Source organism: Barbus barbus (genome assembly GCF_936440315.1).
Source record: "Barbus barbus genome assembly, chromosome: 19".
Classification (NCBI taxonomy): domain Eukaryota; kingdom Metazoa; phylum Chordata; class Actinopteri; order Cypriniformes; family Cyprinidae; genus Barbus; species Barbus barbus.
Genome location: NC_136747.1, coordinates 28,671,469 through 28,815,647, shown reverse-complemented (window position 1 = coordinate 28,815,647; position 144,179 = coordinate 28,671,469). Strand labels below are relative to the sequence as shown.

Here is a 144,179-nt window from a genome sequence, read left to right as displayed (position 1 = left end):
ACTCTATAGCGCCACCTTTTGTCAAAAATGGGGGGGTTAGTTTTAGCTACAGACACCAAACTCGGTACATAAATTGTTCTTATTAATCCGGACAACTTTCTAATTTACAGTCATTAGCTACGACCAACAGGAAGTCGGCTATATTTATTTTAATGTGGGTTTTTTTTAAAAACAGGCTGTAAACAAATTCATACTCCTCCAAACAGAAACACGGAAATCACACCAAACATTTTTTCTCATGATGCCAAAATACTGAAGATGCTAAATTGCGGACGGATTTAGGATATCTTGAACGATGATTTAATGGCAATTTATTAAAGTTACAGTAAAAAAGATAATTTTTATTTTTTTTTATCTTTTAAGAGCAGCTTCCAAACACTTCATAAAAAATTACATACACAGAACAATACAGTCTGAGGATATGTGATTAATTTCATGAATTTACAATACACTATGCAGAGGAGAAAATTAAAAAACTATCAGAGCTGCTTTTGAGTTAGAGCTCCCTGCCAGCCTGCCTCTGAGTGAGAGGTCCTGTCAGCCTGCAGCTGAGTGAGGGGTGGGGTGGGGTGGGCTGTGAGTGACTGTGTGAGTGACTGTGTGGATTGAGGCAGTGGGTGAGAGAGAGAAAGAGAGAGAGAGGGTCTGTTTTTTAAAATCTTAAAAAAATGCTTATAAATCATTAAAGATTTTGATAACACTTTATAATAAGGTCTCATTTCTTAACATTAGGAAATGCATTATTTAACATGAACTAACAATGAAAAATATATTTTTACAGCATGTTAATTCTTCCATGATAGTATGAACTAACAAAGAACATTTTTTTTAAAAGCATTTATTAATCTTTTTAATGTTAGAAAAATAGTCATGTTCAAAAGATAAACTTTAAAATTTAATAATATATTAACACATTTTGGAATTAATATTGATCAACATTAAATGGTATATAATTATTAATGATTATATATATATATATATATATATATATATATATATAATGATAGCTACAGACACCAAACTCGGTACATAAATTGTTCTTATTAATCCGGACAACTTTCTAATTTACAGTCATTAGCTACGACCAACAGGAAGTCTGCTATATTTATTTTAATGTGGGTTTTTTTTAAAAACGAGCTGTAAACAAATTCATACTCCTCCAAACAGAAACACGGAAATCACACCAAACATTTTTTCTCATGATGCCAAAATACTGAAGATGCTAAATTGTGGACGGATTTAGGATATCTTTAACGGTGTTTTAATGGCAATTTATTAAAGTTACAGAAAAAAAGAGAAAACTTTTTTTTTTTATCTTTTAAGAGCAGCTTCCAAACACTTCATAAAAAATTACATACACAGAACAATACAGTCTGAGGATATGTGATTAATTTCATGAATTTACAATACACTATGCAGAGGAGAAAATTTAAAAACTATCAGACAGTTGTTACAATGCTTCTATGAGTGAGAGTTCCCTGTCAGCCTGCAGCTGAGTGAGGGGGTGGGGTGGGGTGTGAGTGACTGTGTGGATTGAGGAGCTGGGTGAGAGAGAGAAAGAGAGAGAGGGTCTGTTTTTTTAAATCTTTAAAAAATGCTTATAAAGCATTAAAGGTTTTCATAACACTTTATAATTAAGTCTCATTTGTTAACAGTAGGGAATGCATTAATTAACATGAACTAACAATGAAAAATATAATTTTTTACAGCATGTTAATTCTTCATTGATAGTATGAACTTACAATGAACTAACAATGAACAAAATATTTTTAATGTTAGAAAAATAGTCATGTTCAAAAGAGAAACTTTAAAATTTAATAATATATTAACACATTTTGGAATTAATATTGATCAACATTAAATGGAATATAATTATTAATGATTATATATATATAATGATAGCTACAGACACCAAACTTGGTACATAAATTGTTCACATTAAGCCGGACAACTTTCTAATTTACAGACATTAGCTACGACCAACAGGAAGTCGGCTTTTTTTTTTTTTTTTGTGTTTTTTTTTTTCAAAACGGGCTGTAAACAAATTCATACACCTCCAAGCAGAAACCACAAATTCACACCAAACACAGAACAAGACAGTCTGAGGATATGTGATTAATTCCATGAATTTACAGTACACTATGGCGAGAAGAAAATTTTTAAACTTATCAGAGATCTCCTGTCACTGTGCTTCTAATGTGTGCGGTGGGTGACTGGGTGGGTGACTGACTGTGTGAGTTCAGTGAGTGTGGAAGGGGAGGGAGGGGGGGGGGGGGGGGGGTGGGGGAGAGAGAGAGAGGGTCTGTTTAAACTTCTCAATAAAATCCTTAAAAAATGCTTATAAAGCATTAAAGGTTTTGATAACACTTTATAATTGAGTCTCATTTGTTGACAGTAGGGAATGCATTAATTAACATGAACTAACAATGAAAAATATATTTTTTAAAGCATGTTAATTCTTCATTGATAGTATGAACTTACAATGAACTAACAATGAACAAAATATTTTTAATATTAGAAAAATAGTCATGTTCAAAAGATAAAACTTTAAAATGTAATATATTAACACATTTTGGAATTGATTTTAAACATTAAAACATTGATTTCAACATTAAATGGTATATATTTATTAATGATGTAAATTAACAACAGTTAAATAATGTTGTTTTTTAACATTGGTTAATTCACAAATAACATTAAATATTAACAATATATTTTTTACTTTATTCATTTGTGCTAGAAAAAATTATTCATTTTAGTTAATGGAAAAATGAATCATTAAAAAATGCTTATAAATCATTAAAACCTTTGGTAACTATAATAATTTCTCATTTGTTAGCATTAGTAAATGCATTAACTAACATCAACTACCAATGAAAAATATATTTTGACAGAATTTAAAGTTTTATATGTTGTTCTGTGTGTGTGTGTTTCACAGAGTTGATGGTTTGGATTAACCCTTTAATTGCCGTATCCCTTAAAACCAAATTGCCAGAGGGTTACTGTGATGCTTGTGCTCGCTGGGCAGAGTTTTATCGATGCCACCGGGGTGGCGTATGCTGACGGCTTGGGCCCGTCATCGCTGCTCGCAGCTATATTTATTTATTTATTAGGGCCCAAGCCAGTAAGGCGCAGGGCCCTATTGTTCTTCTAAGGATTATTATTTTTTTTTTTATTATTTTTTATTTCGACTATCCGGGTACTTTTGGGGGCCTTAACGTGCCCGAAAACTCTTGAAAATTGGCACGCACGTTGGAACCTGCGGCCATTAGGACGCGGCTGAGGCTGGGACCCGGGCGGGGCACAGGGGCTCTACGGCGCCCCCTGGAAAATTGTCAGAAAGCTTGATGTATAGCTCACACATACTTGCACGTATTCATATGAAACTCGGTACACATATAGAACTCATTGAGCCGAACAACTTCCGTGCAGCATTTCATAGGCTCCGCCCAACAGGAAGTCGGCTATTCAGGGCTGTTTAAAAAGCGCATGTTCTGGAATTTGATATACTCCTCTGAGGATTTCCATACGATTGCCACCAAACTCGGTGAACATGATCTCAAGACATTGGGAATGCTAAATTGCGAAGATATTTTTGATATGTCGAACGGTTTGCCCGTGGCGAGGCGATGAAGTTATGGCGAAAAATGAGACCCAGGAAATGCCTAATAACGTCCACATACATTGTATGATGTAGATCAAACTCCAGTGATTTGTTCGTTGTATGATGCCGATCGGATAGATGTGACTATTATGACTGAAAGTTATAGCGCCACCAACTGGCTGCAGGAAGTGTGTCGTTTTCAAAATGCTTTGAATTCAGCATCGTATTTTTACTCGATTTGCTTCAAACTTCACCAGAATAATGTCAAAACACGGCCGATGTAAAACTGTGAAGGGAATATTGATATCTAAAATTATGTTGCCATGGCAACGTGTCAAAGTTGAAAATTCGTTTCTGGTGATTTTGAGGCAGATAACATGTTTAGAATGTCATGAAACTCAACACACATATGAGTATTAATGATAGTTAGACACTGGAAAAAGCTCATAAACGGGCGTGGAAGAGGCACTCTATAGCGCCACCTTTTGTCAAAAATGAGGGGGTTAGTTTTAGCTACAGACCCCAAACTCGGTACATAAATTGTTCTAATTAATCCGGACAACTTTCTAATTTACAGTCATTAGCTACGACCAACAGGAAGTCGGCTATATTTATTTTAATGTGGGTTTTTTTTAAAAACGGGCTGTAAACAAATTAATACTCCTCCAAGCAGAAACACGGAAATCACACCAAACATTTTTTATCATGATGCCAAAATACTGAAGATGCTAAATTGCGGACGGATTTAGGATATCTTGAACGATGATTTAATGGCAATTTATTAAAGTTACAGTAAAAAAGATAATTTTTTTTTTTTTTATCTTTTAAGAGCAGCTTCCAAACACTTCATAAAAAATTACATACACAGAACAATACAGTCTGAGGATATGTGATTAATTTCATGAATTTACAATACACTATGCAGAGGAGAAAATTAAAAAACTATCAGAGCTGCTTTTGAGTTAGAGCTCCCTGCCAGCCTGCCTCTGAGTGAGAGGTCCTGTCAGCCTGCAGCTGAGTGAGGGGTGGGGGTGGGGTGTGAGTGACTGTGTGAGTGACTGTGTGGATTGAGGCAGTGGGTGAGAGAGAGAAAGAGAGAGAGGGTCTGTTTTTTAAAATCTTTAAAAAATGCTTATAAATCATTAAAGATTTTGATAACACTTTATAATAAGGTCTCAATTCTTAACATTAGGAAATGCATTAATTAACGTGAACTAACAATGAAAAATATATTTTTACAGCATGTTAATTCTTCCATGATAGTATGAACTAACAAAGAACAATTTTTTTAAAGCATTTATTAATCTTTTTAATGTTAGAAAAATAGTCATGTTCAAAAGATAAACTTTAAAATTTAATAATATATTAACACATTTTGGATTAATATTGATCAACATTAAATGGTATATAATTATTAATGATTATATATATATATAATGATAGCTACAGACACCAAACTCGGTACATAAATTGTTCTTATTAATCCGGACAACTTTCTAATTTACAGTCATTAGCTACGACCAACAGGAAATCGGCTATTTTTTTTTAATGCGTTTTTTTTTTTTTTTAAACGGGCTGTAAACAAATTCATACTCCTTCAAGCAGAAACCAAAAATTCACACCAAACATTTTTTCAAATGCTTCCAAGATACTGAAGATGCTTCATTGCGGACCGATTTAGGATATCTTGAACGGTGATTTAATGGCAATTTATTAAAGTTACAGTAAAAAAAGAACACTTTTTTTTTTTTATCTTTAAAGAGCAGCTTCCAAACACTTCATAAAAAATTACATACACAGAACAAGACCGTCTGAGGATATGTGATTAATTTCATGAATTTACAATACACTATGGAGAGCAGAAAATTAAAACTATCAGAGATCTGCTGTCACTGTGCTTCTAATGTGTGCGGTGGGTGACTGACTGTGTGAGTTCAGTGAGTGTGGAGGGGGAGAGAGAGAGAGAGAGAGAGAGAGAAAGAGAGAGAGAGAGAGAGAGAGAGAGGGTCTGTTTAAACTTCTCAATAAAATCCTTAAAAAATGCTTATAAAGCATTAAAGGTTTTGATAACACTTTATAATTAAGTCTCATTTGTTAACAGTAGGGAATGCATTAATTAACATGAACTAACAATGAAAAATATATTTTTTACAGCATGTTAATTCTTCATTGATAGTATGAACTTACAATGAACTAACAATGAACAAAATATTTTTAATATTAGAAAAATAGTCATGTTCAAAAGATAAAACTTTAAAATGTAATAATATATTAACACATTTTGGAATTGATTTTGATCAACATTAAATGGTATATATTTATTAATGATGTTAACTAACAACAGTTAAATAATGTTGTTTTTTAACATTGGTGAATGCACAAATAACATTAAATATTAACAATATATTTTTTACTTTATTCATTTGTGTTAGAAAAAATTATTCATGTTAGTTAATGGAAAAATAAATCATTAAAACCTTTGGTAACTATAATAATTTCTCATTTGTTAGCATTAGTAAATGCATTAACTAACATCAACTACCAATGAAAAATATATTTTCACAGAATTTAAAGTTTTATATGTTGTTCTGTGTGTGTGTGTTTCACAGAGTTGATGGTTTGGATTAACCCTTTAATTGCCGTATCCCTTAAAACCAAACTGCCAGAGGGTTACTGTGATGCTTGTGCTCGCTGGGCACCGTTTTATCGATGCCACCGGGGGTGGCGTATGCTGACGGCTTGGGCCCGTCATCGCTGCTCGCAGCTATATTTTTTTTTTTTTTTTGACTATCCGGGTACTTTTGGGGGCTTTAACGTGCCCGAAAACTCTTGAAAATTGGCACGCACGTTGGAACCTGCGGCCATTAGGACGCCGCTGAGGCTGGGACCCGGGCGTGGCACAGGGGCTCTACGGCGCCCCCTGGAAAATTGTCAGAAAACTTGATGTATAGCTCACACATACTTGCACGTATTCATATGAAACTCGCTACACATATAGAACTCATTGAGCCGAACAACTTCCGCGCAGCATGTCATAGGCTCCGCCCAACAGGAAGTCGGCTATTCAGGGCTGTTTAAAAAGCGCATGCTCTGGAATTTGATATACTCCTCTGAGGATTTCCATACGATTGCCACCAAACTAGGTGAACATGATCTCAAGACGTTGGGGACGCTAAATTGCGAAGATATTTTTGATATGTCGAACGGTTTGCCCGTGGCGAGGCGATAAAGTTATGGCGAAAAATGAGACCCAGGAAATGCCTAATAACGTCCACATACATTGTATGATGTAGATCAAACTTCAGGGATTTGTTCGTTGTATGATGCCGATCGGATAGATGTGACTATTATGACTGAAAGTTATAGCGCCACCAACTGGCTGCAGGAAGTGTGTCGTTTTCAAAATGCTTTGAATTCAGCATCTTATTTTTACTCGATTTGCTTCAAACTTCACCAGAATAATGTCAAAACACGGCCGATGTAAAACTGTGAAGGGAATATTGATATCTAAAAGTATGTTGCCATGGCAACGTGTCAAAGTTGAAAATTCGTTTCTGGTGATTTTGAGGCAGATAACATGTTTAGAATGTCATGAAACTCAACACACATATGAGTATTAATGATAGTTAGACACTGTAAAAAGCTCATAAACGGGCGTGAAAGAGGCACTCTATAGCGCCACCTTTTGTCAAAAATGGGGGGGTTAGTTTTAGCTACAGATACCAAACTCGGTACATAAATTGTTCTTATTAATCCGGACAACTTTCTAATTTACAGTCATTAGCTACGACCAACAGGAAGTCGGCTATATTTATTTTAATGTGGGTTTTTTTTTTAAACGGGCTGTAAACAAATTCATACTCCTCCAAACAGAAACACGTAAATCACACCAAACATTTTTTCTCATGACGCCAAAATACTGAAGATGCTAAATTGCGGACGGATTTAGGATATCTTGAACGATGATTTAATGGCAATTTATTAAAGTTACAGTGAAAAAGAGAAAACTTCTTTTTTTTATCTTTTAAGAGCAGCTTCCAAACACTTCATAAAAAATTACATACACAGAACAATACAGTCTGAGGATATGTGATTAATTTCATGAATTTACAATACACTATGGAGAGAAGAAAATTTAAAAACTATCAGAGAGCTGTTAGTCTGTCTCTGAGTGAGAGATCCCTGCCAGCCTGCAGCTGAGTGAGGGGTGGGGGTGGGGTGGGGTGTGAGTGACTGTGTGGATTGAGGCAGTGGGTGAGAGAGAGAGGGTCTGTTTTTTAAAAATCTTTAAAAAATGCTTATAAATCATTAAAGATTTTGATAACACTTTATAATAAGGTCTCATTTCTTAACATTAGGAAATGCATTAATTAACGTGAACTAACAATGAAAAATATATTTTTACAGCATGTTAATTCTTCCATGATAGTATGAACTAACAAAGAACATTTTTTTTAAAGCATTTATTAATCTTTTTAATGTTAGAAAAATAGTCATGTTCAAAAGATAAACTTTAAAATGTAATAATATATAAACACATTTTGGAATTAATATTGATCAACATTAAATGGAATATAATTATTAATGATTATATATATAATGATAGCTACAGACACCAAACTCGGTACATAAATTGTTCTTATTAATCCGGACAACTTTCTAATTTACAGTCATTAGTTACGACCAACAGGAAATCGGCTATTTTTTTTGTGTGTTTTTTTTTTTTGTTTAAACGGGCTGTAAACAAATTCATACTCCTCCCAAGCAGAAACCACAAATTCACACCAAACATTTTTCACATGCTTCCAAGATACTGAAGATGCTTCATTGTGGACGGATTTAGGATATCTTGAACGGTGATTTAATGGCAATTTATTAAAGTTACAGTAAAAAAGAACACTTTTTTTTTATCTTTTAAGAGCAGCTTCAAAACACTTCATAAAAAATTACATACACAGAACAAGACAGTCTGAGGATATGTGATTAATTTCATGAATTTACAATACACTATGGCGAAAAGCAAATTTTCAAACTTAGAGTTCTCCTGTCTCTGTGCTTCTAATGTGTGCGGTGGGTGACTGGGTGGGTGACTGACTGTGTGAGTTCAGTGAGTGTGGAGGGGGAGAGAGAGAGAGAGAGAGAGAGAGAGATAGAGAGTCTGTTTAAACTTCTCAATAAAATCCTTAAAAAATGCTTATAAATCATTACAGGTTTTGATAACACTTTATAATTAAGTCTCAATTGTTAACAGTAGGGAATGCATTAATTAACATGAACTAACAATGAAAAATATATTTTTTACAGCATGTTAATTCTTCATTGATAGTATGAACTTACAATGAACAAAATATTTTTAATATTAGAAAAATAGTCATGCTCAAAAGATAAAACTTTAAATTTTTTTAATATTGATCACCATTAAATGGTATATAATTATTGTTGATGTTAACTAACAACAGTTAAATAATGTTGTTTTTTAACATTGGTTAATTCACAAATAACATTAAATATTAACAATATATTTTTTACTTTATTCATTTGTGTTAGTAAAAATTATTCATGTTAGTTAATGGAAAAATAAATCATTAAAAAATGCTTATAAATCATTAAAAGCTTTGGTAACTATAATAATTTCTCATTTTTTAGCATTAGTAAATGCATTAACTAACATCAACTACCAATGAAAAATATATTTTGACAGAATTTAAAGTTTTATATGTTGTTCTGTGTGTCTGTGTTTCACAGAGTTGATGGTTTGGATTAACCCTTTAATTGCCGTATCCCTTAAAACCAAACTGCCAGAGGGTTACTGTGATGCTTGTGCTCGCTGGGCACCGTTTTATCGATGCCACCGGGGTGGCGTATGCTGACGGCTTGGGCCCGTCATCGCTGCTCGCAGCTATATTTTTATCTTATATTCGTGTCAATGGACGGGGTTTTGTGGCACAAATCAGAGGTGCGTTTCTCAAAACCTTTTTTAAATTGATTGTTTTAAAACAGTTCATGTTCAGAACTAACTGGAAAGATACAGTTTATATTATGAGTTAAGTAGCCTCCTTTAATGATCTTTTTTCCTTTGCATTTTTTTACTATTTGAGCTTTACTGAAGACGCTTTTGCCAGCTAGTCGCTAATAATAATAATCCATGTGCTTTTGCTATAAATTGCTGTGCTGATTTGTGAATATGGAGGATAAAGAAGAAACTCTCCTTGCTATGCACAGCTATGCAAGGAGAACTCTAAACGCTGAACTGGATGCAGTTGTTTGACAGTCTGAGTTCACGCTATTTCCCGATACACCTGAACTGAACCCTGCAAAAAAAGTAAACCGAGCTCCGACAGTCCTTCAGTGAGTGATGCCATGTTAATGAGATTCATGCAGAGAATGGAGGCCATGCACGAAGAAACTTTGCACCGAATTCAAGGTATGGAATGATATTCCGGACATTATTCAAACGGAATTGCAAATTGTATTTGCAATTGCGTTTTCAATTTGTGGACGCATAAAATGTGACATAATCCAAACGCAAATGCAAATCGCGCATTACCGTTTGTATTTTCGTTTAAGCGAACGCACAGTGATTGCCAAATTTAAAACGGGAATGCAAAGTCCGTTTGCATCTGTGTTTCCCATATCTTACGAGTATTGACCCAGTCATATTTAAATAGCAATTTCAATTACCACGTCTGCTTTTTCACTTTCTCAGCGTCGCGTATGTAGCCAGCCAAAACTCAAATGGAATCGCAATTCCCTTTGTATTTCCATTTCCGATGCCTTACACGGAAACCTTTTTTTATTTTTTTATTATGCCTTACATCAGAACAATACAACGAGAAACATTCAAACGTAAAAGAAACATAGAAACAGATGAACAACATTAATATAATCAAACAGTGCCAGAGGACAGTAACAAAATATAATAGACAAATAAATAAATAAATAATATTACAAACTTTTTTTTGGGGGGGGGGGGGGGGGGTCACTTTATACAATAGCATACCTGCTTACAATATTATGAGTTCTAATAGCCTTTTTATTTGTGCAATTACACAGGACTTTACAATACAGCTTGAAATCGTTTATAAAATGAGAAAAGTTTGGTTTGGAGCCTGACCACTTCATTTTATGAATATGAAACTTCCCCATTAAAATTAACAATTGTATGAAGTATGCTTTATCTTTATCACCTTACATGGAAACCTGTCAATCAGTGTCAAGGGTGGGATTATGCTACGGGGCATGTTTGTGTTGGGACGTGACGTCACTCACAGTCACCGCATTTGGTGGACCATGCGTTCAATGGGTTTACATAAAATGTGTTGATCAGAAGATCGGGCAGTTTTTTATGTACAATTTTCATTTAATCTCTCTCCCTCCTTTTTCTTCTCAGGGCAAATCACCACCACCTGAAGCTCGTTTGGGAGAGCGTGCCTGAGACCAAGAGGATATAGGGGCTCTTCAAAGTTTGCTAGGAGACACACTTCTCTTCTGTTCCTGACTGAACTTTGCTTGTTTTTCATGTAGAGACAATAGTTGTGTATTAGCAGTGGCTAACTGAGTTTCAGCATGATCTGTTGATGGATATTGTTCCAGGTTGAGATTGAGCAAAAGGTATTGTGGCTCATTTGTTCAATGTGATTTTAAATACGAGCCTGTGTTAAGAGGGATGTTGTAGGGGGAGAGTGCCTTTTTCTTTTTATACTGCTTTTTACCTCTGTTTTTGTACAGCAAGGGAGGTGAGGGAAGTCGGCTGTATTTTTTATTTTTATTTTTGTTTTGTTTAAGGTTAGTTAGAGCTCCTTAAATTAGTTTAACTGTTTTGTTTGTTATTTTAAGCCTTGCTCTCCCCTAAGTCTTTGCTCCCATCTACATTGTATTCTTTCCTGTCTTGTAAATGAAACTCTTTTTGTATATATAACAACTGGTGTCATCTTAACTAAAGTGTGACTGAAGTGTGTTCTCGCTGTGCATTATCCTGTTACTTTTTTTAGTTAGGGAAAGGAAAAAAATTTTTTTTAAAAAAACTTTTTGGTACTTCCCCTTCTGACCCCTAGACACTTGGGGAACGTAACATTTGCTAAACACAAATCTGATTTCGGTTTTCTTCAGGAATGTCATTCGACTGTTGATTATTACAGATGGTGGAAATCTCAGCGGGATAACGATATTTGGAGTTCACATGGCACCGAACACTCAGCTGGTGTAAGCATTTTGAGAAACAAATTTGGTGGGGATATATTAGGGTCAGAATCAGATAGCTTAGGTCATTTTCATTTATTAGAAATTTGACTTAACCAACAAACTGTAATTCTCAGAAAAAATATATGGGTACAATAATTCTTCGGATAATATTTCTTTTTTTTTTTTTTTTTTTTACAAACTAGATAAGCTTACATATTGGTCTAATAAGTTTCCTAATGCATTTTTCATTCTAGGAGGAGACTTTAATGTGTCATTTAATAATTTTTTGGACTGATATCCTCCAAAAAGGACCGCTTGTTCTAGTCCTGCACTATTAGACCTAATAGACAAGTTTGAATTGGTGGACATTTGGAGAGAGAGATTCCCTAACAATTTAGAGTTTACTTGGGGCCAATAAAAGTGGTTCAAGACAGCCCCGTATTGACTATTGGCTCATATCAAAATGTATGTCAAATTGATCTGAATGTCGGCATTCAATGTACCCTGTTGATGGACCACAAAACTCTTTTATTTATACCCCTTTAATGGCAGATTATGTAACAGGCCAGTGCAGAGCTTCTTTGTGGAAACTTAACTATTAGAATTACCAGATGTAAAGGATAAAATTAAATAATTAATTGCTAGCTATTGGAAAATGGACACAATTCAAAAATCTTTTGGTACTAATTGGGAGCTTTTTAAGTTTGAGATGGGTGTTAATTTAAGAAAAGTTGGAACACTTTTAGCCAAAAAAAGAAGGGTTCTTGAAGACAACCTAATCGTGAAATAATTTCAGTCTAATAATTTTGATTGCAAGTCTCTAGAGGAAAAATCTGAAATTGCAGATTTGCAAATGAAATTGGATGAATTCTACTTATCAAAGGCTGGGGGCACTTACATAAGATCCAGGATAAAATGGCTTGAAGAGGGAGAACTCAATTCTGCATTATTTTTTTAAGCTAGAAAAGCGTAATTTTACCCTCTCAACAATTGAACAACTTTGTGTCTGTTAAAGAGCCAAAGGAAACAGCAAACTACAGTGCCAATTTTTATAAGAATCTTTATAGTTCAAGGTATTCAGAGCAGACAACGTCCTCATTTCTAGACTCGGTTAATTATGTTAAGGTTATATCTGAAAGTGATAGATTTTTCTGTGATAGCATTGTTACTCCTGAGGAAGTACAAAGATCAATTCAGAGTTTGAAACACAAGTCCCCAGGGTGTGACGGATTTACAGCTGAGCTGTACAAATTATTTGCTGATGAACTTACTCTCTTTTTAACTCAAGTTTTTAGAGAAAGTATTGAAAAAGAGGCTTTACCTCCTACATTGATGCAAGTTATCATAACTTTCATTCCTAAACCTAAGAAAGATCTTATCAATTTAGACAACTGCCGACCCATCACACACCTTAACAATGACTATAAAATTTTCAACATATTTGCTAAAAGACTTAAAGATTGTTTGGATTCTGTTATAGATGAGGCTCAGTCTGGATTTATGAGGGATCGACATATAATGAATAATATTAGATTAGTTTTAGACTTATTGGATTATAGTGATTTGCCGGAACATAATAGTTTTATTCTTTTCCTGGATTTTTATAAAGCTTTTGATTCAGTTGAACATAAATTTATATTTAAATCGGTGGAAAAATTTGGTTTTGGGAATATTTTTGTAAGGCTGTAAGAACTCTATATTACAACTGTAGTAGCACAATTAAATTAAAATATGGCACTTCTCCTAGATTTTACTTGTCACGTGATATTAGGCAAGGGTGTCCATTATCCCCTTATTTATTTGTACTAGTTTCCCAGATATTTGCTTCTTCTATTTCTAATAGTGGCCTTCGTGGTATCTCTATTGCTGACAAACAGATACTCATCAGTCAACTGCTGATACCACCACTCTTTTTTTGCAAGATGCTAATCAAGTTCCTTTAGCATTAAAGTATATCCAGCAATTCTCCAAAGCATCAGGCCTGTTCTTGAACCTCTCAAACTGTGAACTGATGTCCATCAAAGAACGTGATTTGTCAGAAATTTGTAATATTCAAATCAAAGATAAGGTATCTTATTTAGGTGTTATTATAACAAAATATGAATTAGAAAGAAGCTCCTTAAATTTTAATCCATTAATTGAGAGTACTCAGAAAAAACTGAATATGTGGCTCAAGCGTGATGATCTCTCATTGAAGGGAACAATCTTACTAACCAAAGCTGAAGGTTTGTCAGGGTTAACATATGCTGCTCTCTCTTTGAATGTTGACACTGCCATTCTTAAAAAAATTATACAATGCTTCTCAACTTTGTTTGGAAGAATAAAACTCATTTTATTAGAAAATCTGTATTTATGAACACCATTGAGAAAGGGGGGTTAAACTTTCTTGATTTCGCCACTTTAAACAACACCTTTAAAATAAATTGGATAAAAAAACTGTCAATAAGCCCTCATCTATATGGAATCTGATCCCTAATGTTGTTTTTTTCAAACTAGGTGGTTTAAATTTCTTATTAATCTGTAACTATAACATCATCAAATTATCTCTTTTTCATAGACAAATGTTATTAGCTTGGTCCCTCATTTTTAAACACAATTTTACACCTCACTCGTATCTAATCTGGAATAATAAGAATCTACTGTATAAACACAAAAAAAATTGGTTTAAAAATGGTATTATTTTTTTATTTTAGGTTTATGTTATTTTAGCTTTCCTTTAGCTGTATTTCACACATTCTTAACATTGCTTTGCTCAGGTTATCATAGGGAACATTAAATGCTGATTAATGAGACTCCTTTACAGCAGTGCATATAGACATATTTTTTCCTATAGTGATATCGTTCCATTCTACTGTCTGTATAGGCAAGGCAAGGCAAGTTTATTTATATAGCACATTTCATACACCGTGGTAATTCAAAGTGCTTTACATAAAAGAAAGTGAAATAGACATTAACCTGTTAACCTTCACTGCCATTTGTGGCCTCGCAGGTGAAAATAACCTACCTAAATTAAAATGGTAACAGTTTGTGACAAAGTGTGCTTACACAAACAAATTAGGTATCTTTGGAAAGAAGAGACTCTGGGCTTTACTATCTATCATCCAGAGTTGATAATGCTCAAAAAGATAAAAAGTTATAGACACTGACGTGCCTTGAAAAATATTTTTCCACACTGAATGTTTTTTTTATTTCATATACAAATACATGAAATAAGTCCTGGAGCAATCCAGAAAAGTAATGGATCGAAAGCCACGTGTCTCATGAGTGCATATTTCAAATTTGAAGAAGATACCATGAAAAATGAGATTCCTGCAATATTTTTTCTGAAACTATTTATAGTGCCCCCCACCCCCCTGTTTGAGGAAAAATAACCACCAAATGGATTGCAGAATTATACAAGCTATTTTAGTCATTATACATGTTCCTGCATAGTTTTTCAATTATAAAATAATAGACAGATTTATTTGAGCACTAAAAAATACAAAAATAATTATTTGAGTAATAAAAAGGAAAAAAAAAATAGAAAAAAAATGCTTTGTATATAGTATGTATACTGAAGTATTCTTCGTTATTCGTTATTACAATGATAAATATCACTGCCAGACGTGAAGTGATATTGCCAGACATGGTCATAGAGTCAGTAAACACACGCTGATGTGTGTCCATTCAGATGATGATCATACAGATGGGCCATATAATCAATAATAGCTGATCAATGAATCACAATGATAGCTGTCATAGAGTCGCTAATAAACACGCTGATGTGCGTCCATACATATTATAATCATGCAGACACGGCCACATTCCCCACACAATACACACACACACATATAAAAAATGTAGAAGAAAAAAAAAACAGTTTTTTATGGATAAAGCAGATCGCTAAGTTACGCCCCGCTCAGATGACAGTGTGCGTCACTGCCGGCAGGAGGGAGCGCCAAATTCAAATAATCTATATTCCGCTTTTCTGAGACTTTTTTTTTCCGTAGACGGTCTCATTATTTTTGTAAAACCGTATGCTGCAACACAGTGTTGTTTTTTTACCACCAAGACGCTGTTTTTGAGCGTAATTTATTCCATAACGGACGCGAACAATAACTCTCTGAAGAAATGAAACGTAAACAAAGGAATATTCATCCTTATTACAACGTTATTGTTTCGCTGGACTAAAAGTGCTCGCTGGGATGTTTTTCTGTGGACCCTTACCTCTCTAACTAAACTGGGATTTCAGCAGTGGACGCGTTTGTGGCTCATTATTACAATGATAAAGGTACGTACGGCTTTTTTACTCTGCGTGTTTGGATGTGTACTGCTTACACAAATGTAGCAAATTTGTGCCACTCATTCCTTATAAGCTTTCCATCGAAAAACAGCGATCTGTCATCGATGCTTGAGGCTTAGACCCTCAGAATGATATAGAGTTTGACAAGATTAACTTTGTCCCGTTTCATTTATTCTATTAGAAAACAATGACACATGCAAACAAAGATCGTTCAGTGCGAGGTCGCTCTGGTGCAGGGTAACAGGTTAAAGATAATAAAAACAAGGAATTTTAAAATGATATAGAAATTGATTTAAAATAAATTTAAAGAAAATGATTATACATAAAATTCATTGCAGTCAGTTCGGACATATAGGACAGTGCTCATTCAACAAATGCACAGTTAAACAGATGAGTTTTGAGTCTGGATTTAAATATGGCTAATGTTTTAGCACATCTGATCTCTTCTGGAAGCTGGTTCCAACTGCGGGCCGCATAATAGCTAAAAGCTGACTCACCTTGTTTTGTGTGAACCCTTGGTATTTCTAACTGACTCGATCCTAATGATCTGAGTGGTCTGTTTGGTTTATATTCAGTGAGCATATCAGCAATATATTTAGGTCCTGGGCCATTGAGTGACTTATAAACAAGTAAAAGTACTTTAAAATCAATCCTAAATGTAACTGGAAGCCAGTTTAAGGACCTGAGTACTGGTGTGATAAGCTCAGATTTTCTGGTTCTAGTCAGAATCCTGGCAGCAGTGTTCTGGATGAGCTGCAGTTGTCTAATAGTCTTCTTGGGAAGACCGGTGAGGAGACCATTACAGTAATCCACCCTGCTGGTGATAAAGGCATGAACAAGTTTCTCCAAGTCTTGACTGGAAACAAAACATCTAATTCTTGCAATGTTTTTGAGATGATAGTATGCTGATTTAGTTACTGCTTTGACATGACTACTGAAACTAAGGTCTGTCTCCAGAATCACCCCAAGATTTCTGACTTGATTTTTAGTTATTTGACCCCTAGAGTCAAGGTATGCATTCACCTTGAGAACTTCATCTTTATTTCCAAATGCAATGACTTCAGTTTTCTCCTTGTTTAACCGAAGAAAGTTCTGGCACATCCAACTGTTAATTTCATGGGGCTGTAGTCATTTGGAGATAAGGCTAGGTAAATCTGGGTATCATCAGCATAGCTGTGATAGGCAATTTGGTTGTTCCTCATTATCTGACTTAGTGGGAGCATATACAGGCTAAACAAGAGCGGTGCAAGAATTGAGCCTTGTGGGACTCCACATGTCATGGCCGTCCACTTAGACTTATGCTCTCCTATACTCGCATAATAACCTCTCCCTTCTAAGTATGATCTGAACCATTTGAGTGCCATCCCAGAAAGCCCGACCCAGTTTTCCAGTCTCTCTAGAAGTATGTTATGATCGACAGTGTCAAACGCCGCACTAAGATCTAGTAGTACCAGCACTGATATTTTGCCAGAATCAGAATTGAAGCGCATATCATTTATTATCTTAATGAGTGCTGTCTCTGTGCTGTGATGTGCTCGGAAACCAGATTGAAAATTGTCCAGGTATCCATTTGAGTTTATGTAGTTGTTCAGCTGATTAAAAACTACCTTTTCAATAATCTTACCTATGAAAGGAAGATTTGATATGGGTCTATAGTTGCTCAACATGGTGTTATCAAGATTGCGCTTTTTCAGAAAGGGCTAAACAACTGCAGTTTTAAGGGAGTTTGGAAAAGTCCCAGAAAGAAGTGAGGCGTTCACCACTTCTAAGAGATCAGCTTCTAAACAGTTAAGCACATTTTTGAAAAAGGATGTGGGAAGTGTGTCAAGATAGCAAGTTGAAGATTTAAGGTGCTGTACTATTTCTTCCAAAATTGTATCAATTTTTTTAAAAACACACATAGTCACTTCTTTTTGAAATTGCGGTCGAATCTGTGTGACCTCTGCATAACTTGAGGATGTGCCAATCTCCTTTCTGATATTATTGATCTTCTCAGAAAAGAAGGAAGCAAACTCATTGCATTTGCTGTCGGAGAGCATTTCACTGGGAATCTGATTTGGGGGGTTGTCAGTTTCTCAACAGTCGCAAAAAGAGTGTGAGTGTTGTTTAAGTTACTGTTTATAAGGTTTGAAAAGAAAGTCTGTCTAGCTGTGGCTAGTTCCACTTTGAAAGCATGAAGGCTGTCTTTATAGATGCTATAGTGAATTTCGAGTTTTGTCTTCGGCCACATCCGCTCAGCTTTTCTGCATTGTCTTTTCATGCTCTGAACTGCTGTTGATTTTCTCCAAATTGATTTTTGTTTGCCCGTCTTCTTGCTGACCTTTATCGGGGCAATATCATCAATAACATTCTTAACTTTTGAGTTAAATGACTCCAGGAGAAGATCAACAGGGTCTGCAGAAATGCTTGATGTTAATGATATTGCCTTCATAAATAGCGCACTAGTGTTCTCGTTAATGCATCTCTTACTGATAGAGACAGATCTAGATTCAGTGGTGACTGAGACCAATATATCAAATAAAAAACAGAAGTGATCAGATAGTGCTACATCCTTAATTACAATGGATGAGATGTTTAGACCTCTACTGATGAGTAAATCTAGAGTGTGTCCACGATTGTGTGTGGGTCCGTGCACATGCTGACTCAGGTCAAAAGTGTTTAAAATAGTTTTAATTTCTTTTGTAGTTTTGATTTCTGCATTATCTATGTCAATATTAAAATCCCCTGCAGTAGCAAAACAGTCAAACTCTAAGGAAATCATTGATAACAGTTCAGTGAACTCATCAACAAAGGCTGGAGAATATTTTGGAGGCCTGTAAATAATGATAAACAGGGTGCATGGAGCACCTTTCAGCACAATACCTAGGTATTCAAAAGACAAATACTGACCAAATGACATTTGCTTGCACTGATAAACATCTTTAAACAGAGCAGCTACACCTCCACTTCTCCTAACAGTCCTGCAGACACTTATAAAATTAAAGTTAGGAGGGGCTGTTTCATTAAGGACTGTTGAACTGCAGCTGTCTTCAAGCCATGTTTCATTTAGAAACATAAAATCCAGGTTGTTTGTGGTCATTAAATCGTTGATCAGAAATGATTTATTTTTAAGTGAGCGAATGTTTAAAAATGCTAACTTGATGGAATTACATTTAGTCTCTACAGCAATCTTAGATTGATGCATTATAGGCCGCAGGTTAGATGGGTCAGCCGTACGGCTTGAGAAGGCCTTAGACTTTCTATCACGTGATAAAACAGAAATAGAGGAGGCTACGGGCACACTGGGTTCCTGCTTTTTCTGTAAACATTTGTGAATGTTGTGGCTAATATAGCGGGGACACCACACATATCACTGAGAGCTGTTATCAGTTGTTTTTGGTTCACCTACACCAGATGGAGAGGGGTTTGGGCCCTGGCGTTGTGGCAGCGGACGGAGAGCTCTCGCAGGAGGAGGAGGGTGAGCTGGGCCTGCAGTCTTTGGTGGTTGTGGGGCCCGCCGTTTGTTAGTTGATATCTGGGGGCTTGCAGCGAAAGAGTGGGAGAGTTTGGTCCCAGCATACACCAGTTCCTCCATTTTCTGTGAGAAGCTTAGAAGTGGAGATTCTGGAGAGAGTGATAGTGTATCTGGTGAGCAGGGCTCTGGCTCTGGTGTTTCCGGTGGCTGTGAGATGTTGTCCTCGCTTCCCTGGCTGTTTTCCAGAAAGTCGTCCTTGGGTGCTGAGTCTTGGAGCTGTTGTAATACGTCACAGTCTGCATGTGATGGGCTCTGTGGGCAGGGCTCAGCTGGGATGTCCATGAGCAGTGCTTGTTGTGGCTGCGTGGTGTTATCAGTATCCTTGTGGAATGTGTCAACCACATGTTGACTCAAAAGCTGACATGAAGTCCTGTGGTCACTCATATTCTGTCCAGGTGTGTGTGTGTGCCATTCAGACCGAGTAGATTGGCACACACCGCTGAAGGATTACGGAGGGAGAAATAAATATTGTCGTTTAGCACTCTTGCACCGAGTCTGTTTAGGTGGAGGCCATCCGGTTTAAACAGTTGTCTGTGGCCCCAGAAAAGATTGAAGTTGTCGATGAAGTTGACTCCTTTTATACTGCAGGTTCTTTGTAGCCATGTATTTAGCCCAAGCAACCGTGAAAACATGTTAGTTCCCCTTGCTGGGAGTGGTCCACTGATGAACAACTGAACTTCAAGACTTTGAAGAGTTTCAAAGAGTTCACTGAAATCCTTCTTAAGGAGTTCTGACTGCTCCTTCCGAATATCATTCTTCCCCACATGGATGATGACTCGATTTGCAGTCTTGTGCTTCATCAGAATGTTCCGAAGTTCTTTGTTCACATCAGAGACAGTTGCTTGAGGAAAGCAGTATGTAGTTGTAGTCCTGCTACTGATGTTTCTGATAATAGCGTCACCCACTATCAGAGTCCTGGGCTCAGCTGCGCTCTGAACTGAAAGCCGCTGTCTGCTCGACCTTGAGCGCCTGTTAGTAGCGATGTTAGCTGTTGGCTGATTCGATCCGTATTTAGTCACATTTGCGGATTTCTCACCCACATTCATTAATGCTTCAAATCTGTTCTCAAGATGTACAGGGGGTGGTAGGATACCAGTGTTTACAAGTCTTGTCATAGCCGTATCTGGGGTAGAGGATGCTACGGCAGCAATACGAGATACTCGTGATAATCTGATGTCTCGATTGCCTTTGGGTCTCGCTCCCTGTTTGTGCCATCGATTTGTCTGTCGATCTGTTTCGGCTTTTTCCTCTACATGTATAAACTGTTGAGATTCAATAGATTCACAGGACTCACCGGCTGTATGCTGAGGGGGTCCGTGATGACCATCTGCTGTGTATTCCACCTGATTTGGAAGTCCAGCAAGTAACTTTGTTTCAAGAACCACAATCCTTTGTAGAGGTCTGTGACAGTTTCTGCAGCAAGTAGATTCCACGAGAGGCATTTTCTCTCATCTGTTTGAATGTAGACAGCTGTGTTTTTCCGTCTCTGGAATGTAAACTGCTGGGAAAGAGTCTTAATTTTCCCCAAAAAATATGTTGTCTGAGCACTGTGCTGATCTGCTGAAGTTAAAATCTTAGAGAGATCTGAGAAAAGTGCAAGAATAGGGAGCAAAGCGCAGAGCAAGAGCGTCCGAACAGTAGCAAAGCTGGAAGTAAAAGTTATATAGTATATTTAAATGTTTAACAAGATAAATGACTTTGCCTGCTTTACACATTCTGAAAATCTTTTATTACTTTTGTTCACTTCTTCAGAATTGCAGTGTAAGCTTCCTGTCTCACCTTGCAAGAAAAATGACTTCCGGCCTCAGTTAAATAGTAGCCTAGATAGATAGATAGATAGAAACCACGTTCACGCTTCTGTAAGTTTAACCAGAAACATTACGGCCCGGTTTCACAGACAGGGCTTAGACTAAACCAGGATTAGGCCATTGTTCAATTAGGACATTTAAGTAATTCTTATAAATGTGCCTTAGAAAAAACATTACTGGTGTGCATCTAAAGACAAAACAATGGCACTGATATGGTTTAAGACCAGTCATTGCAAGTTTATTTCAGTTGAAGCAGCTCAGACTTACACTTTAGTCTAGGACTAGGCTTAAGCCTTGTTTTTGTAACCGGGGGTACATGTATTAAAGTCAGACTGATATGACAAAACTGTGTAAAGTTATATATACTCTTTTAGCTCATGTTATGACATAAACCAGGAAGAGACACCATTTCTATGCAATCATATTTGTAAACATGTAGACCACATTCAGTAAAAATTCACAGGGAAATCATGAGAATTTTGATTACAGCACAAAGAGGTTTGATGCAATAACTTTGATCTTATATATAGAATATACATTGCTTTACATTGCTCTGGGAAGGAAGTGGAAACACTGTGGTTTTAGTCTCTGCATTGTGCTGAAACCTGTAGTTTGATTGACACCACTGCGAACGACAGGCACAATGGAGAAAGTCATTTTTTTCTTCAGTGTATTTTCTTATTGGATTACGCAAATCACATCCAATGGTAAATATGTTAATTTCATAAAGTTTGAAATAGAATATAACAACCTCAAATCCAATAGCTATTAATATAGTTTAAAATGACCTGTTTTTATCTTTATAAACGTCTCTTCAAATGTATCAGTACAAGGATCTTCTGATCTGTTAAGAGTTCAAATGGAAGAAAGCATCAGTCTGAACTGCAGCATGACAAATCGATTTGAAATCGCCTGGTATCACCTCAGATCCGAAGAACTGGATCAACTGATTGCGGCAGAAAAAGATGAAACGGGAAGAAAACTTCTGGTCACCTACAATCAAAACAGCATTCGTCTGAAAATTACTGCAGACTGGCGGATCACCACAGTTACTTTAATTATTTCTGGAGTAACAGAGTCAGATTCTGGTCTTTATTTCTGTGGAACAAAGTCTGGCACTACAGAGATGTACTTCAACAAACCCATCAGACTAGAGATTGAGGGTAACAGATTTCAGTTTTTTTTATCATATCTTCACAAACTTGGCAGTGTAGCCAGGACTGGGTCTGTACATGATTTTTGTTATGTAGATTTAGCAGCACATGGTAGGAAAAATGCTTTTGTATGCTAAATATACTTAAAGGTAATTTTTTAGATCACAAACATACCAGTGCATACACATCAAAAGTTTGGATGCAGTGAATTATTATTTTTTCTTAATCTGAAAAACAAATGATAAAAGCCAAATTTCTACAGAAGCTCACCTTAACCCATTGACCCATATACAACTATAACAATTAAAACAAGTTTGTTTGTGTGTATGTGTGTGTGTGTGTGTGTGTTTGATAAACTGATCGTATTTTTACAGGTCTTTCTGTAACAGAAGAACCAAAAGAACTTGACATCACAGGTAATTATCTTAGTTGTTCATTTCATTTTTCATGTTCTAACTTTACTTTGGAAATCTAGCACTATTCTAGACATCAGGTAACAGTTTCTGGTTACAAATATGAATAATTCCTGTCTGTCTGTAGATGGAGTGACTACGAAAGAGAGGGCACTGATGTTTGGTGGTGTTGGCCTGGCTGTGCTTGTGTTTTTTCTGGCTACAGTCATTGCAGGAGGAATCATTCACTATCGCGGATGGCAGAAAGGATGGACTGCAGCCAAACGCTCATCTCTGATTAATCACAAATCAGTTAAATAACACATTTTTGTGCCTTATTTTACAGTCTGAGCTTTGCACTGCCAGTAAAATCAGCTTTACTGCAGGTTACCACAAAATAAAATAGAAAACTGTGGCCTAGATGCTTTTCCTGTTGACCAGATCTGCTTTCACTTTAGAGAAACTGAGATGTGCAAATGTTGGCTTTTTCAGCACCAGTGAAAATTAAACCGATATAAATATAACTGCGGCGAAGCAGCATAAATGCGGATGGCAAAAATGTCAATGTCATACTGTCAGCCAGTTATGAGCAAACCTATGCTTACATATCATTAGATCAGCATGACTTATGTAAAAAAAAAAAAAAGTGTCTGGCAGTATCTTTGCACATGATTTATATAGACTAGCATTATATGTACACGTAAGCTATTTTCAAGAGAAAATATATATATAAATCTCTTTTGAATCTTCTCACACGAATCTTGATTAAAGGAAAATGTCAATAGATCTCTCAATGTTAAATGTGTTATTTAGAGTTCAAATAAACAGTGGTTAAATTATGTGTTTGGACATTTTCTGACAGAAAAACAGATCATTACTAATGCTACATCTCTTTAAACACAACTGTATATGATGACAGATATGTCCTCAAACATTCAGAGAAACAGGTTTCACAACCCTTTTCGTGCAACGAACAATCATGATTTCCTGACTAACTGCCATAAAATCATACAACTAAAATCACAAAATATGAGGCGAAAATAAACTATCACTAACAATAGAATAGTGTTACTCATACTAAGAAATTTAATTATATTTAAAAGTCTAATAGAATATTATAGCCTGTGTATCGAGAGGAGCACTCATACAAGCAGACATAATATATATATATATATATATATATATATATACACACAATCCCGATTCCAAAAAAGTTGGGACACTGTACAAATTGTGAATAAAAAAAGAATGCAATGATGGGGAATTTTCAAATTTCAATATTTTATTAAGAATACAACATATACTCACCTAAAGGATTATTAGGAACACCTGTTCAATTTCTCATTAATGCAATTATCTAATCAACCAATCACATGGCGGTTGCTTCAATGCATTTAGGGGTGTGGTCCTGGTCAAGACAATCTCCTGAACTCCAAACTGAATGTCAGAATGGGAAAGAAAGGTGATTTAAGCAATTTTGAGCGTGGCATGGTTGTTGGTGCCAGACGGGCCGGTCTGAGTATTTCACAATCTGCTCAGTTACTGGGATTTTCACGCACAACCATTTCTAGGGTTTACAAAGAATGGTGTGAAAAGGGAAAAACATCCAGTATGCAGCAGTCCTGTGGGCGAAAATGCCTTGTTGATGCTAGAGGTCAGAGGAGAATGGGCCGACTGATTCAAGCTGATAGAAGAGCAACTTTGACTGAAATAACCACTCGTTACAACCGAGGTATGCAGCAAAGCATTTGTGAAGCCACAACACGCACAACCTTGAGGCGGATGGGCTACAACAGCAGAAGACCCCACCGGGTACCACTCATCTCCACTACAAATAGGAAAAAGAGGCTACAATTTGCACGAGCTCACCAAAATTGGATGGTTGAAGACTGGAAAAATGTTGCCTGGTCTGATGAGTCTCGATTTCTGTTGAGACATTCAGATGGTAGAGTCAGAATTTGGCGTAAACAGAATGAGAACATGGATCCATCATGCCTTGTTACCACTGTGCAGGCTGCTGGTGGTGGTGTAATGGTGTGGGGGATGTTTTCTTGGCACACTTTAGGCCCCTTAGTGCCAATTGGGCATCGTTTAAATGCCACGGCCTACCTGAGCATTGTTTCTGACCATGTCCATCCCTTTATGACCACCATGTACCCATCCTCTGATGGCTACTTCCAGCAGGATAATGCACCATGTCACAAAGCTCGAATCATTTCAAATTGGTTTCTTGAACATGACAATGAGTTCACTGTACTAAAATGGCCCCCACAGTCACCAGATCTCAACCCAATAGAGCATCTTTGGGATGTGGTGGAACGGGAGCTTCGTGCCCTGGATGTGCATCCCACAAATCTCCATCAACTGCAAGATGCTATCCTATCAATATGGGCCAACATTTCTAAAGAATGCTTTCAGCACCTTGTTGAATCAATGCCACGTAGAATTAAGGCAGTTCTGAAGGCGAAAGGGGGTCAAACACAGTATTAGTATGGTGTTCCTAATAATCCTTTAGGTGAGTGTAGATGACATATCAAATGTTTAAACTGAGAAAATGTATCATTTTAAGGGAAAAATAAGTTGATTTTAAATTTAATGGCATCAACACATCTCAAAAAAGTTGGGACAAGGCCATGTTTACCACTGTGTGGCATCCCCTCTTCTTTTTATAACAGTCTGCAAACGTCTAGGGAATGAGGAGACAAGTTGCTCAAGTTTAGGAATAGAAATGTTGTCCCATTCTTGTCTAATACAGGCTTCTAGTTGCTCAACTGTCTTAGGTCTTCTTTGTCGCATCTTCCTCTTTATGATGCGCCAAATGTTTTCTATGGGTGAAAGATCTGGACTGCAGGCTGGCTCCACTATTTTTCACCGCAGCATTGGGGGAATTGGTGATCCTCTTGCCATCTTGACTTCTGAGAGACACTGCCACTCTGAGAGGCTCTTTTTATACCCAATCATGCTGCCAATTAACCTAATAAGTTGCAAATTGGTCCTCCAGCTGTTCCTTATATGTACATTTAACTTTTCCGGCCTCTTATTGCTACTTGTCCCAACTTTTTTGGAATGTGTAGCTCTCATGAAATCCAAAATGAGCCAATATTTGGCATGACATTTCAAAATGTCTCACTTTCAACATTTGATATGTTATCTATATTCTATTGTGAATAAAATATAAGTTTAGGAGATTTGTAAATTATTGCATTCCTTTTTTATTCTCAATTTGTACAGTGTCCCAACTTTTTTGGAATCGGGTTTGTATATATATATATATAAATGCTACCTGCTATCTGTTTCATAAAGCTTGATTAAATAAAAATGTTTTCACTGATAAATGTGCTGTTGAGAGTTTTGATTAAATAAACAGCAGGTTTCACATCAATGTAGTGCAATGAACAATCACTGTTGATTCAATATTTATTGTTCATTGCACTATACATTTTTGTTCTGACTGCATTAAAGGTCCACTGAAGTGCTTTAACCTCGTTCAGACTCTCAGCCCAAATCCGATTTTGTGCAAATCCGGATGGAATCTGATTTGAACTGAAACAGTCAGACATATCAAGCAGAATCCCCCCCCCCCCCTTTTTTTTTAATAGCCAATAGCATTTTGTCTATATCACAGATTGGTCCAGAGCCGTTGAGCTTGGTAAAGCCTGAATCATTGTGCACTATGTACCATTCAACGTACAAAAAATACTTATTCTATGAACAAGTGACCGATCTCAGCTGCATCTTCAGCGTCTGTTTATAATGTAGGGGGAGGGATGCTTCAATTCTAGAGAGCATTAGATTGGACAGGAAGTTTGATGATAAGCTGTGACTGGTGATGTCGTCAAAATTCAAATTGGTGGAAGTGATACTGTAAGTTTTGAATGCCTATATCTTGTAAACGCAAATTTTGTCATTGTTTTGGAGCACACTAGCTTAAAGATAACCTTATGGCTAACATATTCATAGTAAAAGACAAAAAACTTTCATGGGGACTTTAACCTGTTAGCCAGCACCCCCTATTTTGGGCCTCACAGCTGAAAATGACCTAAATTAAAATGGTAACAGTTCCCGAGTTGATAATGCTCAAAAAGACTGAAGTGCCTTGAAAATGTTTTACCACACTGAATTTTTTTTTTTTTTTATTTCATATACAAATACATGAAATAAGTCCTGGAGCAATCCAGAAAAGTAATGGGTTGAAAATCACGTGTTTCATGAATTTATATTTCAAATTTGAAGATACCATGAAAAATTAGATTCCTGAAATCATTTTTCTGACAATATTTCCAGGCCCCCCTGTTTGAGAAAAAATTACCACCATATGTATTGCATAATTATACAAACTATTTTAGTCATTATACATATCCCTGCATAGACAGAATTTTAGACATCATATAAGTGATTTATTTGAGCACTAAAAATAAGAATATACTATAAGAATAATTGGAGTAATAAAAAAAAAAGAAAGAATTTGCTTTGTATGTACATACTCAAGTACATACTAACCACACACTGATGTGCGTCCAGCCACATTCACGACAACACACACACACACATATGAAAAATGTTGAAGAAAAAATAAATAAATAGTTATTCGTGGAAAAAGGCGATCACTAAGTTCCGCCCCCGTCAGATGACTGGAAAAAGAGAGCGCTAAATTCAAATAAACAATATTCCACGGATCTGTGACTTTTGATTCAGAGGATGGGCTCATTCTGTTTGTAACACTGTATGCTACAACACCATGTTGTTGTTTTTTACCACCAAGATGCTATTTTTGAGCATAATTGATTCCATAACGGACACAAACAATAACTCTCCAGAAGAGATTAAACGCAAACAAAGGAATAGTCATCCATATTACAACATTATTGTTTTGTTGGACTAAAAGTGCTCTATGGGATGTTGTTCTGTGGACCCTTGCCTTTCTAACTAAACCAGGATTTCAGCAGTGGATGCGTTTGTGACTTGTTATTTTTTTTTATTTTTTTTTTTTCAATTATACAAAAGTACATAACTTCAAGCATAACTCGCATCCCAAAAAAAACTAAAACAAAAAAACAAACAAAAAAATAAGAACATGGGGGATACATACAACAAATATATATGAAGTATGGTAAAACATTACATTTTACAAATAACATTTTTTAATATGAGAGATGTTTTTATACATTTCTTGTTTCTGGTAATTGAAGACAATGAGTCATAAAATATATTAAGTTCTTTACAAAAAAACTTAAATGAGGGACTAATAGATGTAATTTTTGCTTTATGTATATGGAACTTCCCAAGAAGAATTATCACCTTTAAAGTGTTATCAGCTACATGCGATCCAGTATTACAGTTCAAAAAAAGGATCATAGATCCATCTATTTAAAAAATTTTGTAAAATATATCAAAAACCAACATAGAAACCTGCTTCCATAAGTCTTCAGAATATTTACAGTTACAAAACAAGTGTATAAGTGTTTCATTTTCTAAGTTACAAACTGAACATTTTGGTGAGACATCTTTTCTAAACTTGTTAATAAAAGTGTTACAGGGATAGTACCTATGCAATATCTTAAAATGTAATTCCTTTACCTTATTTGGCAGTACAAATTTATTAGTTGCCGACCATATTTTTTCAGAGGAAGGAATGAAATAGAATTGTTTCCATTTAATGAGTGCTTTGGGGTAACAACTAACATCTCGAGTAAGACATTTTCTAATGTGTGAATTATTACACTTAATATCCATTATATTAACACCTCCTATAACAAGGTTTGGAATTTGACGGACAGCTGAATTATAACTGAGATGTATTTTCACAAGGTGAAGCAATTTATGAGAAATGCTTTTCACAACCAAATTATAATCTCTACAGGAAGATTCAATCCCTGAGGAAGAAAGAAATTGCTGATAAACATAAATCTCACCATCAGTATTCAATAAATCGGAAAGAAATATAATCCCTTTATCAAACCATTCTTTTTTAAATATACTCTTGTTTTTAGACAACAGAAATTTTTATTCCATAGTATGCATGAATGTGGAGAGAAATTATGTTTAAAGGCTAATTTCCATGCTTCTAGTGATTGCTTATGAAAGTTAGATAATTTAATGGGAAGTTTACTGTATTTGAAGTCACACGATAGTAGAAAGCATAACCCACCACACTTTTCAAAGAACAAACAGGGGATATGAAACCATATAGATTTACTCTGGGTCAAGCAATGTCTTAAGGCTTCATACATAAAGACATGCTCTACTGTATCAAACGCCTTATAGAAATCTAAAAACAAAATAAGTGCATCATCATTAACCAGCTCAGAGTAATCTAAGAGATCTAAAACAAACGAATATTATTTGAAATGTGTCGACCCTTCATGAAGCCAGATTGTGAGATAACTTTTTCTAAACAAGGTTTTAGTCTCCTTGCATATAAAGAAGCTAATAATTTATAATCAGAATTAAGCAAGGTTATAGTCACGGATGCTGTGCGGAGCAAGGAGCGCACGACGAGCAAAGACAATTAAACTTTCTTTTAATATATAATCCAGGAGCAGCTACATAGAAGGAACAGCACACACATCTATAAATGAACTAATAACCGACGGTCAGACTAACAAACACAGGAACTTATAAAGGGGCAGATAATTGGGGAGGACAGGTGAACACAATGACTAATCAAACTGAACTAGGTCAAAGGGGAAAACAGAAAACCCGACATGGAACAGTTATAGGGCGCCAATTATCTAAAAACGTTTTATCTTTATTTGATTTAGGTATTAAAGTTATTAGGCTTTGCTTCATCGATTCAGATAATTCACCACGATCTAAACACTCTTTGAAAACATCTAAAATAAGAAATTTTATATCATTCCAAAATGATCGATAAAATTCAAATGGTAAACCATCGGGGCCCGGACTTTTATTAAATTGAGTTTTTGTGATTAAACTATCCACCTCTTCCACAGTTATCTCACCCTCACAGACAGCATAAATGTTTTCACTTATATTTGGAATAAACTGTTCCACCTCAAAGAAAAATGTATTAGATGACTCAGAATGAAAAGAAGAACTATAGAGTTGCTGATGAAAGTCAGCTACAAACTTTGAAATTTTGGCTTCATCAGAAGTGAGAATACCATTAACGTCAAGGGCTGAAATTCTTTTTAAGTCACCTCTTCTTTTTTCTAAATTAAAAAAAAAAATTGTTTAATTCCTTTCTCCAAATTCTAACCATTTTGCCCTTGATCTAACAAATGCGCCTTTGGCCTTCTCTGCATAAAGAACATCAAGATCTTCCTTCAATAAATATAACTTCTCCTTGTCCTGCTCACTAGGAGAGAACAGACATAAAATATCATTTATTTCCTTTATGATTGTAGAGCTTCTTGACTCCCTTGCCTTAGAAAGCTGTTTGCCAAATTGTATAGAAAACCTCCGACACTCGTACTTAAAAAGTTCCCATTTTGCAATAGCAGAGCCTGAATTAACTTTAAATTTCTCAACTATATTTTTAATACCTAAACTATATATAGAGTTTTGTAATAAAGCCATATTCAGTTTCCAGTTTCCTGGACGTCTCTTAAACTTATTATGCATCTCGGATATTTCAAGATCGATACAAGCATGATCCGTTAAAGGGGCAGGAGAAATGTTACAGGAACTAATAAAGGAAATTAGACAGTCAGATATAAGCCAGAGGTCTATTCTAGATTTTTGTGACATGTCTGCTTTAAACCATGTAAATGAGGAGACATTGTTTCCATGGACGTGTCTGTAAAAATGTAGCCGATCAAGGCTTCTACAAAGTTAATTTATAACTAAATTAACATTATTGACGTTGAGTCTCGGGGGGGGGATCTATCTAAATGCAGATCAGGGGCCTCATTGAAATCTCCCCCACAATAACTGCTGCTGAAGGAAATTTTAATTTTAAAGTGGCCAATTTATTAGATAAAGATTGAAAAAGAATTTGGTTTAAATTTGAATTGTTAAAGCCATATACATTACAAAAAATAAAGACAGCCTCTCCAGACTGAACTATAGCAATTATCCATCTACCCTCTTGCGAAAAGTGTGACTCGAGAATCTTACCATTAAAATTATATTTAAATAAAATTATAACTCCCCCAGAATGATTAGACCCATGTGAAAATAAAGCTTTACCTCCCCACTGTGCAGACCAAAAAGACTCATCATTAGCAGTAGAATGAGTTTCCTGTAAAAAATAAACATCTCTTCTTTTAGAACTACAAAATAAAAATAAGGCTTTTCGTTTAGTAAGGTCACGAATCCCCGGAACATTAAGAGAAAAACAAGAAAAAATCAAGTACATTGAATAAGAACAAGAAGAACAATCTGCCCTAAGGCAAGGGAATTAACTAGACAAGAAAGGATTTAAGAGCAAAACCTATCTTTTTAACCTTCCACACTTAAGCATCAAATGGTTAAGGGAAAATTACATCCTGATATTTCAACAGAAAGTGCCATGAGAAAACAAAAACAAAAATCTTGTTTGCCAGTTAACAGTCGAACCTGTAGAATATATTCGAAGTCAATTTCCAGTCCTCCTCAAACGGGATTAAGGGCAAACGATAACATAATTCACATGCTGTCCGCTGTAATCTTCTTTCCGTCAATAATGGCAAACGAGCCCTTGAACCCTGCTCGTTTTACTTCTTTCCTGGCTTGACTTACCAGCGGCCACAGTTTATTCCGAGCCTCTCTCGTTCGTTGTGTCAGGTCTTCTGTGATTTTGATACCTTTCTGCTTGAGGACTTCTGAGTTTTTTGAGTCCAGAAACTGCACAATAATTCTCCGTGGAAACGCGTCTGTATCTCTCGGACCGATTCTGTGTGCTACATCAATAGACGCCTGAAGAGCATCCCTCAATCCCGGAGAAATCCCAGAGAAAATATCCATTGCGACCATTTTCATGTTTTCTCCTGCCTCCTCGGGAACACCAGAGATTTTCAGGTTCCATCGTCTTTTGTATGCATCAAGGTCGTCAACGTTTTCCCACAGCTGTTTATTTTCAGCAATTACAGCCGCTACTTGAACACCCAACTCATCAGTTTTAACTACAGCCCTCTCCGATTTATCGGTAACTGAATCAACTTTGACAGCAAGTTCAGATATGAGGGTCGAATTAGAAGCAACCAATCTTTCAATTTCCAGTAACTTCTCCATGAAGATATCTTGCTTTTTTCCTAGCCTCTCGATCGCCTCCAGGATAGCCGCGTTTGAGGGCTCGGAAGACTGCCGCCGCACTTTCATAAGAGGGCTGTTGATCGGGGTGTCTGAAAGTGGCGCACAATCCATACTTGGATCTTCTTCAGGAGTGGATTTAGTAGTCATGCACACGCTTCACACTGTCCACCATTCCTACAGGTTTTCTTAGGTATGTTTCAATCACGTGAGATTCGAATAATGCGCTCAGAAGGCCGCAACACACGTTCTTTAGGCAAAAAAGAGGTAAATATGTTCCGCTCCGGCTTAAAAATGTCTCAGAATTCTTCAGAATATATTTACATTGGTATCAGTAACGCTAAACATTAAGGAAGGCCAAAAGAGATCAAGTTTTGCACGAAGGTTTATAAGAGACAACAGAAGTACGACTACACAGACGCCATCTTGGCACCCCATCCTCGCGTTTGTGACTCGTTATTACTATGAATCACTTGGGTAAAGTTGGTTTTATATTCGCACATTCACAACGTTCAACACATTTCCGTGTTCAATAACTTTCTAATTATATGTGCAATAAATTTCTTTCTAATTTCATTCTAATCAGCGACATCATTGTCAACCTACTACATTTTTTTTCACCATCGATCAAAATGGCCAAGTATTGTTTTAATGGCATATTTACTTGCGAATGTCCGCTGGATGTCCAATGTAGTCCGTTAACCAAAATAGGGACCATCTAAAAAGTTCTATATATATTTTTTTTAATGTGTGCAAACAGACAGCTAAATTTATCACAAATATCACTCACATTATGCCTTCTAGTGCTCCTTTAGCAACAATAAAAAACTGTGTTGGTGTTAACAATGACGTATGATTTATTTCAATAGGTTTTGAAAGCATTGGTCGGCTGCTCCAAAGCAAGTTGCAACATCTCATCTGGACCCCACAGAACATACTGCAGCCCATCTCTTGCTGTTTTATTCACCTCTGTTTTTTTTTTTCTTTTCTGGTTTTAAGTGTGATAAACACTTAACATTGTAAAGGTGTTCTCCAGGTGTTGAGTTGAGATGAAAGGAATGGCTAAAATAACTTTTATGTTTTCCTGTTGTATGAAATCTTCATTTAACATTACACTCTCATAATATCACAGTTCATGTGCATTGATTGATGTTTACAGTCCTGCAGAAATATCACTGTCCATTGTACTGAATCCATCAGATTATTGACAAGTACTCTGAAAGTATGACAGCAAACAGGATGTTTATTTTTGGTATTTTGGGTAAACACTTCAGAAAACTTTCTTTAAATAAATTGTGCCTCACTCACGTATTCTATTGCTTGCTCTATATGTGTAATTTCTACCAACATTGTATTCAAAGGTTTTCTTCATTGACAGACCTTCCAGTTCAATAACTTTTGAAAAGAGGCTCATACTGTTACAAAACAAGTTTCTAAATATTTATCTAACCTTGCAGAACAAAGCAGAACTCTTTAAACTACAAGTATTTGTTGTAAATTATACAATTGCAACATCTCGTCGGGGAAGTCGTGGCCTAATGGTTAGAGAGTCGGACTCGTAATCCAAAGGTTGCAGGTTCGAGTCTCGGGCCGGCAGGGATTGTAGGTGGGGGGAGTGAATGTACAGCGCTCTCTCCACCCTCAATACCACGACTGAGGTGCCCTTGAGCAAGGCACCGAACCCCCAACTGCTCCCCGGGCGCCGCAGCATAAATGCTGCCCACTGCTCCGGGTGTGTGTTCACGGTGTGTGTGTGTTCACTGCTGTGTGTGTGTGTTCACTGCTGTGTGTGCGTGCGTGTGTGTGTGTTCACTGCTGTGTGTGCGTGCGTGTGTGTGTGTTCACTGCTGTGTGTGCATGCGTGTGTGTATGTTCACGGTGTGTGTGTGTGTTCACTGCTGTGTGTGTGTGTTCACTGCTGTGTGTGTGTGTGTGTGTGTGTGTGTGTGTGTGTGTGCACGTTGGATGGGTTAAATGCAGAGCACGAATTCCGAGTATGGGTCACCATACTTGGCTGAATGTCACTTCACTTCATCTCTGTATTATATCATAGAGACACCTTCCAGTTCAATAACTTTTGGAAAGAGGCTCACACCGTTACAAAACAAGTTGCCAAATATTCATTTGACCCTAAAGAACATACTACAAGTCTTTAATGTAGTAATATTTACTATAGTTGTAAAAATTAACATCACTGTATTCTATGGGTTTCTTCATTCACATACCTTCCATCCAAAAATATTACATTATCTAAATTTATTATTACTGTAATGCTTGAAAATAGTAACTTCTTTAATTTATGGATTTATTTATAGAGGAATTATTTGCTTTAAAATAACTCTGAAACCATCATGAGCAAAGTACAGTAGCACCTTATACCTTTTAATGTGTCTGTAATGGTTATTAAATAAGTTTTAAGTTACGAAGCACACCCTTTGAAACACACTAAACATTATAATTTGGATATGGTCGAACATAAAGAGTTAACTTGAGATTGTAACACTGCAGCATGTAGAGCACAATAATAATATTATGCACTCTCTAAAGAACACACTACACAATGGGGACTGACATATTTATTGCATTTAGCTGACTGTGAAATGCAGCTATACATACAGCTCGAATCGTATATGGTGGAACAAACAGCTCCAAAGCTTGTTCAAAGCACACTGTTGCTGCAGTCTGGCAAAGGTTTCCTGGCCAGATAAAATACTAATTTTAGAATTCTTGCATCCTAATTAGGAAATAAACATTTTAGGTCTTGTAAGCATTTTGTAGATACTAAATAAAAAGTGAAATATCAAAATATCAAATGTCACATTTATTTCTCCCTTACAAATGTTTTTTAAACACTACATTCACATAAAAGGCCAGCAGAAGACAACAAGCACCACAACAATATGAAACATAAATAGAATACTGTCATGGTTTGGTTTCAGTTTAGTTCCTGTTTGTCCTTATTTCGTCGTAGTAGTCTTCGTTCACTATCACGGTTGGCAAAAAGGATGGGCCGAAGCCAAACGCTCATCTCTGATTTATCACAAATCAGCTAAATAACTTCCATTTCTGCTTTATTTCACAGTCTAACTCAAAGCTCCCCGAGCTTTGCTTTGCATTGCTGTAGTTCACCACAAATTAAAATAGAAAACTGTGGCTTAGATGCTTTTCCTGTTGAGCAGATTTACTGTCACTTTAGAAAAGCTGAGATGTTGTGGCAAATGTCACCTTTTTCAGCATCCGTGAAACTAAAATAGTCCTGAATTGTTGTGGTTATTATTCAGGTTTGTTAGTTAATTTGTCAGTGATATTCAGATAAACAGGAAAATGTTGCTACTGCCACTTTCTTCAATGCAGCATTTATTAAATTAACATGCATAATGTTTTACACAACTGCAGGTTTATATTTAGAGAATTAGCTCAAAAAGAACATATGCTTGAAGAAAGAAACATGCTTGAGTATCATTAGACTATATTTATACATTATGAATTAAGAAAATTAAGAAAAAATATAAAAGTCATCTCTTTTATGGCACATAAACATTGATTAAAAATGTTTTAAATGTTAAACGTGTTGTTGAGAGTTACAATCAAATAAACAGCAGTAAAACTAAGAAATCATGTGTTGTGAATTTCTGGTAGAAAACCTAATCATTACTAACGCTAAACCTCTTCAAACAGTACTGTTCTCATAGTTTCAGAACAAGTGGTTTCACATCAGTGTCGTGCAAAGAACAATAATGATTTCCTGACTGACTGCATTAAGATCATGCAACTAAAACCACAAAAATATGAAGTGAAAATAAACCGACTGTCACTGATACTAGAGAGTGTTACTCTTGCTGTGAAATCACCATATTTAGATAACAATGAAAACATTAGAAAGAGTTAAAACACTGGATATATGGGAAGATGAAGGAAGATGCATGTGTATGTATAGCTAAACTGTAACTGTAAATATATTTAGATGTAAATGTATATAATATTTAGAGATATTTAAGAAAAAAAGGGGTTATTTGGCTTGTAGCAATAGCAAAACCCTTTTTGGTGGTAAACAGAAACTTTTTTAATAAGGTTCCATAAAGAAGCAAACTTTGAATTATATTTTCCATATAAGACCTTAATGGTGTTATACATCAAATATAATAGTTTATAGTAATTAATATTGTTGTATTAGTATATTTATATCATTAATATTAGTATCATTAATATTATATTTATTATTTATTAACAGGGGGGGGGTATAGATATATAATATTTATTATATAGCTCTATATGGGTCATGATCACCAGCTGGAGTGCCTTTGATACCCACCAGAGGGCACTCCATCCCATACTGCCACTCTTTAATTTAATTCCCCTTAAAGATTGTGGCTAGAAGGGATACAGCTCCGACCGAAAATGAGCAATGAAATAAATTTTCTACCTATTACACCTACCCCAACCCTAAACTGATCCCTTACAATAATGAAAAAATAGTAATTATTGTTGTACAGTGTGACAAAAATTACTCTGTATTGATGTGTACATGCCCAGTAGTGCCATATGTATCCGTTCAAGCCCTAATCCATAATCCTTTGCACAGTCTCATCAGCACTCATTGTTTGCACCTGTGTCTCATCAGCATGGTTAGCTCACCCTATAAAAGTTCTCACTGTCATTCATCACAAAGTCTTGTGTGTTATTACTGCAATTCTAAGCCTTATATCCTGGTTCTCCTGTGTCTTGGTTCCTGGTCTTGTTGTTGGACAGCGTGGGAATGGAGAGAGGCTTCATTATATTCAGGACTTTCTTATGTTTTTGATTACGGCGCATTGGATCAAATCCACGACTGACCTTTGGAAATTTTAAGGACTGATCTTTCTCGCACCACAGGAAGCATTCCACTCCCTTCAATAATTCTAGCTAATGCCCAGTCTCTCAGGTATAAACTGGACTATTTACAAGCAAATGTTCAGTTTCTCTCGGCTTATAGGAATGCTTGTCATTTCCTTGACTGAGACTTGGCTTAAAGAACATAATTTAGACTCTGATGTGGAAATCGAGGGCTTCACTGTCCTGTTGAGTTTGGACAGGGATGCCGCTGTGACTGAAAGATCTCTGGGTGGAGGTGTATGCATCTACATTAACCAGCATTGGTGCAAGTCTGTGATTTCTGCGGGAATCTGTGTGCAGTCCTGCTATTGAACTGTTGTTTATCATTGCGCCCCTTTTACTTGCCAAGGGATTTTCCACAAATATTCATCTCTGTTGTATATATCCACCCAATGTGAAAAAATGCATCCAATATTCTACGTGAAATGGTGCATCGGTTGCAAAGTATTTCTCTTGATGCACACAATAATGTGATGGGAGACTTTAATCATTGTAAAATTATCAATATGTGGATTGTCCTACCAGATGTGGAATATATTTGGATCTCTGTTATGGGTCTATTAAAGGGGATTGGGCTTGTCTGACCATCATGTTGTTTATTTGGCCCCTGTTTATAAACCTGTCCTGAAAAGGGGGGAAAAAACAGAAGAAGAGTAGTTCATGTATGGTCTGAAGATTCAATTCAAGAGCTGATGGGATGCTTTGAATGTACCGATTGGGAACTGTTTAAATCTGTATGTACTGATTTAGACGATCTCACAGAGACTGTGACTAATTAAATTGTATTTTGTGAAGATTTAATAATTAAAAAGAAACCTTGTATAGTATTTCCAAATAACAAACCATGGATTACTAAACATGTTAAGAATGCGATTAATCTGAGGAATATTTATTATAAACAAGGTGATGGTATTCGATACAGAAAGGCCCATAAATTAGCCAAACTGCAATATAAGGAAAAGGTAGAAACCATGTATATAAGTGGGAAATCTCATTAAGCTTGGGATGGAGTGAAGTCTGTAATTGGAACTAAACAGAAGACCAAAAGTATTACTTTAGGTGGGAAATCTGATCATGAATTAGCAGATGATTTTCATTTATTTTATACACATTTTGACACTCATCACTTTACACCTGAATTGTCGAAGTATGGTGGGAATATTGTGTCTCATGATTTGTTAAATTTCAAATCATGTAGGTAGCTGTTTTGGTCAGGTTAAAGTAAGGAAGAGCCCAGGCCCTGGTCATGTTAGTGTAAGACTGTTGAGGAATTGTGCAGAGCAGCTTTCAGGGATTTATTCATTTATTTTTAATAAATCAATGCAACTTTCTAAAGGCAAGGCAAGGCAAGGCAAGTTTATTTATATAGCACATTTCATACACAGTGGTAATTCAAAGTGCTTTACATAAAAGAAAGTGGAGTAGACATTAAAATCAATAAAAACATGGAAATAAAAATAATAAAAACAAAGAATTTTAAAATGATATAGAAAATGATTTAAAATAAATTTAAAGAAAATGATTATACATAAAATGTATTGCAGTCAGTTCGGACATATAGCACAGTGCTCATTCAACAAATGCACAGTTAAACAGATGAGTTTTGAGTCTTGATTTAAATGAGGCTAATGTTTTAGCACATCTGATCTCTTCTGGAAGCTGGTTCCAACTGTGGGCCGCATAATAGCTAAACGCAGACTCCCCTTGTTTTGTGTGAACCCTTGGTATTTCTAACTGACTCGATCCTAATGATCTGAGTGGTCTGTTTGGTTTATATTCAGTGAGCATATCAGCAATATATTTAGGTCCTGGGCCATTGAGTGACTTATAAACGAGTAAAAGTACTTTAAAATCAATGCCAGCCAGTGTAAGGACCTGAGGACTGGTGTGATATGCTCAGATTTTCTGGTTCTAGTCAGAATCCTGGCAGCAGTGTTCTGGATGAGCTGCAGTTGTCTAATGGTCTTCTTGGGAAGGCCGGTGAGGAGACCATTACAGTAATCCACCCTGCTGGTGATAAAGGCATGAACAAGTTTCTCCAAGTCTTGACTGGAAACAAAACATCTAATTCTTGCAATATTTTTGAGATGATAGTATGCTGATTTAGTTATTGCTTTGACATGACTACTGAAACTAAGGTCTGTCTCCAGAATCACCCCAAGATTTCTGACTTGATTTTTAGTTGTTTGACCCCTAGAGTCAAGGTATGCATTCACCTTGAGAACTTCATCTTTATTTCCAAATGCAATGACTTCAGTTTTCTCCTTGTTTAACTGAAGAAAGTTCTGGCACATCCAACTGTTAATTTCATCAATGCATTGGCAGAGGGAGTCAATGGGGCTGTAGTCATTTGGAGATAAGGCTAGGTAAATCTGGGTATCATCAGCATAGCTGTGATAGGCAATTTGGTTCTTCCTCATTATCTGACTTAGTGGGAGCATATACAGGTTAAACAAGAGCGGTGCAAGAATTGAGCCTTGTGGGACTCCGCATGTCATGGCCGTCCACTTAGACTTATGCTCTCCTATACTCACATAATGACCTCTCCCTTCTAAGTATGATCTGAACCATTTGAGCGCCATCCCAGAAAGCCCGACCCAGTTTTCCAGTCTCTCTAAAAGTATGTTATGATCGACAGTGTCAAACGCAGCACTAAGATCTAGTAGTACCAGCACTGATATTTTGCCAGAATCAGAATTGACGCGAATATCATTTATTATCTTAACGAGTGCTGTCTCTGTGCTGTGATGTGCTCGGAAACCAGATTGAAAATTGTCCAGGTATCCATTTGACTTTAAGTAGTTGTTCAGCTTATTAGAAACTACCTTTTCAATTATCTTACCTATGAAAGGAAGATTTGATATGGGTCTATAGTTGCTCAACATGGTGTTATCAAGATTGCGCTTTTTCAGAGGGGCTTAACAACTGCAGTTTTAAGGGAGTTTGGAAAAGTCCCAGAAAGAAGTGAGGCGTTCACCACTTCTAAGAGATCAGCTTCTAAACAGTTAAGCACATTAACTAAAGTCCATCGTCTTTGGAAAGATTCCATTTAGTGCCAATTGTGAAAAAAATAATCGATTTATTTTAATCATTATAGGTCTGTTGCACTGTTGCACATAACCCTGGTTATGAAATCTTTTGTAAAGATAGGAAGGGGATTTTAACCTTAACACAGTCAGCACTTGATCCTATGCAGTTCACACACAGATCAGGTAGAGGAGTGGAAGATGCTACTTGTACCTTTCTAAATATGTTTCTAAAACATTTGGAAGGTATAAATAATTATGAACGTTTGCTTTTTATTGATTTTTCTTCTGCTTTTAAGTGTGTTCAGCCACATATTCTGGCAAAGAAACTTGTTGAATATTTAGACTTAAATATTATGTGGTGGTTGGTGGATTTTTTTAACTAGCAGAGTATGTGTTAATGGAGTATTGTCCAATGCATTTTTTGTCTTCTACTGGTACCCCACAGGGTTGTGTTTTGTCCCCTCTCGTTTTCTTTATATGTATAGATGATTGTCGAAGTGTTTTTGAGGGGAGACACATTATTAAATTTGCAGATGATTCTGTGATTGTGTCTCTCCTCACTGAGTCAGATGGGAGTCATGGTCCAGTGGTAAATCATTTTATTCAATGGTGTGATGATTCATTTTTAAACATTAATGCTTCTAAAACAAAAGAGATGTTCATTGACTTCCATAAGAAGAACGTTGTACCTGTGCTGCCTGCTGTCATTAAGGGACATCAGGTAGAATTGGTATACTTGTTTAGTGCATCTATTTTAAGGTATTCTATTATGTGTTGGTATGGCAATTTGAATGTAAAGAACAGGGGTGAGTTGAACAGTATAGTTAAAATGTGAAGTAAGATAGTGGGGACTGACTATCTCATGAATTTATGAACATAAGGTGACTAAGAAGGGCCAGTTAGTCCTTTCTGATGCCACTCATCCATTGTGTAATGAATTTCAACTGCTTCTGTCTGGCCGGGGAGATTTAAACTCCCTTTGTGCAAATCAAACAGATACAAGAATTCCCATACCTGCTGCAATTATGTTTTTAATGACTTATCATAAATGTGTGTTTTTATGTGTGATGTGCTGCTGCTGTATGTGCATGTATACTGCTGTCTACATAAAGAACTGCCTGTTAAGGACAATAAAGTAAAGTAAATAAACTTATACATTTGGATCCTCAGCCTTCATGTCTATGTGCAGTTCATGGCAATCTGCCTGGTCTTATAATAGATAAATAAAGTCCACATCAGGGGTCTCCAAACTTGGTCCTGGAGGGCCGTGTGCTGCAGAGTTTAGCTCCAACCCCAATTAAACACACCTGAACCAGCTAATCAAGCTCTTACTAGGCATAGCCTACTAGAAACCTATGATGTGTTAAGTCTTAAACACACTGCACGATTTTCGGCTGTCCCAGACGAAAGATTGGTATCGTGAAACAATCGAAAAGGTGATGAGAGTTGAGAGAAAATACAATGCATGTCAGATCCACGTGTTCAGCAGCGACAGCTCTTAAAGAAATAGCAGCCAAAAACAACATAATAACCAGCTGCAGTGATGTCTGTTCATCAAGAATAAAAGAAAAAAGAGAAAATCAATAACTTTAAAATACCTGTAAATATGTATTTGTTACATGTATGATCTGTTTTAGTTTTGTTTCTATGTTTCCATCTTCCTGCCTCGTTTGTTTCCATGGTTTTTGATTAGTTAGTTACACATCTGTTTTCTGTTCCTCCCTGATTAAGTTTAGTATTTAAAGCCTGTGTTCTCCCATGTTCCTTTGTCTGCTATTATTTTGGATTTACGTTTGGTTGTGCCCTTCTCAGTCATTGGATTATTAAAATAAATTATTTTGATTTTGACTCCTTCGTCGTGCACTTGTTTTATACACACCAGACCCATTACAGTATTTATATTTAGTGTTTAATAACTTTATTCAATTTCTGTATATTTCTGCTGAAGGGCACAGGTAGCTAAATATAGCATTTGTTATAATGGGTTTATGTGAAGATTGTGATTTTTTTTAAATAGGAAAATCAGTATTACTTGGTATCAGTGATACTGAAGTCCAGTCATACAAAATATGCCATTAAACAAATTAAAATATGTTGTTTGTACATTAATTTGAAGATTGAATGTGAAATTATTGCAATATAAAAGTATTTTTAAAAACTTATTTTAGTTATTTCGTTTTTTTTAAATATATATATATATATTTGATAGCATTTTATCTTGATGGCCCCCTTTAGTCTATTGACTATAAGCAACTTTGCAACTACATGCTAACTCAACTAAATCTCATTAGACTATTAGTAGGGTTTGGTTAAAGTTAGGGTTGGTAGAAAAAGTTGATGTACTTGCAAAGTTGCTTATAGTTAGTAGAATGTCTGTTAGGGAACCATCAGAATAAAGTGTTAACAGTTATTTAGCAGACAGTCTATACTAATGACTGCTAGGTGACATACACTCACCTAAAGGATTATTAGGAACACCTGTTCAATTTCTCATTAATGCAATTATCTAATCAACCAATCACATGGCAGTTGCTTCAATGCATTTAGGGGTGTGGTCCTGGTCAAGACAATCTCCTGAACTCCAAACTGAATGTCAGAATGGAAAAGAAAGGTGATTTAAGCAATTTTGAGCGTGGCATGGTTGTTGGTGCCAGACGGGACGGTCTGAGTATTTCACAATCTCTGAGGCTACAATTTGCACGAGCTCACCAAAATTGGACGGTTGAAGACTGGAAAAATGTTGCCTGGTCTGATGAGTCTCGATTTCTGTTGAGACATTCAGATGGTAGAGTCAGAATTTGGCGTGAACAGAATGAGAACATGGATCCATCATGCCTTGTTACCACTGTGCAGGCTGCTGGTGGTGGTGTAATGGTGTGGGGGATGTTTTCTTGGCACACCTTAGGCCCCTTAGTGCCAATTGGGCATCGTTTAAATGCCACGGCCTACCTGAGCATTGTTTCTGACCATGTCCATCCCTTTATGACCACCATGTACCCATCCTCTGATGGCTACTTCCAGCAGGATAATGCACCACGTCACAAAGCTCGAATCATTTCAAATTGGTTTCTTGAACATGACAATGAGTTCACTGTACTAAAATGGCCCTCACAGTCACCAGATCTCAACCCAATAGAGCATCTTTGGGATGTGGTGGAACGGGAGCTTCGTGCCCTGGATGTGCATCCCACAAATCTCCATCAACTGCAAGATGCTATCCTATCAATATGGGCCAACATTTCTAAAGAATGCTTTCAGCACCTTGTTGAATCAATGCCACGTAGAATTAAGGCAGTTCTGAAGGCGAAAGGGGGTCAAACACAGTATTAGTATGGTGTTCCTAATAATCCTTTAGGTGAGTGTAGTTGCAGAGTTACTTATCAACAGTTGTCTAAAGGCAAAGGGTACCATCTAAATAATCAAATTGATGTTACAATAAAAGTAGTTCAAAGCAAATGTGTACACATTCATCTGATCTGATATCTGATTTTATGGCTGTTTGAGAAAAATTTATATTATTATTTATCATTATTTATAAGTGTTTTTTGTCTGCTTTAAGTACAGTGAAGTTATTTCACTTAAAACAGACAAAGACCACTTATAAATAAGACCACATTAAAGCATTTTGGAATATTTTCATGAAGACTTTGTATTTGTTATTTTACAGTAAAATATTTTACAGATGTACTAAGTTATTGTGCAGATCTTAAAAAATGGCAAGATATGAGACCTATAATGCCTTATAACTATGATAAATATAATCCATTGTAACTTAAGTGGATGCAAGGTGTTCATTGTGTGCTATAATATAATAATAATATAATTATGATAATATATATTATTATATATATATATATAATATATATTATTGTAATGTTTTATATTGGAGTTATGATTGATGATCAGCTGACTTTATCAGACCACATTGCTAAAACTGCCTGGATTTGCTGTATCTAACATCAAGAAGATCAGGCCCTTTCTTTGGGAACATGCTTCACAACTCCTTTGTTCAGGCTCTTGTTCTGTCCAGACTGGACTATTGCAATGCTCTCTTGGCAGGTCTTCCAGCCAGATCTATCAAACCTTTACAATTAACCACTCCAGCAAGATTAATTTTTAATGAGCCGAAAAGAACGCACCGTTGTTTATCAATTTGCACTGGCTACCAATAGCTGCTCGCATAAAATTCGAAGCATTATTTGAATATACAGGACCACCGCCAGCTCTGCAGCCCTTTACCTAAATTCATTACTTCAGACTTATGTGCCTCTAGAAGCTTGCATTCTGCAAGTGAACGATGCTTTGTTCATCCCAAAGAGGCACAAAATCACTTTCACAGACTTTTTCATGAACAGTTCCCTCCTGGTGGAATGACCTGCCCAATTCAATCAGAGCAGCTGAATCCTTAGCCATCTTCAAAAAACGGCTAAAAACACATCTCTTCCATCTTTATTTGACCCTCTAACTCTAGCACTGTCTTTTCTAATTCTATTCTTAAAAATAATAATAATAAATACTAGCTTTACTAATCTTTTTGTATTTTATCTATTTTTTTCTTTTCTTTTTATTTATCATACAATTAACAAAAGCATAAAAGGCCTCTCACACTAGCTTGCTAATTTATTTAACTATTCTATTTGTTTTTCTTTGTATTTATTATATAATAATTAAAACAAAACCTTGTTAAGCTAATTGAGACTTGTCATAGCACTTGTGTATCATTGCTCTTTTGTTGATTTTGATTGCTTCCATTGTCCTCATTTGTAAGTTGCTTTGGATAAAAGCGTCTGCTAAATGACTAAATGTACATCTAAATGTAAATAATGTTATAAATCATGATACACTTAACCACAAATGAGTAGTATAAAACATTAAAACTGTTCTTATGATTATTTATAAGATGATACAACATATTATGAGGATTCTTATAATGCATTATTCATTTTGTCTAATGCCTTAAGAATACACTTGATGTATTATAAATACAGGCTTCATAGAATATGCTACTGTCAGTCCTTCTATTCAAATCTTCCACTTCACTGAAATATTTATCAGAGAACAATCACTGTTGAGTTACCAGAAATATCAGTAACAAAAGGGCGCACTGGGCATTGTGCAAAATTAATTCATATTCTACTCTGACCAGTAATGATAATCTGGACCAGCAAGAAAGACCTGCTCAGCCTCCTGCAAGGACAAATTTCGTAGGACTGCCAGGGCATATATGATGGCCTATAAAAAACAAAAACAAAAAAACCCAGTTAATTTAAGTATACTATTATAGCACTACTGAACAGCAAGCCATTATACATGGGTCCATACACGAGTAGCACCAGCATGCAGTTTATGTACAGTAGATGTACAGTATGTATGTACAGTAGATGTAAATGCAGTAGCAGGACACACAAATACACATTACATGGTCCAGCATACCTCTGGAAAAAGAACACCACAGATGAACTGCACTTTATCTGTGAAGCTCAGATATCTGTGAAGCTTCTTGTTCCTCGCTGTCGAGGTAGCTCATGAGACCACTTAAAGGGCTTCCAGTTGAGTACACCCTATGGGCATTTATATTTTGAGGAAATTGATACATTTAAGATAAAGATACAATATTTTGCACATGCACGTTCACGTTCACAGTTCGGTCTATGGTCATGTCTCTTTTCTGTATATTTTTATATTTATTACTATTGTTATTCTTAATTATTGTATATTCTCTTCATTAGTGTTCTTTATCACCTTAATTATATGTTGTCTGCACTATGTTTGTACTTTCTGTACTGGAAGCTCATAACACCAAGACAAATTCCTTGTGTGTGCAAACACACTTGGCAATAAAGCTCTTTCTGATTCTGATTCATAGTTAAGATACGGTTAATGCTATTCCTAATTAAGGTCCTTGGTGAACCTTTACTATTTGTTTGTTTGTAATGATGATTAAATGTGAACGTTGTTAAAGTACCATCAAATGCTCCTCAGATCCCTGTAACTTTACAATGACATCCACCAGTCTCTTTTCCTCTGCAGTGCAGTCATCGAAGGCCAGGATGTGGATTTCCCCAGAGATAGTGGTCGTGAATGGGTGTCCCTTATTTTTCCAATACATTTTTAGTTTACCAAACTTTGTATAAAGATGATTCTCAACTATGTCATAACGGAATGATTCGATATTTTTTTCTTTCTGCAAAATGTGTGTAAAACGGGTTTCTAATTTTATACAATGTATCTATAAACTAAATCTAATTTGCATATTAATGTGTTTTTGGGGCAACATGTATTGAAAAAAGAAGTGTAATAATGTGAGTAATAATTGACAAGATTTTCATAATAATATACAATATTTCATAGAATATTGAAATATAATTTATTTCCCTATTCATCTCTCATGTCTCCCAAAACCCGTAATAAACATGCTTTTAGTCCCGGTGTCCTTATATGAGGACATGTATGAAATCAACATCCTGTATCATAACAGAAAGCCATATTTTGAAATTTTGAAACCCCATAACATTTTCCTGAGATGTTGATTTATGACAGTTTAAAAATTAGACAGATTTAAATGATAATTACAAAATATTATCATATTTCCATAAGAGTGTCAGACATTTTTGAAGACCAAGGAGAGGGAGTGGTCATGGTGAAACATCCAATCATTTGGTACCTCTGAAAAGCCCTGAATGTGCTCTGTACAGGACATCCAGACTTAAAACTGTGGCATGTATGGTCTTAGAGAAATACACTAAAATATAATGTGCTCACATGAGGTTGCAGGGTCTTAAGAGGTTAAAGAAATTGTATTTTAAACTTTGCAGGACACCGGCCCTCCAGGAGCACTAACACCTCATGGCATCACTAACTCAACAACCCTACCTAGTACAGTTTTCCTCAGCGTTTGCAATGTCTGCACAAAGCTGACGTTGGGCAACTGCTTGAAGATCTCGCCTTTGGAGAAGACTGTTGATTTTATACTAGAAATGCAAGTATTACAACTTAAAAATTAAGATTACCCCAGAATGAATTGCATTGCTAGCCAACCCCAACACTTACTGTCACGAATCCTGGCCATGAACTTCCATTCGCTCACCACCAGAGGTCACTCGCTCTCTGCATGGACTCTTGCACTACACTACACTACTGGCACGTCACCTCAGACTACAATTCCCATCATCCATTGCACTGAAGACACACAGCTACCACCAATCTCACATTGCTCTGATCACACAGCTGATTGCACTGATTACACATGCTTTATAAGCCTTGAACTTCCTCTCTGTCTTGGCTGAGTATTCTGTAACGGGGCGAACAAGACGTGAGGCGTGCGCAATAATCTAATCGAGGTGCAAACAGAGTATGAAGGGCAAGGCAAAGGGTTAATCCAGGAAACACTGGCAAGAATCGAAACACTAGAAAACACACAAGGCAAGGCTATGATAACTGAGAGGGCTCTGTAGAGTAGCTATCGCTAGGATATACGCTAAACAATACTTGGCCATCACAGAGAGAAAGTCCAAGGCTTATAAAGACTGTGTGATTGGGTGATAGTGATTGTGAGATAGTTCTCAGCTGTGAGTGTGATTAGTGTAATCAGCTGTGTGTGTGTCGTCCGTGCAATGGATGATGGGAAATGTCGTCCAGAGTGCTGTGTGGTGTGAGAGTCAATATGATGGAGAGGCGACCTCTGGTGGCTATCGGGCGGAAGGCCACAGACCGGATTCGTGACACTTACACGCAATAATAACCAATAATTACTTTTTTCCTAAAAATGACACATTTGAGTAAAATAAGCAAAATGTAATTTTTGTCATGTGACACAGTTATACGTGAATATACACTAGCTAAACAAATGCAATTGATGTGAATACATCAATTTTCAGTCAAGCAATTAATGCATGAATAAAATATGTATATTTTATTTACTGACAGCAATAAGAAACATGAATAAAAGAATGAATAAAAGCATCACAATAAATACATGCATATACATGTCAACAACAGATAAAACAAAGCTTCGTTCAAACTTACTGTTCTAACAATCATGTATTTACAGACAGTGAACCCACATCCTACTGCCATCTCAACACAGCTTAGCCAGTTCTGCTGCTGCGCTGTGCTTCACAGTCTTCATCTTCTCAATGGGGACATCGTTGAGGGAGAGGATGAGGAAGACCATGATGACACCCCTGAACCACACAACATGCGGGACATTCTGGCTGCCACTGTGTCTGCTCCAAACATTCTGCCTGTTCTCCATTCGCACGACTACCTGTAAAACATTTAAACAGAGTTAAACATTTTACATTTCATGTTGTCAGCTTTCCATTTCTTGCCAAATTTCATTTCATGTTTACAAATACATATACATTTTTGTTGTAGCTTTCTTTCTTTTGTAGTGGGCTAAACCCCTGAACTGGTGAGCAAAAAGTTACTGGTTCACAACCACCAGTGTGTCCTTGAGCAAGGCTGTTTTCTCCAGGGGGTTGTGGGTCCCTGTAATAAGAGCACTATAAATCACTTTGGATAAAAGCTTCATGACATTTTTTCAACGATGCTTTTAAAGCTTCTGAAAGTCAGGCTTTATTGTATGAACAGAACCCAGCTGAACAAACCAAATTCATCCTCAGTGTCTTTTGGTGTTTCTCTAGATGCTCTCGCTGGCTCTGGGGTCACTGAGGATGAAGAGACCACAGCAGCATCCGGTCCAGATGAGGCAGTAAGGGCAGGTGGAGTGATGGAGCGTCTCATCCATGGCACTGGACCATTTCCAGGATGCTGCTGTGGACTCTCCATCCTCAGTACTCAGCTCACACCGGTCTGCAGACATTTCAGATCATACAAAAATACACAAACACAACACAAAAGCAGCCATTTTAACAGCACAGTGTCATTTGATTTCTGTATTAGAAGTAACAAAATGATCATACTTTATACTTTTGTTTCAGGTTTTCCCCCTTTTTACTCTCACAAAAGCTAGCATCACATAGGGGTAGGCGATATAAGCTAAAATTCATATCACGGTATTTTCCACTGTCCAGACGATATCGATATTATATCATGATATGAAAAAAAAAAACAATTGGAATCACATTTTAGTAGACCTTAATTAAATTACAGGCATATGAATTTTAACCTTATATAACTAGAATAAAAAAAACAAATTCAAGATCTAAAGGCAAGGCAAAAATAGAATGGTCTGACTTTAGATGTGTGAAATTATGCTACATAAGACACCTGCGCAAAAGAAAAACAGAAAATGGACTGAAAGAACATGCAAATTCACTCTCTGACAGCAGATGGTGCTTATGGCCTCAATTTAGCATTCCTTTGGTTACGGCTGTGAATAAAGCTGCTCTGCACTGTGCTTATGAACACGGAGGTAAGAGAGAAAGAAAATGCCATCTAAAGTTTCCTGAAGAGAGTTACCTTCAGATACTCATATTTTTCTTCCTATATTTTGAGCATTGTGAGCAGTGATCTTGCGCTGCCTGCTCCAGTATTTTCTCTCTTTGTGTCCGTGTTCTGCGTTTCTGTCCTGTGTTGACGGCTGTTTACAGACAGTAGTATTACCACACAAATTACAATTTGGGAAATTATTGTAATCCAGTTTGTGTGCCGTTCATGTGTTTGGAGCAAAAACTATCCGGTTCTGATTTAACATTTATTTATTAAAAGTGTAACAAAAATGACATGTTTAGGGCCATATGAAATCTTTATCTCACGTAGTTTTATTGTTTTATTGTGAGAGGCTTTGATGGCAGCATTCCTTCACCAGTCACTCTTCATCAGATAAACACTCGTGTGTCTCATCTGTCACTGTAACATCCAGACAAGAGTCAGTTATCTGTGATTTATCTGATCAATACTGCATTCACATGTTGAGTTAGATGCTGATGTAACTCGCTTTTTATCCAACACAAAAGCTCCTCAGTTTATCAACAATACTAACAGACAAATAAAAGATAAATTATTTAGTAACTTCATGTAGATGTGTTCATATTTACATTACTTATATTCATCTAAAGCAGGGCTCTATGCTTACTTTTCTTTTTAGGAGCGCTTGTGCTCCTAATTTAAAAAATTTAGGAGCACGGTCAAAAGTTTAGAAGCACCTTCAAATCAATAATCAAAGATTCTGATCAAAACTTAACCTTCCCATTACGAGGTGATATTTGACCACTTAAAGTGATTTACAGGGAATTTTGTTTTTACCTTTGTAATGGCATTTTTCTAACTTTATTAAAAGTATGTCATCTTCTATGTCAAATTAAAAAATATATATATTAATAAGCTTTTTATCATTTCTAATTAAACCAACAGAATAAAAACAAGTAGAATAAGAAGTAGAATAAGATACCAATCAAATGAAATCAGTATTTAAGGAATTCATTTGTACAACAGAGGAGGCAAAGAAGAACACAAGTTGCTTTGTAGGTGTATTTTTAACACAAGTTGCTTGTAGGTGTATTTTAGGTGATTTTATCCCTGAATCATTAATTTAATTGATTCGTTCGAACGGCTGACTGTCTTTATAAATGGATAATTGAATCATTGACTCACTAGATTCATTTAAAAACGCAGTTCATTCATAAACGAAACACCGCTGTGTTTGAATGGAGATGCGCAGCGGCTTGGCTGGGACTTTGTTTGAAACTATTTTCGTTGATGAAATAGAGGAAAATATATGGAGCGAATTTTGTGCCAATATTCATCAAACAAATCCAGTGTTTTGCAAATAAACACAATCTGCTTTGCAATGTCAACTAATGTATTTTGTTTTATGTGTAACTAAATGTGCTGCCTATCTTGGCCAGGACCCTCTTGTAAATGAGATTTTAAATCTCAAGAGTATTTAAATTTCCTGGTTAAATAAAGGTGAAAAAAAAAAAAGAAAAAAAAAAAAAACTCGAATTTCAAACAAATGCAAAGTGATTTGCAAATACAAACTCTATTTGAGAGAAAATGCAGAGGTATGCACAAATATATGTATTGTGTGTTACAACTGTGAGACACATTTGCCTTTTTATGAGGAAACTTGAAATCAGTGTCAGTGAAATTCACAACAAGTGCTGTAAAGTTGAAAACTGATCCATTCTCCGTACCTCTTATCCTCTGTTGGATCACGGGATATAGAATATACATATATATTGATACAATTGTTCAACATTCAAAACAATGCAGGGGTATAACAATATATCGTGTCACAATATATTGTAATACAAAAATGCAAATGTATAGTGGATAGCGACAATATTGTGTACCAAAAATGAAAGCATTTTGAATTTTATTTTTACGTTAGGTCAAGTAAGATTTATTGTCTTTCTTCTACAGTATATATGTTGAAACATAGCCTACAGTGGAGAGAAGTGTTGTAGGCTACCTCTGCAGTAAAAGTTTAAACAAGTATAAAACTACACATAGACAACGTACTAAAATGAGTAGGCTAAACTAATTATACAAATAGGCTACTATAATCAAACTAGTTAAAGTTCAGGTGAGCTTTATTGTGATTCAGCTATATAAATGTACCAAAATATAATCTAAACATTAATATCCCTTACAAAAATTAACCATGGTTTTACTAAAGAAATACCATGGTATTTGTAGTAAAGCTGCCTATATTAAAATGGTAACCTGCAAAAAAACGTTTACCACACTTTTACTATAGTAAAACCAACTTTAATTTTCATAAGGGATATCATAGTTTATCATATTTATGTTTATATATAGTATAGTAATATACATGCCTTGTACAACATTTAAAACTAAAAGTGGCCTGTAAGGAGATATTTCATATTTCAACCAATATACCAGCAGATTTTAGTTTGACAATAGCCTGTTTGGAAAAATCCAACTAAAAATATGTAGCTTTTTATATATGGCCGAGCAACATTTTAACTCGTGAAGTTAAGAATAAAAGGCTACCGTCAGGAATTATATTAGTGGCTCTTTAAAATGCAAACGTTGGTCATCTGAGTCGCTCCTCGAAGAGTCCTCGCTGTCCAGAGTGTGTCTTCACCCGTGTAGCAAGCTGTTTATTAAACCATGCTGAATGCAAAATGCACCATGCAAAATGCTGAATTTAGTATTACATCAGCGTGAACTTGATCCTTCTCCCCAATTCACAGGACAAGAGTGACACCAGAATAGAAATATTCATCATTTTTCTTAGCTAGAAAATACGTAATTATTTAGACAAATGATTGCAGTGTTACATCATTTAAAAAAAAACGTTTTAGATATTGCACTAAATAATGTGATTTGTTTTCATTTTTATTAATAATTAATGACCTCTTGGGTGATATTACAATATCTGATACTGAATTAAATTGTCTTCAATTTAATTTAGCTTTCATTTTTGGTACCCAATATTGTTGCTATTCATTACACAATTGCATTGCAAATGCATACATTATACATTACATTGTGTCACAATATATTGTTATACCCCTGCATTGTTTTGAATGTTGAACAATTGTATCAATATATATATATATATATATATATATATATATATATATATATATAGGTCCTTTTAAAAAAATTAGCATATTGTGATAAAGTTCATTATTTTCTGTAATGTACTGATAAACATTAGACTTTCATATATTTTAGATTCATTACAATACAACTGAAGTAGTTCAAGCCTTTTATTGTTTTAATATTGATGATTTTGGCATACAGCTCATGAAAACCCAAAATTCCTATCTCAAAAAATTAGCATATTTCATCCGACCAATAAAAGAAAAGTGTTTTTAATACAAAAAAAGTCAACCTTCAAATAATTATGTTCAGTTATGCACTCAATACTTGGTCGGGAATCCTTTTGCAGAAATGACTGCTTCAATGCGGCGTGGCATGGAGGCAATCAGCCTGTGGCACTGCTGAGGTGTTATGGAGGCCCAGGATGCTTCGATAGCGGCCTTAAGCTCATCCAGAGTGTTGGGTCTCAACTTTCTCTTCACAATATCCCACAGATTCTCTATGGGGTTCAGGTCAGGAGAGTTGGCAGGCCAATTGAGCACAGTAATACCATGGTCAGTAAACCATTTACCAGTGGTTTTGGCACTGTGAGCAGGTGCCAGGTCGTGCTGAAAAATGAAAGCTTCATCTCCATAAAGCTTTTCAGCAGATGGAAGCATGAAGTGCTCCAAAATCTCCTGATAGCTAGCTGCATTGACCCTGCCCTTGATAAAACACAGTGGACCAACACCAGCATCACTGACTATGGGTACTTGACACTGGACTTCAGGCATTTTGGCATTTCCCTCTCCCCAGTCTTCCTCCAGACTCTGGCACCTTGATTTCCGAATGACATGCAAAATTTGCTTTCATCCGAAAAAAGTACTTTGGACCACTGAGCAACAGTCCAGTGCTGCTTCTCTGTAGGCTTGACCTGGGGAATGCGGCACCTGTAGCCCATTTCCTGCACACGCCTGTACACGGTGGCTCTGGATGTTTCTACTCCAGACTCAGTCCACTGCTTCCGCAGGTCCCCCAAGGTCTGGAATCGGTCCTTCTCCACAATCTTCCTCAGGGTCCGGTCACCTCTTCTCGTTGTGCTGCGTTTTCTGCCACACTTTTTCCTTCCCACAGACTTCCCACTGAGGTGCCTTGATACAGCACTCTGGGAACAGCCTATTCGTTCAGAAATGTCTTTCTGTGTCTTACCCTCTTGCTTGAGGGTGTCAATGATGGCCTTCTGGACAGCAGTCAGGTCGCAGTCTTACCCATGATTGCGGTTTTGAGTAATGAACCAGGCTGGGAGTTTTTAAAAGCCTCAGGAATCTTTTGCAGGTGTTTAGAGTTAATTAGTTGATTCAGATGATTAGGTTAATAGCTCGTTTAGAGAACCTTTTCATGATATGCTACTTTTTGAGATTTTGGGTTTTCATGAGCTGTATGCCAAAATCATCAATATTAAAACAATAAAAGGCTTGAACTACTTCAGTTGTGTTGTAATGAATCTAAAATATATGAAAGTCTAATGTTTATCAGTACATTACAGAAAATAATGAACTTTATCACAATATGCTAATTTTTTGAAAAGGACCTGTATATATATATTCTATATCCTGCGATCCAACAGAGGTACAGAGAATGGATCAGTTTTTATAGGGAAAGACTGCCTAGTTAAATGTTTAGCCATGCCACTCCTGATTTTTGAACAAATCAATCATGTTAACAACTTTACAGCACTTGTCTTGTTGTGAATTTCACTGACACTGTAGTAGGGTCACGTTGTGAAAACATCTAAATGGTTAATTATAGCAATAGTAAGACAGAAACTCACCTGTTCCCCACTCATATTGGTCTGCAAAAGGTAAAGAGGTGTTTTGGGTCTCAGGAGACTAGCGTTAATTGACCGACAGCTCCATCTACTGTTTTTGGAAAAGAAAGTTGCTCAATTGCATTTGTGAGAAAATCAGCCTGCACGCATTTGTGAGAAAATCAGCCTGCACGCATTTGTGAGAAAATCAGCCTGCACGCATTTGTGAGAAAATCAGCCTGCACGCATTTGTGAGAAAATCAGCCTGCACGCATTTGTGAGAAAATCAGCCTGCACGCATTTGTGAGAAAATCAGCCTGCACGCATTTGTGAGAAAATCTCCCTGCACGCATTTGTGAGAAAATCTCCCTGCACGCATTTGTGAGAAAATCAGCCTGCACGCATTTGTGAGAAAATCAGCCTGCACGCATTTGTGAGAAAATCAGCCTGCACGCATTTGTGAGAAAATCTCCCTGCACGCATTTGTGAGAAAATCAGCCTGCACGCATTTGTGAGAAAATCAGCCTGCACGCATTTGTGAGAAAATCTCCCTGCACGCATTTGTGAGAAAATCAGCCTGCACGCATTTGTGAGAAAATCTCCCTGCACGCATTTGTGAGAAAATCAGCCAACACGCATTTTTGAGAAAATCAAGCCAAGTTTCCTAATAAAAAGGCAAATGAGTCTCACAGTTTTGTATTTGCAAATCACTTTGCATTTGTTTGAAAGTTGAGTTTTTCTTTGCAAAGCAGATTGTGTTTATTTGCAAAACACTGGATTTGTTTGATGAATATTGGCACAAAATTTGCTTCATAAAAAAATGCAATAGTGTTGTAGTCAGACAATATAAGTCACTTAATATTAACTTCTTGTTTAATGAAATGTTGTATTAAATCAGTATCACATTTGCAAACTCCCTTAATAATCATTAAAAGCTGTCACTCATCTTAGTTCATCGCGATCTCACAAAACTCCATTATAATCAACGAAGCTCCTTACACTGCACAATGAATCTCTTATTTACACTCTGTCTATACTTTTTGTTGTTGTTGTTGTTGTTATGCGATACATTACTCAACGCTGCAAAAACACGTAAGTCAGAAACCTTTAAAACTCCCTCAGCACAAACACAAATATGCTGATCGGGTCAGTGATTTCTACATAATAACACAAATACATCACTCACTCATATGTCTGTTCATGTCTATTAGATGTGCTCATATGCTATATTTATCAAAGATTTTCTTAGCAATCGTCTTTAAGATGACTATATGGTTTATGTAAATACACTTTGGAGACACTTACTGGAGCTCCCCTGTTAGCTATACACAACAAAATGTGTTTATATAGCAAAACCACAAATATACTATATTATTTAGGCCTGGTTTCACAGACAGGGTTTAAATTAAGTCAGGATTAGGCCATAGTTCAATTCGGATATTTAAGTAGCTTTTATAAAATCAGTCAGTCCAAGTTTCTTTCAGTTAAAACAACCCAGACATGCATTTTAGCCTTGTCTTTACACCTTTTGCTTATATATCACTTACTTTACACCTTAGTTTTAATAGATTATTAACTACAGAAACAATACTACTGTTTGAAAATGACTTACTTCAATTTAAACAGCCATTTAGGAAAAAAATATATATTTTCACCGTCTCTGTATAAGCAGCCATCTTGCCAACAACATCTCGTTTGACATCTCTTCTTCTTCTTTCGGAGTTTTATGGCGGTTGGCAAACCAGCTAAATGGTGCATTTACCGCCACCAACTGGACAGGAGTGTGAAGCGTTAACCGAGTGAAGCAAAAGTCAACTAATTATATATAAAAAAAAATTAAAATAAAAATAAAATTAAAAAATAAAATAAAAAAAGTCTATCTATATACATAAACTATATTCTGTTAACCAATTCTGTTTCTCTTAGATACCTCATTAGAGCACTATAAACCCTTGTCTCTTTCTGTGCGTTTTGAAATATGCTATTTACTGACAGTGTATTAATACCTATGTATCTTAATGATTCTATAAAGTTGATTCTTTCTCTGTTGTATTCTATGCAATGAATCAACACGTGTTCAACTGTTTCTGGCAAGCCACATTTATCACAATTCTCAGAAACTCTTTTTCCTATGATAAACAGTGAATAATTAAGGCATGTGTGCTCTATTCGAAGCCTAGATATTATGGCATCTTCTTTTCTGCTTCCGTATTTACTTCTCTCAACCCCAACTTTATTTTGAATTTTATACAGATGTCTACCTTTTGTCTCCTTGTCCCATTTCTGTTGCCACATTTTGTTTAGAGCAGATTTTATTATTGCTTTAACTTCAGTTTTGCTCAGTGATACATTAATGTCTATTACATTACGTTTCAGAGATCTCTTTGCCATCTGATCAACCTCCTCATTACCCTCTACCTCCACATTTGCTGGAACATGTGCATTAAAATACCAATCATTTCTGCGGTATACACTGAAACATGATCTGTAATTCTTTTTTCAATACTATATTTAAAGTGAGGAATGAAAACTGCTGACGCTGTATGTCCAGTATCTGGACTCTTAGATCCATCCGTGAATATTTGAATACTATTGTAATATTCTTGACTTAGATGCTGCTTCACAACTGTATCCTTTGTTATGATTATTTCCTTTTTTTTCATCTTGTCTTGCAATGTTAGATCTACATCTGGTTTAGGGAAAAGCCATGGAGGTATTGATGGCATTACCACTGTGGGACTAATATTTATATTATTTATTCCTATGTTCTGGGCTTCTTTTCCTACATTCCATCCAAAACTATTAATTTCTCTTTTTCCATACTCCCAGCATTTTTCTAGGATCTTTTTCACTGGGTGATTCTCGTCATGTCCCTTTAGTGTACACCAATATGACATTTTTAATTGTAGCCTCCTTACGTCCAGAGGCATTTCTGCCATTTCTACCTGCATTGCTGGGATAGGGGATGTTCTGAATGCCCCACTACTTATTCGTAATGCTTGCGACTGAATAACATTTATTTTCTTTAACTCGGATGCTGATGCTGAGCTGTATACTATGCATCCATAATCTATTACTGGTCTGATCATTGCACAATAAATCCTTTTTAATGATTGTCGACTTGCACCCCAATCTACCCCTGCCAGACATCTTAAGACGTTTATTCCTTTTTTACATTTATCTATTATTTTCTTTATATGACTGTCAAATTTAAGTTTTGAATCCATCCACAACCCCAAATATCGAATTTCCAATACTTGTTCTAATGTTTGTTCGTATAGTTTTAATTTTATTTGTGGGCTACTCTTCTTTTTTGAGAAACAGATAACTTGCGTTTTTTCTACAGACAATTTGAATCCCCAGTTGTTTACCCATTTTTCCACTTCCTCTACTGCTCTCTGCATGCTTTTTTCAACAAATTTAACATTCCGTCCTCTTTTCCACATGGCTCCATCATCTGCATATAGGGATTTTCCTATTCCTTGTCCTACCTGAGAAAATATGTCATTAATCATTATATTAAATAAAATTGGACTACAAACACTACCTTGAGGAGTACCGTTATCTATTGCGTATATTTTTGAATAACTAGAACCGATCTTGACCTGTATTGTACGCTTGAAAAGGAAATCCATTATCCAATTATACAACCTTCCTTTGATACCCATTTTATCCAACTTAATTAATAATCCCTCCTTCCACAACATATCGTAGGCTTTTTCCACGTCAAAAAACACTCCAACTAACACTTCTTTATTTATAAATGCTTTCCTGATTTCTGATTCTAGACATATTATAGAATCCATTGTGTTGCGACCCTTTCTAAAACCACTTTGGTGTGGGCATAAAATATTTTCCTTTTCTATTGTGTAATTTAGTCTAGCTATTACCATTCTTTCCATTATTTTGCATAAGTTCGATGTTAGTACAATTGGTCTATAGTTAACTGCTCTGGAATGATCTTTCCCAGGTTTAGCTATTGGAACAACTACTCCATGTTTCCAGGAAGAAGGGAGCTTTCCTGCCTCCCATACTTTATTAAACAGCTGTAATATAATACCCAATGATATGTCTGATAAATTCTTTATCATCTCATTACAAATATCATCCTTTCCTGGAGATGTGTTTCTTAAACCTGTCAATACCTGTTTGAGTTCATACAAAGTAAAATCTTCATCCAGAGTGCTTTCAGAAGACCTTCTTTGGACCATGATATTGGGATTATCTCTTATTGCTTGCTCTCTTATTCTTCTCATATCCTCTGATATGTTACTGTTACTATGAATCTTCACAAATGCTTTTGCCAATACCTCTGCTTTTTCGCTTTCAATCATTATATATTTGTCCTCATCTATTATTACAGGTATATTTCTAGAAATTTTATTCCCTCCCATTTTCCTAATCATACCCCATAGTTCACTTATATCTACTCTCTCGCCAATTTCATCGCAGAATTGTTTCCAGTAGTATCTTTTAGCCGATCTAATTACTTTTCTAACCACTGCCTGAAATCTTTTGTATACTATTACATCCTTAAAGGAATAAGTTTTCTTTACCTTTTTAAATGCTTTATTTCTAATTGATATTACCTCACTGCATTTCTCCGTCCACCATGGTACGCATTTCCCTTTTCTTTCTCCTGAACTTTTCCCAATTACCTCCTCAGCGGCACTACAAATAATCTCATTAATTGCATTATTTAATTCCTCAGGCTCCTGTTTATCATTTGCCATTCCTAACAATTTGACCTCACTAATTTCCTTAAACTTCTCCCAGTCTGCCGTTTTAAATTTCCACCTAGGGATTTTCTCTTTAATATTTTGTACCACTTCTATACCTACTACACATCTTATGGGGTAATGATCACTACCTATTGTAGTTTTATCAAGCACTTCCCACTTGCATTGTCTTGCCAGACTTTGAGACACTATAGTTAAATCTAATGCTGACTGATGACCTCTTGCCACATCTATCCTTGTTGCTCTTCCATCATTTAAACACACTAGATCATTATCATCCAATATTCTTTCCACTATATTTCCGTTATGATTATTAAATTCACTTCCCCACAACGTACTATGTGCATTAAAATCCCCACACCATACTAATTTGAAACTTCCCTCACCACCAACTTTTTGTCTTAAATCTTCCTTAAGTCTACCACAAGGATTATAAAAGTTGATTATTCTTATTTTCTGATTTCTTGTACATACCTCCACCACTATGGATTCAACTTCCCCATTCACATCTATCTCCCGAAATTCTATTCCTTGTTTAATTAGAGTCACTACACCACCACCATTTTTTATTTTTCTATCATTACGTAATATTACATATTGAGGAACAACAAAATTTAAATGAGGTTTAAGCCAAGATTCTTGTATGCAAATAATATGTGGTTTTTCTTCATATTCATCTATATATTTTTTAAATTCTTGCCCATTTGCTATTAGGCTTCTTGCATTCCACTGCAATATTATCAGTACCATTATGATCCTCCACATACCGCCTGCGAGTTTGTTATCTGCATATTTAGTTTCTCGTTTACCTTTTCAACTGTTAATCCTTCTACCTGCAAGTACTTTTCTGCTGCTCTAATTATTATTCTTACTCTTTCTGTTCTGCTTTTTGTTTGTGCTGAACAATTTATTACTTCTGCCATAAAGGTGATAAACGCTAGTTTGTCTATATTGATGGTGTCAGTACCTATTGTCTCACGGGTCTGCCTCTGCATTCTTAGTTCACCGTCACTCTCTTGAGCAATTCTCTGTTCTGTCCTTTTCACTCTTTTTATTGCCTCAGCGTAACTTAATCCTTCCGTTATTTTTACATTTTGTATCTTGACAGCATTCTTTCTAACCTGACAACCTCCATATGCCGCACTATGCTCCTCTCCACAGTTGCAGCACTTTGGTTTCACTCCTTCTTCACATTTTCCGTATTCATGATTGCCACTACATCTTGCGCACCGTTGTTTCCCTTTACATACTGATGCCACATGCCCATATTTTTGACACTTGTAACATCTCAATGGAGGGGGGATATATGATCTTACCGAGTAACACATAAATCCTAGAAACACTCTTTCTGGCATTTTATCCTCATCAAAATTCAGCATCACCGATAAGCTATCCATTCTCTCCTTGTTATTGGTGTATTTTAATCGTTTAGCTTCAATCACTGAGGCGCCTGTTATGCTTTTCTTGATTACCTCTTCGGACACATTAGTGGGGATTCCTGTGATCACCCCTCTCACCCATTTTTTCTCTCCCACTACTGAGCAGTTTATCTTTTGTCCCATCAAAGATTTTAGTCCAAGAGCTTTCTTTTGTTGATTGCTATCCTTACAGAGCAGTAACAGTTTACCGTCATGTAACATCTTAGCACTTTCTATGTCTCCAATCGTTTCTTTTAACGCTTTTGACAGTTTTAAAGGATTCAAAGAGCTCATAACTTCTGTCATGAATTTTATTATTACCTTATATTCTTCTTTCCTCCTTCTAGTCTGATGGTTTTCTCTCTCACTATCAGTACCCGATACTTGGCTAACACTCTTTTTCCTTTTCCGATTTTCTACTAAGTACCATTTACTTTGTTTGTAACCTTCACTCCCACCACCTGGATCTTCTTCCATCTCCGGATCACTTCCGGAACTACCGTCACTTCCTACCATCAACGCTCCAGTCACTATCCAGTGTTGCCAACCGCCTAATCAATGTGCAAATACCAAGTCGTGAGGAGAGGTGCCAAGATGGCGTCTATGTAGTCATACTTTTGCTGTCTCTTATAAACCTTCGTGCAAAACTTGATCTTGTTTGACCTTCCTTAATGTTTGGCGTTACTAATACCAATGTAAATACCTTCTGAAGAATTCTGTGACGTCTTTAAGCCGGAGCGGAACATTTTTACCTCTTTTTTTGCCTAAAGAACGTGTGTGGCGGTCTCCTGAGCACATTATTCGAATCTCACATGAGTGAAACATACCTGTAGAAAACCTATAGGAATGGCGGACAGTGTGAAGCGTGTGCATGACTATGCTAAATCCACTCCTGAAGAAGATCCAAGTATGTATTGTGCGCCACTTTCAGACACCCCGATCAACAGCCCTCTTACGAAAGTGCGGCGGCAGTCTTCCGAGCCCTCAAACGCGGCTATCCTGGAGGCGATCGAGAGGCTAGGAAAAAAGCAAGATATTTTCATGGAGAAGTTACTGGAAATTGAAAGGTCGGTAGCTTCTAATTCGACCCTGATATCTGAACTTGCTGTCAAAGTTGATTCAGTTACTGATAAATCGGAGAGGGCTGTAGTTAAAACTGATGAGTTGGGTGTTCAAGTAGCGGCTGTAATTGCTGAAAATAAACAGCTGTGGGAAAAAGTTGACGACCTGGATGCATACAAAAGACGATGGAACCTAGAAAATCTCTGGTGTTCCCGAGGAGGCAGGAGAAAACATGAAAATGGTCGCAATGGATATTTTCTCTGGGATTTCGCCGGGATTGAGGGATGCTCTTCAGGCGTCTATTGATGTTGCACACAGAATCGGTCCGAGAGATCGAGACGGGTTTCCACGGAGGATTATTGTGCAGTTTCTGTCACGTACTCATCGGGATCGCATTTGGTTGGACTCAAAAAACTTAGAAGTCCTCAAGCAGAAAGGCATCAAAATCACAGAAGACCTGACACAACGAACGAGAGAGGCACGGAATAAACTGTGGCCGCTGGTAAATCAAGCCAGGAAAGAAGGAAAACGAGCTGGGTTCAAGGGCTCGTTTGCAATTATTGACGGAAAGAAGATTACAGCGGATAGCATGTGAATTTTGCCATTAATCCCGTTTGAGGAGGACTGGAAATTGACATCGAATGTACTGTTAACTGGCAAAAAAGATTTTTGTTTTTGTTTTCTCATGGCACTTTCTGTTGAAATATCAGGATGTAATTTTTCCTGAACCATTTGATGCTTAAGTGTGGAAGGTTAAAAAGATAGGTTTTGCTCTTAAATCCTCTTACCTAGTTAATTCCCTTGCCTTAGGGCAGATTGTTCTTGTTCTTATTCAATGTACCTGAATTTTTCTTGTTTTTCTCTTAATGTTCGGGGGATTCGTGACCTTACTAAACGAAAAGCCTTATTTTTATTTTGTAGTTCTAAAAGAAGAGATGTTTATTTTTTACAGGAAACTCACTCTACTGCTAATGATGAGTCTTTTTGGTCTGCACAGTGGGGAGGTAAAGCTTTATTTTCACATGGGTCTACTCATTCTGGGGGAGTTATAATTTTATTTAAATATAATTTTAATGGTAAGATTCTCGAGTCACACTTTTCGCAAGAGGGCAGATGGATAATTGCTATAGTTCAGTCTGGAGAGGCTGTCTTTATTTTGTGTAATGTATATGGCTTTAACAACTCAAATTTAAACCAAATTCTTTTTCAATCTTTATCTAATAAATTGGCCACTTTAAAATCAAAATTTCCTTCAGCAGCAGTTATTGTGGGGGGAGATTTCAATGAGGCCCCTGATCTGCATTTAGATAGATCCCCCCCGAGACTCAATGTCAATAATGTTAATCTAGTTATAAGTGATCTTTGTAGCAGCCTTGATTTGCTAGATGCTTACAGACACGTCCATGGAAACAATGTCTCCTCATTTACATGGTTTAAAGCAGACATGTCACAAAAATCTAGAATAGACCTCTTGCTTATATCTGACTGTCTAATTTCTTTTATTAGTTCTTGTACCATTTCTCCTGCCCCTTTAACGGATCATGCTTGTATCGATCTTGAAATATCTGAGACGCATAATAAGTTTAAGAGACGTCCAGGATACTGGAAACTGAATACGTCTTTATTACAAAACTCTATATATTGTTTAGGTATTAAAATATAGTTGAGAAATTTAAAGTTAATTCAGGCTCTGCTATTGCAAAATGGGAACTTTTTAAGTACGAGTGTCGGAGGTTTTCTATACAATTTGGCAAACAGCTTTCTAAGGCAAAGGAGTCAAGAAGCTCTGCAATCATAAAGGAAATAAATGATATTTTATGTCTTTCCTCTCCTAGTGAGCAGGACAAGGAGAAGTTATATTTATTGAAGGAAGATCTTGATGTTCTTTATGCAGAGAAGGCCAAAGGCGCATTTGTTAGATCAAGGGCAAAATGGTTAGAATTTGGAGAAAGAAATTCAACATATTTTTTTAATTTAGAGAAAAGAAGAGGTGACTTAAAAAGAATCTCAGCCCTTGATATTAATGGTATTCTCACTTCTGATGAAGCCAAAATTTCAAAATTTGTAGCTGACTTTTATAAGCAACTCTATAGTTCCTCTTTTCACTCTGAGTCATCTAATCAATTTTTCTTTGAGGTGGAACAGTTTATTCCAAATATAAGTGAAGACAATTATGCCGTTTGTGAGGATGAGATAACTGTGGAAGAGATGGATAGTATAATCACAAAAACTCCATTTAATAAAAGTCCGGGCCCCGATGGTTTGCCATTTGAATTTTATCGATCATTTTGGAATGATATAAAATCTCTTATTTTGGATGTTTTCAAAGAGTGTTTAGACCGTGGTGAATTATCTGAATCGATGAAGCAAGGCCTAATAACTTTAATACCTAAATCAAATAAAGATAAAAAGTTTAGATAATTGGCGCCCTATAACCTTGCTTAATTCTGATTATAAATTATTAGCAGCTTTATTTGCAAGGAGACTAAAACCTTGTTTAGAAGAAGTTCTCACTCACACAATCTGGCTTCATGAAGGGTCGACACATTTCAAATAATATTCGTCTTGTTTTAGATCTCTTAGATTACTCTGAGCTTGTTACGGGGCTGACAAGACGTGAGACGTGCGGATCCATGTGCAAAGCTTTATTAAGAAACATGGTCAGAAACAGGCAGGGTCAGACATCGGCAAACAGGTATGGCAAGGGCAAGACAGAGCAATCCGTGGAACAAGCGTGGGTCAACGATCGGCGAACAGTATCCAAAGGGGCAAGGCAGAGAGATAATCCAGAGTCGAAAGCAATAATCCAAACGAGGTGCAAACACAATCCAAACGGCAAGGCAAAGGGGTAAATCCAGGAAACACGGGCAGGGTCAGACACGGCAGGAAAACAAGGCAAGACTAGGACTAGAATTATGGCTCTGTAGAGTTGCTATCGCTAGAAGAGTGATAAACGCTAACAATACTCGGCCTTGTGCAAGAGCAAGTCCCAGGCTTAAATAGAGTGATGGTGATTGTGAAATGGTGATCAGGTGTGGGCGAAATAGTGAACAGCTGTGCAAGTCGTCAGTGCAATGGATTGTGGGAAATTGAGTCCAGTGTGCTGTGTAGTGTAAAAGTCCATGTAGTGAGCGGGTGACCCCTGGTGGCGAGTTAATGGAAGAGCATGGCCAGGATTCGTGACATAGCCCCCCCCCCAAGGAGCGGCTTCCAGACGCTCTTATATAGTCCAGGAGGGCGGTGGAGCGGAGGCGGAACAGGGGGAGGGACGGAGGGCCAGGTCCATGAGGAAGTGGGAAGACCGTGGACTGAGGCAGAACCGGCAGAGCAGGACACCCCGGTGGAACCGGAGACCAGGACAGAGCAAGAGCCCACCATGGCGGAGCAGACGGACCAGGAGCCCACCAGGGCGGAGTAGATGACCACCAGACCGGAGTAGAAGACCACCAAACCTGAGCAGAAGACCCCCACGGCGGAGCAGACGACCACCAGACCCGAGCAGAAGACCACCACGGCGGAGCAGACGACCACCAGACCCGAGCAGAAGACCACCACGGCGGGGCAGAGGACCACCAGACCTGAGCAGAAGACCCTCGCCAGGAAGCAGACTGGGCAGGAAACCATGGCAGAGTCTGAGATATGGGGGAAACAGAGACAGACAACACAGGGAGAGCAGAGACAGACAATACAGGGAGAGCATTCATGATCTCAGGGGGCGTGGCAGGGCAGGACGAGGATTCATAGACTGCGTTTATAGCCGTGACAGGACAAGGCGTGAGCTCACAGACGGCATCTTTAGCCGTGACGGGACAGGGCGAGAGCTCACAGACGGCCTCTTTAGCCGTGACAGGACAGGGCGAGAGCTCACAGACGGCCTCTTTAGCCGTGACAGGACAGGGCGTGAGCTCACAGACGGCCTCTTTGGCCGTGACAGGACAGACAGTGAGTTCAGGGGCGGCCTTCATGACCGTGACAGGGCAGACAGTGAGTTCAGGAACGGCCTCCATGGCCGTGACAGGGCAGACCATGAGGTCAGGAACGGCCTCCGTGGCCGTGACAAGGCAGACAGCGAGTACAGGAACGGCCTCCGTGGCCGTGACAGGGCAAACAGCGAGTTCAGGGACGGCCTCCGTGGCCGTGACAGGGCAAACAGCGAGTTCAGGGACGGCCTCCGTGGCCGTGACAGGGCAAACAGCGAGTTCAGGGACGGCCTCCGTGGCCGTGACAGGGCAGACAGTGAGTTCATGAGTGGGTGCCACCATCTCGGGAGGTTCTGCAGCGGAAGCTGCCACCTCTGGTGGTTCTGCAGTGGACGCCGCCTCCTCTGGAGGTTCTAGGACAGACTCGTGGACTGAAGAGGTCTCAGGAGAAGACTCGTGGACAGGAGAGGCCTCAGGAGCACAGTGTGCAGCCCACACACTCAAAATGGCGACGGCCATAACGGGAAGCACTGAGGTCAGGGGAACGGTCTCTGTAACAGCCAGGGCTGAGGCCCTGGGAATGCCAGCTACTCGCACTGACATCAGTGGTGGGTCCATCACACTGGATATCAGAACTCGAAGGACTGACATTGAATCTGTGGTATCAGCCTCTGGCAATTCGGCGGAGGCGTGGTGTGACTCTGGCTGGAGCACTGAGACGTGGTGTGACTCTGGCTGGAGCACTGAGACGTGGTGTGACTCTGGCTGGAGCACTGAGACGTGGTGTGACTCTGGCTGGAGCACTGAGACGTGGTGTGACTCTGGCTGGAGCACTGAGACGTGGTGTGACTCTGGCTTGACAGCGACGACGTGAGCAGACTCTGGCTTGACAGCGACGACGTGAGCAGACTCTGGCTTGACAGCGACGACGTGAGCAGACTCTGGCTTGACAGCGACGACGTGAGCAGACTCTGGCTTGACAGCGACGACGTGAGCAGACTCTGGCTTGACAGCGACGACGTGAGCAGACTCTGGCTTGACAGCGACGACGTGAGCAGACTCTGGCTTGACAGCGACGACGTGAAGGGGTGCTGTTGCTGCCGCCATTTTGTGAGTGAGTGCGGTGTCGCGTTCCTCCGCGACACCCACAGTAAAAGAAGAGCCCACACACAGCAAAGCATAGTCCATAAATTGACTGAGTGACGCACGGGGACCCTCACGGATTAACTGAGCCTTGAGCGGCTGATTAATGCCCTCACAGAAAAAGTCTATGAGTGCGTAGTCCGGCAGATCGGAAAAATAGGCGAGGTCTAAGTACTCCTGTACATAAACCTCGAGCGGTCGCGAGCCCTGCTCGAGGGTTAATAGCATCCGTGCAATGTCCTTACCTGGCCAATATCCACAAGTAAAGCCGCTGGATCCTTTGTTGGCCGAGTATTCTGTTACGGGGCTGACAAGACGTGAGACGTGCGGATCCATGTGCAAAGCTTTATTAAGAAACATGGTCAGAAACAGGCAGGGTCAGACATCGGCAAACAGGTATGGCAAGGGCAAGACAGAGCAATCCGTGGAACAAGCGTGGGTCAACGATCGGCGAACAGTATCCAAAGGGGCAAGGCAGAGAGATAATCCAGAGTCGAAAGCAATAATCCAAACGAGGTGCAAACACAGTCCAAACGGCAAGGCAAAGGGGTAAATCCAGGAAACACGGGCAGGGTCAGACACGGCAGGAAAACAAGGCAAGACTAGGACTAGAATTATGGCTCTGTAGAGTTGCTATCGCTAGAAGAGTGATAAACGCTAACAATACTCGGCCTTGTGCAAGAGCAAGTCCCAGGCTTAAATAGAGTGATGGTGATTGTGAAATGGTGATCAGGTGTGGGCGAAATAGTGAACAGCTGTGCAAGTCGTCAGTGCAATGGATTGTGGGAAATTGAGTCCAGTGTGCTGTGTAGTGTAAAAGTCCATGTAGTGAGCGGGTGACCCCTGGTGGCGAGTTAATGGAAGAGCATGGCCAGGATTCGTGACAGAGCTGGTTAATGATGATGCACTTATTTTGTTTTTAGATTTCTATAAGGCGTTTGATACAGTAGAGCATTCCTTTATGTTTGAAGCCTTAAGACATTTCGGTTTTGGCCCTAAATTTGTGAAAACTGTACAGACTCTGTATAAAGGCATCACTAGTAATGTGTCTTTGTCTTCTGGAACGTCACCACGTTTCGCCATTGGGAGAGGAATTAGGCAAGGTTGCCCTATTTCCCCCTTCTTGTTTTTGTTAGTTGCAGAGCTTCTTAATCTTTATACAGTGAATTGCTCAAATATTGAGGGCATCCAAATTGTAGATCGCACTATTTTGATTAGTCAACTTGCAGAGGATACATGTATTTTCCTAAAAGACAAAAGACAGGTCCCTATTATATTAGAAGCCTTAAAATTGTTTTCGCGTGCCTCTGGCCTTTCTGTTAACCAGACTAAATCTGAGATTATGACAATTCATCAAGCTGATATATCAGATGTATGTGGAGTTAAGGTAAAACAAACAGTTAGATATCTTGGTATTGTAATTAATGAATGTCCATCTGAAAGAATTGAATCTAATTTTTCTAAATGTTTACTTAAAACAAAAACTGTTTTTAATTGCTGGTCTCAGAGGAATCTAACCATCCATGGACGTGTTCTGCTCTCCAAGGCTGAGGGAATTTCGAGGCTGGTATATCCTGCTCTGTCTTTGTATGTCAGCCCTAAAATGTGCTCAGATATAGATAGGGCCTTATTTAAGTTTATTTGTAAAAACAGAACTGAATATGTGAAAAGAAAAACTGTTATTAGAACTGTTTCAGAGGGTGGTCTTAATGTCCTTGATTATAGTACTCTTAATAATATTTTTAAAATCAATTGGATTAAACATTGCTTGGCCCAGAGTAAATCTATATGGTTTCATATCCCCTGTTTGTTCTTTGAAAAGTGTGGTGGGTTATCTTTTCTATTATCGTGTGACTTCAAATACAGTAAACTTCCCATTAAATTATCTAATTTTCATAAGCAATCACTAGAAGCATGGAAACTAGCCTTTAAACATAATTTCTCTCCACATTCATGCATACTATGGAATAACCAATTTGTGTTATCTAAAAACAAGAGTATATTTAAAAAAGAATGGTTTGATAAAGGGATTATATTTCTTTCAGATTTATTGAATACTGATGGTGAGATTTATACTTATCAGCAATTTCTTTCTTTGTCAGGGATTGAATCTTCCTGTAGAGATTATAATTTGGTTGTGAAAAGTATTTCTCATAAATTGCTTCACCTTGTGAAAATACATCTCAGTTATAACTCAGCTGTCCGACAAATTCCAAACCTTGTTATAGGAGGTGTTAATTTAATGGATATTAAGTGTAATAATTCACACATTAGAAAATGTCTTACTCGGGATATCAGCTGTTACCCAAAAGCACTTAGTAAGTGGAAACAATTTTACTTCATTCCTTCCTCTGGAAAAATTTGGTCAGCGACTAATACATTTTTATTGCCAAATAAGGTAAAGGAATTACATTTTAAGATATTGCATAGGTACTATCCCTGTAACACTTTTATTAACAAGTTTAGAAAAGATGTCTCACCAATATGTTCATTTTGTAACCTGGAAAATGAAACACTTATACACTTGTTTTGTAACTGTAAATATTCTGAAGACTTTTGGAAGCAGGTTTCTATGTTGGTTTTTGATATATTTTACAAAATATTTAAAATAGATGAATCTATGATCCTTTTTTTGAACTGTAATACTGGATCGGATGTAGTTGATAACACTTTAAAGGTGATAATTCTTCTTGGGAAGTTCCATATACACAAAGCAAAAATTACATCTATTAGTCCCTCATTTAAGTTTTTTTTGTAAAGAACTTAATATATTTTATGACTCACTGACTTCAATTACCAGAAACAAGAAATGTATAAAAACATCTCTCATATTAAAAAATGTTATCTGTAAAATGTAATACTTTACCATACATCATATATATTTGTTATATGTATCCCCCATGTTCTTATTTTTGTTGCTGTTTTTTTTTTTATTTTTTGGATGTGATTTAGGCTTGAAGTTAAGTACTTCTGTATATTTGAAAAAAAAAAAAAAAAAAAAAAAAAAATACCAAGTCGTTTGACATCTCGCGTGGTTCTGTGTGATTTGGACAACTTCAAGTTACGCCCCCTTCTTGCAGTCCGCAGACAGACGCTAGATTTGGCTGTACTCTTTTAGCGCTCGTTAATTAAGTACTTATTGAAATTAAGTACCTACTCATTGGTTTCGAACAGCCATCACTATCACACAACACCATGTAGAAGCGCAATGAATCTCCAGCGCAAATAGCACGTGACTGCAGTAAACCGAAAGTGAAAGTAGCCTATATTGCGCTTTATCTGCCTGCGCCATTTTACACCCGTGTTTAAGAATCTTTAACTCATTAGAAATAATATCCAGCGATTTCTGTAAATGTATGTTTTGTAGGAATTTACGTGTTGTTGAGAAAACTCAAGATGTTTAGTAACCTTACATTTCGAGTAAGTGTTAAAGTGATGCGGCAAGAAAAGTGATCGACTTCCTCAATAAGTAAGTAACCATGAAATGTAACTTACACATGAAGTACGTTATATGCATTTTTGATCTTATCAATGATGTCTTTATTATTAATTATCTTTGGACGTATAGGCCTATATTATAGACCCTATGTTAAAATACTATTTTTATATATGTAGCGCCTAGGCCTAATCATAAACGCCAAAGTTATAAACCACATTGTTGCAATTATTTTCACTTGAACATCTTTATTTATTTTATTTAGCTGCCTGTCTCCACATTTTCTGTGTAAACAAGTCAATGTCTAATTGAGAATGAATATCTGCTGATTCAGATGATGCCAGTTCTTAACATACAATAACATGATGGCAATTAAGCCAGAAGTGAAATCTTGATTACTGATTAGAAATCAGAATTCAGAATATTTTGTTTCCTATAAACACATACTTCTTGTATTTTGTTGTATCTGAGTGTTTCTGTCTCATCAGACATACCTGCACAGCTTCATGAAGACTGAATGAATCATGGAGGACACACAAGCATCCAGAGATGGAGATTTTTCTCCAGGATACAGGTATGTTAAATAGTCTTCATATGATCTTAATGTTAAATAGAAGATACATTGTACACCACATAACCAGGGTGTATGGGGTGTTTGCCAGGGCTGGAGTAGTGATCTGTTGACTTTTTCTTATTCTGGTGTCGGGATTTACATGGGACTCTCTCAGAGTCTTTAATTACCTACACCAAAACACCAAAGACACCACAGATAGATAGACAGGTGGATGAATGGAGGACATTATCCTTGTACAGTGTCATCACTCCTCAACATATCTTCAGCTTCATTTATTTCTTTAATAATATATATTTTTTGATAGACATCTTTCCTGTGTGGAATTAATTTTCATGCAAAAATCAACCAGTTGGATTCTTGTCTACTATATTATCTCTTTTCCAATTTTGCTATTCTATTAAAGTCAGTTTCAGGGGGACAGATCAATCTCATCAGAGCCCAGCTGTGTGTCCATGAAGAGTAACCGGTCTATGGAACAACCGTTAAAGTTTGATGGAAGACACACATCACCTGATCTGAGGTACAACATTTTTACCAACCAAATTACAGCACATATGAAACAGCTACATCACTTTATAAACAGTGGTGAGGCCACCACCCCGACCAGAGCCTCTGGGTGAACTAAAAAAAAAAATCACACATAGTCAGAGTTACTTCCACAATAGGAGTGGAATCCACAGCGTTCATCCATGTTTCCACAATCATTTGATGTGTAAAAGTCGTTTAGGATAAATGTCTTGTTTGTAAGGGATCTGGCGTTAACTAGCGCCATCTTTACCGAATTGTTCCTGATTGGCGCACTTGTGTCTCGGCGATCGTCATCCTTCCTCAAGTCATGCAAGTTGTCCAAGTTCAAGCCTCTCTTGCGGTAGACCGATTTTGGCAAAAAAAAAAGGCAGGGCACTTGGCAGCTCTGGACAAACCATACGAAGACATGTTGCAAAATCACCTGCCCTTGAGGCCAAAGAGATCCTGGATCTCCTTGTTTTAGCTGACACACCCGCTCTACATCCACGTTTCCTTTTGTGTTTCTTCCTTCCACTGGCATTCCCCGTCGATCAAAGTATCTCGGCCGGTAGCGGTCTTACAAACCAGGTGGAAAAGTGGCATTGGCCAGCGTCATGGAGACTAGATACAATAGTTTGGATATGAAGTAGTGTTTGGGGATCATACAGTAAATCCAGAGAGACTGGCTCGGTTGAGGGAGAGCACACAAAACTACTAATAAAAAAAAACATAAAATAACTGGAGCAAAAAGAGCAGCCAGCACACCACCAGGCGACATCTTGAAAATGCAATAATGGCTTCCTCACTCTCTCCACCAGTAAGCTGGTGTGTAGTGGGTAGAAAGATGGTAGTATACGTTGTGTCAAAATGATTGATTTATTACCCCTCATAAAAAATCCACCCCCCTCCCATAACTGGACACCTGTTTTGTACACCCCTTTATCCACCCCAGTGAACTTAAGGAATTTATGACAATGTGTTTTTGTGTGTGTGGGGCGAATGTTATGTGGTTTAGGACAATTATTCATCTATTTGATGTGAGACTTCATTAAGGCGTGTAAAGGATAACGTTTGATTCAACATTTTATTTTTTAACAATATATTGATGAATATACAATCATACATTGAAGTAGTGAAGAAAATGATCAAATTTACAAACAAGCAGTAGTAACGACATTAAACCGGTGGTCTAGCCAGAAAAGAAAATCTCTGCAGACAAACATGTTTTGCTCAAATATAAAATCAACCAGCGATTCAACAATTTCACACGTTATAGAATGACAATTTTTTGCAGCCAACGACGTGCACAAATCTGTTATGCACGTACACAGACAGAGAACCTCGTTAATGTCCATTTCATCCTCACATTCAGACATTACATCCAGAATTTTTCTGGCTATTAAAAAGGCAGACTCTTTGCTGGTGAGAAACATGCTACTCAAATCAGGCCATGGGTTATTTTTCAGGCTTCTTACAACATCCATTTCATTCTTGAGATTTTTACACGCTCGGTATCCCCCGTACAATCATGATTCGGATCGCAAGCATGCTCGATGACCCTTTGCATCAGTTTGATCATCTGTCCTCGGTAATGCGGTTTGAACTTAGTGTTTATGAAGCCAATTACATGACACATTTTCCCCGCGGGGCAACCGCACTTCAGCTGCTCGTCCTTAGCTGCTCCAGAACTCCGGTCACGCTCCATCAGCTTTTGCGAAGCATCACCAGACATCCTTTTCAGAATTCGATTCTCTCCAAGAGATAAACTTTGTTCCCTTTATTGATATAGAACGTCGTTGCCATTTCCTAGAATCTGGACTGACCGTTTTAATCCGCGACGGTCCTGTGGAATTTCAATTTCAGCTTTTCAGTTTATGGTTCAGATCTGTCGAAGCCTTATTGATTGAAAATTGCAGAGTGCGTCAGGCTCAGACAAATTAGATTGTTGAAGCTGATTCTGTCGATCCGTACAGATAATATTTTGATGTTGCAGCAGCTCCGTTGACCATGCTGTCAAGATCTAGGAAAGCCTGCGATAACTGCAGAGTTTATGAGGACAGGCACTCTTTGCTCACAGGGATGTAGCGTAGCTGTAGTCACGAGGAAGTAGTGGTAGATCTTCTGTACATTCGTGCAAAATAAATTGTTGGGGAAAGGTCTTGTGCTTTTCGGATGTTGGTTGGGTGGTTGTTGAGACGGGGGTGTTGCACTCAATAGTGGAGGAGGGTTAAGGGGGCCTGGTTAGGGATTTGCTTTGACCAGCGAAGCCTCGCATATGTCACCAAAAGAGAATTCTGTCGTTTTCACCGAAATATATTTTGATTAAAGATTATGAGATAACTTTGTCATTTATTAGGATTTTTGTTAAGACGCCAGTAGTTTGTTTCAAGTAACGGTAATGTATTGTGGCTTGGAAAACTTAATCCAATAGCCAATTATTAAACAATTAAACATACAGCAAAGAACACATAGATGGATGAGTACATGCTGAAAAAAGAAACATTACAATATCATCGGTCAGGTTTGTTATACCGAATACACAATTATACTGAATACACAGACTGATTATTCAGTTTAAACAAATTTAACTTGACTGAAACAGTTTGTCTATCGTTGAAAAATGGTGTTTAACACAAGTACATCTCTTTGATCATACACATCAGAGTCAGACTCATCGCTGCTTTGAGACAAAAAGTTTGTGAGTAGCTGAATAGAATGTACGAATGTAGATGGAGATAATTATAAAGAAATGATCTTGTATCTTATATCTGATATAAACTAGGATAGTATTAATAATATAACGTAAATGTCTCGAGGTGAAGATGACGGATTAAAGCAATATTTTATTTCATCAAGCAAATTTGCATAAATATTGACGAACACAAAGAGTTCGCTAAAATTACAGCAGTACTTGCAAAAAACAAGACACTCACACACAAAACTTTTACAATCACACATGACGATACAATAGGTATTGTGATGTTAAAAATGAAACCGTGGTTCAGAACAACACGAACAAATCATAGAAAGATAAAAACAACAATTTTCATACTGCTACGACTAAGTCTCAAGCCAATTTATTTATTTTTTGGTCTGGTTTCAGAGTCGCCCTACTACAGTGGAAAACGTCTCGGTTACGTACGTAACCCTCGTTCCCTGATGGAGGGAACGGAGACGTTATGTCGTGACGACATAGGGGATTTACTTGGAAGCCCCAATCATCTCTGACTTAAGAGAAAACGCCAATGAAATTGGCTAGTGGATTTTGCATACCTGAGCCACTCCCCGTGCATACGGGTATAAAAGGGCGACAGGTGCATCCACTCATCAGGTTTTATTCCCGCTGAGGAGCCGAGAACGTGTCCCTGGCAACCAGCGATGGTTCAAGATTGTGGCATGGGGACATAACGTCTCCGTTCCCTCCATCAGGGAACGAGGGTTACGTACGTAACCGAGACGTTCCCTATCTGTCGGTCACTACGAGTTATGTCGTGACGACATAGGGGTCATATGGAAAGCGCCACAACCTGAACCCCGTCACGACCTTGTGCATGCAGATGTTGACAAGCTAGTGCGTGACAGACAAATGCCATGCGAAGGTCGCAACCTTCCCATCGCCCCAGCGCAAATTCGCTAACCTTGGTGCCCGCAGGGACCACTGAGTACATTGCTGCTGGAGATAGCCAAGCCGCTGTTCCTTTCCCCAAGAAATCGGAAGGGATTTCGACCCTCTGTGAAAGACCGCTTTAAGTCTTTCCTATTTGTTGTTACAGCTTGGCAGTAACGACGGGGAAGCGAGCCTTCCGGAGAAGGGCGCTACGGAGGCCACATCCTGCCCGAAGGGAGGTAACATGTGGAGACACTGATATGGACTGACCTAGGCCTGGGGCAGTACTACATACGACTGGACCCTGGGGCAGATCCTACCTAGGAGTAGGGAGGAGGGCTGCCAGCAGGGCCTGACAGAGCTCTGCCAAAGGGAAGACACAGGTTTACCGTGGGGGAAACCGTACCGTGGACGAATACACGTGTGGGATTACCCGAAGGGAATCAGGCCATACGGACACCTAGCCGAGTACAGGGGCTGACCGGAGACCCAGGCGAGCTAGCACCAGTACTGGGCCTGGCGTCAGACTGCTCCGCCCAGACTGACTGCCGGGGGTGCTGGAGGTCTCCACCAGGGTTCGCCATCCGGGGAACTGAACTGGAGGAGGAAAACAGGTGCTCGTATCCCCGGGTGAGGGGGAATGGCGCAGCAAGCGTGACACCGGCCAACTCTTCCCGCCACTTACCTGTTACCCAACACACGGGAAGAGACTGGCTCCACGCGGAGACTGTAAAATCTTGCGAAGGTGTTCGGTGTCGCCCAGCCCGCAGCTCTACAGATGTCTGCCAAAGAGGCGCCGTGCGCCAACACATAGGAGGAGGCAACACTCCGTGTGGAGTGAGCCCTCACCCCAAGGGGGCACGGCTCGCCTTGGGATTGGTACGCCAAGGCGATGGCATCCACTATCCAGTGGGCCAACCTCTGCTTGGAGACAGCCTTCCCTTTCTGCTGACCTCCGTGGCAGACAAAGAGCTGCTCAGAGCTTCTGAAGCTCCGGGTGCGGTCCACGTATATACGCAATGCTCTTACGGGACACAGCAACACCAAGGCTGGATCTGCCTCCTCCGAAGGCAGTGCTTGCAGGTTCACCACCTGATCACAGGACGTGGTGGGTACCTTGGGCACGTATCCAGGCCGAGGTCTCAGGACAACGTGAGAGTAGTCCGGTCCGAACACAAGGCACTCTTCGCTCACCGAAAATGCTTGGAGGTCCCCGACCCTCTTGATGGAAGTGAGCGCGGTCAGGAGCGCTGTCTTAGCCGACAGGAATTTCAGCTCGACTGAGTCCAGCGGCTCAAAGGGACCCCTCTGAAGTCCTGCCAGGACGATAGAGAGGTCCCAGGAGGGCATCAGGGGTGACCTAGGCGGATTCAACCTCCTGGCACCCCTCAGGAACCTCACGATGAGATCATGCTTTCCCACGGACCGGCCGTCCACTGCATCATGATGGGCCGCGATAGCAGCCACATACACCTTCAAGGTGGAGGGTGACAGCCTACGCTCCAACCTTTCTTGCAGGAAAGAAAGCACTACTCCAATCGTGCATCTTCGGGGGTCTTCCCGGCGAGAAGAACACCAGTTCGTGAACAGACTCCACTTCAGAGCATAGGCTTGCCTTGTTGAAGGAGCTCTTGCCTGAGTGATGGTGTCTACCACGGCCTGTCTGGACGCGGTGCCATATGGTGCCGAACCCCTGAGAAAGGATTTCCTTCCTCAGAGGGATACGCCAGGGAGGGGCTGTCGCGAGGAGAATGAGTTCCGGAAACCAGGTCCGGGTGGGCCAATACGGCGCGACCAAAAGGACCTGCTCCTCGTCCTCCCTGACCTTGCACAGTGTCTGTGCAAGCAGGTTCACTAGGGGAAATGCATACTTGCGTAAAGCCCGAGGCCAGCTGTGTGCCAGTGCGTCCGTGCCGAGGGGCCCCTCGGTCAGGGAGAAATATAGCTGGCAGTGGGAGGACTCGCGGGAAGCAAACAGGTCTACCTGAGCTTCCCCGAATCGACTCCAGATCAGCCGGATCGTCTCGGGATGGAGTCGCCACTCTCCGGGAAAAGTGAGCTGTCGTGAGAGCGCATCGGCCACACGATTGAGCTCCCCCGGAATGTGGACCACGCGCAGCGACCTGAGCTGCGTGTGACTCCAGAGGAGGAGATGGCGGGCGAGCTGTGACATGCGGCGTGATCGTACACCCCCTGGCCGGTTGATGTACGACACAGCCGCAGTGTTGTCCGTACGGACCAACACATGCTTGCCTAGCAGCAGTGGCCAAAACTGCCGCAAGGCCAGATGCACTGCCAACAGCTCCAGGCAATTGATATGCCAAAGCAGTCGAGGCCCTGTCCAGAGCCCCGAGGCTGCCTGCCCGTTGCATGTAGCGCCCCAGCCCGTACTGGAGGCATCTGTTGTGACAACAACATTCCGGGACACTTGTTCTAAGGGCACCCCGGCCCGTAGAAAAGCAAGGTCCGTTCAGGGGCTGAAGGAGCGGCGACACTCGCGTGTGATACTCACCCGAAGTGAACCGCGGCGCCATGCCCACCTCAGGACTCGGGAGTGCAACCAGTGCTGGAGTGGTCTCATGTGAAGCAATCCGAGCGGCGTGACCGCAGCTGCGGATGCCATATGCCCCAGGAGCCTCTGAAACCGTTTCAGTGGCACCACAGTCCTGCCTCTGAAGGAACTCAGGCAGTTCAGCACTGATTGGGCGCGCTCGTCCATGAGGCACGCCGTCATACTCACAGAGTCTAACTCCACACCGAGAAAAGAGATTCTCTGCACAGGGGAGAGCTTGCTCTTTTCCCAGTTGACCCGAAGCCCCAACTGGCTGAGGTGCCGTAACACCAGCTCCCTGTGATCGCACAACTGCTCTCGGGACTGGGCCAGAATGAGCCAGTCGTCGAGGTAGTTGAGGACCCTGACGCCCACTTCCCGTAGCGGGGCAAGGGCGCCTTCTACGACCTTCGTGAAGACACGGGGAGACAGGGAGAGCCCGAAGGGGAGGACCTTGTACTGCCATGCCCGACCTTCGGACGCAAACCGTAGGAACGGTCTGTGTCGCGGAAGGATCGAAACATGAAAGTAAGCATCCTTCAGGTCAATCGCCGCAAACCAATCCTGGGGCTGGATGCACCTGATCATGCGCCTGTGCGTCAACATCTTGAACGGGAGCCTGCAGCAGGCCCCGGTTCAAGACTCGCAATCCAGGATTGGTCGAAGACCACCGCCTTTCTTGGGTACGATGAAGTAAGGGCTGTAAAACCCCTGCCTCATCTCGGCTGGAGGGACCGGCTCGATTGCATCCTTTGCCAGGAGGACAGCAATCTCCTCGCGCAAGAGGTCCACTGAGGTCTCGAGAACGCAGCTGAACTTGGGAGGTCGCCTGGCTAACTGAATCGCATAGCCGAGTCGAATTGTGCGCGTGAGCCACCGAGACGGCTGGGCAGCGCAAGCCACGATTCCAGACGCCGTGCAAGGGGCTCCAACGGCACAATCGACGTACCTGCGGTGGTGCAGCGCAGAGGAGTAGGGCTGGATGGTACAGAAGGCAGCGCGTTCTGAAACATCCTTACCGAACTCCCTAGGTCCCAAGGGGACTGGCTAGAGGTGCGTGGGGAGGCACTGCGTCCCCGAACCCCACTCTCTTGGCCGCTGGCAAGATGGGTCGCGGGCGAGAGTGAGGAGGCAGCGCGTCGCGCACTGTCAACCCGCGAACCTGATAACCCGGGGAAAAAGGAAATTGCTCTTCTTTTGACAATGTGAGTACAGAATGAAATGATTCTCCCCCCAGCCCTCCTTCGGGGGAAGGAGCGGCGCTGATCTCGCCATCTGCTGGGATAGAGCAGCTTCCCACACCTCCGGGTTGCCCGTGTCAGGGCCGTTTTATCGCCTCCTTGGACGATATCGGGGCCAGCTGGAACACGGGGGGGGGGGGCGCCCGGGGGAGGGGGCCCGCCACGCTCCTGCAATAGGCTCGACGCCCCAGCACAAGGCGGAGCAGCTCAGGGGGACACAGGGGCTTGCCCTGCGGCGGAGCGGTGCATCACGCCGGGGCAAGATGTGCTGGACGGCCTCGGTCTGCTGCAGTACTGCCGAGAACTGCTGGGCACAGTCCTCGACAGTGTCGCCGAACAGTCCAGCCTGGGAGACGAGAGTGTCGAGAAAGTGTACTTTGTCGACTTCGCCCCTCTCAACAGGCTGAGCCACAGACGGCACTCTTGGACCACAAGTGTGTGCACATCGCCTTCCCGAGGCACTGCACTGTGACTTCCGTTGCCCGTAGGGCAAGGCCAGTCGCTGAGCGCAGCTCCTGCGTCAACCTCGGGTTGGTACTACCCTCGTGCATTTAATGCCTTGGCTTGTGTACTCGCAGGATAGCCGTGGCATGCAGGGCAGGGGCGGCATGGCCCGCAGCACTATAAGCTTTGGCCGAGAACGGCCATCAGCCTATAGGCTTTGGACGGGAGGCGCGAACGACTCCCCTAGGTGACGGCGTTTTGCGGGCACAAGTGCACCGCGACCGCTCTCTCCACCTGGGGAATGTCAGCGTCACCCTTAGCCGCCCCGCCATCGAGGGTAGCGAGGATGGAGGAGGCAGACGCGCCGCTTCTGGCCGTAAAAAAGGTCCGTCCACGACTTCATCAGCTCCTCGTGCACTTCCGGGAAGAAAGGAACCAGGGCAGGGCGTGGTCGCGAGCCACATCCTATGCCGAGGAGCCAATCATCTCACCGCGAGGGCTCGGGACTGAGAGGTGTGCACGCCTCCAGCCCGATCTCGCGACGGCCCGGGAAAGCACGGCCGTCAACTCTGGGTCCGATTCGGCGGCGGCCGCGAACCCCGAGGGGGGCAGCTGCGCCGAACCTTCATCCTCCGAGGACGATTGCCCATCCCCCGATGCCGCGATCGACATCTAATCCTCTATCGGCGCGCCTGCCGTAAGACGGCACAGCAGAATCACCGGGGAGCCGCACAGAACAGCTGCTGCAGGAGGAGTGAAAGGTCCGTGGGGACTGGCCCGGCGGAAGGCTCTCACTGTAACCCTCAGATCGCCCAGAGCACTAGCCGATGGTTCTCTGCTCGTGGCAGAGAAGCCAGCGCGGGTAGTGACAGAGGGAGCCCCTCCCATCCCCGTGAGGAGAGAGAGGCGCGATCGCAGCGCTGCTATGGTTACACGCTCAATGAACGCATAAACCATCCACGAACGCAGCTTCAGCGTGCTGGTGCCCCAGACACTGAAGACAACGATCGTGGCTGTTGACGGAGGACAGGAAACGACCACAACCAAGAGGACACGGCCGGAACAGCGTCTTTAAAAAGACGTGAACCGACCATGATTTGCTCTTTTAGGAAATCCGCTTTTTCAGTTGAAGTGCCCAGGGGAATCGCTGCAGACAGGACACCGCTGTTCGCACCGTGACGCCAAACAGAACAGCTTCCAGACAGATGATGAATGGCTTTGTGGAGATCAACACGTTCATCCACTCGGCTCCGAAGCAAAAATCTGATGAGTGGATGCACCTGTCGCCCTTTTATACCCGTATGCACGGGGAGTGGCTCAGGTATGCAAAATCCACTAGCCAATTTCATTGGCGTTTTCTCTTAAGTCAGAGATGATTGGGGCTTCCAAGTAAATCCCCTATGTCGTCACGACATAACTCGTAGTGACCGACAGATAGGGAACTTTGTGATTTATACAGTAGCCTATGAGTCTTCAAATAATGAGGCGTTAAACCTGTGAAACAGTAACAAACAATATTCGACATGCGCTAGAATCCAAAACTCTAATGTAACTCTAATGAGTTTGTTTCACATTCTGTAGATTATCTCAGTGAAGAAATCTCAGTTCGCTTGCGTTTTCAGGCTAACAGCTGAAACGCGGACTTCTGCTAAACCTATTTTCAGTCCTTTAGGTTTGGTGAAATATATGTTATAAAATTCAACGACAGGCATGACAACTTTGTAAACACTTAACAAACAATATTTAAGCTAAATACATGTTTAGATATCTAGATAAAAAAAAGATATACTAAAATATTCCAAGGGACCGTGTTGTTGAATACAGTAACTTCGCACCGCATTGTTTTAATAAAAGCGGATCAATTATGAAGACAATCGTGACAAAACACAGCCGCTGTTGTGCGTGTTTCCCCAGGATCAAACCTTTTGGTCAGATGAATACCTAAAACGTGTCTGTGTGCTGGAGCAGACCGCCTAAAACGGCCAAAAATGCGCACCTTTCAATGAATTCAACTACATGACGTCTGTGATTTATTTATTAAAGACCTGTTTAGAGACGTGTACAAAGAAAATAGTGTTTCCACACTATCTTCAACTTGTAATGTGCAACTTTGTGTTCTAAATGACATAGATGCACATGTAACGGAGAAACGGTAAGATCGGGGGACGCTTGTGTCTCATGGCCGCTTTGTAGACAGAGCAGAAAAAGATCTGCAGTACATCACAATCTCAGTTTAAACAAACTCTTGTAGAAGGATTATCCTTTTATTATTTTATAATGCATTTGTTCATGTTTTCCAGCAAGCACTTGCGACATGATGGACCGAATTCAGAGAATAGTCTTCATCAAAAAAACAATGAAAAAGTATAGTGTGGTATCAATATATTTAAAAGAGAGGATTTCAGTATTAGTTGTTTGTTATAAGAAAAAAGTAATTTAAAACAACATTTACAAAAATAAACCCAGATGATCATGAGTGGGCTTTCTGTATTCATATGATAATTTTTGTAGTGACTCGGACTCTTGAGTTACATAGGAAGCATAAAAAAATCCTTAATATTTTGTGTCTGTAGCCTTTTCAAGATCGCGTACAACTTCAGACTTTACTGAATGTGTAGCTTTGAGTACGATGGTGAGATATGTTGCAGCTGTAAGTGTAAAACAGCACGCCTTAATGAAGTCTCACATCAAATAGATGAATAATTGTCCTAAAAAAGAAATACCGACTTAGTCAAACACTCACAATAATTGTTTCTTAATTAATTTTCATCTATTTCTATGAACACCGAATGCTGATGGTTCTCAGAGGGAGGGCCTCACCTACAGTACAGTCATAATAATGACATATACAGTCCAGCAAACAAAATGTGAGCCGCGTCATCCGTAATCCCGATCATCTGACTTAGTAAAATGTCAGTCACAATAGATCAAGAGGAGGATTTCTGTATTCTGTATGCAAAGATAATTCCTATGTAAAAATTATGTTTGAATTCTTTCTATAACCTTTACAAAAGCGTGGAACATCATAGTTCTCAAAATATTGTTTGCATTACATCTAACAGATATGACAGAAGTGGAGAAACAAAGATGTTTACCGCATGCACGCATTGTAGATTCTTAGGTACGCCAGAGATGTTGCTTTATTTGACTCACAGAAGATGGCGATAGTGACCAATAACACTCTTTAATGTTTAATGTCGTTTTGTTGAAAAAGATTCAGTGGACAAATGCCTCAAGGGAAATAATTTGAAGTGGAGGTTTGTCAAAATAATAAAAAGTTCAGTCAAATGTTCAATAATGTTCTTAAATGAATAAGCATGTACTCGTCATGCTCTCTTTCAAGGATTAGCATGAACTTGCGGAGGAGTCTTAAAACAAATAGAGACAAACTCAAACGAAATGTGAGTTGTGTCATCTGCTATCTGAGCAAGATGACTAAATCCAGTGGAGTAATAAAAATATCATTTACAAATCCGCGATTAATAAACTTTCACAATTGTTTATGAAACAGTTTTTTCTGAATTCTATCTGCATTATAAACATTTTATTGTCTTGCTATAGTGCCTTTCTTAGTGATTTTGTCTCTTGAATGTACGAAAGGTTATGGATGAAATTTATCGATACTCTTTACAAGAGTGGTGGAAATTTTAACATGTTCAAACTTAAATGAATGTGTAGCTTTCAGTGCAATAGTTTGATTTATTTCATTAATGATAGTTTTAAGGTTAAAACAGCAAGACTTAATTTTCGTGTTGATGCTTCACGTGTTCGCACATCGCGGACAGACACAAAGCTGCACTAAAATAAATATCTCAAAGAGAAAAGACTGTTACTTAATTTCTTGATTTTCATTTAATCCTATTATGATGACAGCTCACAAAGAGACGTCTTCACCTAAAAACATACACAGTCCAACAAACAAATTGTGAATGGTCATCTGAAATCTTGATATGACTAAAAGTAGTGGTGTTCGAAAAATTTAATTTACAAAGGATTCTTAGAATCTGTTGGCATGGAAAAATACTCATAAATGTTTCAGCAAAGCTATTTACGCACATAGTATGAGAACTGTGCATTGTATCACTTGTCATATAACATTCATTACCAGTTTAGTAGGGTCAAAAAGAAAATGACGATAACAGTTGAAACATCCTTGTACATCTCTTTCATGCTGAAAACACAGATGCTGGCGCTTTAATCTTTTAGTAAACCATTTCAAATGACGTGATACCTACAAAAGAGTCAAAATGTACAAGTTTTGTGTTCTAGGTTAGAAATTTACACCAATAAAGGTTCCCATGAAAATTAGAAAACAACATGTATTCCCTCTGGCCGTTAAACGCCTCGGGTGAATAAATTGAAACGTAGGTCTGTCAAATGAGAAAAGTTCAGTCATACATTTCAAAAACTTTTCTGAATTAAAAATTATGTGTTTGTCACAAAGACATCCAAAGAGTTATCTACGTGAGAAAACCACTTGGGCGCATTATCATCAGGCTATCTGAAAGAAATTGAAGAATAAAACTAAAGTTTAATTTAAAGAAAATAGACATCATGACTTACTTTAGTGACACACAAAGTGTTTAAAACTTTTTAAACATGTTTAAAACTGTAGGTGTAATTATTTACTGAAAGTTTTAAGTGAAATGTCTATTTGTTCTTTTACGGTCACATACTATCTACAGTGTAGATTAAAATGAAAACATTTCTTAAATAACAACAAAAAGTAAAAACAACATATACGATTTTGCTCGTATTTAAAATTTAGCATACTCAGATTTGTGTGTGTGTGTTTGTGCTGAGGGTTGAAAAATATATGAGTGAAAAAAGAAATAAAGTAAAATGAAGTAAATTAAACAACGTTTTCCTACAGCAAAGACCGTCTTATTAAAACCATCATCTTTGGGGACCTCTATTTATTTAAGTTTGTGGTTCTTCTTTGTCTATCTCATCTCATCCTGAACATTTGTTTGAAACCGTATGCGAATAGATTAGAAATTCATTATAAATACTCAATTCTCAAGTATACCTAACCAGATATGTGTCATGAAAAGGTTCAATAGGGCACACTTCCTTTGACCGGTCAGCGAACTTTTGCCTAAACCTCTGACAGAGTTCACACGCGCAGGTGCACGTCATAAAATGGTTAATACGGGTGTCCTTTGATCGCTGAACATCTTAGAAAGACGATCTGTTTTAATCAATGAACCACGTTCTAACAAAGTTTACGACGCCAGATCCCCTCAACAACTCATTAGATTGCAAATGAGTTGAATCCCCAGAAACTTTAGATGTTTTACGACGAGTCTGTTGATCAGATACGGACGGTTCCGTGATACGGCCAGACGCACAGCGCCCTTCTCATTTCACACCACTGCGTGAGACAAAATATTTACATTTGGATATTGTAGAAAGTTTAGTCGTCTAATTATGACCAAAATCCAAAGACCACCGCCAAAACATTCACTTTCATTCCAGTTTACGTGCGCATACGTACGTTTTAACCGACACAACACACTAGAAGTTTTAAGATTGACAATATCAAAGAGTAAATAAAAGGTATAATAACTAAAATAAAATAAAACAACACTTTCCTGCGGGTTAGAGGTGAATGTTTAAAAGAAAACTTGTGTAACCTAATTTTTAAAGTGAAAAAGCCTGGGTTATACCACGGCAGAAGTCTTAAGCTTGACAGAAATCAAAGGCCTATTAAAGGAATTAAGTGTGAATAGCTAAAGGCAAAACAAACAACTTTGTTATTTTCCTGCGGGCGTTTGTTTAGAACAAAACTTGTGTAACCTAATTTTGAAGTGAAAAGCTTTAGGATGAATGCTGAACGGTTTCCTTCATTAAGAAAATGCTAAAAGATTTATTAAAACAACTTTCGTTCTAATGTTAAAACATTATATCCTCTCTTATTTCACCACTTTTCATCCTGATATTTGCTCTTACCTATAGCGCAGAGTCACGGATTCTGCACATCTTCAAACCTTCTCTCGTTTCATTGCGGTGCGTGAGCCGCCATATTTTGTTGTACGTCTGTTTCAACTGATATCAAGTCTTACGGCAAGAAAATCAAAGGAGGAGTCCAGTCTTGATTTTATGATCCAGTATGAAACAAAAACGTCCGCTTTCATTCCAGTTAGATATTTGTGCGCATTGTGTATTTTAACTGATGTAGCACACTAGAAGTTAAGATTGACAGAAATCAAAGACCTATTAAAGGAAGTAAGCGCGAATAACTAAATAAAATAAAATAAAACAACATTTTCCTGTGCCCTAGAGGTGATTGTTTAGAAAAACTTGTATAGATTAACCTAATTTCAAAAGTGAGAAGCTTTAGGATGAATGGCGAATGCTTTCATCCATTAAGAAATGTTAAATATTTATTAAAAATAACTTTGTTCTAATGTTAAAACATTACTTTAATTCTTTTAACATGCAAATCTTCAGGCCGGTCTCTCCTCCGGCGTTAGAGGGCGTTTGTGGGTGTGGTCTGACCGCAGTGCTCCAAAGCTCATTCTCAGTTTTGACAGCGCGGAGCACAGATGTTTCAACGTAAGATGGTCAGGGCTTTTTCTTTTTGTTTAACTTTCTGTCAGTGCAGCTAATGGTAGACCGCAAGATAGACTTCGACAAGTATCTTATGCTGGTGTTTTAACGATCGCCGTAAGATACACATTTGTTTAACATTTCTACCGTTGTGAAACTAGTTTTAAATTGTATCTTATACTATCTTATACTATTGTTTTAACGGTCTGATATTTTTATTTCACATCACGGTAAGAGAAGTCGACTCTATTTTCTTTAACTTTGTATCTGTTATAAACTCAAACTTTAAAAAACAAAAGTACGACATAGATGTTTACAAATATATCGTATTGTTTTAACTAACGCGTCCGATTCTTTTTTGTTTTAGATGAACAAACGCGCTCAACTCTTCTTTTTATTTAACTTTGTCAAAATAACTAGTTTTAAATTCTAATGATAGAAAAACTAGCGTATTGTTTAACTAACATGTCAATGCTTTTTTGTTTTAGTTTCTACGTTTTTCCTGTTTTAACAACACTAGCACGTCTTGACTTGTAGGGAAAAATAGGTGTACCATGGTAAGATAAAAACAATTATATTTTCTTTAACTTCGTATCTATTATAAACTCAAAACATTTTAAAAACCACAACATAGATTTTGATAAATATATCTTATTGTTTTAGACGAACAACGCGCTCAACTCTTCTTCTATTTAACTTTGTCAAACTAACTAGTTTTAAATTCTAATGATAGAAAAACTAGCGTATTGTTTAACTAACATGTCAATGCTTTTTTGTTTTAGTTTCTACGTTTTTTCCTGTTTTAACAACACTAGCACGTCTTGACTTGTAGGGAAAAACAATCTTTGTACGTTTTACGTACATGCTTGATGTTTTTTTCTTGATATGTATGTGAAAACACTTTAATAAAAAATATCCCTTTACACCATTTAACACAGTTTCATCATTTAAAGTTTAAAGCACATAACATTGGCCCCACACACACACACAAACACATTGTCATAAATTCCTTAAGTTCACTATAAGGTGAATAACCAGATGGCCACTTAGACGGGGGCTGGGGGGTGTACAAAACAGGTGTCCAAACAGGTGTCCAGTTGTGGGAGGGGGGTGGAATTTTTATGAGGGGTAATAAAATCAATCATTTTGACACAACGTATACTACCATCTCTCTGTGGGTGTTCTGGCGCAATATGGCTGCCGTTGAGTCATCCAGGTGGATGCTGCACACACACAGTCAAATTGCATTCGAGGGTTACTAAGCGAGTAATGCTGTTGCTGTCTGCATCTGGCACTCTTCTTCGCTGTAGTCTCTTCATCACTATGTACCTTCTACCTTCTTGTTAAACTTTGTGGTTGAATACAGAGCATCAAACTTGGACATCTAACTTTCACAACTGTTGCTTATTCATCATAACAAAGCAAGTATTGCAAGTGGAAACATTTTTATAACAAAGCATATACGGCATTAACATAAATACAAGTAAATAACATAACACTGAAGCAGGTAAATACCAATAGCAATATCGATATCCAAAACAGTAGATAAAGCTAGATACAGGTAGATATAGATAGCATAATCTGTGGATGTTTTTAGTAAAGTAATGATTATTCAGGTTTTCATTTGTATTATTTTATCAGTTCATTTAAAGTTGCTTAATATACCTTTCATGTTTTCTTTGTTATATTAATGTACTACACATAAAATCAACTATGTTTTTTTCCTCCTTCTATTTTATTATATTCTCTATTTTTTCTATTCTGTTAAAGCCAAAGTGACAGATCAATCTCATCAGAGCCCAGCTGCTTGTCCATGAAGAGTAACCGGTATATGGAAGACCCGGAAAAATTTGAGGGAAGACACACATCACCTGATCTGAGGTACAACATCTATTTTTAAATAGATTAATGTGAGAATAGATTAGATAGATAGTTTGGTTTTGATCGTTCTGTACGAGACGTAAATTTAGGTAATTCTATGTCATTTCAACAAAATTGTACAAATTTTCCTTGCACACATTTGATTTTTCGACTGTTTTTCACTGCTCAATTGTATTGTCTCTGCTCTGTCCATGTTTGTCCATAATTAGTGAGCAGTTAACGGACACTCCAGGAATATTTGGGGGAAAACACATGCCATCTAATCTGAGGTACAAAATTTCTGTCCAGGTTGTCAGGAGATTTTTATTTTTTTTTTACTATCAGTTTTACTCATCTAATTTATGTCTTAATCTAATCTAATGACACTCGACTCTGGTCCAAAGCAGATTCAAATCAAATCTGCTGAGTAAGTTTGAGCATCTGAATGAAGGAACAGCGACGCAGGGAAACCCAGCACTCCTGAATGAGATCTACACAGAGCTCTACATCACAGAGAGTGAGAGTGGAGAGATCAATAATGAGCATGAGGTGAGACAGATTGAGACACAATCCAGGAGAGCAGCAACAGAGGACACAGCCATCAAATGCAATGACATCTTTAGACCTTTACCTGGACAAAAAAAAGCCATCAGAACTGTGCTGACAAAGGGAGTCGCTGGCATTGGAAAAACAGTCTCTGTGCAGAAGTTCATCCTGGACTGGGCTGAAGGGAACGGGAATCAGGACGTCCAGCTCATATTTCCACTTCCTTTCAGAGAAATCAATCTAATGAAGGACAAACCTCTCAGTCTTTCAGATCTTCTTCATGACTCTTTTGCTGAAACTAAAGAAATGGAAATATCCAGTGATGAATATAAAGTGTTGTTCATCTTTGATGGTCTGGATGAGTGTCGTCTGTCTCTGAACTTTAAGAGTAAAGTAAAACTGTATAATATATCTGAATCAGCCTCAGTGGATGTGCTGCTGATGAACCTGATTGTGGGGAATCTGCTTCCCTCTGCTCTCATCTGGATCACCTCCAGACCAGCAGCAGCTGATCTCATCCCCTCTGAGTGTGTCCATCGAGTGACAGAGGTACGAGGCTTCAATGAGCCACAGAAGCAGGAATACTTCAGGAAGAGAATCAGTGATCAGAGTCTGGCCAATACAATCATCTCACACCTGAAGTCATCAAGGAGCCTCTACATCATGTGCCACATCCCAGTGTTCTGCTGGATCTCAGCCGCTGTTCTGGAGAAGATGTTGAGTCGAGCAGAGAGAGGAGAGATTCCCAAGACTCTCACTCAAATGTACACACGCTTCCTGATCCTTCAGACCAACATCAAACACGAGAAGGACTATGAGCAGAAGGTGACAAATGAAGACATGATCCTCAAACTGGGGAAACTGGCTTTTGAACAGCTTGTGAAAGGCATCCTGATCTTCTATGAGGAGGACCTTAGAAAGTGTGGCATTGATGTGACAGAAGCATCAGTGTACTCAGGATTGTGCACTCAGATCTTCAGAGAGGAGTCTGGCTTGTATCAGGGGAAAGTCTTCTGCTTTGTTCATCTAAGCATCCAGGAACATCTAGCAGCTCTATATGCGCACCACTCCGTTACAAAGAACTACATAAATGTGTTTGCCCAAACAAAACAAAGTGTGTTCTCTAAATTTGTAAACTGGCTTAAATATAATTCGATATATGAGCTGCATAAGAGAGCTGTAGATGAAACTTTACGAAGTAAAAATGGACATCTGGACCTTTTCCTGCGTTTCCTTCTGGGTCTCTCAATGGAGTCCAATCAGACTCTCTTACGAGAACTACTGACACAGATAGGAAGCTGCTCCTATAACAAAAAAGAAACAGTTGAGTTTATCAAACAGAAGATCAGGGAGAATCCCTCTCCAGAGAGATCCATCAATCTGTTCCACTGTCTGAATGAACTGGGTGATGATTCACTGATGCAGGACATCCAGGATTATCTGAGATCTGGACAAATAAAAGAAACCAAACTCTCATCTTCACAGTGGTCAGCTCTGGTTTATGTGTTGCTGACATCAGGGCAGGAGATGAATGAGTTTAATCTAAAACAGTTTATTGGAGCCCAAAATACAGCAGATGAAGTTCTTCAGAAGCTGCTGCCTGTGATTAAAGAATCCAGATCAGTTCAGTAAGTCACACTGACAACAATCACTACACTGATAAACATGATCACATTTAGCACTTTAGCAGGTACATTCTTACCAAAGCAGTAAAAGGAAAAAATCATATATCATATCATTTATACCAGTGTTTGCTGAACTGAGAGACTGAAGAGTGTTATTGTTCTCTACAGGTTGAGGGATTGTGGCGTCACAGATAAAGGTTGTGCTGCTCTGGCGTCAGCTCTGAGATCAAACCCCTCACACCTGAGAGATCTGGACCTGTCTGAGAATAAACTAGGAGCATCAGGAGTGAATCTGCTCTCTGATGGACTGAAAGATTTTCACTGTAAACTGGAGAAACTGAAGTGTGTATAAAAGTCCAACATGCTCCTTCATTATCATCCCACTGTGAATAATAAATGATATACAAGTTAAAAGTAAAGCAAAAAAGTGCATTAAGATAACTGAAAAGAATGTTTTCTTAAACTTAATTAGATTATTTTCAAGGTGTATGACATAATTTTATTTACTTGAATACAATTAGCAGATGCTATTATCCAAGGCGACGTGCATTCCTTGGAACTGAGCCAATGATCTTGGTGTTGCTCATAGACCATTCTCTACTGTTTGAGTAAAATAATTGCTTTCTTTGCGACTGAATTTAGATAATATGAAGATATGACAACTGTTTTCATTTGATACATGTGTTGAGGAGTTTGAGGTACTTTCATAAAAAAATTAGATTTTTATGGTTTTGAAATGACCCCCTGAATTACCATGTAGAAGTGGGTCTAAACCTAAAACTGGATCTCTTCATCATGTTGTGGATTAAGTTTCTCTTTCTGATTGTGAAGTTCCTGCTTATCTGAGCTGTAGATCCTGAACTGAGAGACTGAAGAGTGTTATTGTTCTCTACAGGTTGAATTATTGTGGAGTCACAGATGAAGGTTGTGCTGCTCTGGCTTCAGCTCTGAGATCAAACCCCTCACACCTGAGAGAACTGGATCTGACTGGAAATGAAATGAAAGATTTGGGAGTCAAGCAGCTTTCTGATCTACTGCAGGATCCTCACTGTAAACTGAAAATACTGAGGTAAGTTTGTATAAAGTGTCTCAACATCTCCCTCTGTTTTATTCATATGGTGAATAATGATTTTAAAAAGTATTGTGAAATTACTAATAGGAATGTTGCTTTTGTCTTCGTTAGATTCTTTCCAAAGTGTCTTACATATTTTCACTTATGATATTTTTTATTAACATAAAATATTATTGGGTAAGATGAAAATGTTACAACTGTGTTCATAAAGATGTGTGAAGGATTTTAAAGTTCTAAAAAAAAATTTAATGATTGAGTTTTTGTAAAAAATATTTAAATGAGTACACATCAGCTGCTTTGAGATACAACAGTTTTGTTTAAATAGATAGATTAATTAAAAAACGCTCATTCAATCCATAATGAAGCATCTACTGTGTTTTCAGGGTGTCCGTGGGGTCTTAAAAAGTCTTAAATTCAGTTGTATCAAATTTAAGGCCTTAAAAAGTCTTAAATTGTACAATAAATCTTGTACAATTTTCAAGAGGTCTTAAATTTGCAGATGGTAAGACCAGAATTGCGATATGGCTGTGTAAGGTCCACCCATTTGGTCCAAGGAAGGTATCCAATAGTGGATGAAGGTTTCCTGCGTGTTCGGTCTTTTCAATGTGCAAAGCTCTTCTATTTAAATTAAACTCTAATCTGACTCCATTTTATCATTTAATCTGACTCCATTTTATTATGACCTCGTATTTAGCTTGAAATACAAATTGCTTGCTTGTCTATTTCTAATTAGTATTCTTCTGATATTTGATTATTCTAGTTAACTCTTGACTTTATATTTACTCGTTCATTCGGTTGCTCATGTCTTTAACAAGGATACAACATAATCTACTAGAGTCAATAATTACAGAGTAAAACCGAATAAGGTCAAATGTAACAATTTATTATCAGTCAGGTAAATACTGTATGTATTATGTCAATTACACAGCAATTCAAAGAGATCAAATCATATCAATACAAAACATCGAATTCTCAAAGATAAATCTACGAGTAAAGGATGCATATCTGACTTTATAGAAATACATAGTGTGAGTATTGAGACACACCACACTACGGGCTTCTGGCTACAGAATCGCCCCGATCCTTTTGCAACATTTTCCTTAAGTACCTCAGACCAAGACCAACACCCCCTGAGATGGAGACAGGAACTAACAATTGGAATTTGCTTTAATCAAGTCGAGTTAGCACCTTTTGGGACAGAAGGTAATTTGCATGAAAACCACTGAGAACTGACACACCCTCTACAGTATGCAAAATATCTCTGAACTCTTAGGATCTGTATTACCTTTTAGTTTGCTTCTTATAAGAATGAGACCATTGTACCAGTCGCCCTGAGACAATTCAAATGATACCAAACATGACTGTAAATATCACTTGCATTAATGTAGAACTTTACATTCTACTATTGACCATTCTGAGTGAGCTGAGAGAAGGGAAGGATGGGTGAGGGGAAGAGGGGATGAAAGGAACTTATGCATATGCGAGAGAGGCATTTCCCCGCGTTTTCTCTCAGTGGGATGTGGAGACAGATGTCTGTATGTTGATGCACTGTGTGTGTGTTGTCCATCTCAGGAGTTCAAAGTGTCTGAGGTTCTGTAATTCTTATAGCTGAATATGAAAATTAAACTTCAAAAGGCTATGATTTCATTCAAAAAGTCCGGTGCTGCTCTGCTTTGTGTTCTGTCTTTACCGGAAAACTGTTATATTTCAGCCAAACGCGACACCTGCCGTCAGAGAATGAATCAGTTAACAGAGGTTAAACTAGTGCGTGTACGAGTTTCACTGCACGATTCAGTCTATTAAAATACATTTAGAATGATCACATAATTTAAGATACGGGGGCAGAAAATGTATAGCCTATATTTACGGTATATCATTCATCACGTGAAGAGTGCCAGTCTTTTCTCCAAAAGTCAGCATGGTTACAAATGTGATTTTATGCAACAGTTCAATAAACAAGAAGTTAATATTAAGAGACTTACGTTTTAGACATCATATGTCCTGCTTTTGCTAGATTTCTCCAACAAAAATAAATCCAAACACAGCCACAGCTCTGTTTTTGCATCTCTGAGCAACATGACGGTGATTCGTTCGTGAATGAATCAACCTTTTAAATTATTCAGTTCGCAATCGAAATTTCATACGTCAGTTTTCAATGTTTCAAATATCAAAACATCATTTATGCATTTGTAATTCCAGGTTAGCATTCTATGTCCCTCTGAGCTGCATTAAAGAGCTGCAACATCCCCCTCTGTTTTACTCATATGGTGAATAATGATTAAAAAAAGTATTGTGAAATTACTAATAGGAATGTTGCTTTTGTCTTCATAGACTCTTTCCAAAGTGTCTTACATATTTTCACTTATGATATTTTTTATTAATATAAAATATTATTGGGCAAGATGAAAATGTTACAACTGTGTTCATAAAGATGTGTGAAGGATTTTAAAGTTTTTAAAAAAATTAAATGATAGAGTTTTTGTAAAAATATTTAAGTGAGCACACATCAGCTGCTCTGAGGTACAACAGTTTTGTTTAGATAGATTAATTAAAAAAACGCTCATTTGTTCCATAATGAAGCATCTACTGTGTTCTGCTCTGGGACGCTCAAATGATAATTTTGTTGTGGCCCTGAAGCTTTTGTCATTAACAAAGTAAAAATCAGAAAGTAACTGGCAATATTGCCTCTAAAATGTATGTTATTGAACTGTTGTGTCAAACTCACAATCATGCTGCTTATCTGAATATCAGCACAACTTTGATTACCAGCAGCTTTGTGCCTACAGAAAAATCCCTGTCGTGCTGATATTTAAACAACAGTATTCTTGGTCACATGATATTGCTTAACTATTTGATAAACAAGTGTTAATTTATTTTATGTTGTAACCTGTTTTTTTTTTTTTTCTTATATTTCAGTCATTACTTTCAACTGATTCAAAGAATGCTTAAAGTAAATCTGAGGAAGAAGTTTGAGTGTCTGAATGAGGGAACAGCGACGCAGGGAAACTCAGCACTCCTGAATGAGATCTACACAGAGCTCTACATCACAGAGAGTGAGAGTGGAGAGATCAATAATGAGCATGAGGTGAGACAGATTGAGACACAATCCAGGAGAGCAGCAACAGAGGACACAGCCATCAAATGCAATGACATCTTTAGACCTTTACCTGGACAAAAAAAAGCCATCAGAACTGTCCTGACAAAGGGAGTCGCTGGCATTGGAAAAACAGTCTCTGTGCAGAAGTTCATCCTGGACTGGGCTGAAGGGAACGGGAATCAGGACGTCCAGCTCATATTTCCACTTCCTTTCAGAGAAATCAATCTAATGAAGGACAAACCTCTCAGTCTTTCAGATCTTCTTCATGACTCTTTTGCTGAAACTAAAGAAATGGAAATATCCAGTGATGAATATAAAGTGTTGTTCATCTTTGATGGTCTGGATGAGTGTCGTCTGTCTCTGAACTTTAAGAGCAAAGTAAAACTGTATAATATATCTGAATCAGCCTCAGTGGATGTGCTGCTGATGAACCTGATTGTGGGGAATCTGCTTCCCTCTGCTCTCATCTGGATCACCTCCAGACCAGCAGCAGCTGATCTCATCCCCTCTGAGTGTGTCCATCGAGTGACAGAGGTACGAGGCTTCAATGAGACACAGAAGCAGGAATACTTCAGGAAGAGAATCAGTGATCAGAGTCTGGCCAATACAATCATCTCACACCTGAAGTCATCAAGGAGCCTCTACATCATGTGCCACATCCCAGTGTTCTGCTGGATCTCAGCCGCTGTTCTGGAGAAGATGTTGAGTCGAGCAGAGAGAGGAGAGATTCCCAAGACCCTCACTCAAATGTACACACACTTCCTGATCCTTCAGACCAACATCAAGCAAGAGAAGGACTATGAGAAGAAAGTCAAAGATGAAGACATGATCCTCAAACTGGGGAAACTGGCTTTTGAGCAGCTTGTGAAAGGCAACCTGATCTTCTATGAGGAAGACCTGAGAGAGTGTGGCATTGATGTGAAAGAAGCATCAGTGTACTCAGGATTGTGCACTCAGATGTTCAGAGAGGAGTCTGGCTTGTATCAGGGGAAAGTCTTCTGCTTTGTTCATCTGAGCATCCAGGAACATCTAGCAGCTCTATATGCACATCTCTCCTTTACAAAGAAGAACAGAAATGTTTTTGACCAAACAAAACAAAGTGTGTTCTCTAAGATTTTAAACCAGAAGAAAAATGTTTCATTATCTGAGATGCATCAGAGAGCTGTAGATGAAGCTTTACTGAGTAAGAATGGACATCTGGACCTTTTCTTGCATTTTCTTCTGGGTCTTTCATTGGAGTCCAATCAGACTCTCTTACGAGAACTACTTGCACAGACAGGAAGCTGCTCCTATAACAAAGAGGAAACAGTTGAGTTTATCAAACATAAGATCAGTGAGAATCCATCTCCAGAGAGATCCATCAATCTGTTCCACTGTCTGAATGAACTGGGTGATGATTCACTGATGCAGGACATCCAGGATTATCTGAAATCTGGACAAATAAAAGAAACCAAACTCTCCTCTTCACAGTGGTCAGCTCTGGTTTATGTGTTGCTGACATCAGGGCAGAAGATGGATGAGTTTAATCTAAAACAGTTTATTGGCGCCCAAAATACAGCAGATGAAGTTCTTCAGAAGCTGCTGCCTGTGATTAAAGAATCCAGATCAGTTCAGTAAGTCACACTGACAACAATCACTACACTGATAAACATGATCACATTTAGCACTTTAGCAGGTACATTCTTACCAAAGCAGTAAAAGGAAAAAATCATATATCATATCATTTATACCAGTGTTTGCTGAACTGAGAGACTGAAGAGTTTTATTGTTCTCTACAGGTTGAGGGATTGTGGAGTCACAGATAAAAGTTGTGCTGCTCTGGCTTCAGCTCTGAGATCAAACCCCTCACACCTGAGAGATCTGGACCTGTCTGAGAATAAGCTAGGAGCATCAGGAGTGAATCTGCTCTCTGATGGACTGAAAGATCTTCACTGTAAACTGGAGAAACTGAAGTAAGTGTGTATAAAAGTCCAACATGCTCCTTCATTATCATCCCACTGTGAATAATAAATGATATACAAGTTAAATGTAAATATATATATACATATAAACAAAGTTAAGTGAGTAAATATTAGAGGATTATTTTATTCGTTTTAATGTGTACACTTCCTCATGCCAGCTGGATGGCATTCCCTCACCGTGGCCACATCGTTCAAGTACAAAATCCAATTGTAGTTTCACATCCTCAATGTGTGAATGACATGAATCACAAAGTATTTTAAAATAAGCGCCTACAATAAAAAATAAAAAATAAATCAAATTCAAACCAAATTAGCTGATTTCATATTGACTGGAGGGCGGTAACAATCAATGGCAATATTTTAGGCTTTGCCAATGTTTAAAGGCTGACAACTAGAGATTCATGAAATTTTAACCATACTAAGAGCCTCAAAAACACCTGAAAAGACTATTAAGGTTTGATATGTTCGTCAGAATCACGTCAAGACATGGCTGACTTTGTCAAAGTTTGAAGAGTTTTGGGTGAACAAAATGGAATTCAAAGCATTTTGTAAGAGACACTTAAAGGGATTGTTTACACAAAAATGACAATTCTGTCATCATTTACTCACTCTGTGTTTTATCAAGCTTGTATGAGTTTCTTTTTTTTCTGTTGAATACAAAAGAAGATATTTTCAATAATGTTGATAACCAAACATTTGCTGGTAGCCATTGATTTCAATAGTATGGACAAAAATACTATAAATGTCAATGACTGAATTGTTTGGTTACCATCATTCTTCAAAATATCATATTTTGTGTCCAGCAGAAGAAAGGGTTAATTCACCCAAATTTTTGGGTGAATTAACCCTTTAAACAGATCAAGACACTGCAAAGTGGAGTCTGACTGTTAAATAAATAATAAAGGACATGAAACATTGATTTAAATGCTAATTATCTTAAGTAAGCTCATGAAATAAAACTAATTTGAAATAAAACACATTTGGTTTTAATTACAAAAAATACACAAACAATGTGACCAGGGACGCCGCTCCGGATTCTGGGCCTCTGGACAGCATATTCACTCAGGGGGTCTCAAATTAGACGCTCAGGCCCTAGCCTGGCCCGTGTCCGAGAACTTGACAGAATGCAGCCCGAGTCTGACCCGAGCCTGTCTTTTTTCCCCCTTCTCCCAAATCAGACTGTTTCAGCTATTAAAATAGTTCAATTTTGTATGTAATGGCAAAGTTATTATGTTTCGTTTCGGTTTTTTATTAAGTTAATTTTGGAGCGTTTGGAGCATTTTTTATTTATTTTTTTTTCGTTCGTTAAATACGTTTTTTCTTTCTTAAAGTAAGGACCAAGCGGCTAGTGGCAGACCGGCAGGCTGATCATAACCATGTTTGATCAATTTAGCCTTCTCAAATCATCATGACTTGCCTAAAATAAAATCTGTAGATATACTAAAACAGTTCAAGCATATGACAATGTTTAAACATTAAACCTAGATAAATGTGCGCTGCATCCAGTAGTTTGTGCGGAGAGTGGAAGCTAAAGCGCAGGATATGGAGGCGCTAGCGCAACCAATTGCATTTATTTTTCAATGGAAACAACTTACACAGTAATTTTTGCTCATAAAAGTAAGAGTAATACATCATTCGGAACTGTAAATGGTCTACTTTTATTTGTGTGCACTCATAATATCAACAAAACGTTTTATAAAATATATAAAATAATTTAATAAAATAAAGAAAACAATGATGCGCTTTCTGCCGTCTCGTCTTGAACAGAAACGCTTCACTAAAAGGAACCGAAAGTCAGCGAATACATTACATTTTACATTTATTTATTTAGCAGACGCTTTTATCCAAAGCGACTTACATTGCATTCAAGTTACAGTTTCTACATTTTATCAGCTCGTGCTTTCCCTGGGAATCGAACCCATGATCTTGGCGTTGCTAGCGCCATGCTCTACTATTTGAGGTACAGGAAAGCTCAGTCTTGCGAATACATGCCTCACAGACATGATAAATATATCTATAGAAAGCTTTAAATTACTACTTAATGAAATAAATCAAATCGAAAACAAAAACTCTTTCATTATAATCTGTGAAGATGCACTTCTCTCTAAAGGCGCGTCTAATGAGGAGATGACGTCAGGATCATCATCTTCATCTTTGCGACACTGTCACAGAAAACACTAGTTTATTAGTAAATAATTCAAATATCTCCTTACTATTTACCCCCAACACATTCATGGTAATTACTTTTGATGGGGCTTTGCAGCAAGCTTCAGTCTATTGCGTGTATTTGACGGCAGAACTCTTCATCTGCGCTGAAGACCGTCGAGTCGCTCTTGACAGTCACGGCACGGTCTCGTGTTGTTTCCACCAGCGAGGCATTTTTTTTCATCACTAATTGATAGAAGTCTAAAATATAAAAATAAGGAGAAGCCTAAAACAGGCCTGAGGCCCGGCCCACGTCTGAACTATGACGTGAAAATTGGCCCGAAGCCCGGCCCTAGAGGTGTAAAATAGGCGGGGCCAGGGCTAAAAAAAACCCATTTGTATAGCAATATTAATTAACCAATGAACATTGCAAGAGAAAAGAAAATTCCATGAATTTCAGATCCTTTATGTAGTATTTCTATAATAAATGTGTACAGATATTCAGTGAATTAAGCAGAAATAAATATTATATTTTTGTATTTAATATACAACAATTATGTTACTTAAGGTTATATTATAAATAAATCAGTTTGGTCGAATACAAAGAGACGCGATTATTGATCGCAAGCACAACATCCAGCTAGAAAGCATACTATTTGCAATAGTTGGGCCGAGGCTATGGAATAACCTTCCTTTATTTGTGAAAGCTTCAAATTCTGTCTAATTTTATTTTCTTAGCTTGGCTTTTTAAACTTTAAGTTTGTAAATGTTAAATTAAATTGTATATCATGACTCGGCCTGAAGGACAGACGCAGTTAATCGCACGCGATCAGTCGATCTCTCTCTCATTCCTGTCTGTTTAGGCATGTTAAGTGCAAATATACTGAGCCTCTGTACAAATCAGCATGGTACACATTGTTATCATTACTAATATTCAGTTCATATGCACGAAGTATAAAACGAGAAGGGCGTAACCTTGCGGAAAAAAAAGAAAAAAGAAAAGAAAGGTTATGCTCTTCAATAGCGCGGTTATCGTGACAGCTCGACCAGTTAAATGATCAACTGTACTATATATTATACTTTTATCGTTTATTGTTTATATAATACATGATTAATTGTTTTATCATTCATAGTATCTTTATTTTTTTACTTTAACATAAAAAATACATGAAAGTTGCCAAGACTTTAAGTTGCTGCTTATCTGAGCTGTAGATCTTGAACTGAGAGACTGAAGAGTGTTATTGTTCTCTACAGGTTGAATTATTGTGGAGTCACAGATGAAGGTTGTGCTGCTCTGGCTTCAGCTCTGAGATCAAACCCCTCACACCTGAGAGAACTGTATCTTTCATTAAATAAACTAGGAGCTTCAGGAGTGAATCTGCTCTCTGATGGACTGAAGGATCCTCACTGTAAACTGGAAACACTCTGGTAAGATTATATAAATCTGTCAGCATCCTCCTAAATGTTGCTCCTTTGTTGAGTATGAACAAAATTAAAACTAAAACTATGTCATAAAGAAAGTGTCCTGGCAGTTAATTGTAAAGGATGTTGTTTTAATCTTCATTACATTCTTTCCAAAGTTTTTGACACAATTTTAAAATACTTACTATATTAGTACAAGGTGCTTGTATTTGACTTTTTGAAATTTAAGTCCTGGAAAACCCTTGAAAACCACCATATTTATGAAAAGGTACTTGAAAAGTACTTGAATGTTTAAAAGGCAGTATATGAAATTGGTGTTAATTTTTGTTTTCGACAAAAGCAATCTTTTCTAGCTAAATTAAGGACGCAGCGCGTCTAAATACAGAGCACTTCACCGGCTGCCGGCCCGCACGAGATCTCGCGATATTACTACTTGAGGTTAAAAGCGGTCTCGTGATATCAGTATAAAGTTGAGTTTGTGTAAAACCTTTGATGGTGCTTGCATTATATTGTTTGGTCTTTTATTGCATGTGCTGTTTATTTGGGTTTCATCTGAACGCGCTCTGTGTTTTACTGTTATCATTTACAAGCGTGAAGCACGTCTCCATCTCAGCAGCTCGAGACACAAACTCTTCCTTTGCATGAGTTTGTTCATCTGGGAAAACAGTGCACGTTATCTCACTAGATGTATAAAGTAAATCTTTTAGAAACCCATGCCAGCACAGGAGAATACATCAACATATTTCTATATGCGATTTGTTGTACATCGTGATTTCAATATAAAAGTTCAAACTCTATCTCTGAGTTTGCATGTGACCAAATATTAAAATTATATGGATTTAAAGGTCATTGAATCACGCTGTAAATTGAAACATCACCAGGCCGCCGGTGCTCTCTGCAGGTATTTGTTATAAACTTATAATACTTAATGTAGTTAAATTGGTTATGCTCATATTGCAAGAAAAAAGAAAAATCCATGAATTTCAGATCCTTTATGTAGTATTTATTTAATAAATGTGTACAGATGATCAGTGAATTAACCAGGAATACATATTATATTTTTTATTTAATATACAACAGTTATGTTACTTAAGGTTATATTCTTCAAATGTTGTTAAGATGTTGATGTTGAGTCTGATGCATGAATATGATTGAATAAATGAGTCTACTTACGAGTGAGCGGGAAAGGAAGTGAATTGATGAGATATTATTCGTAATCTGTGTGTTTTGGCTCGACATAATAAAGTTTGAATTGATTTAAATGTGAAGTGTAAACATGAGCACAGTTTCAGTTGATTGCATCTGAGGCACAATCACAATTCAATGCATCTGACTAACAATAAGACATCATCTTTCAGCACCTAAATCCTGGTTTATACTCAATTATTATGCTTTACAAAGAGACCATTTTTCTTGTGTATATGGTGTTTTCCCAGTTAATAGGGCTGTCGTGGTGAAGTAATTCCCCTTGTGGTAATTTTGAGTGGCTCAATAGCGCGGTATGCGGTATCAGGGCCGTGTTTTTATCCTAATGGGCAACATGGGCTGCAGCCCAGGGCCCCGAACACTAGGGGGCCCCCGAGTCAATTCTCTTTTGCATTTTATATAGGGTTGTCAACTGTTTTGTATAATACAGAATCGTCCTGTATTTCAGGCATCAGTTTGTCCCGTATTTGCAGGCATACGCCGTATGACCACCTAGACCAGGGGTCACCAACCTTCTTGTGAGTGAGGGCTCCCTGAAGGGATAAAATGGTCTCAAGGGCTACTTTTTGATATGCTCCAAATAAGTAAATAAAATTATAAATATAATTTTATTTATCATTGTCACATATACATACATACATACATACATACATGACATTAATGTTTTCTCACAAGAATTTTCAATGTTTTTATCAATCCAGGAAATTTATAAAAAATAGGCTATCACAATATTTTTTTTCCATGTCATACAATATTGGTTTTTATCATGATATTAATTTACCATTAATGGGGAAGGAAATGCTTTCCACATGTTTGTTAGACCTTGAGAATGAAGGTAAACATAACTTTGTTCAAAATTAAATTCCACTGAGGACCTACCTTTTAATTTAGGGCCCCAATACATACATTTAATTTTTACCTCAAATATGTGTTCTCCTTTTTTTTTTTTTTTTATGGATTCTGTGTTTTATGATTCAGTACAAAAAAAATGCATTTTAATTTGATCAGATAAGATGCTGTACAACGGAACTGTATAAATTAATAATAAAAAAAATAAAAAAAATAACTTGGTTATATGATGTTCCTTAAAATTATATTATTAATAATATTATTATTACTATGGGAATTGCATTTTAGTATACAGTAGTAATATAATCAGTCAAAATATATTCCAAAAATCAAATATATAATATATATAATCTATACAAAAGTTAAACTGGGCTTTAATTTTGGCGGTGTGTCGTGAAGGTCTTTCAGTTTTGTCGTGAAGGTCTTTCAGCGAGTATTTGACGGTAATTTTTCTCAAATGAAACTGCATAAAGTTGGTTAAGTGATTCTCAGAGCAACTCTGGAGATGAAGTGCATGTGTCCATGTCCTCATATATTGAGACACAGATGGTAAAAACACCGCGAGCCGTGTGTGTTTGAGTTTGTGTATCAGACGAAACTACTGCACGCATTCACACAGAGACACACAGAACATGCACTGACTGCTGCTGAAGCACTTATTTCTGTTGTGTCATATGATGAGCAAAAATGTCCAGAGCTTATCATCATTATTAACATCATTTTTTATCATAATGATGCTTGACGGGCGACTGAGAGACTCCATGCGGGCTACCAGGTGACCCCTGACCTAGACTATACAAATAACAAATTAATTATTATTTTTCCAAAGTAATGTATGAATTGCGAACGTAGCCTCTCAAGGAAGGCTTTAAGACCAAGCTTATCGATCCCGCTTCACAGCGAGTGATGCAGACGGATGAAGTATACTTTGGTCTTGAGACTCGTGTTTTATTCTGAAAATCAGTTTGATCGAAAACAAAGAGACTCGATTATTGATCGTAAGCACAACATCCAGCTAGAAAACTTGCAATAGTTGGGCCGAGGCTATGGAATAACTTTCCTTTATCTGTGAAAGCTTCAAATTCTGTCTAATCTTATTTTCTTAGCTTGGCTTTTTAAACTTTAAGTCTGTAAATGTTAAATTAAATTGTATATCGTGACTCGGCCTGAAGGACAGACGCAGTTAATCGCACCCAATCAGTCGATCTCTCTCTCATTCGCTCTGTTCAGGCTTGTTCAGTGCAAATATACTGAGCCTCTGTACAAATCAGCATGGTACACATTGTTATCATTACTAATATTCAGTTCATATGCACGAAGTATAAAACGAGAAGGGCGTAACCTTGTGAAAAAAAAAAAAAGGTTATGCTCTCAATAGCGCGGTTATCACGACAGCACGACCAGTTAAATGATCAACTGTACTATATAGTATACTTTTGTAGTTTGTTGATTATATAATACATGATTCATTATTTTAGCATTCATGGTATCTTTATTTTAATTTATTTTTTGTCTTTAACGTAAAAAATACATGAAAGTTGCCAAGGCTTTAAGTTGCTGCTTATCTGAGCTGTAGATCCTGAACTGAGAGACTGAAGAGTGTTATTGTTCTCTACAGGTTGAGGGATTGTGGCGTCACAGATGAAGGTTGTGCTGCTCTGGCTTCAGCTCTGAGATCAAACCCCTCACACCTGAGATATCTGAATATGTCATTTAATAAATTAGGAGCGTCAGGAGTGAATCTGCTCTCTGATGGACTGAAGGATCCTCACTGTAAACTGGAGAAACTCTGGTAAGATTATATAAATCTGTCAGCATCCTCCTAAATGTTGCTCCTTTGTTGAGTATGAACAAAATGAAAACCAAAACTGTGTCATAAAGAAAGTGTCCTGGCAGTTCATTGAAAAGGATGCTGTTTTAATCTTCCATTACATTCTTTCCAAAGTTTTTGACACAATTTTAAAATACTTACTATATTATAGGGTGAGTGGATGATCTAAAAACAGCTGCTTTATCATACAGATGTGTGTTTATGATTCGGGGTATTTACAAAAGAATTAAACAGTTCTGATATTTTCTGTGATATTGAAACGAACCCCTCAAACCACACGTAGAAGCAGGTCTGAGCTGCTAGATTTTGCTGTGTTTGGCTGAGCAGTCATTGAGTAGCTTGCCAGTGTATTAGATTTCTCCATTACATAAAATAAATAAGTTTGACCAAAGTTTTGTTGGCAAAATAATTTATTGGTAATTTAAGGTAGGAGTGTAGCTAGGGGTGCGCGATATATATCATCTTCAATAATATCATAATTGTTATTTTAACGATATGTAATTTGACATTATGGAGTATTTTGCAAAATCTAAACAAAACAGCTACGGAGCGCACGCTTACATTACTTGATGAAGTCTAGACTACAGCGTGTGTGCATTTAGAGTGTTCTTTCACTGCATGATTCAGTCTAATAAAATACACTAAGAATGATCACAAAATTCAAGATATGGAGCAGAAAATGTGTTTATATATCATTTCATATAGCCTAGTTAATATCACACGAAGAGTGATGATTTTCTTTTCAAAAATAAGCACGATTACAAATGTGAAATTTATTTAATATTTAATATTAAGAGACTTGCGTTTTAGACACCATATTGCCTGTTCCCATTCAGTCGGTCACGTTCGACGTACGTCGGACTGACCGACGAATAGGAATCTCGCTAGAGAGGCCAATCTGCTTTGAGTGTAACTAAAACGAGCCAATGCACATTGGCATGCAATCATATGCAGCAGCTGCTCACCTCGCAGCGCGGGTATATAATGAGCAGCAGGTGCGTTGCATCTTTAGCTTTTCGCTTCGAAGCCGAACAGTTGTTTCTGCTAAGTGGTCTAAAAAGAGTCTCTGCTGGACGATCTCTTTGTGAGGTGCGGGTGTACAGCACAGCAGCGGGGTCGATTCTCTTCAATCCTTTTCTTCTCTTTTTTTTGCCTTTTTTGTGAGCAGAAAGAGCGGAAAGGGCCGTTTTCACGGCTGTTAAACGGTGCGCTTAAGAGCGCATAAAAGCTGTTTTCACAGCTGGTAGAAAGCGGCGAGAGAGAGAGAGAGAGCACACAGACAGGCTGCACAATTCCCTGTCTGTGTTGTCACGGCCGTTCCCCTGCGTGCTTCAGCACTGACTAAGAGAGCGAGTCCCTAAAAGAGCTTGCACAAGTAGAGCTTGCGTCTTTTTAAAGATGACATTCTACTTGTGTGTTTCTGGATGCGGTCGTTACCTGGCGCCGGGAGATGGTCACGAGGGCTGCATCGCGTGTCTGGGCTCAGTGCACGCTGAGGCAGCGTTTGTGGATGAGTCATGTACCCATTGTGGGAAGATGACCATCTCGGAGTTGCGGTCGAGACTCCAGCTCCTGCAAAGGGGCGGAGTCCCAGTGCCGCTGCCTCGTTCCAATCCTCCTCAGAGGGTTGCTGCGAGTGGCGGCGCTGGTGATCTGAGGATCACAGTGAGTGCGCTTCCTTCGGGGAACCAACACCCTAGGAACCCTCACTCCTCCTGCACTCCGCAGCCAGTGGAGCTGCCAGGGGAGCGCGGTGGGCCATCTCAGAGGTGTGCACCATCTGTGTCCTTCGGCGCTCCTCCCGATGACCGGATGTCGATAGCTGCATCGGAGGGTGAGTCAGACTTTTCCGGAGATGATGTGTCGGCGCAGTTGCCTCCTTCAGGTACAGTGGCTGTGCCCGATACAGATCCAGAAATGATGGCTATGCTTTCCCGGGCCGCCAACAGGGTCGGGCTCGTGTGGACTCCTCCACCGTGTCCTGAGCCCTCGAGGCTGGATGATTGGTTTCTCGGGGTGGCACGAGCTGGTTCTCAGCCACCCACCCCGGTTCCTTTCTTCCCGGAAGTGCATGAAGAGCTCACTGGTACGTGGAAGGCACCTTTTACTGCCTGAAACCGTGCCAGTGGGTCCTCCTCCCTCACCACCCTCGATGGCGGCATGGCTAAGGGTTACACGCGCATCCCCCCGGTGGAGCAGGCTGTTGCTATGCAGCTGTGCCCTAACTCAACCTGGCGGGGGGAGCCGTCTCTCCCTTCCCGGGCCTGTAAGCACTCGTCGGACCTTACCGGCAAGGCTTACCAGGCCTGTGGGGAGGCCGCCTCCGCCTTACATGCTATGGCGTTGTTGCAGGTCCATCAGGCCAAGGCACTGAGGGTCCTGCACGAGGGTGGTTATGACCCGCAAGTTCTTCAGGAACTTCGTGTCGCGACAGACCACGCACTTCGGGCGACGAAGGTGACTGCGCGGTCGGTGGGTCATGCGATGTCCACTTTGGTGGTCCAGGAACGCCATCTCTGGCTGTGTCTGGCCGACATGAGGGATACCGACAAGGTCAGGTTCCTTAATTCCCCCGTGTCCCAGATGGGCCTCTTCGGCGACGCGGTCGAGAACTTCGCCCAGCAGTTCTCGGCTGTACAGAAGCAGTCTGAGGCGATCAGCCACATCCTGCCACGGCGGTCCGCTGCTGCATCCAATCCACCGCCGGCGGCACCTCAGCCTGCTCGTCGCCGAGGGCGACCCCCTGCGGCTGCCCCCGCTCCTGTGCCGCAGCAGCAGCCTCCACCCAAGCGGCGCCGTGGAGCCAGTCGTAAGCGGGGTCCCCAGCCCGTCCAGGCCCCCGCCAAGAGAGGCGGTAAAGCCAAGAGCAAGAGGCCCTAGGACGGGTGACCCGGAGATGGTTGGGACTGCTCTTCAGGAGATGGTGACTGCACCGCTCCTTCCCCCGGAGGAGGGCCGGGTGGTAAATCCTTTGTTCCCTTTTCTTTCTGTTCCGGGTACCCAAATTTTCAATAAAAGAGCAGTTTCTATCATCTCTGGGTCCGAAGAGGGCTCGGAGAGTAGTGGGAGGAGCAAAACCTCTCCACTCTCATCCACCTCTTCTATCGCCAGCGGACAGCAGCGCGCAGTTCGAGATGGGCACCCAAGCCTCTCCTGCGTCCCCCGTCCGATCGTGGAACCAGGTAAGTGTTGCACAGCACACACAGACCCCGCTACGGGCCGCCTCCCAGGGAGAGCCCCCCGAGCCACGTCCCTGCGTTCCACCTCGCTGCCCCACTGCGGGTACGCCTACGGTCCCCTTGGTCCCGCTTGTGCGGTCTCTGCGAGCCTGGTTAGCGCTCCCCAGTCCGTCTCGCTGGCTCATTCGGACCATCAGGCTCGGCTATGCGATTCAGTTCACCCGGCGTCCCCCCAAGTTCAGAGGTGTCCACTTCACTTCAGTAAAAGCTGTCGATGCCCACGTCTTGCGTGCGGAGATTGTAGTCCTACTGGCGAAGGATGCGATAGAGCCGGTCCCTCCAGCCGATATGAGGTCAGGGTTTTAAAGCCCTTACTTCATTGTGCCCAAGAAAAGCGGTGGGTTACGACCGATCTTGGACCTGCGAGTTTTGAATCGGAGCCTTCACAGGCTACCGTTCAGAATGCTCACGCAGAGAAGCATTTTCGAGTGCATCCGTCCCCGAGATTGGTTTGCAGCGATCGACCTGAAGGACGTACTTTCATGTCTCGATTCTTCCTCGACACAGGCCGTTTCTGCGCTTTGCATTCGAGGGTCGAGCATATCAGTACAAGGTCCTGCCCTTTGGGCTGGCCCTGTCTCCCCGCGTCTTCACGAAAGTCGTAGAGGGAGCCCTTGTTCCCATGAGAGAACAGGGTGTTCGCATCCTCAACTATCTCGACGACTGGCTCATTCTTGCTCAGTTTCGGGAGCAGTTATGCGAACACAGGGATTTGGTGCTCAGTCACCTCAGCCAGTTGGGCCTTCAGGTCAACTGGGAGAAGAGCAAACTCGCCCCAGTGCAGAGGATCTCTTTTCTCGGTATGGAGTTGGATTCGGTCGAACAGTCAGCACGCCTCACAGAGGAACGTGCTCAGTCGGTACTGAACTGCCTGAATACATTCAGGTGCAGGACAGCGGTCCCACTGAAACTTTTTCAGAGGCTCCTGGGGCATATGGCAGCCGCAGCGGCAGTAACCCCGCTCGGTTTGCTTCATATGAGACCGCTTCAGCACTGGCTTCACGGCCGAGTCCCGAGATGGGCGTGGCAACGCGGCACATACCGAGTGGCAATCACTCCGGAATGCCGCCAAACCTTCAGCCCGTGGTCAGACCCCTTGTTTCTTCGGGCAGGAGTGCCCCTAGAGCAGGTGTCCCGGCATGCGGTAGTCTTCACGGATGCCTCTGCCACCGGCTGGGGGGCCGCGTACAACGGGCATGCAGTGTCAGGGGTATGGACGGGCCCCCAACTGCATTGGCACGTCAACTGCCTCGAGTTGCTAGCAGTACGTCTTGCCCTGGGCCGTCTGAAAAGGCCGTTACGGGGCAAGCATGTGCTGGTCCGCACGGACAATACTGCGAGCGTGGCGTACGTCAACCATCAAGGGGGTCTGCGCTCCCGTCGCATGTCGCAACTCGCCCGCCATCTCCTCCTTTGGAGTCAGAAGCATCTGAGGTCGCTTCGCGCCATTCATGTCCCTGGTGTGCTCAACCGTGTGGCCGACGAGCTCTCACGAGCTGCGCTGCCGGGAGAGTGGCGACTCCACCCCCAGGTGGTCCAGCTGATTTGGGGAGAGTACGGCGAAGCTCAGGTAGACCTGTTTGCCTCACCGGAAACCTCTCACTGCCAGTTGTTCTACTCCCTGTCCGGGGGAACACTCGGTACAGATGCACTGGCGCACAGCTGGCCCCGGGGCCTTCGCAAATATGCGTTTCCCCCAGTGAGCCTACTTGCACAGACCTTGTGCAAAGTCAGGGAGGACGAGGAGCAGGTCCTGCTAGTTGCTCCCTTTGAGCCTTTGCGGTCAGCAGACTTAAAGATTCTGTCTATGAAGACTTTGTTGCTGGTTGCACTGGCCTCCATCAAGAGGGTAGGGGACCTGCAGGCATTTTCGGTCGACGAATCGTGCCTAGAGTTTGGGCCGGGTGACGGCCACGTGGTACTGAGACCCCGGCTTGGCTATGTGCCCAAGGTTCATACCACTCCCTTCAGGGACCAGGCAGTGAGCCTGCAAGCGCTGCCCCCAGAGGAGGCAGACCCAGCCCTGGCTTTGCTCTGTCCAGTTCGTGCTTTGCGACTGTACATAGACAGAACTCGAAGCCTCAGGACCTCAGACCAGCTCTTTGTCTGTTACGGAGGCCAGCAGAAGGGGAAGGCTGTAAGGAGGATGCCTCCAAGCAGAGGATGGCCCACTGGGTAGTGGACGCCATCGCCTTGGCTTACCAAGCACAAGGCGTGCCCTGCCCGCTCAGGTTGCATGCCCACTCTACGAGAGGCGTAGCATCCTCCTGGGCGCTGGCTCGTGGCGCCTCGCTGACAGATGTTTGTAGAGCTGCGGGCTGGGCGACAACTAACACGTTCGCTAGATTCTATAGCCTTCGTGTCGAGCCGGTCTCCTCCCGTGTTCTCACCTCAGGTCAGAGGCACGGAGAAGTCCCAGCTTAGTGTCGGCTTGCTCCGTTACATGCGCTTATTGCTCCAGAGAGCCCCTACAAGGCAGAACCTGTTGAGTCCTCCGATCACCCTTCGGCAGCCAGACGTGGCGGAGCGTTGGCGCCAGGCCTTTACTCCATTGTATCCTTGAGAACTGGATTTAGGCTGGGTTCCATATGTGTGACCCTACGGGGATCCCATGTGTACTATTCCACGAGTTGCTCCTAAACGAAGCCCGTGTCTTTCCCTCTGGGAGAACCCACCTCTCGTCGGGTTGGAGTCACCCCAGTATTCCATGTGTAGTACAATCCTACGGGGTTGGTCCATATGTACTCTCCACATAACTCCTTCGGGGAAGGATGTGGTTCCGCAGCGGTCCTTTCCAAGGAAAGGGTACGCTTTCCCAGTGTTATTCATTAGTCTCACTGAATGGGTTTGGTGAACAGCAGTGATCGACACTCTCTGTGTTGGCCCTGGCCCACCGTCCTTAAGCAAGGCGGTTCAGGAGGCTTGCTACAGAGCGCTGGAAGGGGGCAGCTCCTGTGGCGCTTTGGTAGGGATTCCTATTCGTCGGGCAGTCCGACGTACGTCGAACGTGACCGACTGAATGGGAACCAATTAAAATATTTTAAATATACTGCATACATATTACACAAGTACATATAAGCTGGTAAAAAAAAAAAAATAATAAAAAAAAAAAACTTTTAATGCATAAGTATTTGTCTATTACCGAGTAAAACAATACCTTTTTAAATTAAAAAAACAAACAAGTAATTGTATAGTAATATTAATTAACCTATGAACACTGCAAGAGAAAATAAAATTCCATAAATTTCCTTTATGTAGTATTTCTATAATAAATGTTAAGTCAAGTCACCTTTATTTATATAGCGCTTTTAACAATGTAAATTGTGTCAAAGCAACTGCAAGTATCAAAAAAGGAAAATAATATGTCAATAATGTAAAATGAAAGATTATAAAAAAAAGAAAGATTTTCAGTTAAATGCAATTCATTATTGAATTCAATGATTTCATCATTCAGCTCAGATTAGTTTAAATAGTGTCTTTGCAATCAGGTCGACGATATCGCTGGAAATGATGTGTCCCCAACTAAGCAAGCCAGAGGCGACAGCGGCAAGGAACCAAAACTCCATCGGTGACAGAATGGAGAAAAAAACCTTGGGAGAAACGTCTTAGGTTACTTGTGTAACCCTAGTTCCTCGAGGGAACGAGACGCTGCGTCGACGACGCTTTGGGGAACGCCAACAGCGTAACCGGCTCTGAATACCAATCAAATCTGTCCAGAAATGGGAAAAGGACGTCACGGGCGAGGTGACGTAATGACCAGCTGGTATAAAAGCACGTGCGGGGAAACCGGCATCAGCTTCTAGAATGAAGCAAGCGCTGGCAGGGATGCCGGAAGTGTGGCTCCGTGACGCAGCGTCTCGTTCCCTCGAGGAACTAGGGTTACACAAGTAACCTAAGACGTTCCTCTTCAGGAACTCGAGCTGCGTCGACTGGAGTGGCTCGCATGTCCAGGCCATAGAACCTGACGAAGGTCAGAGGCGTAGACCAACCCGCAGCATTGCAGATGTCCTGGATAGGGACACCTGCGAGAATGGCCTTGGAGGCCGCCACACTCCTAGTGGAATGAGCCCTGACTCCCATCGGCGAGGGGAGGTCAGAGGACTCATAAGCCATGTGAATGGCATCCACAATCCACCGACTGAGGGTCTGCTTGGAAGCAGGCAGACCCCTCTTAGGAGGACCGTAGCACACTAGCAACTGGTCCGTCCTTCTCCACATGGCAGCTCTGTGGACGTACGCGTCCAGTGCTCGCACTGGACACATACGGTTTAGCTTCAGCTGGTCAGGCTCCCGAAAGGGAGGAGGACTAAGGGCCTGCAGTACGACAGGCTGTGGTGTGATAGAAGGAACCTTGGGGACATACCCTGCCCGAGGGTATAGAAAAACTTTGGCCATGCCAGGCGCAAAGTCCAAATGGGTAGGGGCCACTGAAAGGGCCTGCAGATCCCCCACTCTCTTGAGAGATGCCATCGCCAGAAGAAACACGGTCTTCAGGGAGAGATGGCGATCTGAAATCTCCTCGATAGGCTCGAAGGGAGGCCTACAGAGAGCGTTCAGTACCACAGCCAAGTCCCAAGGTGGGACCCGGGACCGTACCGGAGGCCTTAGTCTTAGTGCACCACGGAGGAAACGTGTAACTAGGGGTTGTGCGCCCACTGTCGATCCACCCAGAGGGGTGTGGTAAGCAGAAATTGCCGCCACATAGACCTTCAAGGTGGAGTGGGCTAACCCTGCGGAGAGTCGAGCCTGTAGGAACTCCAGCACTGTACCTACTGGGAAGTTAACTGAGTCGAGCTGGCGATCTCCGCACCATGAAGTGAAGAGTCTCCACTTCAGGGCGTACAGTTTCCTCGTAGAAGGAGCTCTGGACTGGAGAATGGTCTCCACAACCTCGGTTGAGAGACCGGAAGCTATCAGCTGTGCCCCCTCAGGGGCCACACCCACAGCTTCCACAACTCCGGGCAAGGGTGCACAAGGGTGCCTCCTGCCTGTGAGAGGAGATCCCTCCTGACTGGAATCTCCCAAGGGGAGCCGTTGAGGAGGAAAATCAGGTCCGAGAACCATACTCGGCCCGGCCAGAACGGGGCTACCAATAGCAGCCGGTGTCCGTCCCGGCGCACTCTCTCCAGAACTCCGGGGAGCAGAGCGATCGGGGGAAAGGCGTACAGACGCAGCCTCGGCCACGTCTGTACCATGGCATCCAGCCCCAGGGGAGCTGGACGACGTAGAGAGTACCAGAGGGGACATTGCGCTGTCTCCTGAGTAGCGAAGAGGTCCACCTGAGCCTGGCCAAATACTCTCCAGATCTGCTCCACCACCTCGGTGTGAAGCATCCATTCCCCGGATAACAGCCCCTGCCTCGACAGGGTGTCTGCTCCCACATTGAGATGCCCAGGGATGTAAACAGCTCTCAATGAGAGGAGTTTGTCCTGGGCCCACACAAGGATCTGGTGTGCCAACCTGTAAAGGGGGCGCGACCGCAGACCTCCTTGGTGGTTGATGTAGGAGACCACTGATGTGTTGTCGGTGCAAACTAACACATGGTGACCTCTCAGGTCTAGGAGAAAGTGTTTCAAAGCCTGAAACACGGCCAACATCTCGAGCCTGTTGATGTGCCAGGCGAGATGACGACCTCTCCACCGACCGTAGGCAGGGTGGCCACTCATGACCGCTCCCCAACCGGTGAGGGATGCGTCCGTCGCTAGCGTTACGCGGCGACAAGGAGCTCCCAACACCAGGCCCTGGGACAAGAACCAAGGTTGTCTCCACATGTCCAAGGCACGTAGGCATCGCCGCGTGACCTTGATCATGCGAAGCGGGTTTCCCCTCGGGGAGAACCCCTTGGTCTTGAGCCACCACTGTAGGGGTCTCATGTACAGCAGGCCAATAGGTAAAACGTTGGACGCAGCCGCCATCAGACCCAGCAGCCTCTGAAACTGCTTTACAGTGAGTGACTGGCCTTCTCTCACTCTCTCGACTTCTGTGAGGATCGACTCGATCCGAGCAGGGGACATACGTGCCTGCATCGTGGTCGAATCCCACACCACCCCCCAGATAAGTGGTTCTCTGTACTGGAGAAAGAACACTTTTCTTGGCGTTTAGTCTTAACCCCAACACTTTCATGGGGGCGAGAACAGCACCTCGATGCTGAACCGCCCTCCGCTCTGACCGAGCGAGAATCAACCAATCGTCGATGTAATTGAGTATGCGGATGCCCCGCAGTCTCAACGGAGCTAACGCGGCGTCCACACACTTCGTGAAAGTGCGGGGTGAGAGTGCTAGGCCGAAAGGAAGTACCCGATACTGGTAAGCTTCGCCCCCGAAAGCAAACCTCAGGAACCTCCTGTGAGAGGGAAGAATGGAGACGTGGAAGTATGCGTCCTTCAGATCGATCGCGACAAACCAGTCCTCGGACTTGATTTGAGACGCGACCTGCCTGAGCGTGAGCATCTTGAACTTCAGTCTGCTGACTGAGCGGTTCAGGTGCCTCAGATCTAAAATGGGACGCAACCCTCCATCCTTCTTTGGAACTATGAAGTACCGGCTGTAGAACCCGGACTCTCTCTCGAGAGAGGAGGAACCACCTCGATGGCCTCCTTCCTTAAGAGAGTATGTACCTCGTGTTCCATTACCAGAGCCTGCTCGGGGCCCACTGACGTGGAAATCACCCCATGAAATTGAGGCGGACGAGAACCAAACTGGATTCTGTAGCCTATTTCTACAGTGCGCAGGACCCATCGAGACACATTTGGCAGAAGTTTCCACGCTGCGAAATAGTCTACTAAGGGAACCAGTCTCTCGAGACTGGCCTCTGGTGTGAAGCGGAAGCGGCGAACTGGCAGGGAACAACCGAACTAGCGGCTCCAGAGACCCCCGAAGGGGTGGCGAGCACCTCAGCTCCGCTACGGTCCCGGGCGGAAGAAACTGAGACACGCGCTCGCTGGAGACCGCTGCGCCCTGAAGCACCGTAGGTGGCAAGGATGGCAGAACGATCTCCTGAGGGCGCTGGAGGGCGGCGATCGCTGTGTATTGCAGCGACCGTCGCTCTACCCCAGCGGGGGCTACCCTCATAGGCCCTGGTACACCACCATCAGGGCCTCTTGGCCGAAGACCTCCTCGTCTGAAGCATGGTCCTCAGATCCAGCTTAGGCTGAGAGGTCCCCGGCCGCGCACCCTTCTTTCTACCCCGCTTATGAGGAGGCGCACGGGTGGCCACGCTCTCCTTCTGCGCCTCCCTATGTGAGGAGCCAGCACGCAGCAGGGGCTGCTCTCGCCCAGCAGCCCCGAGAACTGGAGCGCGGCGAGGGAGAAACCGCTGGAACGCCGCCGCCTGCCTCCTGGCCTCCTGGTGTCTGCTGACAACTGAGTCAACAGCATCACCAAACAGGCCAGCAGGCGACAGCGGGGCGTCCAAGAGGAAGACCCTGTCACGTTCTTTAATGTCGGACAGGGTCAACCACAAGTGCCTCTCCGCCGCCACCAGGGCTGCCATAGATCGCCCAATGGCACGGGCGGTCTCCTTGGTGGCGCGGAGAGACAAATTAGCGGTTCTGCGGAATTTGCGAACGTCCTCCGCAGAAATTCCCTCGCCCTCGTCCAGATCTTTGAGCAGGTCCGCCTGGTATGCCTGCAACACCGCCATGGTGTGCAGGCATGAACCAGCCAGACCTGCTGCCGCGTACCCCTTGCCCACCAGCGCCGATGTTGTACGCAGCGGCTTAGTGGGCAAGGTCGGAGCCTTCAGGGACGATGCCGCGTCAGGAGACAGATAGCTCGCAAGCGTCTGTTCCACACGCGGCATGGCCCCATAGCCACGCTCCCTCGTCCCCATCACACTGCCGCAATAACCAGGTGAGGGGGCGAAGAGGCGGGCTGAGAAGGGTTTTCCCCACGACCTCGACACCTCAGTGTGGAGGTCAGGAAAAAACGGCAGGCTCCGGTGTGGAGGTGAGGTCTGGAACCGCAGGAAACGTTCCTCTAGTTTGCCTCTCTGCGGTTCAACCGAGCGCTCGGCTGGCCAGTCAATACTGAGCTTGGCTACAGCGCGAGTGATCACCTCCACAAGCTCCTCATACTGGGGTGAAAGAGGTGGTGCGACACGTTCGGCGCTTCCCATGTCAACCTCCTCAGAAAAAGACAAGAGAAGCGCCGCGGCCGCTGCCCGAGGGGAAGAAACCGCCAGGCGTGCTTCCGGACTCGGGGAGCGGTCGCGGGATCCGGCAGGTGAGGACGGAGAAAGAGACTCGCTCGTCTCCGATCCCTCCGCCAGATCCCGTTGCGAACCCCACGAACGCCGCCTACGCTCCGCCTCCGCGGAAGCGGGGCCAGCGCCGCGGGGAGCGCTAATGAAAGACCCTTCTCCGGAGAAAAGAGCCTTTCGGGAGCGAAGCACACGCAGAGGAAAACCCTCGCAGTGCGGACAGTCAGCCCCCTCGAGGGCTGCCTCCGCATGCCTCGCTCCCAAGCAAAGCACACACAGGCTGTGTGTGTCCTCCGCACACAAATAGCGTTTGCACGGAAGAACACACAGCCTGTATTGCGCCTCACTCTCTCTCCCATACTTGGTTTTACAACCACGCTTAGACATCATTCACAGACAGACAACGGTAAATATGACTCACAAGACACAGAGCGCTTAGCTGAATGACAGAAAGCTGATGCCGGTTTCCCCGCACGTGCTTTTATACCAGCTGGTCATTACGTCACCTCGCCCGTGACGTCCTTTTCCCATTTCTGGACAGATTTGATTGGTATTCAGAGCCGGTTACGCTGTTGGCGTTCCCCAAAGCGTCGTCGACGCAGCTCGAGTTCCTGAAGAGGAACCAGACTCAGTCGGGGGGGGTCTCCTCTGGCCAAACGAACCAGCAGTTCAATTACAACTGCAGCAAAGTCAGATTGTAAGGGCTCAACTGGTTCCAGTGGTTTTTCCCGATGGCTGTCTAAGTGTTGGGGTCCTCACTGGGGATCTGTCTCTGGTACTCATCTCGGTTCCCTGGTCTCCGCTGACGTTCAGGGCTGTAGAGGTCGTCTCTGGTTGCTGATCCACCATCCGATCCGGGCACGGACTGAGAAACAGAATAGAAATAGACAAATATTAGCGTAGATGCCATTCTTCTTATGATGTAACGAGTACATCATGTGTTATGGGGTGTTCCCAGTTCCGGTTGATCTAAATAATGCAGCCTAACAATCCTTTAACGGATTTGAATAATAAAAAGTGTATTACCCCCGGTTTCACAGACAAGGTTTAAGCCTAGTCCTAGACAAAAATGCAAGTCTGAGCTGTTTCAACTGAAATAAACTTGCACTGACTGATCTTAAAATATATCAGGGCCTTTGTTTTGTCTCAAGATGCACCCCAGTAATGTTTGTTTCTAGGCATGTTTATAAAAAATACTTAAATGTCCTAATTGAACTATGATCTAATCCTGGCTTAGTCTAAGCCCTGTCTGTGAAACCGGGCCTTAGTGTGTTATGTGTAAGCCAAGTTAAAGAAATGTGTCTTTAATCTAGATTTAAACTGACAGAGTGTGTCTGCCTCCCGAACAGTATTAGGTAGATTATTCCAAAGTTTGGGTGCTAAATAGGAAAAGGATCTGCCGCCAGCAGTCGATTTTGATATTCTAGGTATTATCAAATGGCCAGAGTCTTGAGAACGCAGTGGACGTGGAGGACTATAATGTGATAAGAGCTCGCTCAAGTACTGAGGAACCAAGCCATTCAGGGCTTTATAGGTAATTAACGAGATTTTAAAATCTATACGATGTTTGAATGGGAGCCAGTGCAGTATTGATAGAACCGGGCTAATATGGTCATACTTCCTGGTTCTAGTAAGGACTCTAGCTGCTGCATTTTGGACCAACTGTAGTTTGTGTGCAGTGCAGAAGTGTGCAGAACAACCACCCAATATAGCATTACAATAGTCTAACCTTGAGGTCATAAACGCATGAATTAGTATTTCTGCATTTGACACAGAGAGCATAGGTTGCAATTTAGATATGTTTTTGAGATGGAAAAACGCAGTTTTACAGATGCTAGAAACATGGCTTTCAAATGAAAGATTGCTATCAAACAGCACACCTAGGTTCCTAGCTGATGAAGAAGAATTGACAGAGCAGCTGTCAAGTGTTAGATATTGTTCTAGGTTATTACATGTGGGGTTTTTAGGTCCGATAATTAACACCTCTGTTTTATCAGAATTTAGCATTAAGAAGTTACTCGTCATCCAGTTTTTTATATCGACTATGCATTCCGTTAGTTTCTCAATTTGGTGTGTTTCACCAGGCCGTGAAGAAATATAGACCTGAGTATCATCAGCATAACAGTGAAAGCTAACACCATGTCTCCTGATAATATCTCCCAAGGGTAACATGTAAAGCGTGAAAAGTAACGGCCCTAGTACTGAGCCTTGAGGTACTCCGTACTGCACTTGTGATCGACATGATAACTCTTCATTCACTGCTACGAACTGATGGCGTTCAGATAAGTACGATTTGAACCATGCTAATGCACTTCCACTAATGCCAACAAAGTGTTCTAGTCTATTTAAAAGAATGTTGTGGTCGATAGTGTCGAATGCAGCGCTAAGATCCAGTAGAACTAATAAAGAGATACAACCACGATCAGATGATAGAAGCATGTGTACAGATTGTCAATGAATTTGTCACGGATCTGCCTGCTTTTCACCAGCCACGTCACTCTCGCACCTGTCTCCACCTGCCACTGATCACAAACACCTGCACATCATCATGTCCCTCATCATCACTCCCCATAAAGCCACACACCGCCCAGCACTCAATGTCCGGTCTAGTTTCTACGAAGGAGGACTGCTAAAGCTTCCACAAGCCTTAGTCTCAGTTACGTTCATTGCACTAACCTGCTATACTACTTACCTGCATTCTGTACTCCTAGGATCCTGTTCTAAGTCAGCTCCCGTGTTCCCGTGAATCAGCTCCTGGTTGGCGGTGTGTGTGCCCGCTGATTATCTCCGTGTCAGCCGCTACTCCTGCAAAGACAAGACACAAGTTGAATCCCCATCGTACCAGTCAAGATTAACTCTGTTTATTACTCATCTGCCATCTCCACTGCCTGCCCTACCGTTGATCAATAAAACTAACCTGAACCATCTATCTGTCCATGTCTTTCTTCTGTAACAGAAGACCGGACCCACACTGACGATCAACGGTATGGATGACAGAGCCGAATTAATTTCCCTGGCCCTTTCACACACAGAGCCTCTGGATTTTGCAAGGGCATTCGTCCATCTCGCCCTCTCTAGTTCCCTGGAAGATCACAAACTCAAGACCCTGTTCCGGCTCGGGATCACATACCATTGTCCCGCGAAGCTCCCAGACACCTCCAATCTAAATTGGAAGGAAATGGCCATCCGGTGTCTGGAGAGTCTTCGATCCCGAGTCGGCGAACTACCTGAGATCTCCCCAAAGGGCGGCTGCAGCCCACGCTCCCTGGTGTTCCCGCGATCCCGAAAGTGGGTTTATAATAGTGCAGATCTGAGAGCGGAGGTACGGGGCACACCTTTAACATCTGTTCGATTGTCACTGAAGTCTGCCTCCCGTCCTCTGTGCTCGGTCCCCAGGTCAAAACCACTTCCCAGCCCTGAACCTAGGACTGTGGCTGCCCCAAGCCTGCCGGCGCTCGCAACGAGGATTGCGGCGCCGTCCGCGGCTCTCCCGTGCCCGCCGCCGTCCACGACAAACCCAAGCTCGCTGCATGAGCGCCCCCTTGAATACGCGCTGCAAGAGCGCCCCCGAGTGTCCGCGCTGCAAGAGCGCCCTCAAGGCTCCATGCTGTCCGAGTGCCCCCAGGAGTCTGCACTTCCTGAGCGCCCCCAGGAATCTACGCTTCCAGAGCGCCCCAGGAGTCCGCACTGTCCGAGCGCCCCCAGGAGTCCACGCAGTCCGAATGCCCCCAGGAGTCGGCGCTGTCCGAGCGCCCCCAGGAGCCCGTGCCTCGAGAGTGCCCAGCGGAGCCCGCGCCTCGAGAGCGCCCCACGAAGCCCGTGCCTCTAGAGCGCCCGCAAGTGTCTGTACCTCCAGATCGGCCCCAAGTGACCTTCCCATCGGAGCAACCCCTAGTGCCCGCTCCTCTTCTATGGCTCCCGGAGAGGAGCTTCCCCAAGAAATTTTTTGTGGGGGGCCATAGGGTCACTGCCTGTATGGCCGGGCCGGAGGCAATGGCCACAGAAGCCCATCACACGCCGTGGCCATCCGAATGGATAGGGCCATGGCTCCCCGAGTCTCCTGTCCCGCCATGGATCCCCGAGTCTCCTGTCCCGCCATGGTTCCCGAGTCTCCTGTCCCGCCATGGCTCTCCGAGTCTCCAGTCCCGCCATGGCTCCCTGAGTCTCCTGTCCCGCTATGCTTTCCCGAGTCCCTGGATCCGCCCTGGAGGCTTCCCTTGTGTCCCTGTCATACACCGGCCTCCAGGGCGCCCACCCCCCCTCCCCGATGTGATTTTTACGGTGCGGGTCGCACCTTCCGGGAGCGGGAGGTAATGTCACGGATCTGCCTGCTTTTCACCAGCCACATCACTCTCGCACCTGTCTCCACCTGCCACTGATCACGAACACCTGCACATCATCATGTCCCTCATCACCGTTCCCCATAAAGCCACACACCGCCCAGCACTCGATGTCCGGTCTCGTTTCTATGAAGGAGGACTGCTAAAGCTTCCACAAGCCTTAGTCTCAGTTACGTTCATTGTACTAACCTGCTATTCTACTTACCTGCGTTCTGTACTCCTAGGATCCTGTTCCAAATGAGCTCCCGTGTTCCCATGTATCAGCTCCTGGTTGGCGGTGTGTGTGCCCGCTGATTATATCCGTGTCAGCCGCTACTCCTGCAAAGACAAGACGCAAGTTGAATCCCCATCGTACCAGTCAAAATTAATTCTGTTTATTACTCATCTGCCATCTCCACTGCCTGCCCTACCGTTGATCAATAAAACTAACCTGAACCATCTATCTGTCCATGTCCTTCTTCTGTAACAGAATTAACCAGAAATAAATATTATATTTTTGGATTTAATATACAACAATTATGTTACTTAAGATTATATTCTTCAAATGTTGTTAAGATGTTGATGAAATATTACTGAATGGTTATACTCTGTTTGTTGGGTGAACAGACAAACTAAAAAAAAATGTAAAGAAAGATTGTATATTTCTTAAATTTTTGAAATAGTGAGAAGTATACTGTAATAAGAGCTGCATACTTCTTACTGTAGTCTTTGTCTTGAGTTGTAACTGAGTCGTCTTTTAATTAAACATTAATTAAACATCCTCATTTAATTGCATATCCTCAAAAGAAAATCAGTGATTTAATTTTGACTATATGATTCACCAAACTACTACTATACATTATAAGAAGAGCAGAAAGAAGCTCTTTTAGTGGTGAGTGATATTTAATTGTATCTGCTGGGCTGTCGCTGACTTATAAGATTATTACTCGATAATATTGTTTATGTACATCATTTTTTTGCCTAGGATTATAGGATTATGACGTGCACATTGTGTTTGTTTTTATTTCACGTCTTTATAAAATAAAAATAATAATAATATAAATATATATAACAATTAGTTCTGATCCTCGAATCTGACTGACAAGATACTTTTTCTGTTATATCGTGTGCGTCTTTATAGCCTACAGTGTTTGATCACATTTTTACTTTTAAAGATTGTTGTTTATATAATAAATTATCAATTATTTTAGCATTCATGGTATCTTTATTTTAATTTATTTTTTGTCTTTAACATAAAAAAATACATGAAAGTTGCCAAGGCTTTAAGTTGCTGCTTATATGAGCTGTAGATCCTGAACTGAGAGACTGAAGAGTGTTATTGTTCTCTACAGGTTGAGGGATTGTGGCGTCACAGATGAAGGTTGTGCTGCTCTGGCTTCAGCTCTGAGATCAAACCCCTCACACCTGAGATATCTGAATCTGTCTGTAAATTATCTAAGAGACTCAGATGTGAAGCTGCTCTCTGATCTGAAGCATGATCCACGTTATAAACTGGAGAATCTTGAGTGAGTAGTGATGATTAAAAATGTTTGAATTTTTAAATTAAAAGTTAATATAGTTTCTTCTTAGGTTACTTTCTTGGTAATTGTGACATGTTTAATGAGAGTTTGATTCTGTTTATAGCAACAATTAAGTATCTTGATGTTTCTTTTTTATTTCAAAATAATACAGTATTTCCCTAGTGAAAAATAAATAAACTTATATTTGAAATACATTTATTTCATGCTAAGCATACAACAAATACATTTACATATTTATTTGCTTAATAAAAGTACCCTGCAATTGTACTTTTAGGATACTAAACAGGTATACTTACATACAGTTTGCTAAACTGGAACAACTCATTTTAAATATGATTACTTTAAACATTTTAAACATGATGCACTTTAATTGTGCGGAAATAGTGCTGAAGTCCAAAAAAAAAAAAAAAAAAACCCTTAATCTTTCCCTCTATCTTTCTATCCTTCCCTTGCTAGCTTGTACGTATTTGAACAATGACTGAGACTTGGTGTTTTTAGCACTTCCTCTGTCTGATTGCTTCTTCAAGATGAATCGCTTTTTGTATTCCTCAATTGTAAGTCGCTTTGGATAAAAGCATCTGCCAAATGACTAAATGTAAATGTAAATGTCCAACTAAAGACACACTGAAATATATCTGATTGTGCTAAAGTGGAACTATAATATGCTTTAAATATCTTGCTTTTAAAGACTGATATTATACAAACATCATACAATCCTCATAAATAGTAATGATAAAAACACATTTTAGGCTTAATATTAAGAAATACACATTGTGCAGAAGTAGCACTCCAAATAAAGTTTAATTATAATTTTTATATCAGTAAGTCAAGCAATATGTCAGAAAATGTTAATAGATTTGAACTATACTTAGTATGAAATAAATGTATTATAAATTACTTTTTTAGGTTTGCTTTTATCATTGACTACATTTACATACACCCTCATGATGTGATTAAACTTTACCTCATGTAAACAATACTTCAATTGAATTGATGTTAAGCTGGTATAATCATAGTAAAATGTGCAGCATATGCAAAACAGATAATAAGCAGACAGAGTACCACTCTGAACAAAGTGAGAAGGTGCTCACACATAGACTGATATAGCGTGTGTTGTTCACATGAATGAACTCCGTGACATTATTATTATTGGTGCACATATAAATATATATAAATATATAGTCATTGTTTTTTTTATATCTGAAATTAAGAAATTAAATCTTTTGAGAGAATTTTCATTTTAATAGAAAGATGATAAATATTTGTAAATACTTTAAATGTCATAACACTTTGACAGAAAGAGAACTAAATTATGGATAAGGATCATCATTTATGGTTGTTTGGATGCAAAATCAAAATCTGAAAGTTTAAAAAGAGCTTTAAAAATCGTCCGTCACAGGGTTAGTTTATAAATCTGACTAATAATGCAGAAAGCTTGTTTTAGTTGTTCTGAAGTGGATAATGCAGTAATGTGACACACATTTGCTTGTTTTACTTTCAGGTTTTAGATGTTAGTCTGAGCTTCTCTGATCGCTGATGGAGAATAAAGAGCCGCTACAGACAGACATCACATTCAACAGAATCAACACAAACCCACAGTGATCATCACACACACGTGTTTGTGCAACTTTCCAGATTCATGCAATTCATGATTAGAAATCAGACGAGGAAAACTTCAGTTGTACTTGACTTTTGTACTGGTACCACATTTTACATAATAATATTGCCAGTTTTTGTATTTTTTTGTTCAGCTTTTATTACAGTAGATTTGAACTCAATGTAAATCAAATGTACATCAAGTTAAAATGTATAAAGCCTAAGATGTATAACATTTGTACCTTGGTAAAGTCTAAAAACACAGTCTGCACTCTGAAAGTAAATTTAATTGTTTTTGTACAGTTTTTATCATCTTTATTCTAAATAAATTGTCATGACATTTCAGTTTTGATGTCAGAATTAAGCAAAAGCTTACATACGTCTACGAGATCTCCAGATCAAAATATTTGATAGTCGTCTCAGATATTTACCCTCAAAACATGTTCTGCTTCCACTGATTCTGCTGAAACACATTTGAATGTAAAGTAGCGTTTAATAAAACAGCTGTTTCCTGCAGGTCATTTCTGGATGTCTGTAATCTGATCCAATATGGAAGTGCTGCTGTAGTTGTTTGTCTCCAGTGACAGTAGTTTTTGTAGTTTTGAAGCAAGCCGTTCTGTCTCTAAACACACAAGATGGAGAATGAGGCAAGATAAACATTCAAAAGAAGAAGAGACTCTTTATTGACGCACATGATGATAGACAGGCACAGATGTTTATGGTCAATAATACTGTGTACGTTATGTTTGTTTAAAAAGACAATTATACACTAGTTTTAAATTTACTTTAAAATGTGTGTTGTTTTTGCCCATGAAAAAGTTGCCTGATATTATGCTCTTTCTCTAGATTTATCTTGGGTCCCTCAAAAAAGTCAAGTATGATCGCTTAGAAAGATATCAGCACACAACCTTAACAAGCCATTTATGATTTAAACAACAGTAAACAGTGATTTAAACTGTCACGTTGGATATGGTGGATAGTAACCTTTTTCACAATAAATTAAGTTTCAAATGTCTGTTCGGACGGAGCCTAATCATTCAGTTCTGTCGCTCATCATTTCAAGCCTATATAAGCAGCAGTGATTGAGCTGTCCCAGTGACAATCCTTCCACCTCCCCATCTCCTCCTCTAATTCTGTTATTCTCTCTCTAAGCAGTGCATGTCTCAAACTCAGTTCCTGGAGGGTACAACGGGGCTAAAGGCACCCTGGGTAAAATGGGTATTTTCATCTAAACCACTAGACTGCACAAAAACGTGGCGTAGCACTTTCCAAAACATCTGCCTTTCAAGATACAAGTGTATAGATCATCTGAATAAATAAGTTTTCCATTGACGTATGGTTTGTTATGATTGGACAATATTTGGCCGAGATGCAACTATTTGAAAATCTGGAATCTGAGAGTGCAAAAAATCTAAATATTGAGAAAATTGCCTTTAAAGTTGTTCAAATGAAGTTCTTAGCAATGCATATTACTAATCAAAAATTAAGTTTTGGTATATTTACGGTAAGAAATTTACAAAACATCTTCATGGAACATGATCTTTACTTAATATCCTAATGATTTTTGGCATAAAGGAAAAATTTATAATTTTGACCCATATAATGTATTTTTGGCTATTGCTACAAATATACCCCAGCGACTTAAGACTGGTTTTGTGCTCCTGGGTCACATATGAAAATGAGTATTAATAAAGCTGAACAGTTTGTATCTCTTGAATTCAGTTCAGATGCAAAATATTGGCGAAACTTCATCATCACTCGGATGTTTGGTGATTTTTAAATGTCTTGAGCATAAGACAACTCAGATGACTAAAATAACTAGAAAATGTAATGATGACCTGATTATAGAGGTTAAACACCACATGAATTTTTCAGTATTGTTGCTTTGTATTGAATGAATTTTACACTGTCTGTATTTGCAGGAACCTCCTCTGTACCTGTGACAGGGAAAAAGGGAGCCATCGTCTCCTTACCATGTTAATTTGAGGCCAGACAGATTTCTGATCTTGATTTAAGCAGGGGGTTTGTGGGAGTAAGGGATGTGAGAGTAAAATAGCCGAGTATTTAAAGAGGGAGCATGTGACATTGTTATCATGGATCTGAGACGATCTGATGTCAATCGCAATAATGATCAGCCAGAGCTGATCATAAAATATCAACTTCATATTCAGGGTAAAGTTAAAACTGATCAAACCGTCAACATTGTGATTTCCTAATAATGTTAGCAGTGTAATTGCATGCAGGGCTGTAACAAGCAAATCTAGTAAATGTCACACCTCCCATTGAATAAAGGCCTTTCAGGCTGACTTTAAAAATGATTACATTTGGTCCCCTTTGGACTAAATATGTGCTTATGGTCTTGATTGTTTGATATCATTATTACAATAATTATTGATTAATGCCTTTCTGTTTCTCCCTAGATAAAAGTTCTGTAAAAATAGGTGACCAGCTGAAGTTGTATGTTCTGTTGGTCAGTGCTAATAAAGTGGAGACAAACTCCAGTGGAAAGTGGACGGAGGTCTGGAGCAGAGACCACGGGGTCTGTAATGATCGACTGAATGATAGTGATGGGAACCTGACTATTAAAGAGTTTACAGCCAGTGATGCAGGATCATCCGGTGGAGACACAGTCTAAGCCTTCTTTTGTTCCGCAGACGTTTTCCTCTTTTGTTTTTTATCCGCCATCTCTATCTTTCTGTCGTCGCTCAGCTCGGCTCTCGTCATGTGCTCTCTCCTCCAGATCATGAGTAGACACGCCCCTTACTGCTGATTGGCTACAAGTTTGTTTTGGTACTCGGCCCCTGACTCTGCATTTTTGAAAAAAATACATACCCCACCTTTAAAAGAAAGGTTGATGTGACACAGTAAACATGCCTCTTTCCCAACTTTTTTGGAGTGTTGCAGCCGTCAAAATCAAAATTTGTTTATATTTACTAAATATATTTACGTTGGTCAGTGAAAACTTTGGAAATCTTTTCTTTGTACGTTTGTCAAATAAATAAAAGTAAAAGAGGATGAACAAATCACAGATTCTTGATTTTATTGCATTTTATAAAATGTCCCAACTTCTCTGGAACTGAGGTTGTAATCCTGAATCAGAAACTCTCACACATTTATTCTGTATACTGTAATTATTCTAAAGACCTTTGGAAGCAGGTGTTGATGATGATTTACATCCTACAAAATAATTAAAATATATGAGCCTATGATCATCTTTCTCTGCAATACTGGCTCCAAAAATGATAACGCAGGTAATAATTCATCTTGGAAAGTTTATATACATAAAGCTAAAGTAATGTCTATTGCATTCTCCTTTAGGTTTTTCTGTAAAGATATTTTATGACTCTTATGACTAATATTTCACAAGTGTATAAAAATATCTCGGTAACACTTTACAGTATGGGTGCACAAATATGCATGAATTCATGCTTAATGCACAGTTAATCACAAGTTAATAATACAATAATAATAATGTTTTATTTTTATAGCGCCTTTCAAGAATCCAAGGTCACTTTATAAAATAATACAAGCAATTGGCAAACAAAATACACCAAACAATCAGAGGAAACAATCATACAAACATGTTGACAACAAGGAACTACAGATAATTAACAACACGAGGTCTCGCAATCATTTAGTGAAAATCGATTAGGCTATGTCAAGAAAACGGTAATGTGTCATATAGACAGAAGTTGAAGAAAGGGGAAACATAGAGGTAGAAGAGTTATTTAGAGAACAAAGTGAATAGATGAGTTTTAAGTTGAGGCTTAAAGGTCTGGAGAGATGAGGCAGCATGAACATTATGGGACAGCTTATTCCATATCCTAGGGCTTTAATACAGAAAGCTCTACCACCCACCGTAGAGAGTTTATACTTGGGCACAACAAGCAAGTTATGTAAATATAATGTAAAACTCAGTAAAAAAGTAGGCATTTCTGTCTGACTTCTTGTTGTATGTTATTTTTTGCCCTGTATGATATTTTACAGGTTTATAAATGAAAGACCTGTCAGGCGATGTTTGAAATATACCCCCATTTGCAGAGTGTTTCTGCATTCGTTTGTGTTATTCATAACACGTGTTGTCAGATTAAAATGTGTTCTTAGTTGCAGTGTCTTGAGCTCTCTCAGCCACCGTAGTAGGAGGCAACAAATGTTTATTTTGTATTCTTTGAATACTTTTAGTTTCATTCTTACGCAAATCTCACTAAACATGTGGTTCACAAAGTACTGATGCCAGAACATAAGACTCGCACAGAACGTCCACCATGTAAGTTCTCCTCTTTTTAAATATCAATTCAGCCTGTGTGTTTTTGTGTTCTTACACCAATAGTTGTGTTTCTGTTCGTGAAAATCTAAATGTGGAAATGAGTCGGCATGATTTGCTGAATGCGTTCATGAGATTATGAGGATAGTTTTTTTTAGTTGGGTTATTAATATAATATAATAATTTGATTGTTACTGAATTTCTAAAGCCTGTTGTTTGTGTTTTGAGTTTGACTGGTTGTTTTGAGCATTACACAAATATCATTTATGAAAGTTTGATGTTTCTTACTGGACATTTTCGTCATAAATTATCTGCTTATAAAATATTCAGACAAAATCAAAGCAAATATTTAGTCATATTTTTACAGTTCAAAGCATTTTATCTCTGTATATAAACCCTTACGAAAATGGACAATGCTTTATTACAAATAAAACCAAAAAAACATGGTTACTATAGGTAAACCATGGTAACCACAAATTAACCATGGTTTTTGCTACACTAACCTATGGAAGCCCGTTTCCACCACCTTGAGAAAAAATATAATTCTGTAAGTCATAATAATGAGATACTTTCTCATAATTATGACTTAGTATCTTGTTATATTGAGAAACCTTCTCGTAATAATGACTTAGTTTCTTGTAGTTTCTTGTTTCTTGAGAAAATTTGGTTAAAGTTTCTGATAGTCAGTATGTTGTATGTTGTGGACGCATCAAAATAAAGTGTTAGAAGATATTAAGAAGACAGTCTACTAATACTCTAATGACTGCTAGTTGACATGTAGTTGCAAAGTTACTTACTGTTAGTAGAATGACTAAAGTGGACTATCTAAATAAAGTGTTACCGAAGATTTCTTGTATTGATGACTTTGTTTCGTAATGAGAAACTTTCTCGTAATAATGACATAGTTTCAATTACGAGAAAGGGGGAAAAAAGCTCTAAAGTGCCATGAAACACACATCTCAGAATCAGCATCAGCTTTTTAATACTAGATTTTTTTGGTTGCTATAACTTTGTTTTGTAAAACTCATTTGTTGTAGCAACAAAAGCCAAAAAAAAAAAAAAAAAAAAAAAACTTTAAGCAAGTGTTTTTGGATTGAAATCATCATATAGCAGCCTGCTTCTCTGATCTTATTCAGTCTTTAATGAAGTGGTGTGTTTTATTTTAATTATTTTTATGTTATTTATGCTATTATGATACGGCAAAATAACAGTGATAACAGCGTGTGATTACTGACTGCAATCAGTGTGAATGTCTGTCAATATCAGTTTATGTCTGGCAATCAGAGTATATACTTGAGTATGTGCAAAGCTACATACAAAGCAATTTTTTCTATTTTTTTTTCTTTTTTATTACTCAATTATTTTTGTATTTTTTAGTGCTCAAATAAATCACTTATATGATGTCTAAAATTCTGTCTATTATTTTATAATTGAAACACTATGCAGGAGTATTTACGGGTCCTTCTCAAAAAATTAGCATATTGTGATAAAGTTCATTATTTTCTGTAATGTACTGATAAACATTAGACTTTCATATATTTTAGATTCATTACAACACAACTGAAGTAGTTCAAGCCTTTTATTGTTTTAATATTGATGATTTTGGCATACAGCTCATGAAAATCTCAAAAAATTTGCATATCATGAAAAGGTTCTACCCTCAAGCAAGAGGGTAAGACACAGAAAGACATTTCTGAACGAATAGGCTGTTCCCAGAGTGCTGTATCAAGGCACCTCAGTGGGAAGTCTGTGGGAAGGAAAAAGTGTGGCAGAAAACGCAGCACAACGAGAAGAGGTGACCGGACCCTGAGGAAGATTGTGGAGAAGGACCGATTCCAGACCTTGGGGGACCTGCGGAAGCAGTGGACTGAGTCTGGAGTAGAAACATCCAGAGCCACCGTGTACAGGCGTGTGCAGGAAATGGGCTACAGGTGCCGCATTCCCCAGGTCAAGCCACTTTTGAACCAGAAACAGCGGCAGAAGTGCCTGACCTGGGCTACAGAGAAGCAGCACTGGACTGTTGCTCAGTGGTCCAAAGTACGTTTTTCGGATGAAAGCAAATTTTGCATGTCATTCGGAAATCAAGGTGCCAGAGTCTGGAGGAAGACTGGGGAGAGGGAAATGCCAAAATGCCTGAAGTCCAGTGTCAAGTACCCACAGTCAGTGATGCTGGTGTTGGTCCACTGTGTTTTATCAAGGGCAGGGTCAATGCAGCTAGCTATCAGGAGATTTTGGAGCACTTCATGCTTCCATCTGCTGAAAAGCTTTATGGAGATGAAGATTTCATTTTTCAGCACGACCTGGCACCTGCTCACGGTGCCAAAACCACTGGTAAATGGTTTACTGACCATGGTATTACTGTGCTCAATTGGCCTGCCAACTCTCCTGACCTGAACCCCATAGAGAATCTGTGGGATATTGTGAAGAGAAAGTTGAGAGACGCAAGACCCAACACTCTGGATGAGCTTAAGGCCGCTATCGAAGCATCCTGGGCCTCCATAACACCTCAGCAGTGCCACAGGCTGATTGCCTCCATGCCACGCCGCATTGAAGCAGTCATTTCTGCAAAAGGATTCCCAACCAAGTATTGAGTGCATAAATGAACATAATGGTCATTCTTTTATTGGTCGGATGAAATATGCAAATTTTTTGAGATAGGAATTTTGGGTTTTCATGAGCTGTATGCCAAAATCATCAATATTAAAACAATAAAAGGCTTGAACGACTTCAGTTGTGTTGTAATGAATCTAAAATATATGAAAGTCTAATGTTTATCAGTACATTACAGAAAATAATGAACTTTATCACAATATGCTAATTTTTTGAGAAGGACCTGTATAATGACTAAAATAGTTTGTATAATTCTGCAATACATTTGGTGGTTGTTTTTCCTCAAACAGGGGGTGGGGGCACTAGAAATATTGTCAATTTTTTTTTGCTGGAATTTCATTTTTCATGGTATCGTCTTCAAATTTGAAATATAACTCATGAAACTCGTGACTTTCAACCCATTACTTTTCTGGATTGCTCCAGGACTTATTTCATGTATTTGTATATGAAATAAAAAAAACATTCAGTGTGGAAAAACATTTTTCAAGGCACGTCAGTGTCTATAACTTTTTATATTAGTATTATCAACTCTGGATGATGGATAGTAAAGTCAAGAGTGTCTTCTTTCCAAAGATACCTAAATTGTGTGTGTAGCACACTGTTGTCAGGAACTGTTACCATTTTAATTTAGGTAGGTCATTTTCACCTGTGAGGCCCAAAATAGAGGGTGCTGGCTAACAGGTTAATCAGATCTTGAGAGATTTAATGTCTTTATTTCAGTTGATTTCATCTTCGGCTGTGGCTAAAGTCAGTTGTAGTTCTTATGTTTCTCTTTCATTCAGTGATTCTGCTTGTTAACAGCATCTGTTCATCACTAATGCTCAATCAGCACTTAATTAATCACAGAATTATCTCATGAACTTCAGCACTGATTCAGTGTTACTCTAACACTCTCTAGTGTGCACACATTATAAGAGTTCATATAAAACTGAGGATTTTGTTGATGGGACACCAACACTGATGCTCTGCTGCTTTATTTAAAGACAGTAACTGTGAAGTTGATTAACCAGCTATGATCTTTTCATTAAATACTCCAGAACATGCATGTGCTGTAGCTGATGATGAACTGAAATGATTTGAGTTAAAGACATGTTTTCAGTTATTTAAAGTGTTTGCAGTTTTATACTAAGAAATAGTTTTTCTCAGTGGACTCAAAGATATAAGTTCACATTACTAACGCCATATGAATACTAATATTTTAAACTCAAACTGTATGAAGCTATTGGAGCAGAGTTAATTTCCCTGGTAGAATAACAGTAACATGCTGTAAACATGGAGAGCTGTAAATTAACGGTAGAGGGCTGTAAATTAACAGTACATTACTGGCTACTCTGCTGCCAGTACATTACTGTTATTTAACTGCACAATCTTTTACAGCGAAGCCATGATTCATTTTCGTCTTGTACAAATAAAGTGTAGTCTGCATCTGTCTCATTCCAGCTCTTCTGTTTTCAGGTTCAACCGGTTCTGGAAACATTTGCTGCTGATGTTTTGCATTATTATTTATAGCGGTCAGTATGATTTTTGTATATAAATTGAGACAATGCTTGGTTTTAAGTTCCAGGTAGAGTTACTCGATTGTTACTCTCTTGCGTCACTCAGAAATTTGAGAGAATTTAATTCAACATTAATCTTTACGAGCGTTTCTATAAGCATAATATTGGAGAAACTCCACCATCAGTTCACAATTACTGAATCCACTTAGACGTGTGAGCATGACACATGAGCAAGTGACTAAAATAACTTCATATACATTTATAGTATTGTTGACAGTTTGTATTGAATATTATACTGTCTGTGTTTGCAGAAACCACCTCTACAGATGTACAAGGAAAAAATGGTGGCAGCGCTACCCTGCCATGTAAATTTGAGGCCAGAAACATGTTTGATGTTTTTTTAAAGGGTCTGTCAAAAGACATCCCTGTTTGTAAGACTGAAGAATGTAATGGACGTGTATTTAAAAAAGGAGTGTGTGACATCGTCATCAAGGATCTGAGACTGAGTGACGCTGGGAAATACATTCAACGAGTTCATTACATTAATGATCAGGCAGAGCTGAAGCAACAAACCAGAGAGTATCAGCTTCATATTGATGGTAAAGTAAAAACTGATCAAAACCATCAGCATGTGCTTTGTTTTTCCTTTAGCAATTGTGTTGGTATTGCATGTAAGCAGCAGAAACACTAATCAAGTTTCCATCCAGATTTTGCGCTGTTTTGTTATCGACAGATAGATATGCGTTAAAAAAAAAACTGCTGAAATTTCCTGTCTACAGCCTGTTTCCATCCAACTGGCCTTTTACCGATAAAATGGTGAGCGTCATGACGTCATCCCTAAAAAAACGAATTGTCGCGTAACCCTATATTAAATTGTATAGGCCTACATAAAATAATTTTTAAGTATCATGTGTTTTTTTTTTTTTTTTACTTTGTTATAGACTAGCTAGATAGGCCACTGTTGATAATCAAGCAATGATCATAAACAGTTGCAGTTGTATTATTATAATTTTTCTGATTAACGTTTATAGGAAATATGAATGTTCATTCCGGTTATTTTATTTCTCCTAACCGACGGTCGTTAAGCCATATTAACCGTTAACCGACAAGATTGTTAAATTACAATTCAATTAAATTTAAATTGATAGGTGGCTTGACCCATTACAAATTATTTCATAATTAATGAAATAACAAAACGAAAGAAAAAAAAAACTGCAATAATCAGCAGCCTATATGCAGAATTTCGGTTCATTTTTGTGATGCACTCTTGAGAAAGCGGCAGTTTTCCTTTATTTCACAAAAGTAAGTTTTGTTTTTCATTGTGAATGTACACAAATAAAATAAATATTTTGAAGAGTTTTGAATAATGTCTTACTCTTATATGACCACAAATGAAGGAGTAGGCTAGTGCAAGTTGTTTCTACTTTAGGAAAAAAACTAATAAAAACACAAGCGATGGTGCCGGCACCTCACGTGCAATTAAGCATAGCCTACTGACTCCACAATGCAGCCTGTTCATGTCATAATAAGATACAGTCAGCCAAAAAATATTGAAGAAACATGAAAAAAATATTTTATTTCCCCTCACTCCACAACAAATCATTTAAATTTAACGGTAGAAATAACTCACGACAAAGCAAGCATAAAAATATAAGAAGCTAACAAGCCAAAACTAATTAATTTAAACTTTTGTACTTCACGTTCATGTAAAACAAAATGTGCTTGGCATAATATCACGGGGTTATGGTGGTCAAGCTGAAAGGCACGGACTACAGGCTATTTAAACTGAACAGTGCACTGTAAAAGAAATTAATAATATTCATGTAAACGTAGGCTAGCCTGCTAACACCAAATTAAGATAAGTATGTTTGAGAGGTAACTCGTCTTTTTCTTACCATGTATAAAATAATTTTAGATACAATTTAATAATATGAATATGATTTAATGCTCTTTTGAACTACAGGGAAAACCCCTTTTCTCGACAAAATGTGTTTCCAAACAAATTTTTGCGGCATTTATGGAATATGGATATGGAATTTATGCGCTAAAGTTAAACGGAAAAAGATTTTGTCGACACATGAGAAATTTAATCGATAATTGCCATTTCCATCAGCTATATCGTAAATATTTTAAAGCGCTAAATATTTTTTTGCAAAAAAAATCCTTGGATGGAAACTTGGTTACTGAGACATGTCCCGTCTAATATTCAGATTAGTTGAGTCCAATATGGCTGTTTTTCTTTTTTAAATGATAAAATTTGTCCACTTAATCCTAAATGCATGTTTAAGGCCTTGATTGATTGACACCATTATAATAATGATTAAGGATATGCATCTTTCTGTTGCTCCTCAGCGGAGATTTCTGTGAAATCAGGCGAGGAGCTGAAGTTGGATGTTCTCTTGACCAACGCTGATAAAGTAAAGACTAACTCCAGTGGAGAGTGGAGGGAGGTGTGGAACAGAAGAGATGGGGTCTTGGATCATCATATGACTGACACTGATGGAAACCTCACCATCAAAGAGTTTACAGCCAATGATGCAGGAATATACAGAGTTCTGGACTCTGATGGAGAAATCTTGATCACAGTGACAGTCAAAGGTGAGAGAAGATCAATGAATGTTTAGAAATATTGGAGGTATTTGACAGCTGATATTAATTTATGATTTTAACCTTTCTAACCTTTCAATATTCTCTACAGGATCTAGTACACAGTCAAAGGAAACACAGACAGACACAGAAGATGACAAAACTGATGAATCAAAAAATAGTAAGTAAACAGAAGGCATTGAGAGCTTTACAAAATCTTTAAGTAGTCAGTTAAAAAAAGTAGAAGAAAAAGAAGATTTTTTTTTTTTAAATGGTGTTCTCCTCCCACCTTTCCCCTTCCAGCTGTAGTGAATGTTGTGCTGTCTGTGTGTGGGCTTCTGGTGCTTCTGCTCATCGTTATTGCTGTCATCAGGATATACCAACGTCGGCACAGAAACCCAGAACATGAACCTCACCTTGGGGTCCAATTGCAAGAGATTGTACAAGGGGCCCAAAACAGCTAGCAACACCACTGGTTACTTGTAGTTTGACTTCAGAGCAAAATTCTGAGGATTCTGAGTCCAAAGTTGAGTCTCTGTTCCATACAAGTTGTTTTTTTCCATATTAAATGTCTTTAGGGAGTTTTTCATTTTAACAGTGAAAGACTGTAAAAATGCTACAGTAAAAGCCTGTTAATTGGTTAACAGAATGTTTCTGTAGTGTACTATATATGGTGCATAACTGTGGATTGGTATATTATCATTCTATCAGTTATTATTTTTACTGTAAATTTAAATTAAGACCGTACTGTAAATATCACTGTTTGTTGTTGTTTTGTTTTTTTCTTACAGTGCTCACTGCTGTTGCCTTTAAAGGTGCCATAGAATGAAAAACTGTCTTTACCCTGGCATATTTAAATAATAACAGTTCTGTACATGGAAATGACATACAGTGAGCCTCAAACACCATAGTTTTCTCCTTCATATGTAAATCTCGTGATTAAAAAAGACCACTGAAAAACAGGCGAATCAGAACATAACACCGACTGTGACGCAACAGTCGGGATCACTACGCCCCCAACATTTGCATAAACCCGCCCTTGTTCTAAGCCGGCCGAACCATCAGAAGCTCTGCAGGTATTGTAAATAAACAAGCGCGGACAACAGCGAAAATAACACAATAAATGTTATGTTCCAGGCCGTGCAGGGGGTGTGAAGTGCAGGGATGGGTTGGTGTCTGTATTCAGAAAGGCACAGAAAGCAAATAACGCGAGCCACTAAAGGGACATGGTTAGCTCCTTGCTAGCGGTAGCCTGTTACAGTACATACGATTTCACTCTCAGTAAGGAGAGATGAGGATGATGGCGAATGACTTACAGATCCTGAGCACCACTGACAAGCATCTGATCTTGTGAAATGTGTGATAAGTACTGTTGCTCCATAATGTAAACATAGTTTGTGTGATCGCGTCTCTTGGAAGTGAAACTATAACGAGAACGATGGATCGTTCAAAAGCAGTTTCAATGCCTCGCATATTAATAACGGCGGCCTGATGCCCGTGTTTTATATACAGTATAATTACCCGACGATATAACTGCGAGAGAAAGTATTTAAATATATATTTTCCTCCCTGTGCTTCCTTCTTGCTGATGAGCTGTACTGTGAAACAGCCAATCAGAGCAGAGCTCAACATTGAGCAGCACTGTGAAACAGCCAATCAGAGCAGAGCTCATTATTATTCATGACCCTGCCAAATAAGCCAATAACAGACCGTTTCATTCTAGGGAGAAATCCTAGGGTTGTAAATGGAATGTAAAATCGTTTCTGGAGATTTTTTGCCCTTACCTAAGCCACATACCTTCTGTGTAGATATCAGAGAACAATTTAAAATACTGTATCAATGCATTCTATGGCACCTTTAAATGTTCATTTAAAATATAGGTGCCTGAGTTATTCAGGAGCCTCTTTGTACATGTTGTAAACCACATTTGATAAGAATAATTATTTGTAAGAATGATGGTTTTGAAGAATTATTAGTTTTTTGTATTGTTTAACTGTTAAACAAATAATGAACTTGAAAATGATCTGATGGATCCTCCTATCATCCCAGGGATGAAACTAAGCTACCATAAACAAACACAGAGCAATATGAGTTGCTCAAAAGCCAGGAACAGTGCAATGCTTGATGGACTTTATACACATAGTGGATTTGTTTCTGTGTTGTGTTGTTAATAAAAGAGACCTCACATGAAGATGCAGTTGTTTCTCTCATCGCCATGACATCCCGCAAAAGAGAGCGAGCATCACGACAAACATTGACAGTTCAAGAACTATGATAATATAAATGTTATGAAAAAGGAAAATACAGAAAAACAATACAATACTATAAATGGCTGCCCACTGCTCCGGGTGTGTGTTCATGGTGTGTGTGTGTGTGTGTTCAATGCTGTGTGTGTGTGTGTGTGTGTGTGTGCACGTTGGATGGGTTAAATGCAGAGCACGAATTCCGAGTATGGGTCACCTGGCTGTATGTCACTTCACTTTCTGTCTAAAGTAATATCAGATTAACTGTCTGTAATTGTATAATAATCTCTAAAAAAATGTATTTAAAATAGGCCTTATAAAATTAAATAATAATAATAAATATGTTGCATTACAAAATAAAAGCCCTCCAAAATCTCATATAAAGGGTGTTTTATTTAGCATTTCAGATAGCTCTAAAAAGGAAAGGGGCTTTTATTTTGTAATGCAACATCAGACTTGCCTGATTTTTGGTGAGTGACAACCTGAGGTGGTCTACTATAAATCTGAAGTGAAACTAGTCTGTGGTAACAGGCACTTTCCTTTTTAGAGCTATCTGAAATGCCAAGCAAAACACTCTTTATATGAGATTTTGGGGGGGCTTTTAATTTTGTAATTTAACATCAGTTATTTTGATATCATTTTGTTTGAACCATAATTATTAGGCTGTTATTTAACACTTTTAGACAATTTCATTTTATAAAGCCTATTTTGAATACATTTTTTTAGAGATTATTATAATAATATTACAGACATATAAATATACCTCTATAAAAAAACTGAAAATAACACTTACATGTTGTGCTATTAGCCACAAGACCATACTTCACTCATGCAATCTCTCCTAATTCAAATTTCAAAATAAAAGCCCTGTTTATTAGTAATTTTAATAATCTAGTGTAACAACATTACACTTGCCACACACATATACATTCAATCAGATTATTGTAATGCTTTTCTTGGCATCTTCCTTATTAACTATTAAGTTTTTGATCATTAAATATGTGAGCAGTCATGTCTTGGGAGTTCTGGTTTTTGCACTGTTTGTGACTGCACTGCAGGAATATTGCTTAAAAGTAAACATATGAATTAAACAAGTCTACATCATTTCACTATGCTAATGCCTGGTACCTGAAGAGATTCATCAATATGCTTGAGGACTGTTGGGATAATTTTAGGTTTGTAGTCTTTGAGTTAGTTTTTCCAGCTTGTTTTATTTCAGTCGTATTGCTTTGCTCAGTGTATAAGCTGGAGAATGAACTACTGCTCAGTGAGATTCATTGACTGCAGTTCATAAAAGATGTTCTATAGAGAATGTGATTACATTCTGTTGTCTTTATATTTAAATGTGTCATTTAAATAATTTAGCCTCCTTTAAACATTTAAAGAATCTGTTTATCATTTTGTTGTTCACTTTTTTCAGAATTGAACAGTCCAAGCTTCCTGTTTTATGCTACCTTACAAGAAATATGACTTCCTCCCTCAGAGGAGGCATAATATGTATCTGCACATTTTTTTAAATAAATTTTTATCTAATGGACAAAAGCATCTCCCAGATGCTGTTCATAGAGCCCAACTTGAAACCTTAACCTGGAATATTTCATGGACTCACAAGTCTACACACACTTAACCAAGTCTTGTCAGCTAATGCTTTGCAAACTAAAGTAGACAAACTACAATTTGCTACTGAGAATTTTAATACAGTTGATCTGCGTTAGACACTATTATTCAATGCTTACATAGGTCTGGAAGGAAGTGGAAACACTCTGTGGTTTAGGGGCTCTGCATTGAGATGAAACCTGTAGTTTAACACCTTTATGAACAACAGGCACGATGGGGAAAGTCATTTTCTTCTTCAGTGTATTTTCTTGTTGGATTATGCAGATCACATCCATTGGTAAATATATTTTATTTCAAACATAATGAAATTAACATCAACCTCAAATACAACAGCTATTAAAAGTTTTAAATGACCTGTTTTTATCTTTATAAATGTGTCTTCAGATGCGTCAGTACGAGGATCTTCTGATCTGATAAGAGTTCAGATGGGAGAAAGCATCAGTCTGAACTGCAGCATGACAAACCAATATGAAGTCGCCTGGTATCACCTCAAATCCGAACAACTCGAGCTACTGGTTGCGGCAGAGAAGGACGAAAAAGGAAGAAAACTCCTGATCAACTACAATCCAAACAGCTCTCGGCTGAAAATGACTGCAGAAGATTGGGTCACCAGAGTCACGCTGGTTATTTCTGGAGTAACAGAGTCAGATTCTGGTCTTTATTTCTGTGGAACAAAGTCTGATGCTCCAGAGATGTTCTTCAACAAACCCATCAGACTAGAGATCGAGGGTAACAGATTTCAGTTTTTCCATCATGTCTTTACAGCTTTCCTGTAGCTCAAATAGTAGAGCATGGCGCTAGCATTAAAAAATGTAAAAAACTGTAACTTGAATGCAAAAATGTAAGTCGCTTTGGATAAAAGCGCCTGCTAAATGCATAAATGTATATGTAAATGTTTACAATCTTGTCTATGTAAGAGGAATGGGTCAGATGAGACAGCCAAGATGAGATCTGTACATGATTTTAGCAGCACATGGGTGGGAAAAATGCTTTTATGTGATGAATATGTGTATGTTTGTGTTTGTGTGTGTGTTCATTTTTAGATCACAAACATACATATCAAAAGTTTGGACACAGTGAATAATTGTAATTATTTATTTAATCTGAAAAAGGCTCTGAAATGTCAGTTGCATAAGGAACAAATTAAATCTTAACCCACTCTCCCATATACAACCAACAATTAAAACAGTTTTGTGTGTGTGTGAGTTTGATAAACGAATCATATATTTACAGGTCTATTTGTAACAGAAAAAACAAAAGAAGTTGACAACACAGGTAATATGTTGGTCGTTCATTTCATTTTTCATGCTCTGTACAGTGGAGATCCAGCACTTATTGCAAGTAACACTTTCGGGTTAAAATCTGAATATTTCTTCTGTATCTGTCTGTCTGTAGATGAAGGGACTACGAAAGAGAAGGCATTGATGTTGGAGGAGGTGACGCTGATGGAGCGAGTGCTGATGTTCGGTGGTGTTGGTCTGGCTGTGTTGGTGTTTTTTGTGGCTACAGTCATCGCAGGAAGAATCATTCACCATCACGGTTGGCAGGAAGGATGGGCTGCAGCCAAACATTCATCTTTGATTCAGCACGAATCAGATAATTGACACATTTATGTGCTTTATTCTACAATCTGAGCTTTGCACTGTCCCTTAAATCAGCATTGGTTTAAATTAACACAAATTAAAACAGAAAACTGTAGAGATGTTAAGGCAAATGCCACCTTTTTCAGCACCAGTGAAACTTGTCATTAATTGTTATGGTTATTATTCAGGTGGTTCATTTGTGCTTGTCAATGAGATTCAGTTAAATAAAAAAGTATTATTACTTCTACTGTTTTAATGCAACATAATTCAATATCAATATCAAGCTAGAGTGTAATGTTTTAAGCTAGATTGAGCCAATTGAGCCAGCACACCGCTTCTGTCACAGCCAATTCAAGCAAACAAATGCTTTCATGACATTAAACCAGCAGGACTTAAAGGTATTAAAGTGTATTTTAGGTATTAAAGTGTCTGGCTCTTTAGACATATGTACTTGTAAACTGTCTTCAAGAGAAAATCTAAATGTAAATATCTTCTTTAGCACAATAATCTTGATTAAATGAAATGAAATACACTTTATTGTCCCCAAAGGGGAAATCTGTGTTGGACTTAAGGTGTTTACATTGACAGGATCATTGGATCCATAAATGACAATACACAAACAATATACTCATAATTTCTATACTAACCCTGAAAATACAATCATTCATTATTTAACAGATTAAGTGCTGGCTAAAATGGAAGAGAGAGTAATTAAAAGACAGGTGAATAAGCATGTGTTGTTGATGTTCCCCGGAGTGTAACTCTGTGTTGAAAGTGTTCTTGAAATAAAACGGACCTTATATCTTCATAAAAACACACGTGTGGACTTGGTGTGTGTAACCCATACTCAGAACTTGTGCTCTGCATTTCACCCATCCAAGTATTTCATTTTGATCAAATCATCAAACAGGTTCTCCCCACTCAGTGACGCATCCACTGAGAAACCTGATGAAAGTGCTCTAGTTATTGGGGATTCTATTGTACGGAACGTGAAAATAGAGACACCAGCCACCATAGTCCATTGTTTACCAGGAGCCAATGCGCCCGGTAAAAGTGCTGCTAATGCTAAATGTAAATTCAGTAAGATTGTTATTCAAATGATTTTTGACTTCGCCAGTCGGAGATCACTAAAAATAATGTTAAAGAGGTGGGAGAACTTGCAAGTACGATGTCAGACACCATAATATGCTCTGGTCCGCTCCCTGCTTACCGGGGTGATGAGATACATAGCAGACTGCTGTCACTCAATGGCTGGCTGTCTAAGTGGTGCCTGCAGAATAACATAGGTTTCATAGACAATTGGACGAGTTTTTGAGGCAGACCTGAACTGTTGAAAAGAGATGGTCTTTATCCGTCCTGGGGTGGCGCCGCTCTTCTCTCTAGAAATATAGTCTTAGAGTTCGTACTTGACTAACTGGGGCCCAGGTCAGGAAGCAGACAGACTGGCTAAACCGACCGTCTGCTAGCCGCCTCACGTCACAGAAGTCAGTTAATTCTCAGCACATAGAGACTCTTTCACCTAGATATCACACTATAGAGATGCCTGTTTAACGAAAGGTAAAAGGGGAGGTGTTGCTACAATGTATAGTCATATTTTCAGAGTTAGTAGCTGTGCAGGGTTTATGGCTGATATAAATTTGACAAGATGGCACAAACATTCAGAGGAAAGCTTTAATGGTTTAAGTGAATTCGATACACAGTCATAGGAGAAGCTGGAAACGGAGCCATCAAGTCATAAACTTTCTGTTTCCTTGCATGTTATTTTTGTATTTTATCACAGGTGTGATTTTTTTTAGGGAACTGCACCCATCATTTCAGCCTGATATTCCATTTGGGGGTTGTTTATTAGGGTTTTAGTGATTATTAACATTTATATTTATTCATTTACCAGACACTTTTATCCAAAGTGACTTTTACATTAGGGTCAAAAAGATTATATAAAATGTCCATGAAAATGAATAAATACATAAATAAATAAATAGTTATTTCTTTCAGTAATAAAAGTGTACCTCTTTAAAATGCATGTGAATTACATCAAAGCGCACAGTTACCATTCATTGCTCGGCAGTGGTAAAAAACAGGATTTAAACAGTGAATTCTGAATTGATCCCATCTTGTAAACTCAGATGTGGATATGGATGGCAAATAAATTACAACATGACTTTGGTACATTCATACCATCCAGAACATAGTTTTTAATGGTCACGGCGATAGTTCTTCATCAAATGTAGAACCTACTCAGACCTCCATCTATATGGTGTATCTTTGTTTTTTAAAAGAGGCAATACCACCAAAAAAACACCCAAAAATACACAGGCAGCCCAGCCGGTCCAATCCAGTGCTCTAGAGAGGGAAGGAAGATGAATTTTAGTTTTAAGATCACTGTATAAATATATTGTAAAGCCCTCAATGCCTCCTCTTTTACTTACTGAGTTGTTTGGATCCATTCTGTGAATGAGGTTCTGGAGATTCTGTACAAGATAATAAAAGGTTAATCAATTCAAAATGAATAAGAATAATGTTTAAAAAATATCTTTCCATATATCCAGATGTTTACTGATTTTAGTCTTTTGTTACTCTGCCAGACAATGAAGTTCATGGCTTCAGATATAGAGGAATATATTCCAACAAAAATCACACGCATTTTATGAAGAAAAGAAAGCCATTACACATAAACTTAACAAATTCATTTCGATGATTTGTTAGTTTTTATTAGCTGTCACATTCATGCATCACATGCATAAACCCACAATGTTTATACAGCAGCCCAATCTCCTCTCACTAGCACAAAGCATAGTTGTTCATTACCATGGCAACCGCTTGGTTTTCAGCAACCCACACCGCTTCTTGCAGGATATGTGAACGTGAAAAATGCTGGCTTAAAGTACAATGACTAATTCAGGATACAGTATTATTGATCATGCATACAGGCAAGCATAAGAACTCAGAATCTGAACACAACACCCAAAGTTGCATGTTAAGCGTTTTCCTAGAAAACCGTTATAGAAAATGCTGCATAAGAGTTGCTGTTTTGCGTTGCATTCATATTTTGGGTCCACCTGAATGCCTGTACAGTAAGCATGATCATTAAGTTATGTACTGAATTTGGATCAATCTGTCTTTGTACTTCAATCCACGTTAAGCATTTTTCAGGTTAAGCGTTTGTCCTGCGAGAAGCGGTGTGGGATGCTGAAGACTAAGCGGTTGCTGTGGTAACAAACAATGATGCTTTGTGCTTTTGAAATGAGATGAAGCATGTGATGCATGAAAGGGACAGCTAATAAAACTAATAGATCAATGAAATAGACATCTATAAATTAAGTTTATATACATAATGGCTTTCATTTTTTCATAAAATGCCTGTATTTCTTAACTGAAATATTAGTCTGGAATGTTTGAAGCCGTAATTTATCTGGCAGAGTAACTTGATGGTACGTGCTACAAATTAACAAGACTACATGCAGATAATTTATCTGAAATCGTTATTTAATGATAGATGATACAGTTTTAGATTACAGAACAAGCAATGTTTGCGGTGTTCCTGCATGGCTTTGACCAGCAGATGTCGCTAGCGTGCCGCCGCTCATGCATTGCGCATGCGCGGAGTAAGTCTTTATTACGAGAAAGTTTCTCATCATTACGAGAAAATAAGTCTTTATTACGAGAAAGTTTCTCAATATGACGAGATACATACAAATTATGAGAAAGTATCTCATTATTACGATTTACAGAATTATATTTGTACTTTTAGGACTTGTGGGGAGAAAAAAATAAAAGAAATAAATAAATAAAAGAAATATACATATAGGCTATATATCAGTCGATCCCTTGTCATTTGAGATCTGACTTAAACTTAATTAAGTGTTGGGAATAAGTATGCAAAATTATTTATTTTTAAAACAACCGTAATTTCCTGTAAATCTGTAAAAGACGGAATCTCCGCGGTTTCCTCGCCTGTGCTATGAGTCATCACGGATTTTCTATTAAAAGCATATCTGGTCATAGACAATGCTGAAGGCTTTATTGTCAGCATGCCTACCTTAAGTAGTAAATAAATAAAAAGAAGGATTGGAGATTAATTTAATTTACAAATAACGTATAGGAATAGCCTATAGGAATGTGCATACTTTTAAATCGACACCTGCCACAGTGTTTTACTCTTTGAGTGTGGATGGTGGGTGGGTGGGGGATCTTAATCTTAATCTAAAGAAATGACTTGGATGCCAAGAAAAGAGGTTTGTTCAGTTTGAAACACAGAGAGGAGATGACTGTGTTGTTTTCCAAGCTGCTCGCTTTACTTTCAAGAGAAGGTGAAGAAGCGAAGAAGAACCCGTTTAGTTCGTTCTAGACCTTCAGTGTTTTGACGCAGAGAACATGCAGAGCTTTGACAATGTAAGTGTTCATGCTTTTAAATATAAAGTTTGTGTTTTGTCTGCTGTTTCCGTTTGTGGGAAAACTAAACCCTAAATGAGTGAAGTCTCTGTTACGATGATGATATATATTTTTAGTGGGATTATTAATAATATAATTATCTATTGTTCTACATACTCCGGATCGATTCGTAGCAGCAAAAAGATTAGACAAAAATCATTTATTAAACCAAAGATCCAGATTATTGTTTTATTTGAAATCCACGTGTTGAATTTATAAATAAAACTAACATTGAAAGTTTCGAGTCTTTTGTTGTCACGGGTGGGAGAGACGAAGACTCAAATGCTGGCAGAATGGTCTTTCTTTTAATAATGAAATGAAACAAAAATGAACAAAAACCACCCCGAGGGGGACAAACAGACAGGCAGAGAGAGAACTGCAGTACAGGCAGACATGACATACACACACGACATCAAACAACGGATCAGCACTGGACTACAGACACCTGGAGAATAAATAGGGAGACAAAAGAGGAGGGTAACGAGGGTGAGCAACTGAAACAGTAATGAGGTGACACGATGGGTGAGGACAAACAATAGACAGGAGAAAGCACATGGCACGCACACACAACAGAAGTCATGTGCCTAAAACGATACCGTGTCCCCTGGTGGCACACCACCTGAAGACCATGACATTTGTGTTATGCTCAGTTATAGTATTTTACAACTTGGGTAAGCATTTTATGACTGTATAACTATATTATAACTATATCTGTCATATAGCTCTTCTGTATTTTCCTCAGGTTAAGATGCTTGAGTCTTCTGCTGCTGCTGCTTTTTCCTGTCAATCATAGCGGTCAGTATTATTTTTATTTATAAATCATAACCATTTTTTTATTGTCAGTGACACATAATGCACAAAGTGACTTTGGTTGACATGTGGATTAATAATGGAAAATTCCCCACCCGACAACAACACACCATGACATCCCTGGCTTATCTATGCAGTTAATTGCAGTTATAAACATTGCTCAGGAGTTCACTACAACCAGGTCTGGATGAATAATTCAGAGGCCCCTGGGCATAATGTCTATGATCACCTGTAGCCTACATATCCTCCATCATACAGGATTTACATCACATGATTGCAATAATGCTTTCCTGGACCAGCAATCTTTGCAATAAGTGTAAATTGTAATTATGCTATCTATACTTTATAGATACTATTTGCAACCCTGTATTTTTATAGGATGCAATAATAACACAGGGCCTCATTCATGAAGCTTGCGTAAATATATGAGTAAAATAGACCTTCCTGAAAACTCTCCTCCAAATTCACAAATGTTTCATAAACATCAGATATGATAGTTAAACGTATTTATGTTTATGAATTACAATCATTCATGAAAAGGG

The 144,179-nt window shown here is 39.5% G+C and overlaps 4 protein-coding genes across 6 annotated transcripts; all 4 read left to right on the top strand.

Annotated features, from left to right (window-relative positions):
* The first annotated feature begins 22,013 nt into the window (after window positions 1-22,013).
* On the top strand, window positions 22,014-23,773 carry LOC306885010 (uncharacterized protein). The gene is made up of 4 exons (XM_079441316.1): window positions 22,014-22,096; window positions 22,217-22,552; window positions 22,918-22,959; window positions 23,084-23,773. The coding sequence occupies exons 1-4, from the start codon at window positions 22,033-22,035 to the stop codon at window positions 23,254-23,256; spliced, it is 615 nt and encodes a 204-aa protein (XP_079297442.1). The 5' UTR covers window positions 22,014-22,032; the 3' UTR covers window positions 23,257-23,773.
* Window positions 23,774-69,624: 45,851 nt separating this feature from the next.
* On the top strand, window positions 69,625-123,012 carry LOC306885061 (NACHT, LRR and PYD domains-containing protein 12-like). Of its 2 annotated transcripts, none has more exons than XM_079441388.1 (14): window positions 69,625-70,045; window positions 70,501-70,586; window positions 70,990-71,106; window positions 87,259-87,369; window positions 87,579-87,638; window positions 87,756-89,522; window positions 89,688-89,861; window positions 90,415-90,588; window positions 93,508-95,301; window positions 95,467-95,640; window positions 99,049-99,222; window positions 102,890-103,063; window positions 120,213-120,386; window positions 121,903-123,012. In XM_079441388.1, exons 2-14 carry the CDS (start codon window positions 70,537-70,539, stop codon window positions 121,907-121,909), a joined length of 4,950 nt encoding a protein of 1,649 aa, XP_079297514.1. In that variant the 5' UTR covers window positions 69,625-70,045; window positions 70,501-70,536; the 3' UTR covers window positions 121,910-123,012. The 2 variants fall into 2 exon arrangements, with proteins under 2 accessions (XP_079297514.1, XP_079297513.1); XM_079441387.1 differs by having other exon boundaries at window positions 87,753-89,522.
* Window positions 123,013-126,128: 3,116 nt separating this feature from the next.
* On the top strand, window positions 126,129-135,142 carry LOC306884980 (uncharacterized protein). Its single transcript, XM_079441262.1, has 6 exons — window positions 126,129-126,264; window positions 130,327-130,382; window positions 130,679-130,966; window positions 132,720-132,965; window positions 133,066-133,134; window positions 133,257-135,142. Coding segments are annotated over exons 1-6 (822 nt in total). The 5' UTR covers window positions 126,129-126,262; the 3' UTR covers window positions 133,418-135,142.
* Window positions 135,143-136,216: 1,074 nt separating this feature from the next.
* Window positions 136,217-139,206, top strand: LOC306885617 (uncharacterized protein). Of its 2 annotated transcripts, XM_079442265.1 has the most exons (4): window positions 136,217-137,090; window positions 137,198-137,542; window positions 138,047-138,088; window positions 138,209-139,206. In XM_079442265.1, exons 1-4 carry the CDS (start codon window positions 137,027-137,029, stop codon window positions 138,415-138,417), a joined length of 660 nt encoding a protein of 219 aa, XP_079298391.1. In that variant the 5' UTR covers window positions 136,217-137,026; the 3' UTR covers window positions 138,418-139,206. The 2 variants fall into 2 exon arrangements, with proteins under 2 accessions (XP_079298391.1, XP_079298392.1); XM_079442266.1 differs by lacking the exon at window positions 138,047-138,088 and having other exon boundaries at window positions 136,972-137,090; window positions 138,209-139,205.
* Window positions 139,207-144,179: the final 4,973 nt, after the last annotated feature.

Excerpts from the sequence above, each read along its gene's own strand:
- LOC306885010 (XM_079441316.1), top strand. The coding sequence starts at position 22,033 with ATGGAGAAAGTCATTTTTTTCTTCAGTGTATTTTCTTATTGGATTACG. Across the intron at positions 22,097-22,216 it reads TACGCAAATCACATCCAATG|TACAAGGATCTTCTGATCTG; the intron begins GTAAATATGTTA and ends CAAATGTATCAG. Across the intron at positions 22,960-23,083 it reads AAAAGAACTTGACATCACAG|ATGGAGTGACTACGAAAGAG; the intron begins GTAATTATCTTA and ends GTCTGTCTGTAG.
- LOC306885061 (XM_079441387.1), top strand. The coding sequence starts at position 70,537 with ATGGAGGACACACAAGCATCCAGAGATGGAGATTTTTCTCCAGGATAC. Across the intron at positions 71,107-87,258 it reads CACACATCACCTGATCTGAG|CCAAAGTGACAGATCAATCT; the intron begins GTACAACATTTT and ends ATTCTGTTAAAG. Across the intron at positions 103,064-120,212 it reads TGTAAACTGGAGAAACTCTG|GTTGAGGGATTGTGGCGTCA; the intron begins GTAAGATTATAT and ends TGTTCTCTACAG.
- LOC306884980 (XM_079441262.1), top strand. Across the intron at positions 130,967-132,719 it reads GTATCAGCTTCATATTGATG|CGGAGATTTCTGTGAAATCA; the intron begins GTAAAGTAAAAA and ends GTTGCTCCTCAG. Across the intron at positions 133,135-133,256 it reads AACTGATGAATCAAAAAATA|CTGTAGTGAATGTTGTGCTG; the intron begins GTAAGTAAACAG and ends TTCCCCTTCCAG.
- LOC306885617 (XM_079442265.1), top strand. The coding sequence starts at position 137,027 with ATGGGGAAAGTCATTTTCTTCTTCAGTGTATTTTCTTGTTGGATTATG. Across the intron at positions 137,091-137,197 it reads TATGCAGATCACATCCATTG|ATGCGTCAGTACGAGGATCT; the intron begins GTAAATATATTT and ends ATGTGTCTTCAG. Across the intron at positions 137,543-138,046 it reads CATCAGACTAGAGATCGAGG|GTCTATTTGTAACAGAAAAA; the intron begins GTAACAGATTTC and ends ATATATTTACAG.